Source organism: Botryllus schlosseri, chromosome 15 (assembly GCF_051294905.1).
Source record: "Botryllus schlosseri isolate E-star chromosome 15, Bs_hap1, whole genome shotgun sequence".
In the NCBI taxonomy this organism is placed as follows: Eukaryota; Metazoa; Chordata; class Ascidiacea; order Stolidobranchia; family Styelidae; genus Botryllus; species Botryllus schlosseri.
In genome coordinates, this window is record NC_137250.1 from 990,294 (window position 1) to 1,120,693 (window position 130,400).

The 130,400-nt window shown below is 39.9% G+C and overlaps 4 protein-coding genes and 2 non-coding genes across 7 annotated transcripts; 4 read left to right on the top strand and 2 right to left on the bottom strand.

The window, feature by feature from the left end:
* The first annotated feature begins 1,084 nt into the window (after nt 1–1,084).
* On the top strand, nt 1,085–1,157 carry Trnar-acg (transfer RNA arginine (anticodon ACG)). Its single transcript has one exon. It is a non-coding gene; the product is annotated as a tRNA-Arg (tRNA).
* Nucleotides 1,158–3,682: 2,525 nt separating this feature from the next.
* Trnar-ucg (transfer RNA arginine (anticodon UCG)) lies at nt 3,683–3,755 on the top strand. Its single transcript has one exon. It is a non-coding gene; the product is annotated as a tRNA-Arg (tRNA).
* Nucleotides 3,756–18,925: 15,170 nt separating this feature from the next.
* Nucleotides 18,926–45,415, bottom strand: LOC145457011 (intelectin-1-like). Of its 2 annotated transcripts, XM_080335168.1 has the most exons (9): nt 44,465–45,403; nt 42,001–42,150; nt 41,727–41,801; nt 40,916–40,990; nt 40,619–40,672; nt 35,300–35,406; nt 32,870–33,171; nt 26,831–27,056; nt 18,926–19,300 (listed from the first exon to the last, which is right to left on the bottom strand). In XM_080335168.1, exons 1-9 carry the CDS (start codon nt 44,541–44,543, stop codon nt 19,076–19,078), a joined length of 1,293 nt encoding a protein of 430 aa, XP_080191294.1. In that variant the 5' UTR covers nt 44,544–45,403; the 3' UTR covers nt 18,926–19,075. The 2 variants fall into 2 exon arrangements, with proteins under 2 accessions (XP_080191294.1, XP_080191295.1); XM_080335169.1 differs by lacking the exon at nt 41,727–41,801 and having other exon boundaries at nt 44,465–45,415.
* Nucleotides 45,416–58,245: 12,830 nt separating this feature from the next.
* On the top strand, nt 58,246–83,759 carry LOC145457002 (NF-X1-type zinc finger protein NFXL1-like). Its single transcript, XM_080335151.1, has 16 exons — nt 58,246–59,244; nt 59,368–59,486; nt 60,443–60,585; nt 63,122–63,288; nt 65,070–65,215; nt 66,112–66,273; nt 67,526–67,717; nt 70,516–70,647; nt 71,716–71,909; nt 72,599–72,692; nt 74,303–74,377; nt 77,330–77,575; nt 77,761–77,927; nt 79,537–79,705; nt 81,684–81,767; nt 83,045–83,759. The coding sequence occupies exons 1-16, from the start codon at nt 59,151–59,153 to the stop codon at nt 83,285–83,287; spliced, it is 2,427 nt and encodes an 808-aa protein (XP_080191277.1). The 5' UTR covers nt 58,246–59,150; the 3' UTR covers nt 83,288–83,759.
* A 13,603-nt stretch (nt 83,760–97,362) lies between these two features.
* Nucleotides 97,363–102,986, top strand: LOC145457143 (uncharacterized). The gene has a single exon (XM_080335309.1). It carries the CDS (start codon nt 99,454–99,456, stop codon nt 100,759–100,761), a length of 1,308 nt encoding a protein of 435 aa, XP_080191435.1. The 5' UTR covers nt 97,363–99,453; the 3' UTR covers nt 100,762–102,986.
* A 479-nt stretch (nt 102,987–103,465) lies between these two features.
* LOC145457144 (uncharacterized) lies at nt 103,466–111,055 on the bottom strand. Its single transcript, XM_080335310.1, has 4 exons — nt 109,307–111,055; nt 109,138–109,234; nt 108,866–108,965; nt 103,466–104,125 (listed from the first exon to the last, which is right to left on the bottom strand). The coding sequence occupies exons 1-4, from the start codon at nt 109,535–109,537 to the stop codon at nt 104,056–104,058; spliced, it is 498 nt and encodes a 165-aa protein (XP_080191436.1). The 5' UTR covers nt 109,538–111,055; the 3' UTR covers nt 103,466–104,055.
* Nucleotides 111,056–130,400: the final 19,345 nt, after the last annotated feature.

The following is a 130,400-nucleotide window of genomic DNA, read 5'->3' on the forward strand; positions in this document are numbered from 1 at the left end:
CTGACTGAGACAAGCCTGATATCACAATCGTGGAAATGTCTTTCACAGACTTATATTCTCTGAGTGATCTAGAAATGTAAATCACAAACTACAGACATATTGACAATTTATTGCTTCGTCAAAAATAAACAAATTTGACTGGAAATCATGAAATCACATGTAAAGGTCTTATACTACTCGTCGCAACTATTGCAGTGCACTCATTTTTACAGAGGATATAGCTCAGTGGAGGTAACAGAAGAAGAAACACAAATAGGAGTCGAGGCAATAATAATATGCAGATTGTCATAATAATATGATGTTTATGATAGAAGTAGATGGAAATAAATGTTATAAATAACAAGTTTCTCACAAATATGCCAGTGTTACACAAACCTTAAATAAAATCCTTTCCACAGTAACCTCTCCTATGTTCCAATGTAATACAATCTTTATTTATAGCTTTTTGTCCTTTGCGTTGGAAGCTACCGGTACCTATCACCATTCTCTCATTACTGCATAATGCACATAGGGACGCAACAATGAAGGTGTGAGACACCATTCGGCTTCGTTTTTACATGCTATATGCAGGCACTGGCACATATAGATCTACAACTACGTTACGCCCCTTCAAAAGTGATGGAGTATCAAAACCTCCGATCCGACAGCTGGCCAGCCTTTCGTGACAATGGCGCCACCCATGCGCAGCCAGTGGAAATCGTCTATTGGGTGGGGGTAAGTAGATATTTCCTTTAGACGATGATCTCGTGTAGTGGGAGTGGATATTTTTGGCAGGCATGAAAAAGTCATCAAACACAGGAGGCAAACTATTGGAAAAATATTTGTGAATGACTTTTGATACTTCGAAGCGATATAGGCTAGTTGGTCAACTTGCAATCATATTCGCCACCACACGCTCGCGGCTTGTATGTGTCATCACCTCGGCTGTCATCCTATAGTCGTGAACAATATATATATGCCAATCAAGTAACTCTTGCCGTGAAAAATTATTGAAAACGATCATACATTACCAATAAAAAAGAAATCAAAATTTATTGTGAATAACACAGCTTATATACCCGCAATTATCAATCATTCTTGTCACGGCCCCGTGGCCCAATGGATAAGGCGTCTGACTACGAATCAGAAGATTGTGGGTTCGAGTCCCATCGGGGTCATGATTTTGCTTTCTTCGTAAACATTTTGTAATTTTCTAAAAGTTGGCCCCACATAAAGGGCACAGATTAGATGAATTATATATAACTAACCTACGAATTGATAAGCAACTTCAATCGTCACGCTTGCCACGCTTGCTTGCCCAGAGTCATTCACTTCACTCCCAGCTGAGCAGTGCTCATAATATAATTGTAGTATTTCCAATCATCGCCGGCGACCCGAGAGCTCAAACTGAATAAATTGTTCTTATTCGAAATGGACTGTCGCACTGATTCAGAAAATATACGATAAAAGCTGATCAGCGGAAATGGGAATGGAACCACCCTGAAATTGATAAATGGAAGTCTGTTAATAGGTATTGTTTCAAACAATCGCAGCGACACAAAGGTCATCGTGTCTCAGGGCTACCGTTCAGAACAATGCCGATTTCATACCTTCAGTTTAGTTTAGTTCAGTTGGGTTTATTATTATAATTTCATCATTTCAAAACACCAAAAGACTGCGATACAATGAAAGGTTAGGCATGCACAGGTTAGATGCACCCCGTCGCGTCTGGATAGTTGATATGTCAGACACCAAACGACGGCATGTACAAATTAGATGCGTTCTGTGGCGTTTTGATAGTCGATATATACGTCCAGACGCCAAACGGCGACAATCGACATGCACAAATTAACTGCAGCCCGTGGCGTGTTGATAGCTGATATATCCGACGCCAATCGTCGACATATACAAATTAGATGCACTCCCTGGCGTCTGGCTAGTTGATATATCAGACTGCAAACGTCGGCATGTACAAATGAGATGCATTCGATGAAGTCTTGATAGTCGATATTTCCCTTCAGACGCCAAACGGTGACAATCGACATGCACAAATTAGATGCAGCACGTGGCGTCTTGATAGCTGATATATCCGACGCCAAACGTCGACATATACAAATTAGATACCCCCCGTCTTATCCTGATATTATAGCCAGGGTTGCCATACCGTCCTTATTTCTAAGATTTGTCCTTATTTTGAAGGGTCACGTCTTAGAAAACGCAACTGTCCTTATTTCTAAGAAATGTCCTTATTTTCGACTTGCGTCCTTATTTTTTCTTATTTTCAACCACTGCAGAACTTTGATCGTTTTCCTCTGGTATTTGTGTTGCATAATATTCATAAATTCTGCTTTTGCGTCGAGATTTTATCACATCATAAAGGAAAGGAACTCTTGTGACGTTCACGCCATAAAATTTGACTTCTAGGGCCGCGGCTTCAAGGAGATCAACATCGAAAAAGAACTGTGACATCGGGCACTCTAGGCCGAGGTGGATGTCAGAGTAAAGGATCGCTACTGATGCGTGTCGTTCTACATCCTCCTATCTGTTCATGACATCGCATTGTGTCTTATCGCATTGTACATTGTGTGTGACTTGTTCAGATAAAAAATATAACCCAACCATGTTATGTTATGTTATGTTATGTTATAAGTGGAGAGATAGCTCGGGCCGTGCCCGTGAGTAGTTTCGTCTGTCCAAGCTACCGCGGCGGACGTCATTTCAGCAGTAAACAGTAGTACTCGGTTCCTGCTGTTTGGTCTACAGCAGAATACGCTCAAGCTGTGGAAAAGGCAGCATTTATTGCGTAGTGAGTAAAGGCGTAGTGCAATAGATACATTGGTTAAAAAGCAGTAAGCTGTTAATCATTAATAAATTTTTCTAAATTTTATTGCACTTACGCTAACGCTTATTTAGGAAGGGGGGGTCGACGAAGTGCTGTTTCGGTCCTGAGTAAAGGTAAATCTAGACCTGAGCTCTCGTGAGATCCATGAAGCACTTTCTAATAACAAGGAGTTGCTGGAGCAGATTGTTTCTAGCGAATATGCCACGGCTCATAAAAATGCAAAGTATGTTCAAAAACGTTTTTTCGTGCTAATCTAATTTTTCGACTGTCCTTATTTTTTACTCTATGTCGATGGCAACCCTGATTATAGCAGTGGTCCTCATCTCAACCTCCAACCCGTGACAATATAGAATTTAAACGTTTACATTCTATAGTGGCAAGTTTCCTGCTGGTCCGCCTAATATTTTTGAATTTTATATCTCAATGACAAAATGCAATTTATTCAATACTCCGTTTAAAATCCATACTTGTAAATGTATTCGCATCACGATGCCTAGCAAGTCCGCTGTAGCTCCCAAGTCATTGTTATGCATTATTGTAGATCATTGTGGTAAAACTATGCTGACGCCGTGGGAAAAGAATTGTCTTTTTAATGAGACACTTAATGACCTAAGCTGGTAGGTACAAATACCTGCACAAATTGTTTGCAGACAAGGTGAGGATGGTGCTCAAAAAGGTTGAAAAGCACTGCTTTAGATAGATTTATTGATGACTAAACTCGAAAATTGTGCTTCAGTGACGAGTCAATCCACATTCTTGAAACGCTGAATCAACTCAAGCCATGTCATCTGGAAATGTTGACTCGATTCGTCCGCACACTGTTCTGAATACAGAGATTTTTGATTCCAATGTCTACTGCGCGGCCTCGTGGCCTAATGGATAAGGCGTCTGACTTCGAATCAGAAGATTGAGGGTTCGAGTCCCTTCGGGGTCAAGCATTTAATTTTCTATACAGGAAGCACATCAGTCTCAATCAATCAGGTTTATTGATATTTTCAACGTTTCAAAACATCACAAGTCGCGATACAATGAAAAGATAGGAAGGTTTCGAAACAACTTGGAGTAGCCTTTAAGATGAGACAGTGAGACACCCTCCTTAATCGCCTCAATCGCCTTTCGTAAACGGGTTAAAAATTTATGCGGAACTTCACGCATATCGACAAAACTGTCTTGTTTTTCGTCATTAGCAGATCAGGTCACAAATGTCGGGCCCTAATATTATAGGTCGCGTTATTTAGCTTCGCAGTACTAGCGATAAACAGTACCCTATGACAGCTATATCCAGCAAGTTACCCTAGACCAGACCAAGTAAAGTCGTCAAGCATACGCCATCTAGCGAATACAAATATGGCTCGTAAATTATTGAAACCCCTTAAATTAACATGAAATGCCCACAACGTGCTCCGTTAAGAAAAAAAGTACATTTGGAATATCCTTAAATGACTATAGAGTGAAATAGTCATGACAAGTGGGCGAAAGAGACCAGGTATCATGATAACCGAATATATTTTAAGAAAAGCGCATATTTCTAGTGTTGCTCGAGTTTCCGAGATTGATCGAGGTCGTGTAACTTATCCAAAGCTTCTCCAGCTTTGGTTTCCATATTCCTTTGGGTGCTTGTAAGATAGATGAGACTCCCAGTTGGACAATGAGTTTTTTAAACCCTTAAATTTGGATATTTTGCCTTATTCTTCACATAAGAAGTCACCGTGCAATAAGGGCGTTTTGCGTCGTTAGCGACAAGCTCAAATACAGGCGAAGTGATTCTGGGAGCGTATTCTCTCTAGCGCAGTGGTTCCCAACCTGAGGTACACGGACCCCTTGGGGTGCGTAAGAGAGAATTATCGAGTTCGTGATTACATTGATGCATTTTACACCTCAATTTGAAATCACTTGCGCTACATGGCATGTTTCATAGACTTGCGTTGCGAGCATCAATGGATTGTCTGCGCGTCCTCTATGTCATACATGCCAGTAAAAACGAAGCATACTGACGATAAAAATGTATACCTTTTGAATTGTGAAGCTTGGGTCGCGAGATCCAACTGAAACTCAGATTTGGGTCGCGATGTAAAAAGTTTAAAGACCACTGCCATAAGAGCGATTGAAGGGGAAAATTTGCATTTACAGTAACTTGCCAATGTGAGTCGATAATGATGATATTTACTACTATCTTCGTGACTCGCAATAATCAACCCGTTATTTAAAAAATATGATTGTTCAAAGGAAGGAATGCGGATCGTCGATTTGACGTCATTTTTCGCACGTGTCGGACGTGCTGCTGCACTGTATAGGCTTAGCCTACCGGCCAGGGCTTTGGAGCCGGAGCCCCGGAGCCGTGCATTTTTACCGAAGCTGGAACCAGAGCGGGAGCTCTACATAAAATTCAGCCGGAGCCGGAGCTGGAGCCAGTTATTTTAGGGGTAGCTCCTGCTCCGACGTATTTCATAAGATGTTATTATATATGCAACATTGCAACAACCATATCTGCTGAGTTCAGATAATTCAACAGCAGGCCTTCGCGAAATTAAGAATCTTTTCCTCTTTGGCGTTATCTTTTCCGACTAACCATGTTCCTGGGGATATAACAGCAGAGCAGTCACGTGTTCAATGTTCAATTTTCATACATGAGTGCCGAACCTCGGTATGCTAAATATGCCTGTGAATATGCCCTGAATTTCGGAGTGAAAAACGGTGATTTTAGCTCTGAGCGAAAAGTTGACCTTTTTTTTAGTCATCCACCTAGTAATGTGGAGAGAAAAACGGTATTTTGAGCTCTGAGCGGAAAGATGACCTTTTTTTCACAAAGTGGGAAAAATTCACCGGTTTTTGAGAATTCTTCTCCGGTTTTGCAAGTCTCAAATTTCTGAAAAAGTGTCCTCTTTTTAGATTTCCAAAATATGGTAAGCCTAGCAAATACTCGTTCTTTCGTGATTGTTCTTTAATCGGGCCGCGAAATGGGACAGTGTTATTGTGTATGCAATTATGCATGCGAATTGGAATTCATTACTGCGCATGATCTTCATTCACGCATATGAGGATTTTCGTACGTAAATAGGGGGGAGAAGAGTAGACCAAAACGCCGTTACACTCAGCAAACGGTGCGAGCTATCCAATGCGATGTCAGGACCCCGTGGTATTTTATGTTGGAGACAAATTACTGATTTGATACGCGATTTCCAATTTGTAATCATCTGTTTCGTAAATTCATTCTTGATGTCTAGTTGATACTCTAGTATTCCCGGATTATCGCGCACTGTGACTTGTAAATGTGCAATGTGCAGACCGGTACTGCATACTACTAAATTCGTTATGGGCATGGCGCGATGTGCATGGCACAGTGTTTAATTCGATTATTCGATTCGTTTAAAAGGGAAAATATTATATTCCAATATACTTGATCGACACCGCATAGACTGGTATCGAGTGCATCAATACCGAACGTTAAACCATTTGCCATTTGGTACAAATCGAATTTGTATTGATGAGGTCGTGATATCTGCCCATATTGCTCTTACTACAGTTACAGTTGAATAATATTCGCACATTTAAAGATTGGATTAAGCTGTATGGCTTAATGTTAACGAGTACAGCTCCAGTGTTAATCAGTGGCGGCTCGTCCTATAGGGCAACTGGGGCATTGCCCCACCTAAAATTCTGTTCAATAACAATTTAACCATTTATAGACGCACAGCAATCAGTATATACCGAGATCACGGCGAAACCCGCATTATTCTTGTGCTTTCGCTAACAAATGCCCATACATAGCGAAGTCTCTGCGAAAATCGAATTCTCTTCTGTGTTTTCGCTTTGTGAATGCCTAGCCGGGGTTTGCCCCGGTAGCGCTCATAACAAGCTTTCACTATCTATTCTCTCAAAGCCGCGCAAAATAAAGAAACGGTGATTTACTCTCTCCTATTCGTAAAATGGCCGTGATATGCGTTGACTCGACCTTTGCTGGTATATGTCGATTTTGACGGTGTTTCGCACCATGATAATTCTTGAAACTTGGTACGATATGTCGTGAAGGTAGTATTTAGCACTGCTCCAAGTTTCAGGCTTGCTACTCAAAGATAAGGGTGGTAATTTCGTTTCCGAAGTTCAGTGTGTGCTGATCTATCATGTACATTGTACAGCAAACAGATTTTACTCAAAAGCCGGTATTGGTCTCCATTGATTTTGACGATGTTCCATACCGAGATCGGTCATGATATTTGGCACAGTAAGTCTTAATGTTAGTATCGACCGCTGTAATAAGTTTTAAGTTTGTCACTGAACTATGTGGGTGGTAATTTCGTTTCCAAAGTCGAGTGAGAGCTGACTCTTCATTTATCGCTAACAGATTTACGCAAAAGCCGTTATTGGTCTCTATTGATTTTAACGATGTTCCATACCTAGATCTGTCATGAGCTTTTGCACGGTATGTCTTGATTTTAGTATCGAACGCGGTGTCAAGTCTTAAAGTTGACGCTCAATGACTGAGGCAGTTATTTCGTTTTCGAGGTCGAGTATGGTAGAGATGCGCGCTGATCTGATACTTAGCCTACCTACATCATTGCGGATCTCACGGAAAAGCCGGTGTCTGTCTGTGCTAATCTAGTCTGCGTTCCATAACGAGATCGGTGATGATATTTCCAATGGTATATCTCGATGATCGCATGAAACAGCTAACTAAGATTCTCGGTTTGCATTCAAATATTCACATAATTTTATGTTCGCCAATGTGCATTTCACTGTGAAATTGTGGCCTTCAAACCATTTGCTTACAATCCCCTGTCAAATGCGATAGCTATTTCATTTTCGATGTCGGCTAACAGCTGATCATTCGATCAGCCTATTCCTCGATCTATTTTACTCAAAGTTCGGTGTTCGTCTGTTTGTATTGATTTTGACAGTGTACCATGCCGGAATGGGTTATGAGATTGCGAATGCTACTTCTCGATGATTTCATGTAACAGTATGCTAAGTTTACGGCTTTCATTCATGTATTTATTGATTAATATATTTTCCAACGGCGATTTGGCAGCAGACAGTAAGCCGTATGTGTTGCGTCACAATCTCCAGTTTCAAGGCCAAAATGTACTATGTTGTTCCGAGACCGAAGTTCCGAGGCTGCTGTCCTTAGTTCTTCAATGACCATTCAAATTCAGTGTTGCCAACTCCGGATGGAAAAAAATCGCTAAAACTGGTGTCAAAAATCGCTAGATGTCGCTAAATATTGAGAAAAAAGCGCTAAAAAATAGCGCTAAATCTACATTAATTGCTAAAGGTGTTAAATTGAACCATTATTTCAATACATTCTTCTCAGCTATATTTCACTCGTCTGGGGCCAAAGTCACTTACCATATTTCTAGTTCATAATGCGTAATAGTCATCCCTAAGCGGGACAAAACGTGCAGTGCATTTCGATAAAGCAGATCGCTTTGCGCAATGATCGTGACCACTGACCAGGTTTGCAGGCATAACCGCTCACTATATAAGCGTGCCTTGCTCGATGCGTCCTTAAATACGTGGTGCGATGTAGCGTGGAAATGCGCTTGACTTCTTCTCTAAACTGTGTTGGAGTACTTGAACACGACATGCGACTTGACCCGGCACAACACGACTTGAACCGGGTTTGCCAGCCACTATAAGTAGAGACATTAAGAAAATAATCCAAGGACCAACCCGGGGTATGAAATGTAATTAATCTGTCTTAAACTAAAGCTTGTCACACTGATTCCGACAATACGAATTAAATTCTTGTCAAGACAATGGAACGACCTCAAAGTCTGAAAATCGGCATTGATCAGAACAATCGCTGGACGAAATTGGTCAGTTCATTGTGTTGCGGCGGTGCCATTGTTGGAGCATTGCCGGATTTCAAACTTTGAGGGCTGTTTCGGGGTGCATGGTCCCATTGTCAGGACGAGATTTTATTTCGTATTTTCGAAATCATTGCGACAACTATCTTTCGATCATGGCCAATTATATTAAATTTCAGCGCTCAGGTCGCCAGATGTAGCACTACCAATTATGCTACTCGGTACTCAGCAAGAAGAGACACTGTTTGCCCATGCGTAACCGCCAGGAGTTGCGTACCTCTAGGCTCTAGGCTACTACCCACTCACTAGCACTACCCAGTCTCTACTACTCGCTCAACTATGACAAATCGTCCGAACGTATTTTCATTGAGCGAGAAATGTTGCACAACTTGATGTTATGACAGCAAGAACTGATCTTTATTGGTTATTTTCGGTAAAAAAGCGCTAAATAATCGCTAAATACCTTTTCAAAAATCGCTAGATTTATCGCTAGGCGCTAGATCCATATTTTTTGGCGCTAAACCGGATGGGAAATCGCTAGATTTAGCGCGAAAATCGCTAAATTGGCAACACTGTTCAAATTGATGTTCTGGATTCAATATGACAGGCCCAATCTATGAGATAACAATTGCGTATGTGTCCGAAGTCGTTGACCTTTGCAGTTAGGCTTACGCAATCTCTCGAGTTCTAGTCATTGGAATTAGTCTGGTCAAGTCAAGTGCGAACATGAATCGTATTGAATCTTTGCTCCGTACGTAGGGTAGTTTACGCAGTTGCCTTTAGAGCGAAAATTAAAGGTCTAGAAGACTACTCCTTGTCGCTTCGACATATTCCTGTCTTTTCATTGTATCGCATTTTTGTGGTGTATTGAACTGATAAAATTGCTAATAGACCAATGATGATGATGATAGAAATTGTCCAGTCCATTGATCCAATCGTACGCCGGGTACCTCCGCTTTGGTTGCCTATCACCTGGTCGTAACTCGTAACCACCAGCTCAGTGGTCGTAACACACCAGGATCGTGTACGAAACACTTTCGGACGGCCTATCGATTTGCGTAATCTCTAACTCTACCATGAAATCATAACGCATGCTACTAAGGATGACCTGATAATTGATTCGTGGCATAGGGACGATTCTTAGTTCACGTACATTATGTAAAATAATCCTTTGATTAAAAAAAAATGAATATAACATTTGTTACCACACTTCAAGTCACGGCTCACCGGCAAACCTCTCGCGGCACCTACGTTAAAATCACTGTTGTCGGGAAATTCATGTGACCATCATATTAAAGTTACTTTTTTACGTTGGAAAACGCCATTGTGACGTCATGTTGATAAAAGTCGCTCGCAGCCCTTGCCCCACCACCCGATATTGTCACGAGCCGCCACTGGTGTTAATACACCGCATCAGAATTTTAATGCTGTACACAGCAATGGCATGGAATAAAGTGCGTTCTAGACTAGTGCAACCGGGGCCTACGATAACCCGGTGCAACTATGATGTTATCGACAATAGACAAGTTTTCATTATGACGTCACAAGCCGACACGGCGGCACCCATGTCTTCGTTCCTGCATCCGATGCTACTGACGGCTGACAGACTCTCTAGATTACCATAGATAACTAACCTACAAGGAAAATTAGTAATCTATATAGACCAGGGGGTTAGTAATCTATTATAAATTAGTAATCTATATAGAACATTTCCTCTAATATACGACAATCATTTTGTACCTACCCTACATGTCATCGTCGGCGATCTTTCTGCGAGCGCATACGCTAAAATACTTTCTGTCGTAAGTCGTAACTGCGGATATAATTAGACTCAATCGGCTAAATAAGGTGTTTTTTCGTTTTCAGGAGGGGGTAGGCTACAAAGAAAGAAATCGTGTGACAGCAATTAAACACGCGAAGGGTGAAGAAAAATTTTACTACTCTTTTAGTTTATTGTAATGTACGACGATTTACTAAAAAGGTGACTGAACCCTGTATCTGCCAGAACTGATATTTTAGTCATCAACATCCCAAGTGTCGCGGCCAGAAAAATCATATTTTTGGTCGGCCTTGCAAGTTCACAATCTGAGCAATTCAATTTCGAAAATATAATAGGATTTCGATAATATAATGGGATATTAGCTGGCGGGCTACTCAAAACCTCCTCGCGGATCATATTTGGACCTGAGGCCGCGGGTTGACAACCCCTGATATAGACAGACACCTTCGATAGTTTTCAGAGCCGGAGCTGGAGCTGGAGTAGTGTTAATAATGCGGCTCCGGAGCTGGAGCAGGAGCTATTGTATGATCAAAGAAAGCTCCGGAGCCGGTGCTGGAGCAACGCAAATTTACGGCTGCTCCAAAGCCCTACTACCGGCCACTAAACCCGCTTTCGAACCGGACTTTTGGTTACATAATGATTTTAGTACGCAAATATTAATTCACTACGGCTGGTTCGAGACATAGTTGTTGTAAAAGCTACGATTGGTGGTGCGGCGTAAGTCAAGCAAATTTGTTACAATTGCGGCGAAACGGCAAAAGCTAGGGAGCCACTGCACTTCATACCACTTCAAAAAGTAACAATTATTTTTTACGATTTTCATCCGCACTCATCTGGATTCTCATTCGCACCACGTTCGTCATTCGCGCTGCAAATTGTTCATTCGGACAAGTGCGTCCCATCCCACAGGTTGAAAAACGATGCGGGTCAATAGCAATGTTCCCTCTAAGCTGCGCACGTGCGCAAATGCGCAGTGCTGACAGGGTCTCTGCGCACAGAAAATTTAAGTTGCGCTCAAAAAATCCGAAGTGATGACCTTTTTTAATCGTAACGCACTGTTGCTCAAGGGTCTGCGCAGTGAGTTGGTGAGTGTGCGCGGACTCGTCAAAAATTAGAGGGAACATTGGACTAAATAGTGTGTTAGTTGAGTTTCAGGCAAAATTTAGGCAGGGGTCCGCAGAATTAATAATTTGTCTAAAGGGGTCCACGACAACAAAAAGGTTGCGAACCACTGTTCTAGCGGAATGACTTGAATCAAAGTCAAAGTTCATATCTTGTGGAGATTCGTTCATGTTAATATTCTGCTGCACAATCGTGCGTATTAATGATACTGAAACCTGTCGACCTATGACACGCATCTCTAACACTAACTGCGACGCACGCTGTGTTGTGCAGTGTTGGGATCAAGTGACTACCTTCGAGTCACGAGTCATCTCGAGTCATTGCAAATTTTAACTCGAGTCAAGTCAAGTCAATCGATTTTCAAAGGTGACTCGAGTCAAGTCAAGTCACTCGTTTTTTCGAGGTGACTCGAGTCAAGTCGAGTCAAGTCAAGTCAAGTCACGAGTCAAGTAATGATTCAAGTCAAATTGAATGTTCGAAGTCTGAGTGATGATGTAAAGTTATTGCATTTTGCTAACTGGGTGAAGAACAGATCAATTGGCCATTTATCTTGAATCAAATAACGAATATAAAGTTAAACATACATGCAAAAAGATGTTCCATCCCTCACGAACACGTAGAGCTAATAAAAATATGTGAGTACTGTATAGCTACCTGTTACAGTCTGTTATTATCAGGCAATTCGAATACGAAGCCTCGAGAAGTTTAACAAATTGATGTGGCGGCCTACAATACACTACCCGTCCACACACCCGTAAGAATCTTAACGCATATACTATATTCGTTCGATTTGTTGGTTATGGTGAGCATGTCGCAATGTAAGCACTGAGCCGTCTAAGAAACAAAGATACGTAGCTATTAGATTAATCTACTGCTATACTACGACAACGTAAGCTGTGATCGTTTCGTTTGCAGTCAATTTATTTGTGATGTAACAATGGAGGACCAGTGAAATGTACAATCTGCGAATGACTGGCGCATCACGAAGAACCCAAACATACATAAGATAGGGTGATTTAATCGACACCGTTTACTTAATGAATTGAAATTGACTCGTAAATTTTCCTCCGAGTCACGAGTCAATCCACATTTTTGAAGCGCCGAGTCAAGTCAAGTCATTTTTGCAAAGTGACTCGAGTCAAGTCAAGTCATATGAAAAAGTTGACTCGAGTCATCCCAACACTGGTGTTGTGTAGTGTGTATGTGCCGGTATACTCGGTAGGCCGGTACTCTGCTGTCATTGTCGCGTGTCAACCTGCATTTATGTCGTAACAGACTACAAGCTATCTGCCTGTATGGCTATTATTCATCACAGTAACTGCTATGTCAGTGGCGTAAGCAATGCGATGGTGGCTTGGCACAACTTGCCTCAAAATGTCGCGGACAAAAAGACAATTTCAGGAGATTAGATTAGAATTAGGATTTTAAAATGAGAGCATAGAAACATTTCACAAATTAGATTAGAATTAGATTACTGGCATTTTGCCCTAATCTAATCTGATTATACATGCAGCACCGTAACTGCCGCACCCCAAAGCCCCAATTGGGGGGGCCCGAGCTCGAAGGGGCCCAAAATTATTTCGTGAATTAGCATAAATCATAGAGTACTTTTTTGAAAATTTAGGCAAATTTTTCAAAATTTTTTCGCGCTGCGCGTGAATTCCAGTAGCCATTTGTCTTTATTATTTGGTATTGGGCCATTACCGCGCCACGACCCACCAAGACATACAATCGAGTTTTGGGCCATATAACATGCGACTCCAAGAAGTATGCAGAACGATAGGCAGCGAGAAAACCTTGGCGGAAAAGGTCTATGCCCTTATGCTGACCGAAGACTTTGTTATATATACAAAATACATATAGGTTTCATTGTCCATGGGCTCCTAAATGACTGGCGCCTAATGTTGCTGTCTTTGCAATCTGAACCTCACAAGACAAATACCATCCCGCTGGGGAAATTTTTATGCCAGTGAAGAAATACCAATTTGAAATCGTGTGCGTCTCTTAGTTTCGAAGCTCACGTTTGGGCGATTCTATATTTTTTGTTATAGCAGACTGGAAGTCACGAAATAACATCATCTAACGAAGTCATATCAACGGGTCCGCCCGCCGAAGATGTTTAATTATTATTTACGGGCCCTCCCGTTTTCAAGACACTTCACTCGGCTCTATCGGTGAATCTAATTACGTGAGTAGAGAGGACAATAAATTGATAGCATAATATATATGCAATCGCCGATCTGATTGACCGATTTTATCATAAATTATCGAAAATTTCCGCGCTTCGCGCTGCCTCACAATACAGTACAGATGATTTCGTGACAAACGCGAACAACGTGATGGGGGGGGGGTCGTTTTACACCCTATGGGAGCCCAAGACCCACGTTTTTGGGGGCCTGACGAGGTACTGTTTCGTTCCTGCCAATGGGTATACGCCCGAAGATGTTTAATTATTATTGAGTCGTCCTACCTTTTGAAACACACCTCACTCAGCTCTACCGGCAAATCTGATTACGTGAGCAGAGAGAAGATAAAAATTGATAACAATATATATGCAATTCCCGATCATACTGACCGATTCAATCATGAATTCTAGAAATTTTCCGCGCTTCGCGCGCTTAGGCGACAAAAGCTGATTGACTAAACGAACTCCCAACAATATGATAAATAGCAGTAAACAGGGTATCGCCGGAGGGGGGGTCTGGGGGGCGAAGCTGGGGCGAAGCTGGGTGTTGTTTGTTCTCATTATCCATGTTATTATCGGTGGCGAGTAAGGTAGTAGTACGCTCTACAGCTGTAACAGCAATGAATTCTTCGATGATTGGACATTTCTATTCCAGGGGTTCTTGACCAGGGTCCGTAAAACCCATCGGGGTACGAAGCACCACATCAGGGTGTACGAGCTGCATGGTGGAATTAGGCCTATATGTTGTGGAATATTTTTCCGGCCAATTTATTCAACTGGAAAATAGTCTTTGCGCTACGCGCGATTTTATGTGATTTATGGGCTTTCTAATTTTAATATAGGTATATCATGCAGTTATTGTGTTGAAAGTGTACAGGGGCTACGAGAAAACTTATTGGACAAAAGCAATTTTATTCAAATATTTATAAGTGTGATTTTTTCCGTGTCAAGCGTGAATAATATAATAGGAAATTACATTTCCACGATGTTTGTGGAATGCCTGTCTGCAAGGTCTCGTCAAATAAGGCCTTCTTGGAAATTATACATTGAATATCCCTATTATTGATGCTGCGACCCGCGGCGTCATCAAAAACTAGGAAATTGGCCCGCGAGCACATTTGAGTTTGAGACCTCTGCCTTAAACAGTAATCGAACTTTCTCTCGTACGCTATTACTGAATTGTGCCGATATTTATCTTTAAAAAATTTCGCCACCATCTGACTCAAGGGTGCCTTGAACTTACGTAACGTAAACTGTCTTAATTCGAAACACCCAAGTCTCTCAATCAATTCGCTCGTTTGTTCCTGTTGTTGTTGTTTGCGGTCTTCGTGGAGTTTTTAGGCTGCAGTGGTAATTTACACCAGGCCGATTTAAACAAAATATAATCCCGTATCTACCGACATGTAGCACGGCCCACTTCTAGGCTTTTTAAGACACCGCTTACGCGGATCAGGTACGAAGAGCCTAGAACAGGGTGTCAAACTCAAATTGCGTCACGGGCCGGATTCAAGCCTTCAGATCGCTCGCGGGCCGCACCAGTCAAGTAATTCCTAAATTCTACCTCGTGCTCTTGCTTTTCACTTGAATACCTCAAAGGCATAGATAATAGATAATAAACGGATCATAGGGTTTTTAAATACACTGATCATAGGGTTTTCAAAGTAGCAAGTCGCAGCAATTTTATTCGTGAACAATGAAATTGGCATAAATACGATGATTGTCCAGTTGAATACAGTTCAGAACCGCTAAAACAGTGGCGGTAACGACGATATAAATTGCCATATTCTATATTCCCCTTGATTTAGCAGTAATCTGGCGTTAGCTCTGCATATGCGATGTGAGAAATACAAGATATTTAATTGGAAACGCGGACGTTTCAATTTGGTGTTACACCGCGAATCCGGTTTCACTGATGTTGAGGGATCTATTGGGTCGAAAGTGACACAGCAGTGCGACCATAAGGCCCATAGATATTTCAATTATATATTTTTGCAACTAATATATTTTGCATCTAAACTGCATATAACGGTTTCGCAGTGGCATTTTCGCTTCTGTAAATACCTACTTTTTAGTCCATATTTTTGTGAAACTTTTAACTTAGTGTGCCCTTTTAACCTTCTTGAAATTGGATGTCAATTTCACAGAATTGTTGTTACTAGTGGTAACTAGAGTGAAACCACAGCGCCGTAGTCGGATGGTTATAATGGATCCTATTAACATGGAAGCATTTCCTGCAAAAAATTTCGACATTTGTTGCAAATGTGCTGGAAAAAATAAGAACTGTTCACTCTACTAAGAATTGTTCGCGGGCCGGATGAAATCGTCTGGCGCGCCGGATGCGGCCCGCGGGCCGTGTGTTTGACACCCCTGCTGTAGAGACATGTGTACTAGGGATGGTGTGAACCTCTAAAACAGTGGTTCCCAACGTGGGCGATATCGCCCCCCAGGGGGCGATTTTTCGGTCCAGGGGGGCGAAAATAGCCAAGGGGGCGATAGGGGGGCGAAAACGTACGAAGGGGGCGATAGGGGGGCGATGGCGCGTTGAAATGGCTATATTGGCGTCCATGGCCGTAACTGCCACACCCAAGCCCCCAATTGAGATGGGGGGCCTGAGCTCGAAGGGGGCCCACAATTTTTTCGTGAATTAACATTAATTATAGAGAGTATTATTTTGGAAATTTAGGCAACTTTTTCAAAAAATTTTCGCGCTGCGCGCCATTTCGTGGTCACGTATTTCTTCCCTATTGGATATACCCTTCCTCCAAGAAATAATACGCATGAGGTATAGAAATGGGCATCTCGGCGTCAGCCATTATCACACCATGACGCACCAAGACATATGAAGTTTCAGGCCATGTAACATGCGACTCCGAGAAGTGGTGCCAGAACGGGAAAACCTTGGCGGAAAAAGACTGCCTTTATGCTGACCGACTTCGATATATATACGATATACATATATATCTAATTGTCCATAGGCGCCTAAATGGCTGGCGCCAAATGTTCCTGTTCTGTCCAATCAGAACCTCACAAATAAATGCCATCTAGCAGAGAAAAATTAGTTGCCAGTACAGAAATACCAATTTGAAATCGTGTGCGACTTTTAGTTTAGTACGTATGGGCGATTTGAATATCTTTTGACATAGCAGACAGACCACGAAATGCCATTACGTAACGAAGTCATTATACCCACGGGTCCGCCCGAATTTGTTCAATTATTATTTTCGGGCCCTACATTTTCCAAGACACCTCACTCAGCTTTACCGGTAAATCTGAATACATGAGCAGAGAGAGGATAAAAATTGACAGCAATATTTATGCAATTCCCGATCATATTGACCGATTCAATCATGAAAAATAGAAATTTTTCGCGCTTCGCGCGAATTAGGCCGATAAACTAAAGAGTCCAACAATTTGTGCTGAGAAGTAGCGGTAAAGAGGTATCGGGGGAGTTGGGTCTGAGGGGTGCAGAAGTTTGCTTTATCGCGCTGTGGATGGGGTCAAGACCAACGTATTGGGGGGGGGGCTGACGAAGTGCTGTTACGGTCCTTTGGGAATCAAATCAGAGAAATCACCTTTTTTGTTAGTCAACTCACCAAAATTTAGCTGGAAAAGTGTAATTTCGAGGTCGAGCCGAAAAGTTGACATTTTTTTCTTAGTCAACTCGCCGGTGATTTCAGTCTGTATGCCCATTTTTGTGTTCCCAATATTTGGGGGGCGATGATCGGTGTGGAGTTTGAAAAGGGGGCGATGAGTCGAAAAAGGTTGGGAACCACTGCTCTAAAAGGTTCTGGTTCGTGTGAACGCGAACCGTTTTGAAAGGTTCTGTGTGAACACGAACGTGAACCTCATGACGTCACGGGACGTCATATTGCCAATTCCAACCTATCCTTCAACGAAATGATAGCCTATATTAATGTACACGATACCTAGCGACGATTCGGGCAGCATTACGTCACAAAGCTGAAATACATATTGACGTTTTAAACGCCGCCAAATGTATCAACTGGGGCAATCAAATGATATAATAATCTCATAAAATCAATATCTTCCGTCGCTTTGCCAACAATTTTGACGAGGACTTACCAGGGAATATAAGGGAAGGAAGGGACGTAGTTTATTTTTGTCTTTGATGTTCTTGCGGCATATACACCGACTCATGATATACATACACACGATCTGCGTATATGCATACCATACCATGAGTAGGCTACATGATGTGCATATGCAGTCGGGCAAGGAAGATGCAGATTATAGCCTTGTAGCAGGGTTGGGATGAGTCGAGTCATGACTTAACTCAAGTCAGACTCGAGTCACCTTTTTCGTATGACAGTTCGGAAAATGTATTCGGCGTCTGAGTATTGCTACATTGATATTGAGCAGAGTGTGAAACGGGTTTCTATACTTGCTCTCGATATTACCCCGTTAACAAGTTATACAGCAGTAGCCAACGCCTCAATCGCACCGATTTGGTTTTAATGATCCAGTAAACATATGAAGTAAAGATTGACCCCATACGCCTGCTAGATTGATTAGTGGAATAAGCATCATTCGCTGACTAGGCCTACGTAGCTTATTTCGATCGTGATGCTTTGTGATTGTGGGTCAAGCTCGCAGCAGAGAGTCAATAAATATTTACAAACGGAAAGTTGGATATTTCGAGCAAACTTTTGCAACAAAGCAAGTAAAACTTTTGAGATTGTCAAGGTACATGGTCGTTTAGTGATGATTTTTTTATGCCTATAGCGCCATGCATATAGAGTGGCCTGCAGTTGAAATGCAATAAATTTGAACCAACGATGTTGTAATGAAGTGAAAATTGTAGTATATGAAAAAGGTTCACAGTGCAGAACCTACCAAGGTTCTGTTGTGAACGCGAACCTCTGAATTTCCTGGGTTCACACACAGAACGCGAACGTGAACCTCACGTTCACACCATCCCTAATGTGTACGTGTTTGATGCGGGTGTGATCAGGCTATTTGACCTCCAAGGTCGTGTGTCAATCATTCCTATCTGATACCGAAAACTGTGCATGAATATTTTCTGTACCATCACTATTGGTGTCTGTTTGTTATGTATTTCGGTTGGGTGAAAATAAAGACTCTCTCTCTCCCAGCGCTATGGATTCGCTGTAATTTCTATACTATACAACGTGTACCGGCAAAAGAGATGCGAAGCATGTGACCAAAACCATTATCAAGTTAATTTGCATTGATGCAGAAATACCGATATTTATTACGCGGAAAAGCAAATTAAGTCCTAATCAAATAACATTTGTTGTGATATGTAACTTGATATTCTAATACATTTCGACACGATCCAAGAGTGTGCAAAGTCAGAGGAACCACGAGTTTCACTATCCCTCTTATCTGTAAAATATCATGACCACAGAACTGATTAACCGTTCGTCCAGTTGCCATTCTGCCGCGGCCGTTTCGAAATCTCTCGCAGCAAAGTCTCCGCAGTAATTACCGTCCGGGTTATATCCGGTGCTTCCAACGCAAGGGTGCTCCGGATTCTTCTTTCCGGATTTCATTTTTACTCCCGGACACAAAGCATATGCTGATTGCTCCCAGTTGATGGTACGAAACTATAAAAATATGTCGATGATTGAACATGAGAGAATAAAATATTATATATGGCATTTGATACCAAATTTTGGAAGCGTTGCGACTCGAGTCAACTTTGTTGTGGTTTGATTGATTGTATGTGACTCTTCTAAGACATGTCCGACTCCAGTAAAACACAAAGGTATTTGGCATTTCAGCGTTGGAAATTGGTTGGTCAGCGATCCCAGTCGTGAATAATGAAGTGAACCCATAGGAATACTATGTGTATCTAGATCAGTGATCTTCAACCTTTTTCGACGTGGTACACCCTTTTAACGTTTGCTCAAAACTCGTACACCCCTGTTCATTAGGGGTCTTCAAAAATGACTTTTTTCCTCAAATCGTACTGGCTACTTGATAAAATTGTTAGGTTACCTAACTTAAGCCTACACACCAGATTTCGTTCAATTCCAACCAGTAGCCGCATGGCTACGGAAGAAGAAAGTTTCTACTTATAACATAAAAATAAATACCGAAAAATGTGAAATTTTTCTGTTCACCCCATGAAAGTATTAGGTTGTCTATGAAAATGATGCTCTTCAAATTTGGTTCAATTCCAACCAGTAAGTAGAAGCGGAGTTATTGCCGTCAAAAAATTTGGATTTGAATAAAATAGTATTTGGTCACAGAGTCTATTCACAGCCAGTTAGGGCGCCCGCCACGCAAATTGGAATTTATTTCGTGTCAGCCCCAAAACAGCATGACATTACAAACGATGATCAACCTAAATGTAACAGTATTGGGGAGAGAGTAGGTAAAGCTACTGCTGCAGAAGCGGTAATTCAGATCAGCGATGATAGCAGGCGCACCAGCCTACTGCGTATCAGGCCTGCCCCACACCACACAAAGTCGATGGTAGCACATGGGCTGCAAGAGATGTCAGTAACCTCAGATCGTATGCCGCTATACACAGTCTATTGTCGCTAATTTGCATCACTAATAACAAAATACTAAATTGCAAATGTATGGCGAAATATTGGACATAAAATCGGCATTTTAAAACAAAAGGGTTTCGATTTCAACATGGAAGCTGTTTCGACCCTGGCTGGCTACGTCACTTCATTTATGTGCATTGCGGTATTTATTAACGTCGGGTAGGAAGTACCGATTCATGAAGTCTGAGCTATCGTGGCGGTTTCCTCAAAAATCACTAAAAGACAAATGACTAGCTGAACACTGCATACTTTCCAACACCAAACGGAACCATTGGTCTATTGCCGACGGCTAAATGAATAGAAATATTTGCTTATGACATCACAATCAAGCGGTGTACAGTATTGCACTTGAGATAACACCGTACCATATTGCTCATTGACCTGTGCGTCAACCTGTACTGACCCATAAACCTGTCTTTGTGACAGCTAGCCATCGGCTCATTGTAATTCGGATCTGGTACACCCCTGTACACCCCATCCGAGTGGTACACCCTTTGCAAATTCTGGTACACCCTAGGGTGTACGACAACCCCGGTTGAAGAGCACTGATCTAGATTCTAGATTGTAGACAAAGTCAACCATATTCATGTCGATACAGATTGGCCGACCATCATATTGATCATATTTTTATTTGTTCCGAGCAAGCTTGGTGTTTTTATAATTATCTCCTTGAGTAACTGAGTGTTCCATGGAAACGGGCCAGGTTGATTGCCATTACGGCGTATTACCCGCACTTTTCTATGCGTTTTGAGCTATCTGTAAATAGTCTCTATTCCTCAGAATGGTATTCAGGCAACCCTACTCCTAAATACGGAATTGTTATATCATTGCAATATGTCAAAATGTCATCTAAAATAAAATATTTGTTATGATATATATATATATGCTACGCTGTTTTTCTTGGAATCTCGAAGCCAGCAATTCCGCAGAGTGATTAGGCAAATCCATGTGTTTACCTCGAGCTGACTAAGAAACAAATGATCCGAATTAATGGCTCAGACTTTAAAGTCTAGATCAGTGATTCCCAACGTGGGCGATTTTGAGAAACAAGGGGAGAAAACCCCAAGGAGGGTGACTGGTGAACGATGGGGGCGAAAACGTTAGAAGGTCCAGTGATATATTTAATTAACACGGTAAAAAAAGGCACATGAAGACAGCTTGTTCTGCATATGACGCGAAAATGAGGTCAACTCAAAGGAAAGTAGACGTGGAAACTTGTTTTGCTAGCACCTACCCAGGGCGTGGCGCGCGTTATAATGTTCCCCAATATATTGATTAATGTGTACCCTCCCCCCCCCAAAAAAAATACGCAAGATTTATAGAAATGCTGGGCACTTCGGCGTCGACCATTACCGCGCCACGACGCACCAAGACATGAGAAGTTATAGAGCATGTAACATGCGACTCCGAGAAGTGTGCCAAAACGGTCAGCAGCGAGAAGACCTTGGCCGAAAAGGACTGCCCTTGTGCTGACCGAAATAGCATCATTTAACGAAGTCATTATGCCAACGGATGTTTAAATATTATTTAGGGGTTCTACCTTTTCTAACAGATCTCACTCAGCTTTATCGGTAAAAGTGATTACAAGAGCAGAGAGAGGATAAAAATTGATAGCAATATATCTTCAATTCCCGATCATATTAACAATTTAATCATGAATTAGCTTAGCGCGTTTAGGCGATACAACTCTCTCATGTACTAAACCGACCCTCAATGTAGACGATAAGTAGTGGCAAAAAGCGTGTAGCCTGATGGAGGTCTGGGGGGCTAAGCCCCCCAGAAGTTCGGTTTAACACGCTATGGAAGGCCACAGACCACGTGTTTTGGGGGGGCTGACGAAGTGCTGCTACGGTCCTGCACCTACCACCTCGGAAAATGGCCATTTTGTCAGTAAATTCACCAGCGATCAGACTTGGAGTGAATAATTTTCCCGATTATATGTCGTCTTTTTCGGATCCGTAAATATTGGGGGACGAAAATTTGTCTCGAGGTTGATAAGGGTGCGATTAGTCAAAAAACGTTGGAAACCAATGGTCTAGATCAGTGGTTTCCCACCTGGGGGGCGCGCCCACCTTGGGCGGGCGTTAAAGCATTTGAGGGGGCGCGAAGAAGCGGTCAACTGAAATAAATGTTCGCGCCCTGCGCGATTTACCTCCAATTCACGCGTGTTTCTCTATATATAGACCGAATTTCATATTTTTTAATTTTCTCATCAACAGTAATAACCTTCCATGCCATCAAAAAATCTGTTGAGGCTGCTAGCATCCCGGTTAGATTTTGTGATATGACGATAAGGGGGGCGCAAACTTTTTCACAATCATAAAGGGGGGCGTGTCTAAAAAAGGTTGGGAACCACTGGTCTAGATATTTATGCTCGTAATGTGATAAATCTGATGGGTATGTCGTAAAATTTCCTCCATCAATTTGAGGAAGATGAATAACAAACGAAACAGGAACTTAGTCGCAATGCTGAATCCAAGATCGGGTATTGAATAAGATTTTTAGTGTAACGTTTATATCCTGTGACATTCACAGGGACAGGTATCATGTGACAGGTACTTCTTTTTCCCATATTCGGCCCACCTACTGGAGAAGTCGTCCGCCCCTGTTGTAATGTGACTAAGTTTTCTAAATTACTTTTCAATAAATGCGAAAAAGCCTGAAATATATAAATTTTCATTACTAAAAACATGACGTGAGCAAATCTAAGTTCATATTCGGTTTCAGGGACCCAATATTAGTCAAAATCAGTTGACGAAATCAAACTTGAATTCTATTACCCGTGACGAAATGCCCATAGTGCATGAGTGGACGTCCTATAATAGCCTCCTTGTTAGCACCGCGAAATATCACTTATTGGTCGAGAACTACCGTGACAACCTAACCGTTGACATCGCTGGCTAGCCAATTTCCAACGCTGTAAACGCCAAATAATTTGGTGTTTTACTGGATTCGGACATGTCTCGGAAGAGTCACGTGCAATCGCTAAAACTTCAGTTGTCGAAAGTATGTGGCCTGTTCCGCCGTCTTAGTCACTCCCTGCCGATTCGGGATCTGTTGATACTCTTAATTTAAATCAAAGGTACAATAAGGTACAATACGGACTTATTTTCTGGGATGCTGCCTGCCGCATAGAATACGACTGACCCATACTGCAAAAACTGCAACATCGGATTCTCCATATCATTGTCAAGGCTCCAAGTGGGCTTGAATGTGCAACTGATCAATCGCTACTCAAAAGATTTGGTGTTCTAAACATTAAATACATGAGGAAGCTAGAAATTTGCAAGTTTATGTATCAATTCCATTGTTGTTGTTGTTGTTGTTTGTTAAAAGAATAATTTGGCGCTTATCACCTGTTGGTCTTATGCACGACAGTCAATAGATGCGTAAGAAATGAAAAGTAGTCAATGATGGCGTACGTATTGGATATAAGACACGATATTTAAAAATAGCGTTTCAGTTCCATTGTGGTCACATTACCACAAATTTTAACGACTACTTTACCTCGCAATCAAAAGTGCAAAGCAAGCTATAGGCCGAGGGGGGTGTCTGATTAAAACACAACTTCAAGTCGTTTCGGCACCCTCCTATCTTTTCATTATATCTTGTGGTGTATTGAGCTGATAATGATTTTATTAAAATTATGATGAAGATATAGTGTGGCTAGAGTCTCGAATGTAACACATTTCCAATTGTTTTATTTGGAACCCCCCTTCCTTGCGTTTCTGTTCTAACGGCATCATTACAATAAATTCCATCGAAAGTTCCGACGAATGACGAATGTAAGGAACATAATGCTAAAGAGCGGGGAAGCCTCAAAATAAAGACAGCCGGAGCGATAAAGACCGAACACTGATACATCGGGTATTAATACTTGTAAAAAAAGTAGACCGAGGTGTATGAATTAGATTGATAGATCGTACTTGGTCGTGCCAACATTATCCAGTCTGCTCATTGACTCATATTGTCTCGTCTATCTATACAGAGGTACGTGGTCGGACACAAAGTACTTTCGTAGTACTAAAATAGGTTGCCTAATCGTAACCCCACTTCTAGTTGACAATAGGTGAAACTAGTAACTAGTTACATCTCATCATTCGGCTTTTCAAAAGAAGATTTCGCTGCACCATGCGTTTTCGAAAGTGGCCACCTCCGATTAACAGCTAAAGCAGTGGTTCTCAACCTTTTCGTCTTTACGGACCTCCTTCGGACCATCATGGACCCCCGCGGAACCCCTAAGTTTTAGTTCAAATTTAGCTAAATTATCGTGCAACCGTCATCTGTGATTTGCGAACATTAATTGTAGACTAATGAAAAACAGCAACAAAATGACTATTCTTGAAAATAACATCACACTATTTATATGGAAATCGGTAGACGGTAATAAATTCTGCAGCTGCATTTCTTCAAATCACAGGTGGTCAGAGTAGTCAAGAAAGCTACTCAAGTAGAAGTAGAAGAAGCGACGAAAAAAATCTGCTCACGTACGAGTAGAATTACTTCTTCCATAAGCAGCCCAAAACTACTTGAAGTAGAAGTAGAATTGACTGACTTTAAATCTACTGAAGTAAGTATGTAGTTATGAAAACGATCGTAATTCGTTCGCATGGATTGTCAAAAGTTGCAAATTGAGCTATATGGGAAAGGTGCCGAGCTTGATTCATATTGATGCAAACCAGGAGGTATTCAATTTTCGACAGCATAAGCATTCGTCCGCATCATGGGATGAAAACGATAGTGTTGATATGGAAATGCGATACTAATCCTCTGTTTAATCGAACAGCACGTTTTAGAATATATCATGGTTTGGCGCACTCCCTCATAAGGCCCGTTGTACGATTAGTAAACGTGAATAAAAAATATGGTGGATCGTAAATACGCCTGTAGCTTTATTTCCGGAAATTAAAGGCAATACTACACTTACTTTTATACTTCAACATGTCTGGTATGCAGACAAAAGAACTGATATTAATTAGAACTCAGAGTATATGATACTGGGAATTGCAAGTGAAATATAAATACTACTTCTAAAAGCGGAAAATGTATTTCATGTGTTTAGTCCAGAAAGTTTCAAAGGTGGTATGCTAAAACAGCTCTAAAACTAAACGAAAGTCAGACACCACTTTTCCAGATTAGGACACGACATGAACTACTAGATTACTATATGATAAGTAAATGCTAGATTGCGAAACATCAGTTTCCAACGTTATGATGAGTCATATATACTGTGATGAAATATATCGTATGGGCGAAGGGCGAAAATGCGGTGTGAACGGAACCAGGCCAACCAGCTACCTAAATTATATTCAGCGATACTTTCATGAAATCATACTGGTTACTCCGTATCCACTGAGCGCGAAGAGTGACGAAAAGTCTGGGCTATACTCCACTTTTATGAAAATTAAATGTTGATGTTGATACTCCGTGAAAACAGCCCCGAAATTCCTCAGGCTATCTTCCTGATTGGAGTATTAAACTACATCTACTTGACAAACTGAAAATAGCGAAAATTAGGTAAGTAGATTACAAAATATTACGAAGTAGAAGTAGAAGTAGAGAAAATCAGATCTACTTGAGTACGTATCAGAAGTAGTGGAAAACTACTTGAGTACTTCGAAAAAGTATAAGTACTTCGTTAGTGACCACCTTTGAATAAAATACGTCGCCGTGTCTTAAAAATCCGCGCCTTCGATTTGATATGAACGAGTGCCGAAAATTTATTTCCACAAATATTGGTGGTGGTGAATGGTAGACCTATAATAACGGGCAACGCTTCCAACGACCCCTTTGGGTATGATCGCTACATGCGATGCCGCGAAAATTGAGACATCGGTTTTTTATTGAACATTTAGCAGCTCTTCCTGGAGTTGTTCTGGAATGGTGGTTATGTAAATCACAGGTAAAATGGATTTTTGGAAACATTTGAAGTCACCCTGCTTGATTGAACTTACCATTCATACTTTTTTTTTTACAAACCGAAACAAAACATCTCTAAACAGCAATATGTTTGTATCAGAAGGCTATTGGCAATTTGACAATTAAAATGACTTTGCACAGTAGGATATTTCATCTCATACGGCCATTTTGTTGATGTGAGTCATGAAGTTGTAGCAGTAATGAAGCGAAACTACATCGTAATTTCTCTATTTTGAAAATAAAATAAAAATATGGTTATCAATCATTTTTAAAGGCTTCGCGGACCCCCTGAAAATGCTTCGCCGACCCCTAGCGAAAACCGCTGTGCTAAACGTATGCGACTAACGACTAAATCTACTTTTCGCATTTACTTGAGTACTTTTCAGATCTTCAATGCATTCCATACCGACCGTAGTTGTTACATGTATCTGAAATTTCTAATTCTACTAGTTGAGATATACCGACTTACTGCTACTCATATCTGCTAAAACTGTTGCCACTTCTGCTTGCGATTCGTATTGAACATAGTGAGTCTTGCGATAAGTCTTGGATGTAAACATAATAGAACCGATAACTTCAAGACAGAATTGTATGACGGATGCCATACAAAATTATTATTATCGCGTCAAATGCCACGCACGTGTCGTGACGGCGTACCTGAATGTAGCCCGCGTCCACCTCCTCCAATACCCTTGACCCAGGATACATCGTCAATAATTCTTCATTATTCCCTCGGTCCCAGGAAATCGGGATGGCTGGTCCGTTGTCTGCGTTGGGTTTATATTGTTTCGCTTTCATGCTGTAATGGTTTGTGAACAGAGACGCGAAATTTCCGCCGTATTGTTTTAGGAATCCACTGGTCGTGTGATATTTCAGAAACGAACTGTGATAAATGTGATTTTATAACATGATCAGATTATCATATCAGATATAGCCTACGAATGATTATAGATATTGCGATCCCGCCTATTTTTTAACCCCGCCTTGCGACCATTTCATATCTTCAAATTGCAGTATTAAATTTGTTTTATTCCCCTCAGTCCAGCTGATCTCATGTAACGGTAAGATCTTGTGAATGACAATTGCAATGTTCTGCGGTGCAATGCACTGATATGCGGGTCATAAATATTGTCATAAACTGAGGTATCTCACAATGTTACGGCACTCGCGATTGGGTTCAGTTCACAGTTCTGTGTTTTGCCACGTTATTCCCAGCTAATACCGCACGGTTGAGTCTAATCACGGGATTCTCAGGGAGTACCGTGGTTTTGAAAATTATATTTCGTTCAATGCGCTCTGTTATTAATTGACTTGTCGAATTTCTCACAAGTTCCAACATGTATTGAATTTAGAGCATTTTTAATCATATGCAAACCATCGAGAATGGAAACATCTTTGCAGGTGACAAAGTGCTCTATTGCACGGCCCGCCTTAACACACTATGTCTTACATAAAATATTACAAATAGGTAGGCCTAACTGGGCAAACTTTTCAGCTCGCGGGCCGTATTCAACATCTGAATCCAGTCACGGGCCGCATTATAGTAAAATCGTGATGATAAGCCGAAACGCAAGCTTTTATTCGATTACATCAAGTGGCCGAAGATATGGAGCTATTAGGCTACCTACAGTTGCGTAGCCCGAAAAAATTGGGAGAGGTAAAATTTTTATGAGTTAGCAGAACACTCCCCTACAAGATACAGTAATACATGGTAAAAGCAACGGTATGGCACCTATTGGGAGATTATCAAAACTTATGTGCCATTGTGCATGAATTTCACCCACAGAAATAATGCTATGCTATGATATTGATGGCGTAAAAATCCAGTAGGTAATTACTATTTCGGTAATAATAGTGTTACCTGCATATTGCATATATGATTTACGTTATCATTGTCACAGTTACCGGTATAGAGCTGATGATCCGGTGTATTCAAATATTTAGGACACGTATTAATTCTTTTTGAGCCATATTGAGCCAATTGTTATTGATGATTTTGTTGAATAAAAGTGTTATTTTATGACCTCTGTAATAAATTGTTGTCACTCAAAATTTATTGTTATCGCTCATATGTACCACAACCAGGGCTTTGGAGCCGGAGCCCGGAGCCGGAGCCCCGGAGCCGTGCATTTTTACCGGAGCTGGAGCCGGAGCCGGAGCTCTATATGAAATTCAGCCGGAGCTGGAGCCAGTTATTTGAGGGGTAGCTCCGGCTCCGACGTATTTCATAAGATGCTATTATATATACAACAACCAGCATCTGCTGAGTTCACATAATTCAACAGCAGGCCTTCGCGAAATTAAGAATCTTTTCCTCTTTGGCGCTACGTTTTCCGACTAACCATGTTCCTGGGGGTTTAACAGCAGAGCAGTCGTATGTTCAATGTTCAATTTTCATACATTAGTGCCGAACCTGGGTATGCGACATATGCCTGTGAATATTGTGGGTATACGGCATATCCGCAATTTCATCATCAGCACAACCTTGTTGGCCAATTGTATACGGTTCGAAAATAATGATCACTATATGTATTACGCGAAATGGGAAAGATGATAAAAACGTGATTTCGTTGCACATGTCGATATGACGAGCACGAGCCGAGAAATTCCGTCTCATCATTGCTATGAATCGGATAAGCAAATACTCGTTTTTTCGTGATAGTTCTTTAGTCGGGCCACGAAAGTGGACAGTGTTATTGCGAGTATGCAATTATGCATGCTAATTGCAATTCATTACTGCGCATCATTGTCATTCACTCCAGTAAGGATTTTCGAGCTTGAATAGGGGATGGCAGAAGAGTAGGCCAAAACCCCATAGTATTCTATGTTGGAGACAAACTACTGATTTGATACGCGATTTCCAATTTGTAATCATCTGTTTCGTAAACTTGTAAATGTGCAATTTGCATAGTTTAATTTGTTATGGGCATGGCGCAATGTGCATCCTGCATGGCACAGTGTTTATTTCGATTATTCGATTCATTTCAACGGGAAAATATTATTCTGATAAACTTGATCGACAACAGATGGACTGGTAACGAGTGCACCAATATCGAACGTCAAACCATAGGCCATTTGGTACAAATCGAATTTCTATTGATCACGTCGTTATATCCGGCCATTTTGCCCTTACCACAGTTACAGTTGAATAATAATCGCACATTTAATGATTGAATTGAGCTGTATGGCCTAATGGTAATGAGTACAGTGCCAGTGTTGAAACGCCGCATCAGAATTTTAAGGCTGTGGCACGGAGTAAAGTGCTTTTTTAGCTTATTGTAATATACGACGATTTACTAAAAATGTGACTGGACCCTGGATCTGCCAATGCGTCGAAACTGATATTTTAGTCCAGTCATCAACATCCCAAGGGCCGCGGCCAGACTAATCGTATTTTTGGTTGGCCTAGCGAGTTCACAATCTGAGCAATTCAATTTCGATAATATAACAGATTTTCGATAATATAATGTGAAATTAGCTCGCCGGCTACTCAAAGCCTTCTCGCGGGCCACATATGGCCCGCAGGTCGCGTGTTGCTCACCCCTGATATAGACAGACACCTTCGATAGTTTTCAGAGTCGGAGCCGGAGCTGGAACCGGAGCAGTGGTAATATTGCTGCTCCGGAGCCGGAGCCGGAGCTGATGTATGATAGAAGAAAGCTCCGGAGCCGGAGCTGGAGCAATGCAAATTTACGGCTGCTCCGAAGCCCTGACCACAACAAACTAAAAAAATCATTGATGAGACACGTGCGATTTCCAATTAGTAATTCTTCACGGGGCGCAATATTTTCCTCTGCTGGTCGCATTTGTACCGCGTCGCGAGTTATTTAGGCGACTGGACAATGGACATATTTATGGTAGGTTTTGCCAAACATGCCAATGTGATCTTCGGCCAAGGTTCTATGGCCTTCAATCTTCCTGGTATCGTACTTCGGTTGGCTAATTGGCGCCGAAATGCTGGTGTCTAATGGTCACAAATGCAGGCCGCACTCATGAATATAGTTATATTCAATCCGCCACATTATGCCTATTGTAATTTAAGCCGATTTTTTTTCATTTCTCGGGAAGGGTAACCAGTATTACAATAATGAACCTATTGACAGTCTAAATTACACTACTTTATGTCAATTTACGAAATTTTCTAACACTTTTTTGTGGGTATGGCCCTTTTGCCTCCCTGACTACGCCTATAAATAGATATATATATATTGTTAATTTGATGATAACGCAAATGTGTAAGAAACATAATCAAGATTTTATTAGCTGGCCGTTCTCAATCAATTGTTCAAAATTAGGGATGGAAGTAGGTTGTGCCGATTCTCAGGATAGGATGGAAATATGTGTGCAACGATCGACTTGTAGATATGTTGATTCTGCTTTTGGTCAAGCTTCACATCACACAATGTTGACAGCTGAAGAACCAGCATAGACGAAATCAACATAATTTATTGTTGTGTCAAACATTTTACACTGAAATTTCTAATCTAAAATCACAATTTCGATCCAAACCAAGCCAATTCCGTTTAGCTATTCTTTTTGTATTTAACAACCGAAGCGTTTCAAAATGCGTAGGCCACAAGGTCGGTATATTGTGCAAACAATAAAATCAGAAAACGCTATTATGATTATAACTTAATACCATGACTCAAGATCATGATAAAATATATTAAGAAAATGGTTGATCAAGTCGCTCTAGTACAGGGGTCACCAACCCGGTGCCCGCGGGCACCAGGTAGCCCGCGAGGACTAGATGAGTAGCCCGCGAGCCCATTCTAAAAATAGGTGGAATAGCAGCATTTACCAATATTCGTCAGATTATTACCAGTGAGCTTTTAAATATATAGATTGATTGATTCAGCTATTCTTGTTAAAAACACACTAACGTGTAACTTAAATATATAAACACTTGAAAATATCTTCAATTACAATTAGTAATATATAGATGTAGGTGATAGAATCACCAAAAATTCAAGATACGGCGCATTGCCGATACAGGCGACATGACGGAATGCCGTCCACGGTCTTCTTGAAATGGTGGGGGCTCTGTTATGATAGCTCGACGACCAAGACAATGCCAAACTAGTAAACAACAATACTATTCGGAGTCAGATAGCCGTGAAGCACTAGCAGATTTTCAATATCTGTATACCTATTACATATTGCATCTTTTGGCACAGCTTGTTTCTGTTACACTCAGCGCAGTTTTAATATACCATGTTTCTAACTTTCTGTAATCGTTGCTGCTGTCCAGTATAATGAAATCTTGTCATTTCTGGATGCTGAACAGTTGGAGATTGAAATTGTAACACTGCAAAATGACCCCCACCTCAGTCTGCAGCAAACGTTTGGTGCATTGTTGATGCGGAAAACTAAAGTGGTGTATGCGCATTGCGCAGCAGCTATGAAGGTTGCAAGCGTCTATGGTTCAACTTATCGTTGTAAATCAGCCTTTTCGGACATGAACTTCATCAAAAACAAACACAAAACACGCTTAATTAATGCACATCTGGAACAATCACTCATAATTGCAGTGTCAAGTTAAATACCAGAGTAAGGAAAGGAAAGGACGTAGTTTATTTTTGTCATTGATGTTTTTACGGCATATACACCGACTCATGATACATACACACGATCTGCGCATATGCATACCATGAGTGCATGATGTGCATATGCCGCTGGACAAGGAAGTGCAGATATAGCCTTTACGGCTTTCTAAGTCATGCACCACCCCTCCATGCTAGCCCAGTAATGCATGAGCGCCAAGCCGGGAAGCCATGGATACCAGTGTTACTAATCAGGTCTTTGGTCTGACCCGGTCGGGAATCGAACCCACGACCTACCGATCGAGAAGCCGGGCGCTTAACCATTACGCTATCTTGTCGCAGTAGTTGATATCATACAATGTCAGTCTGTCCACTGACTGCTATAGAAACAGATAACATGATGTCCAGTCCTGCCCAGTGCTATGAATATCAAAGCGGAAATTCAGTGTGGTACGGGTAAACGGTGGGTGTAAATAGAAGCCCGCCGCTTCAATCATCACGCAAAAGTAGCCCTCGGTTGCAAAAAGGTTGGTGACCCCTGCCTAGTAAATAAAATTTTACCGCGCACTTTTATTAATATTTTCATTATGCATCTCGATGCCTTCGCGGCCCGCACAAAATGTTGTCGCGGGCCGCATGTGGCCTGCGGGCCGTAGTTTGCCCACCCCTACTCTACAGTCTACACCGAAAGCTGTGATTATTGCAATCACAGTGCGAAGTAAGCTAACCGATGGTTTCTTCAGTTCGCATTTTATCCGACGGTAAATGTAAAAACCAGCGACCCAGAACGTGCATTTTACCTATTAGCTGGAAATCGAACCTACAGCACACCGTGCATTGACCGAGAATAAAGTCACGATTTCACATCTCCAAGGAAGAGTGAGAACATCCATTAATTGATATGCCATCAACCATGAACGCCGTGCATCCGCCATTTGTGATCTCGAATGTATATGTAATGAACGTATGTTGCCCCGTCTTGGAACCGGACACGTCAAATTGTCAAAAGCTTTTAATTTAATTCTCTGGAGATACGCGTCGTGTTCTCGGAACAGCGTGGGACATTTAAAAACGAAATTGCGTTTGATATGATTTCAACAAGAATGACGTGAGGATGAGAAACAAAACTTCGTCTTGTAAAGGTACAACGCACCTGCTTTCGAATCTTGGCATCGGGGTGTCATTCGGTACTTGCCAGATCATGACGTCACTAGCGTTCATAGTGAAGTAAGCATAGTTTTTGTAATCGTCACTGGTCGCCGAAGCAGGTGAACCGTGGATGGCCCTGTTCTCCCAGAACCCGTCTCCGTTGAGATTCACGTTATTTCCCTGTTCACTCGACCATCTGTCGCCGTCAGTACATCTTCCTTTCATGTTATTTTCATGAACCGAAGCAACAAGAGTCCAACCTCCGCCGGCTGTGCTCATGTCGCAATAGGTATGGAATACGTTTCCCTAAACCGGAAATATCGTACCATTTTCGTGCCAGGTCAGCTATTATGATGAGCCACTACCGTACATGGTGTGAGAATACACACACATCCAAACGTGCCCTGTGAACGTGATACCATATGGGTAGCTTGACGTGATGAATAGCACAACAACTGAAGCGCAGTTCTTCTTGCAATTTCGAAACAACGACAAGGAAATACTCTACAGCGTGGTAACTCTATTTAAAATGAAGAATGAATTTTACAATGCATAGATTCGAAACCATCCGATCACCGCCTGCGTCAGTGTTCAGTATATGTTTCACAGAGTTCGAGAACATGTAACAACATGGGGGCATTGAACATCGGACACCCAATCACTGGGCTACCGTACGTCAACCCAATGAAATTAGTTGTATGAGTATAAAAATCACCCTTCTCTTCCGCTATAGTATCTTTTGCCGCCTGTGAAAAGTGTCCTCCTTTCCGGATCACCAAATATGGTAAATCTACCCTATCGGCAATCCTATGCTGCGATTGTGTCATTGTTTTGACATTACGCTAGCGCTAGCGAATATCCCGTATTCAACGCCCTCATGTTGCATGTTTTTGAACTCCGTGAAAGACAGCAATTTAGCGGCTAGCATTAGTATCACCAGATATAGCTTATATTAGTCAATAAGCCCATTTACATGGCCGTTGGGTCAGCTTCGAAGCTGACTCGTCAATCCGACTCTCTCGTTTTTGAAAAAGAGAAAAAGGCAGACGGCTTCAATCCGTCTTGAGCTCAATCCTTTCCGCAGAGTCGCTTGGAGACGATTTGAACAGTACCGGTACTTGAAAACGAACCCAGACTACAGCAACATACCAACATTTCATGCTCATATTTCACAAAACCGGCACGTATTTCAAATGGGTGTATATGAAATCCCTATCAGTGCATGATACTGCTTTTATAATATGCACGTGGTCTTATTTGTTCAGCGTCACAACTTATGAAGCGAGTGCAGCCAACAATATAACTTGCACAACTCACAATCAGAAAGAATATACACACGGTGTATTTGTTCATTCTATAATTGTGTTGAAATATTTCTGGATATCTCAACTGCCGTAGCATATTCCCGAGCTGAATCCCACAGTGCTGTGCATCACTCGAGCTGCGATAAACATCACTTCGGCAAACCGTCTCACGACGTCGCTCCAAGACTACTTGGCTTCAAGACGACTTGACCATGTAAATGGGCTTAATGTCATTTCATTACGGCCATAATGAAGTCAGATTGAAACTAGAGGCATTTATATTTTGCTATTCCATCTATTGTTCAGTTCATAAACGTTCTTGACGAAGCTTTCTGTATGCACAGTGCTGATTGGACATCATTACAAACCAGATGTGGCTATTTGGGCAAAGCAGGCTGTGGCGCCCCAGCAAAATTGTTGAATGTGTCAGACATTCTAACGAATTCGCAGAAAAGTTCCATTCGGGTTCATCTGCCTCAATATACAGCAATTCAGTTGAAACAATCTTTCCACCCAAATTGCGTTGACTATACGGAATCAAACTTATGGTTATAATTTCGAATTTGTACGATAATCAATGATATTAGTTGCGTTCTGCCAACACCGAAATCACTTTACAATTCTTCGTCAGATCTCTATGCTTTAGTAACATCAATTGCACTAATGCCGACAAGATAGCGAAATGGTGGAGCGTCCGGCTTCTTGATCGGTGAGTCGTGGTTTCCCTGCTTGGCGTTCAGCATTATCGGGATAGCACGAAGACTTGGAAAGACTTAGAAATTATTATAAGGCTATATCAACACCTCCCTTATACAGCGGCATATGCACATCAGGCACTCGTTGGTATGCATATGCAATGCATAGATCGTGTGTAAGTAGCCTATATCATGAGTCGGTGTGTATGCCGCAAAAACATCAAGGACAATATATACGTAATATTCCAAATTACTTGTACATGAGACAGGTGAATAGGCAAAAATTTCATTACAGGAGCGATAAAACTGTAGGCTGGCTGAATTTATTATATCGAATGTTGACTTCGTCCATTATTTAAAAACAAAACAGACTTCACCCACACACCATCATCAAACTAGAATCTAGATCGATAACTGTAAATATATTTTTGCTACCTCGGCATCTTGCAATTTGTAAATTCCGTTCTTATCTGTGCCGTTGCGACGATTAATTTCATTGCAGCTGGAAGGAGGGTTGGTGATCGACTCGAGAATCATGCTTTCTGCGGGTAAAACAATAGTCAAATATAATTCGAATTATATTGACAAACTTTGGAGTTTGAATTCGAAACCACGACCGCGCTTTATAAAGTCCTAATATTTCTTAACAGTGGCCTCTGTTGCCACATCCTGTTTGGTAACGTGTGGGCTACTAACCAATATGCTTACTTAATCGGTAATGAATGAGCTAGTTTATGCACTGTACTAGTCCAGCGGAGTCATACTTCGACAGTGTGCGAGTTAGGCATAAAATATTATCGAAGCTCTGTTATTCATAGAATAGATAAAAAAATCTGATTATCACCTCGATAAGTCATAAGTTTTTGACATTTGCGGTTGTTATATCCTGATTTTCGCTTACAGCGACTTCACAAGATTTGTATTCACAACTGCACATCGCCAAAGAGGTATATGACATAACAATGAAGAGATAGGTTGAGGAATGGAAAGTTGATCGTCAATTAAGTTGTTTTGCTTGGAGCAATGATATATATACAATGATTGGAAACTCCAGTGAGCTCTGCGTTTGAGCGCGTCGCGAGTCATGCTTCATTGGAGGTATGGTCACGATGTAAACAAAAGGTTCGTCGGCAATCTTTCTTTGGGAATCAGCGTCACCGTAGTGGGAAGTTACTCTCATGACCTCTGTTGAAGGTGAAATGTGTGCGTACCATGCTGGTTTGGGCCATTACTGCGCAGGAGCGACCCACAATTGGTAGATAGTTCCTGCCACTGTCCATTTCATGTTTGATAGACTTGCGCACAGTCAATGATATATAAATGATTGTTCACAGCGTATACTTTGCATAGTCGTTTATTATGTCCTCCACTTTGTCAACTCTTACAGTCATAGTTGACTTGTAAGATGGTGACTTCGAAGAAGTGGACGGAATAGAAACAGTCCAACATTCCCATTCACTCAATAAATTTCCAGATTTCCAGATCACCATCTATTCCTCCAACAGTCAATGTGATCATGGAAGAAGTTGATCAAATTCGAGCGTCATAACAATGTCTAATAGTATGGGTATTACAGAATTTTGAACAGCTTAAATACCTCATCACTTCATGGACTCTTAAATGCGCTGATAATAATTGTGAGTGGCCCGTAGTATATGTTTCACGCCTCTTTAGAACTGAAATACTCTTCAAAAACTACTATATCGCAGGTACGGCCAGATTTCCTGATCAGGCAAAAATGATTCCAATGACGGATCCAGACTCAATCTCTTGGTGATAATGAGGTCTGTTCGATGGATTGGCAAAAATGTCCGTATCAAATTTATTATTGCTGTTGTTTTCTTATCGCCTTGATAAGTTTCCATGTTCAAAAGTTTCTTTGCTTTGGGCGTTGCCGTTTCTGCGGCATAAAAATATCTCCAGTTTTGCAGTGGCGTCCAGAAATCCTTTTCCATCTAGTGTACAGGTGAAGCAATAATCATTTGTAACGCAATATGGCTTAAAATGGAAGTTGTAGCTGGATTTGGTTGTCGTATTCACAAGGCAAACAAACTAATCCACATGTCGCATTGAAGCTTCCATCTCCTCGCCTCTTGCACTCGGATAATATGCATAGTCTTTCATCAATCGATCCAACGAGTATCAATTCAATTCGGCACGAATGGGCAAAGTGGGCATCGGTAGAGGGTTTAGCCCACCCCGGTGTTAAACATATACATCGACATACTGACGCAACCAACTATTGAGAGGAGCACGACATATCGCGCCAGGTCGATGTGAACGATACCAATCAGAGTGAATATCCTAAATGTAATTCTAGTGCTTGGTTTTGCCGATGCAATATAGTTCGGAACAATGCCGATTCTCATCGCTGATGTGAATTCAACGTTCTTAGCCGGGAAAAGTTATATATATTAGCATTTCAGCAACCACTAAGCTACAGTGATAGTTCTCGGTGAGTTCTGATTTTATATTATGCGGGTTCTATCGCTATATGCCCATAGTATACTATATAAAAGTACTTGGGTTGATTACAAACCCTTCTCTTTTAATAAATCAGGTGACGTAAATGATGCCAGAAATTTTCAAATACTCTTTTAACAATCCTTCCAGGTTCTGCACATCTAAGTTGACGCTCAACCACACTCTATCTATTAATTTTTTAGGGTGTGCCGTACATTTATTCTATCGATGCCTAAATGCCTAGCAGCTAGTCACTACTTTAATAAATCTGCATCGTTAAAAGTTATGTTACATCTTAGTATGCATGAGTACTGCCTCACTATGCTCACGAAACCAACTAAAACTAAACCAATTAGGGCAAATCCGAGGAATATTACGCCAGGAAGGTCGATTGCAGCACTCCACCAAAGTCGACATAACGCAGTTCCAATTCAAGCATATCCCGCGACGGACTGATTTCGCCGCGAACCTATATCTTATAACGTTAAGGGGCGTGGCGGTTTCTAATCATTGTATATATATCATTGGTTCGGAGTATATACATTAGGGCTGTCCAAAATTTGAAAAAATCTTTAAAATGCTCCTTGATAGTGTTTCATTCTATACATTATTGATTTAAAAAAACACAACTGTCTGATGGAAGCTCACAGGAAAGCCGTCAAGGCTTCGATTAAAGCGTTTGAAAGTAGCTACCGAAGAATGGGCCTTCCAACGACCATAGAACTGCGAGAAGACTAGTAATCACAAACACACGGCTCTCGATTGGCGAATCGGCTATGCTTTAATGACTACGACAGCAACAGCCAGGTGATTAGCGGTCAAGGAGTCTGCTACCGGCGGGGATTCTGAAAGCGCATTGTCGGTAGGTTGGCAGATAAGGATTTAAGATTAATTCAAGACATGTTAAGGTACAAATACATGATGAACAAACAACAGCTGCTTCACAAAAACTTTTACAGCAGTACCGCTTTATTGTGAAGAAAACGACCGTAGCTTACATGCAGAGGTGGTCGGTAACGAAGTACTTCTACTTTTTTGAAGTACTCAAGTAGTTTTCCGCTACTTCTGGTACTTACTCAGGTAGATCTGATCTTCGTTACTTCTACGTCTACTTCGTAATATTTTGTGATCTACTTGCTTACTTTTCGCTATTTACAGTTTGTCAAGTAGAAGTAGTTTAATCCTCCAATCAGGAAGATAGCCTGAGCAATTTCGGGGCTGTTTTCACGAAGTATCAACATTTAATTTGCATAAAAGTCATGAAATACCCAAAATTTTCGTCGCGCTTTGCGCACAGTAGTTATGGAGTGACAAATATGTTTTAACGAAAGCATCACTGAATGTAATTTGAGTACAGCCCAAAATTGTCGTCGCGCACAGTGGATATGGAGGGATCAATATGATTTCACGAAAGTATTGGTGAATATAATTTGAGTAGCGGGTTGCGTGGCTTCGTTCACACCGCATTGTCGGCCATATGAACTGTTTCATCACAGCCCATCATAACGTTTGAAACTGATGTTTCGTAATCTAGTATTTATTTATAATATGGTAATCTAGCAGTCCATGGCGTGTCCTAATTTGAAAAAGTGGACTCTGACTTTTTTTAAGCTTTAGACCTGTTTTAGCATACCACCTTTGAAACTTACTGGACTAAAGACATGAAAACCATTTTCCGCTTTTAAAAGTAGCATATTTATATTTCTCTTTCAATTCCCAGTATCATACTTTGAGTTATAAATATTTTCAGTTCTCTTGTCTTTGGAATATACATGTTGCAGTATGAAAGCAAGTGTAGAAATGCCATTAATTTCCGTAAATAAAGCCACACACATTTTTACGATCCAACATATTTTTTTTTATTAACGTTTACTAATCGCCGTATCCTATACAACTTCTCCGTATTGCTCTTCGACTAAACTACGGGCTTTATAATATGGGGGAGGGCACCACACCATGATATTTTCTAAAACGGGCTGTTCGAGTAAACGGAGGATTAGTATCGCATTTCCATATCAATACTGTCATTTTCATCCCATGATGCGTACGAAAGCTTGTGCTGTCGAAAATTGGCTGGTATGCATCAAAATGAATCAAGCTCTGCACCTTTCGCATAGCTAAATTTCAGGGTTGTAACCAAGTCACTAGGCTCCGAGTCACAAGTCAATTTCACTTTCATAGATTTGACTCGAGTCAAGTCGAGTCATTTTCAACACATCACCGAGTCAAGTCCGAGTCCAAGTCATCGATCAGAGGGTCGAGTCCGAGTCATGGTATTATGACTCGAGTCCGAGTCCAAGTCAATGTGTTGACTGCTCAGTTTCCAGCTAAAATCTTGCTAAACTCACTTTTATAACTCTGTCTTGTGATATTGAATGGTTCGCATTTGTAATATAGTAGTTTTCCTCACTTTTAGCAGTTTCTGATCGCATTTTCAAGTACTAGTACCAGTAGACGCAATCACAATAGGGAGGTTACTTCAATATTCTTCGACATTACGATGAAATATCGGTCTTGGCCGTCTGTGTGTCGAGTCATATGACTTGGTTCGAGTCATGCGTAATGACTCGAGTCCAAGTCGAGTCAATACACAGATTGACTCGAGTCAAGTCGAGTCATTTCTGTATTTTGAGAAATTGACTCGAGTCAAGTCGAGTCATCAGAAAATCGTGACTCGAGTCTGACTCGAGTCATTACAACCCCGCTAAATTTGCAGCTTTTGACAATCCATACGAACGAATTACGATCGTTTTCACAACTACTTACTGGCTTGAGTAGATTTAAAGTCAGTCAATTCTACTACTACTTCAAGTAGTTTTAGGTTGCTCATGGAAGAAGTACTTCTACTCGTACTTGAGTAGATTTTTTCGCCGCTACTTCTTCTTCTACTTGAGTAGTTTTCTTGACTACTTTGACCCCCTCTGCTTACATGCCTTGTTTTCATCGAGGGAAAGCAAAGGCGCTTATACAATTGGCGACCGAAGACCTTAAATTGTTTCAAAAGGGATCCGTCATCATTGAATACAAATATCAAGCTTAACAATGACCCTATTATTTGTGTGATCTTATTCGGCTGAAGCTGTAGTTATGAAGTATATATAGGTGACGTTTTGAATGCTCTAAGGAACGGCTAAATCAGCCGGTTATGTTTGGCACTTATCAGGTGAATTCACTTGTAAGTGTTGTCAAAGTCCTTTATGATCACGCAAAAAAAGAGGTGTAACTGTAAGCACATTTAAGACATTAGACAATTTCTTTCACAATGCTTATGCGAATTGAATGTGGACTCACCTTTTGATTTGCTTTCTTTTAGGTGCCGAAGGTTCTCTTCAATATCCTGAAATTCTGGAAGCGGAGGGTGGGAACGTATAAACATTAATAGTTTTGTCGACCATTTGTGTGGAAGATTTGAGTAAAGGAATCTTTCTACCAATAGTACCTTAATACCTTGCCTCATATAAAAAGAAAGAACTGGACTAAAAACATGATCGTGGAAACAATTTGCTGAATGCTTCATTGTGACAAGCGAACAAGTCCACAATAAGTTGATATCAAATTCAAATTTTGCTATCAAAGACTTCTACGCACTTCCATAGTTCACATCGTTGAGTTGCCGTATTGAATCCTTCAGCTCCCGCAATACAATATCAATTTTTGCAGAATCTGTAATAGAGAAATTTAGAGAATATGAACGACAATAGTCATTCAAGGTCTCAATAAACTCAATTCAGAGCTGACTCAAACCTCATATGAAGTTTTTTCTATGTAGGCTAATCAGAGTGCGATCTTTGCAGTAAAATTATGTTCTTTCACCACGAGGATTTAACTTCATAGTATACTTTTACAAAAATGATTTTTTTAATGAACTGTTATTTGTTTGACATCAATGTTTAAGATCAGTTTTGGACATGGATTGTCAAAAGTACACTCGCCAAAGGAAAGCGCTGATTGACGAATGTTCGCTCGAAGTACCAATGAAACTGGAGGGAATGCTGTCATCTAACGCATGAATATTGTTGAATGATTGAAGTGAAAATGCGAACAAAACCATTGAGTTAAAATCGCTAATCAAATCATATTCAACAATAACATGTTTTGAACAAAGTGTTTTAAAACACCTCCTGTATTAAATACAACCCTAATTATAATTAAATAAAATCAATTGTCTCTAATGCGAGTATTCATTTTGATATCAGAAATATCATTTGGCAAAAGCAGTGTCTTTCTGGCCGAAGATAGGCCTACGTTATTGACAAAGTGTGTAACTGTGAATATATTTCACTTTCGTCATGATCAGATATTCTGTGAACTGAGATATTTGCGAATAAGTTCTATTATATCATCATTGCTGGAATATAAATTTTTCTAAAACATTTACTGTATTAAAGACTTTACGCACTTTCGTCGTTTGCATCTTTGAACTGCATTAAAGTATCATTCAATTTCCGTACTGCAATATCAACTTCAGCAGAATCTAAAATATAGAGAAAACTTACAAGAACGGCATACTTTAGAATATTTATTGTATTGTTGGCATCGAAGTATGTTAAGGAACAAATTTTGGTATGGAATATGGAAATGTGCAACTGTAGTGAGGAACATAAAACTTCAAGTATGCTCGAAAAAATCCATAATTAATGATTAATAATGTACCAATGCGCTGTTCTCCTTACCTTGATACCAAGTGCCTTTGAATTGAAAATGGAGCGTGAAGATTGCTGCTACTACAGCGACTGCTGCAGCAAGTAGTAAGACCGCAACCACTCCCTTCACACACTTTTCACTTAATCGCCTCTCCGCCTCACCCGAAGGCTGATAGCCACCTAAATGTAACGACCTTTGTAACATAGTGCTATTTTGAAGATCGCGATAAAGCATGTGACTTATAACCTTGTTTTCTCCGCGCATGGGTCTCATGACATATTTGTAAACATATATATATTACTTTGACTAACTGTCTCTCATTCCTCGTATAGTTATAGACGCTCCGTATGAAATTTGCCCTGGTTTCGCACGATATGAAAGCATGGAATTTACTAAATAGACCTCGGTGCCGAAACAAAAAGGTGATCATAGTCACGATGAGCAGAATAAATTGATACACTCCTAGAGAAATAACTTTTTTTTTAATTCCCAGGATTACGACCGATAAAGTCTGGAGTTTGGGTGAGGCAAGAATTATCGTGCAGATATGTTATGGTTTGTAGGCCTACTTCATGAAAGCGAGCATCGGTAACAACCACGTTCTAATAATAAACTATATCGAGTGAACGTTAAAATATATAAAGCAGGAGTGGCCCACGATAAGGTTCCGATTGACCCGTGCGGTCATTTCCGAAAATACTTTCAATGGTCAATATGGCAACCAAAACACTATACTTATACTTCCGTAAATTGCCATGAACTAGAAGATTGTGAGCAGATTATTTCAACTTCAGTGATTTGGTTTCGTTAGGTTTCTTGCTTTTAGGTTTCTTGGCGTTAGGTTTCTTGCTCTACACCCGCGAAAAATGAAGAAATACAACCGTATTCGGAATTGTGAGAGAATGGAGTATTGCCAGTATCGCATGAGGCTGTTGGGCAATGTTCCCTCTAAGATGCGCACGTGCTCTGCGCACAGAAAATCCATGCTGCGCACAAAAAATACGAAGTGATGACCTTTTTTCTTTAGTCGTTACGCACTGTTGTCTAAGGGACCGCGCAGTAAGTTGGCGAGTGCGCCCAGACTCGTGAAAAATTAGATGGGACATTGCTTCAATATAGCAGTGTTGGGATCAAGTCACTACCTTCGAGTCACGAGTCATTTCGAGTCATTGCACATTTTGACTCGAGTCAAGTCAAGTCAATCGATTTTCGAAGGTGACTCGAGTCAAGTCAAGTCACTCGATTTTTTGGAGGTGACTCGAGTCAAGTCGAGTCAAGTCAAGTCACGAGTCAAGTCACAATTCAAGTCAAATTGCTTTTTCGAAGTATGAGGCATGATTACTTCATTGCATTTTGCTAGCTGCCTGAAATACAGATTGATGTGGTGATTGATTCTGGACCGATGAACGAATATAGAGTTAAATATACACGCAACAAGGCGGTGTATCGCTCACATATACGTAGAACTGTTCAACTACGCGAGTAATTGCATAGCCTCAGTCTATAGTTACCAACCAAAATCGAGAAACGAATTGATAAGATGCAATACAATACTCATTTACATATACTCATTTACAGATTGATATGATACAATTCGAATTCAATTTCAATAAAACAAGAGGTTTGGTTAAGGTATAAGAAAGAAAACAGAAACGAATATCATGCTATACTAGTTTACGACAACGTAAGCTGTAGGCTACGCTTTAATCACTACGTTTGTGGTCATTTTATTTATGTGAGAACATGGAGGCCCAGTGAAACAAACGATCATTAAATGATTGGTCGCTCTCACGGGTTACACCAGCGTTTCGCGAACAATCCGAACATATGGAAGATAAGGTGATTTTTATCGTCATCGATTACTTGATGACTTGAAATTGACTCGTGAATTTTGCTCCGAGTCACGAGTCAATCCACATTTCTGATGCGCCGAGTCAAGTCAAGTCAAGTCATTTTAGCAAAGTGACTCGAGTCAAGTCAAGTCATACGAAAAAGGTGACTCGAGTCTGACTCGAGTCAAGTCATGACTCGAGTCATCCCAACACTGCAATATAGAAGTGTGATGTCTACGGGTGAGGCACTATTATCTATTGGTATTCCTGTAGCAGCCATCTCAGCGTCAGGGAACCGAAGACATATACATTTTCGGTCAACATGAAAAATTGACAGCGATAAAATCTTATAGCCCCAAATGACCGAAACTTACGCTATTGATATTCCGAGCTTGAAAATGACGACCCCCAATAACCCTGTCCTTTTACTCTGAGCCCCGCGGCACAAACCCGGCCCGCAGTGTAAAAAAAATAAAAATCCATCCATACCCAGACCCACTAAATGTCAATGTTAATTGACAAAGTCCATGTAGAGAAAATTTTAAGATTCATTTTCCGTAAAATCCCCCAATCCCCCTAAAGTCCCGAAATTCATCAGGGGTATGACTCCGCGGTTGGGAACCGCTGCGGTAGTGTATAAACATTATCTCAAACATTTTACCAGTTACAGAGACGACACCATCTTGATTACTCGGACGATCTTCCACTTCATCATACACGTTGTACTTCACGGCTCTCATCTATATCGGCGTCGTTGTAGAAGTTATAAAAATAAACAAAAAGTAAGGAACCACGCTTGTTCTGTTATCGAAGGCCAGGATAACGCATGGATGGGGAATAGGTGAGCGAAAAGACGACTGCTCAAGCCAAGCATGTATTGTGTAACATATGTGGAAGACCAGCTCCTAATATAGTCGATGTAAAGAGTTTTACAATAGTTTATAGACAGCTTTATTTGTGCGTCCTCACGGCAGCCAGTTCAGACAAGAAGGGGCATGCATTGTCTTGGATCCACCAAGTGTCCCTTTCATATACGGTAGTCGGTGCCAGACACTTGGCCGCCCTAGAAATAACAGTAGGCTACCATCACGATAGTACCTAACAAACTTCACATATCTGATCTGGCGACAAGCGTACGCATTGATATTTCAATTTGCACACCTCGTAATTAAATTGCCCATTCTCGCGCCATGTTCAGTATGCGATTACGATGTCGACATTTTTGTAATCTAAGGTGAATTGCACCTTGTAAGATCTAGTTTTGCATTCCTTCTGTTTTTCATAATGCCATTGCAAGTCAATAGTTCTCCATTCAAATTTGATCGCGATCTCAGACAGACATTTAATCTAATAGGATAAAGCAATTGATTCCCTTATTAATCCTATCTATGTCAATAACTTATAAAAACAGCTACGGTTAATTTCTTAACAAACAAACTCGTCATGCCAACGCTTAATGTTTTTCATATATTTTTCTGAACGCCATCGTAATCAACCTCTATTAATACGGCCTTCGTTTCTCATCCCTACGTTGCTATGCTTCCTATCCCCAGATGATACCTGAGTGTTGATTGTAAGATCTTATTAAAAAAAAAGATAACGAGCGGATATTATCGGTATTTGTGGGCTGTTGTAGGAAACGTAGGTGGTTTCGGATTGTAAGAATCGATGATGTATAATGTATATACTAAAGAAGTCTAATGTGGTTACATAATCTTTTCCGTATTGTCCAAAATCTTGTCTTGAGGTGGCAAAGTTGAAACCATATAATCATAAATAAAGGTTCTTAACCTTGATATCAGCGCCTCAAGGGGTTATTGTGATTTTGACGGGACGGTATGAGTTCTATAGTTGCAAGTATACTTTTGACAATATTAATCAAATCTATTAAATTTTATTTGCTTTGTTACAAAATAACACAACACCAAAATTGAAATAGGCTACACTACATGTCAGTAGTCAGCGAATGATGCTTATTCAACCAATCAATGAAATTGATATCGCTGTCTGATGTAGAAAATCTAGAAGGCGAACGGGGTCAGTCTTGATTTCATATGTTTATTGAATCATGAAAAAACAAATTCGTGCGGTTGGGGTGTAGGCTACTGCTGTATAACTTGCTAATATCGGTAGCAAGTATAAAAAACCGCTTACACTCTGCTCAATATCGACGTAGCAATACTCGGACTCAAAATACATTTTTGGTCTGGCCTAGACCGTTAAGGCATAAACTTACATTCCCTTGCAAATCCTCGTCGAAATTATTGGCAAAGCGACGGAAGATATTGATTGTGTGTGATTAATTATTTTATCATTTGATTGCCCCAGTTGATACATTCAGCGACGTTTAAAACGTCGATATCTACTTCAGCCTTGTGGTATTATGTGGGCTGAGTTGTCGCTGGGTATCGTGTACACACACAGGCTATCAATTCACTGAAGTGTAGGTTGGTTGGAATCAGCAATATGACGTCACGCGACGTCATGAGGTTCACGTTCGCGTTCACACAGAACCTTTCAAAAAGAGGTTCACACGAACCTGAACCTTTCAGAGGCTCACACCATCCCTAAGAGGGGGTTTCCAAGCAATTCGAGTCATCCCAACACTGTTATAGAGATTTTAGGATGGAGCGACGACTTATTGTTCTCAGTTTAGATCCGTCACGCTTGACTTTGCGTAGTGAAATTCCGTTCGCGAAAGTCCGATTGTCCTATTTTACATGTAAAAGTATCGGCAATTTCGGAAATACAAGGACGAATTTGGCCGCCGAAAAAGGGTGGAAATATTCAAGGTAGACGTTTAAAATTTTGTATCTTTCGAGGAAGCATCAATATGTTCTCACTAAAAATATTCACAACTGTCCTCAACCCAAAACACGTCTGAAATCAAAGCCGCAATGCCTTATTCAGCGATGAGTTCTCCGCGGCCGACTATATGTTCGAATCCCGTTAACTCGTAGACAATGCTATAATTGATAAGGCTTTATGCGGTAATAATTGAGTGACCGTTGAAAGCCGATGATACCGATACAAAACTGCCCAAATAATTTTCTGTGCATACGCAACCGATGAAAACACGGATAGCCTACACGCAGAAAGCGAATGAAAAAGAGCCAAGAAAAGATTATCACTTCCGAAAGATCAATATCGTACACTGTTCCATCGGGCATTAGGCTGAGGTGGATGTTACATTATAAGATTGTACTTATTCGTTTTGACATCTTCCTTTCTGTTCACCAGGCTACATCGCATTGCCTTATATCCCGTGGTACATTTCGCGTCTTACGCCAATAAAAATAATAGAACCGCCGCTGCAATTATGATCAACAACTGCGCTATTATCCCTGGATGTAGCTATGTGAATAATCCGCGTAATAATACGTTGCTCCAAACGGAGACGTAAGCTAGCAGCTGTCAGAGATGAGCATGGATTAGGATTAGGTTTTGAAAAAACAGGATTTGTGAAATTTTTTCGGATTTGGATTGGATTAGGATTAGAGATTTTTTTCTGAACGAATTAGGATTTGGATTGGATTTACCGATTTTCTGGGAGATTAGTATGTCGTGTGGCGAAAGGCGACAAACTTTTTTCAGATCAGTTATGGATGTACTTATAGTACACTAAACTATTGTTCACTCATTGCAAATGAGCGTGAGAGGTGCAGCCCTATGCTAAGTTAGGCTTATCATATTTTGGAAATGTAAAAAGAGGACACTTTTCAGAAATTTGCAACTTGCAAAACCGGAGTAGAATTCTCAAAAACCGGTGAATTTTTCCCACTTTGTGATCGGTTGACTTCGGTTGACTTCCGCTCAGAGCTCAAAATACCGTTTTTCTCTCCACATTGCCAGGTGGATGACTAAAATTAAAAAAAAAAGGTTATCTTCCGCTCAGAGCTAAAATCAACGATTTTCCCTCCGAAATACGCGCCGGATCTTCACCTCTGTGCTAATTTGCGGCATATCACTCGCAATTTGCTCTAAATCTGACCTAAATTTTCAAAAAAGAGGACAAAAGGGCGTCCTCGGAGGACACTTTCAAAAAAGTCAAAGAAGAGGACAAATCCCATTAAAAGAGGACGTATGGTAAGCCTATGCTAAGTTATCTTAAATCAAGAGAATCATTGGTCGTGAAAGTAAATTTTCCCATCCCTCCCTAGTATAAATTAGCATTTTATCTGAATTTCAAGTTAGAATCGGATTAGGATTGGACATGGACTATAAAATGAAAAAGTTATAGATTAGTTTTGGATTTGGATTTGAAGTTTCGGATTTGGATTGGGATTAGGACATATAAATTCCAAAACCGCTCATCTCTGGCAGCTGTCTCAACTTCAACCGAATTAACAGAGCAAATTACAATAGAGCCGAGATCTACGGGAATCATTTTGAGGAGTGTGCTATCATTCAGCTGAAAACCAGAAAGCAACTCAAGTGGGAGCTCTGCCTAATCTAAATTTGCCTGAAAGATGTAGCATATTCACAAAGGTATGCATGGTATCTCTCACTCAGATGAAGAAACCAATGCAACAAACGATTCCAATTGATATGTTTATTCATACAAAAAGAAAGGAAGATCCGCTTTCCAAGAAAAGAGTTGCCAGTACCAGTGAAGGACAGAAATATTCCAGAAGTGGTTCAATCAGCTACGAATTTGAACGGCAAAATTTGGAGTATAGCAGGCCTAATGGTTTGATATCACAAGCAGAGGTGGTCACTGGTCAGTAACGAAGTACTTCTACTTTTTTGAAGCACACAAGTAGTTTTCATCTACTTCTGGTATTTACTCAAGTAGATTCGATTTTCGATGCTTTTACTTCGTAATATTTTGTGATCTACTTACTTAATTTTCGCAACTTTCAGTTTGTCAAGTAGAAGTAGTTTAATCCTCCAATCAGGAATACAGCCTGAGGAATTTCGGGGCTGTTTTCACGGAGTAGCAACATTAAATTTTCATTAAAGTTTACTAAAGTCCAGAATTTTCCTCGCGCTTCACGCGCGTGGATTGGATATGCAGTGACCAATATAATTTCACGAAAATATCGGTGAAGATGATTTAGGTAGCGAGTTGCGTGGTTCCGTTCACACCGCATTGTCGCCCATATGAAATATTTCATCACAGTATATATGGCCCACCATAACGTTCGAAACCGATGTTTCGCAATGTATACTTATCATAAGACTTATCGTATCGTAATCTAGCAGTCCACGGCGTGTCCTAATCTGGAAAAGTTTACCCTGACTTTATTTTAACATATTTTGGTATACCACCTTTGAAATTTTCTCGATCAAAGACATGGAATACATTTGACGCTTTTAGAAGTAGTACTTATAGTTCTCTTTCAATTCCCAGTATAATAACTTTGAGTTCTAATTAGTTTCAGTTCTTTTGTCTGGAGAACATACATGTTGAAGTATAAAAGCAAGTGTTCCCTTGAATTACCGGAAATAAAGCTACACAATATGGCACTTTTACGATCCACCATATTTTTTATTTACGTTTATTAATGGTGCAATGTGTTTACATCAGGCGTGTCAAACATGCGGTCCGCTGGCCGCATCCAGACCACGAATCAATTCTGATTAGAATGAAAAATTATTATATTATCCAGCACATTTGTAAGAAATGTTGAGATTCTTTGCAGGAAATACTGTCATTGAATATTCCCACAAGACAGCAAATGCCGAGCATGTTCCTAGGCCAAATTATGCTCACCCGACTAAGGCGTTATGTCTTCACTCTCCCTAACACGATAAGGCAAATAAGTGCACACTGAGTTCGGGGTTTTATGGAAAATGGACCGAAAATATCTATGATCGAACTGTTGTGTCACTTCCCCCCAGATAGGTCCCCGGACTTAAAAAAACGATATGCGATTTAATAACAATAATAATAATCAAAATTCCAACGTCCACGTGTACAGTTGGATATCTTGTAGGGGAGATGTGGTACCGATGGATCACTGGGACCGAAAATACTTTGAAAATTCTCTATGATAATTCCATGATTACACTCCGTGAACTTGTCTACAATTGCATGCTGGCAACATATTTCCTCGCATACAAATAAATTCGACGTGCGCGAACTATGGGGTCTCTCACAGATGTTTTTTGTTTTGGAGGGTGTAAACTAAATTTAGATCGACATATACATTTTTCTTTGTAACCTTCAACACGAACAAACCAGCAATCATTTTTATTGTGAAGTCTAGGGCTTGTATCAGGCTATATAATGAAACCTATTATTTTTTTCAGTACTTTCCTTGAGTGGAATTTTTTTCGATTCATGTACAAAATTAGTAGGGTGGGGACCGATGATACAATAGCCAAATCAAGCAAAATAATCAAGCATACTAATCATGAAACAAATGAAACATGACTAAGTACAGAAAATCTTTATGTAATAATTGCATATGATGTTTTATCGCTATAACGAGGTATTTGGAAGTCACACTGTCGATTTTCGGGCTATATGTATGTACCCTCAATTTTATAAGTCCGAGCCTAAATCGAAACGTGATTTTATGACAACATTTGAGTCAATATTTAATCTATTTTTTGACGGTTGTGACCGAAAATTCTTCTTTGGCTTGCTGTAGCTTAGATTATAATACTGAGCAGGAAAAGTTGTCACATCTGAGTTTTTTAGGGTATATGTGTCATAGGTCCCCGGGTCGTGTGCCATTGGACCCACTGGGTGGGGACCAATGACACGTTCGAGCAACAAATTTTGAACGGCCATAAATATTTTTTGAAAAGACGGATATTCCTGTATATGTGCGCGATAGGTAGAGCTTGTATCAAAGTGCTGAGCCAGCAAAAGATCTGCTGTTTTCGGCGGAACATTTTGGGGCCAGCGATCATTTTCCAATTTTTGATCCATCGGTACCACATCTCCCCTATTCCTCGCAGCGCATACGCTGGGCTAACGTCAAATTACGACCACAGCAAAGGTAGCATAAAAATATGCCAACTTATATCGTCATTGGCGCCACTGCTTTATCGGCTCTTCTGTATTCAACCGGACAATCATCATATTGCTAATTCCATTGTACGCGAATAAAGGTTACTGTTGTTTTTGTTTGTGATATTACACGGTGTTTGTCGACTATGGTCATTTACACCAGGCCAATTTTCTTCTTTTCTATTCCGTAGCTGCTGACTTGTAGCCCCGCTCACTTCTAGGCCTTTATAAGACACCGCCTACACGGATGATATGGCGAGGAGGTGCTTAGATAAACCTCCAACACTTTGGTAGGAGTTTTGGAGTCGACCTCGGTTGAACTCGAACCCCCAACCCATTGGTTTTGCGGCCGTGAATTATACCAATACGCTATCTCGCCACTACCGCAAATAAAGGTGTTTCGAGTTGTTAGAATAAAACCCCTAGGCTATGTGCCGTGTATTATCCATATATGCTTTATAATAAAGTATTCAAGGGAAAAGCAAAGGTGCGGGGTAACATTTTGGAATCAGTTGACTAGTCCGGCCCGCGGGTGATTTTAAGCAATGAATCAGGCCCACGACGCAATTTGAGTTTGACACTCCTAATTTACACCGTATCCGATACAACTTATCCGTATTGCTCTTCGACTAAACTAGGGGCCTTATAGTTTGGGGGAGGACCCCATATTATGATATTTTCGAAAACGGGCTGTTCGAGTAAACAGAGGATTAGTATCGCATTTCCAGATCAACTCTATCATTTTCATCCCATGATGCGATTGAATGTTTATGCTGTCGAAAATGGGATGCATCAATATGAATCAAGCTCTGCACCTTTCGCATAGCTCAATTTGCAGCTTTTTACAATCAATGCGAACGAATTACGATCGTTTTCAAAACTACTTACTCACTTGAGTAGATTTAAAGTCAGTCAATGCAACTTCTACTTCAAGTAGTTTTAGGTTGCTTATTGAAGAAGTACTTCTACTCGTACTTCAGTAGATTTTTTTCGTCGCTACTTCTACCTCTACTTGAGTAGATTTCCTGACTACTTTGACCACCACTGATCACAAGTTTATTTGCCATCAGTACCAATGTCACAGAACACAGCATTCAAGCGTCTGACAAGTGGATCAACAAGATTTAAATCCAATTCCTCAAGCCGTGGCCCACTGGCCCAAACTTGGAAATAGAATGACAATTGTGGCAAGTAATCTATAAAATGTTAATTACTCGGTCGATGTCAATTTGCTCAGTTGGTGACTGCAGTTTATGGACTTTCCCATGCTTCTTGAGTTCCCTCACGGTGGGGAATATGCCACATACGCCAAAGCTGCTTCCACTCCACTCATCCATTCCTTCAAAGCACTGGGAAATTCCTTCTGGCCGATTACTTTTTAATCCGCCCACCATAGTGTCCTATTTAACGAAATATATTGGTATAATGCCATCTTAATAATAGTCAATGGGGAGTTGGTAAACCTTACGTGATTCCCTGAACTGAGACCCGATAAGACATGTGTGAGTCGTTTATTTGTCGTCTGAATGATAGATAAGAATTATGAAATCGTACGACGTTGGGTTCATTTCGAGATATACGTGTGTAATACCACGTAGACATTGATGCATGCATTGGTGATTATTAGCTGGTTCGGAAGTTGATATACATTCATGAGTATTAGCTGGTTCGGAGGTCGATATACATTCATGAGTATGTCGCTAGTTCGGAAGTCGATAGACAATTATAAGTGCTTCGCTAATTGCGAGAAAAATATATTGCATTTTGAACCGTACGTGATATTCAATAAAGTTACAAGCCGGGGAGACGGAAACAAAATATATTCGTCAGTGTGATCCATCGAATACGTGTGCAATAGACAGGCTTCGTGGTACGTCAGCCAACCAGGTCGTACGCCGTGGTTACGCCGGTCTGTCGAACGGAAGAAGAAACACGCAGCGAATTGTAAACGCAACCTTCTGGGAGTCAATAATATATCTTGGAGTCAGATATACAATTATACAACTACAAACGTTCGCTCTGCGTTAAAGTGGTGACCCTCCGACGTTCAATTAATCAAGACGACCGGCCGGCCGAGCGACAGATAAATATTCGCCTTGCACAACGACGACAAAGAACATTCAGATATAATACGAAGAGACTATTGAACGAAACGTTCGCTCTGCGTTAAAGTGGTGACCTTCCAACGTTCAATTAATCAAGACCGACCGGCCGACCGAAGACAATCAATATAAAGATTCGCCTTGTACGACGGCGAGAAAGAGCAATACAGCAACGGACCACGGGAACGATCAATATAAAGATTCGCCTTGCACGACGGCGAGAAAGAGCAATACAGCAACGGACCACGGACACGACAAATATAAAGATTCGCCTTGCACAGCGGCGGGAAAGACCATACGCATCGCACGACGGTGAAAACGTTCAATCAACACGTTCAATCAGTGACGAGGACGGACATCAAAAGTCATCGCGACGTTCTCGCAAGAAGAATTGACAACGAAGAGCGCCTGCGCAGAAGATACGGAGGATTGTACCATATTTTGAAGTTAAGTAGCATACCCGGAGAGGGATTTGCATTTTTATTTCGATTTCAAAGACGGTGGAGTGTGTATTGAATTGCATAAATATCAGAATTCATTCTTTGAGTCATGTCAGAGAATCGAGATATGTTGTAAATGTGTATTGTGTATGAATATTCTATATCCGATCGAATAATTTAATTAAAAGAAGAAAATTTCTAGTATTTCGGTGTAAATTCCAGCTGGCTTACTTTAATTTTGTTTTCTCAGTGATATATCCAATAATTCCTGCTAGAATCTGAGCTGTTTTGCTGCGGAATCTTCGTCTGTGTGCAGTGCGACATTTGCGTGTACGGGCAACGGAAAAGGTAATCATTTTCAATTCTCGCATGAGCAATTGCTATTCACTGTCATAAATGGAAGTGGAAAGTAGTGACAACGAACCTCTGGACAGATACACTTCTCGCGAGATCACTATTGATCGACCTTTTAACAAGCAGGAACCGGCGCTGTATTTGAGAATATTAGAACATCAGCTCGAGGTCGAGAATGTACGGTCGCAAAAAGCTAAATATCTCATTTTGTTGAGGAACGTGAATGACGCACACTTCGCCGCTATCGATGGAAGTATTCCTGGCCCACATGATCCTAATTGCTACGACTTGCTTAAAAAGATTCTGTTGGACCGTTTTGATGTTCCGATTAATCAGAAGTTGAATAACTTTTATGCCGAGGCAGTTCCGGGCATGAACCCCAGAGCTCTGAAATCGCTGATTAATGCATCACACGGATTAGAATAATTTAAGGTAGATCGATTTTATTCTCATGCACTACGACATTAGTTGGTTACTGTTATTGGGATATTGACAAAGTATAGTTTAGTAGAGTAACTTGCAATCATTGGTTTCTCTACCCAGGTAGGGGTCGCATTTCCTGCGAGTCAAATCCTGCGCTGCTGGCAGATGTAGGACGCAGGTGCTTATATAGCATAATGTTTTGATAAGAGAAGTGTGCGGGTAAACCCGTAGCAAGAAGGCTACCCTATTTATTCGATGCCATGATGCATCCAATAGCTGAATAGCTTGATATGTATGTGTGATGAATAATGATATATTGCAAGCCTTATGAAGAGATATTAGGCCTCTGCCATACGACGATACCCTTATGTTGAGTATATCATTGAGAAAATATGCACCGCGGTAGTGCATGATATTTGCAAACATTGCTTTGCATGTAATACAATAAATAGGGCACACTCTCGTTCTGTTGGTATATACCAATGTTAAATGCTTCGTGATATGAATTAGGAAGTTTCATATCAATTTAGAATAAAATGATTGTAGTTGCAGGTGAATATTCGAATCGATTTTTTTTTATACCCATAACAGTATCTTGCTAATTAGTTCGTGTGCGAGTGATATTATCGGTTTTTTGAATGCCCAATGTAATGTATCCTTTAATGTTGCCGTAATATCGTGTATGTACTGTTTTGAGGTATTACGTGATGTTTGCGTTTTTTTTTAGCGCCTTATGTTGTTGATTTGTATTTCAGTAGTCTGCATAAATAGACCGTTGTTATTTTTTCCGTCATTTGATGTAGATACGACATGTTCGATGATTTTGTTCGGCAGTTTCCGCCCGTTGATGCGGACAAAGTGGTACTAAACTCCGCGGTAACTCCGGGCGACGCGTGTGTAGTGTAGTCTAGTGATGATGACAGCGGTAGCGACTGTCCGGGTAGTGTTAGTGATGCGTCTCGAGAGCGAATATCTGATAGCTTACCTGTTGAAGTCGATTGCGATAATAATGGACATGAATCCTAACCTAAGACCCAAACATGTAATGAAGGCAGAACTCTCAACGAGTCAAGTCCAAGATATACGTCCAGAGGGAGACGAATTGTTAGACCAAGACATTTGAATGATTATGTGTTGCATTAAATCGCGTAGAATAAAGATACGTGTGACGAAAATCGTGCCTTGTGCATTAATATGCTGCGCAAAGGCAGGATTGCTGCTTCGTCGGTTGTTGAATCGCGTAAAGTAAAGATAGACGCGGTTAAATTGCGCTTTATACAGTGATATGTTGATATATTATGTAAATGCAGGATTGCTGCATCATGTTGTGACTCCCCGTTGTGGAATGTAAGGTGGGGTCACCGAAGCTCATTGCTGAAGTATGCGTTGTAGTGATAATTGCTGACATCAATATGTTATGTAAATGCAGGATTGCTGCATCATGTTGGGACTCCCGTCGTAGAATGTAAGGTGGGGTCACCGGAGCTCGTTGCTGAAGTGCTATGTTGATTGGAATTAATGCATTTCGATAAGTGTTGGGAGGGCCACGAAGGCAAAATGTTGGTCTCGTGTAGGCCCGGTTATGTGTCACGGAACTGTGCGTCATATTTGAGATGGTCACGGCAGAATTGTCGTTGAGTTGCCATAAGCCCTCTGTTGTTGCGTACGAACAACACGGATTTGGTAGGTGAGAATGATTGCTGTTCCCGCTGGACGGGTTAACAGTAATGATGAGAAAGTAGAAGAAGTAAGTGAATGACAGTGAATATAGCATGTTCTGTGGGTTTTGATGCATGATTGCTGAATGAATTATGGTGTTGACCTTACATACACGTAGATGGTATTCGTCAGTGCATATAGACTGGTTTTGTCTATGAATTACATTGTATGTGTCCCATTTCGTTTATATTCATTATTCATTTTCATTACTTTGTTGTTGGCATGTGAAGATACCTTTAATGTATCCGCTGCCCCGTTTTGTGTTTTTGATATTTTAGTTCTGCATTTGTGTATTATGATGGTATGTTATTGTAACCAATGAGATATTGAATGTCTCTAGGGTGTCGCTTTTGAGATAATTATTATGTTCATTTTATTATATTGATGATATAACGTTGTTATTGCATGTGTAGTGATCGTTGATGTAACGGCGATACCGATTTTGTGCTAGTTAAAGTAGGTGTTTTATTTCTTTGTTTTATTTGAACACTATTGTTGCCCGTTGGAAGGAACTATCATATTGCGAGTCGTTCCGAGTTGGAAATGTAAAATAGGGTTTCGGAATGCCACGCTTGGATGGTATGTCGTTTCATTAGTTTACTTTTGCCCCTGCATATAAAAATCGTTTCCTGTCTCCAATCCCTAGGATTAAATTCAGTCCCTATGATTAGCCCCAGTCCATATGTGTATGACCCTAGGTATGAGATATTGACCAATATATTCGTTTTTTTTTACACCAAGTTCTTTTGCTAGGAAGGGGGAACTTTTAACGAAATATATTGGTATAATGCCATCTTAATAATAGTCAATGGGGAGTTGGTAAACCTTACGTGATTCCCTGAACTGAGACCCGATAAGACATGTGTGAGTCGTTTATTTGTCGTCTGAATGATAGATAAGAATTATGAAATCGTACGACGTTGGGTTCATTTCGAGATATACGTGTGTAATACCACGTAGACATTGATGCATGCATTGGTGATTATTAGCTGGTTCGGAAGTTGATATACATTCATGAGTATTAGCTGGTTCGGAGGTCGATATACATTCATGAGTATGTCGCTAGTTCGGAAGTCGATAGACAATTATAAGTGCTTCGCTAATTGCGAGAAAAATATATTGCATTTTGAACCGTACGTGATATTCAATAAAGTTACAAGCCGGGGAGACGGAAACAAAATATATTCGTCAGTGTGATCCATCGAATACGTGTGCAATAGACAGGCTTCGTGGTACGTCAGCCAACCAGGTCGTACGCCGTGGTTACGCCGGTCTGTCGAACGGAAGAAGAAACACGCAGCGAATTGTAAACGCAACCTTCTGGGAGTCAATAATATATCTTGGAGTCAGATATACAATTATACAACTACAAACGTTCGCTCTGCGTTAAATCCTATATGGTGTCGATACAAGCAAATCTCATGCCTCAGTGAAATTGTATCACGTCACAACTTCCATTTGGCTACAGGCTATTTGACGGTCATTTTTGATCGGCTTGCCGAGCATTAAATTTGGTAAAACTGGTATCAATCGAAAGCTGACTCTGCACTGATGACGAAAATATAAATTTTATTTCGCTCGCGGCCCTGGAACCCCCACAATTAGCCTCGATTTTTTCATTGTTATGGAGATTGGCATTGGGACGCAGCAATGCTGTCTGGCTGATTATATGGCTCAATATAGTTGCGTTGTATTACTTCCTGTTCCGCGTTGTGATGTGAAGCAGACTAGCAGAGATGAGCGGATTTGAAATTTCTATGTCCCAATCCAATCCAAATCCGAACCTTCAAATCCAAATCCAAATCCAAATCCTAATCCATAACTTTTTCATATTCAAGTCCATGTCCAATCCTAATCCGATTCCAACTGGAAATTCAGAAAAAATACTAATTTATACGATGGAGGGATTCGAAAATTTTCTTTCACAACCGACGATTCACTTGTTTCAAGATAACTTAGTAACATATGTACATTAATAACTGATCCGAATAAAGTTTGTTGCCATTCGCCACACGACATTTCAATCTCCCAGAAAATAGTTAAATCCAATCCAAATCCTAATCCGTTCTTAAAAAAATGTCTAATCCAAATCCAATCCAAATCCGACAAAATTTCACAAATCCTGTTTTTTCAAAACCTAATCCTAATCCATGCTCATCTCTGATGTGAAGGTGAACCAAAGTATGAGATTTGTGAGCTAAGTGAAAAGTGATATGATTGCAATTAATTTAATCGTAATATGCAAGTCGTGTTAGTCAATAGTCGCTGTGTTGCACTTATTAACAGTATGCACGATTAATAAAACGAACGGGAACAGGTATGTCAAAAGTTCAGCTCGCACTGCAGAGTGTATTAGCATAGCTGCCATAGCAATTTACAACGTAGCAACGTAGCTACGTTGTAAATTGCGATGGTATTAGTGTAGAATGTATAGAGATGCTCTTCGTGAGTTGATGTGGGCCGTCCATGTGATATGACCGTAACTTTTCAAATTTCATTAGGTCGCTGGCCTTTTTGCCTGATATATCAGGTGAGCAGCGATGATTTTTCAAGTTAAAGTAATTAGATAAAAAAAATAAAAAAATAAAACGTAGTGTGAGCACAGGACACCGATTCCAAACAGGCTTGCAGGATAGTTCCTATGTAGGCCTATGTCAATGTCCGAGTCCAACGTCCAAGTAGATTATTTGTGGTGACACAATGAGCTCGCGGAGTCACTCCCACATTGGTGATTTGCGATTGCCTAAAACAATGGGAATTTTCATCTTTGAGATCGTATATTTAGGGTTCCAGTGCCCCAAACCATATAAAATTGTATATTCGGAATCAGTAAAGAAATAGCTTTCGCATGAAACTGGTTATATTGAATTTTGAGGTGTGGCCGCCAGCGCTCAGATGATTACCGATCACATATTTTTGACCTGTAAATCTGGTTGAATTTGAATTCCAGAATTTTCATAGGTTATAATTTAAAAACATGCACAGGCCTAAAATAAAAGTGTACACATGTCAGTTGCTTCTGTTGAATTACATACCATATCCATTCAGTAACAGAGAGAGGGAGAATAATAGAACATCAGAACGAAAAATTGAAGTATGGAATTCGAATTCTATGTGACGCAAAATGATTGATATTGAATGGATGCAGTACACAAAATACAGTTCCGAGCTCACGATAGAATTGTCAGAATCTACAATGCATATTGGTAGTTTGTTATATGTGAATATTATTGTTACGTCATTACAGCTTACAGTCAGCTGCGACAAAGTGATCATCGAGTCTGCTGCAGCTAGTATTAGGCTACTGTAAATCGATTGGGTAGCCACCAAAGTAGAAACACGGACATGGATGTTATGTCTGATTCATCAGATGATGATGACAATGTGGGCAAGGAACAGAAGATGGCTGTTTTGCAAAGAATATTCAAAGATTACGGCGGTGAGTCAATCCCTATTACCTGAAAGCTTCCTTCATACTTGACACCGAGATATTTTATTCATCAGACGTTATATTTTTGTAAGCATCCAATACATTCTCATTATTAACCATTGCTGTATTCAGATACTCTACAAAACAGCCCCAAATCAGATCAACTGAGTGACCAATACATACAAGAGAGAATTCAACAGCATTCGTTAACATGCTTAATCTGCATCTCTAGTGTGAAGCGAGAGAATAAGGTACAGTAATAAATTTTTTGCTGTTGCTCACTGCCTATGGTCAGACTTCTACAAACTACTAATGTAGCTAGTTGACGATCAACTATCCACGGGTTTTCTGAGCAGCTCTTGTTCTAGTTACGGATTTTGAAAAGTGAGCATTTCTAGTTCTAGTCAGGGCAGGGCTCTAACCAAGTCACAAGGCTGTGTGTGAGTCATAAGTCAATCTCTCTTTTATAGTTTTGATTCGATTCAAGTCGAGTCGTTATAACTTCAACGTCGAGTCCTAGTCAAAAGTCAGCGAGCAGGGGGTCGAGTCTGAGTCATGGTAACATGACTCGAGTTGGAGTCCAAGTCATTGTGTTGACTGCTGATTTTCCAGAACTCGAAAAGTCTTGTTTAGCCCACTTTTTATAATGATATCGAATGCTTCGCATTTATATTATACTAATTTTCCTCGTTTTACCTCGCCAATAGACCAAATCTTAATAGTGTCGTTGGTTTACTATTCTTTGAAATTACTATGAAATGGCGGTCTTGGCCGTCTGAGTCTCGAGTCATCTGACTTGGTTCGAGTCTGACTTGGTTCGGATCGAGTCATTTCCGAATATTGATAAAATGACTCGAGTCAAGTCGAGTCATCTGAAAATCGTGACTCGAGTCATTACAACCCTGGTTCTAGTTGCGCATTAAAAATAATTAGATGCCGAACAACTAGAAAACATCACTACTAGCAGTTGACGTAGCCATGGGTTGGGTTTGGGGTCGAAACCTGATACGATTCTGATAAAATACAAATTAATAAGTTCCTTCGGAATTGAATCTAGTAAATTAGTTGCAGATCTTTAAAGGAACCTTGTTAGTTCTAGTTGTAATTTAAAAAGTGGGTAGTTCTGTTTCTAGTTCTAGTTGCGTATTTTGAAAATCCAGTGGTTTTTACAAGTGTGGTATCTCACGACAATTTGTTGACTTTGTAGATATGGACTTGCTGCAGTTGCTTTGACACGTTCCATCTCACCTGCATCCAACAATGGGTTCGCGACGGCATTGTCAGCAGAGGCGTGCTGTCTGACGATTTATTTCCTGACAGAGATATACCTTGGAATTGTCCGAAATGCCGGTAAGATCGTAATTTCTGATCATAAACACTTCGCAATTGAAGTGATGCAGATTCTATTTCTTCAGACGAACTGGCCCTGCCGCTAACGAAAGTTAATGTGATATTCGCCTATTTATTTCTGTATGTTAGAATCCTTGGTTACTGCTTCCTTAAATGGTGGTATACATGTTTCAGATTTAGCTTTCAATACAACATCCATTGTAGTAGAATGTTTATTAACTCGAAGACTTTTCGGGTGCCTCATAAGAGTTGAAAGCAGAACCAATTAAGTCAAAGTATCACACAACAATCAAAATAACAGACCATAAGATTCGGCATTGTAACAATGGTAACAATAACAAACTTTGAAGTATATAGTACCATAGTAGCGGCGCAATTTCTAAATGAACAGTTACAAACATGAAACAAAACAAACTAATGAGAAAATGAGAAATTTGTAAGTTATTGAGAAAATCTTTTTGTCTCCATAAGATAGGTTTGATCAGTTGAATTATGGTAGACTCCAACACTTTAAAATAAAACAAAGATCTGCCTCGCGCAAAGACAGTGAACATATAATATATTGTGATTATAGTGTTGTGCACAGGTGAGGTTATGCTTGGTAATCGTCATATCAATCTATTTTGGAAGCTAACTTGCATTGGCGCGCGAGCTCCATGCGTGCATTTTTGCATGTATTGCAGCAAATCAATTTGGGAATATGCTGCTTTATAAGCTCAAACAGTTTTTGAGATGTAAGTCCTACATACCTACTATCACTGTGGCATTTGTAGTGGTAGACAACATTACTTGCATTAGAGGCAGGAAGTACATCTTTTCGAGAGTTTGGCGACAACGGTTTCGTTGTATACACCACATGCGTGTTAACGCTGAAATAACAGCGGTGAACAGCCGATTTGATAAGTTTTTCGAAGCAGTTAGACATGTTACTCAGCCAAGGTAGGTGTAAAAATGCCGGGCATTTTTTCGGTCCATATTTCAGATTTAGATCCGATTGTTTTAACACCCTAGTGATGGAGCATTTTAATATATGCTCGGGATAGCCATTTTTTGAGAGAATCAAGTGGATCTCATCCAATTCGTGTGACAATTCTTCTGGCGAACAGAGTCGCAAGACCTGTTGAACGAGAGTTGATATGTTTAATTTACGCCACTTCTGGCAAATTGAACCCCAACTAATATAATTACCCGTGGCCGGATCATTTTATCGTTTTTCTGCAGTGACTTAAGATACCAACATTGCGTTTATTTTATGTGTTCATGTTTTTCCATGCATATATACCAAAAATAAGCAACTTTGAAATCAGCTTTGAAAACTTTGTTGATACAGCGACTATGCAACGTCTCTAGATCAAACCGCAATAAGATATTGATTATTCCATATAATACTGGTCAATGAGTATAATATTGTCTTCCAATCCACTAGTCCACCTTGCGTAGCCATGTCTTGTTTCTGTTACTTGAAGGTGCAGAATGGTCTTCAATATTTGGAATTGCACCATATTTATGACAGAAACCAGTGGTGTTCAGTAATGAAGAACTTCCAGTTTTCCGAGTCCTCGAGTAGGTTTAGGTTACTTGCAATACTTACTTCATATTAATGAAGTACTTCCGGTTTTACATCAACATTTTTTAGGCGAAACTGCTTGCGGTAATTTTGATAATTTAGATTTTGATAAGTAGACGTTAGTTTTGGGATAAGTTTGCATCAGTTTTTTTGTCATATGAACTGCGTGAAATAGACCCATATCACAGTAGCCTACCTATATTTTGATTTTGCAAGATTGTAACAATTTGTAGAGTCAACAGTCAATTTGTATTATTCACGAATATACATCTCGCAACATCGAAAGTAGTCACATAGAATTATCTGCTAAATATATGCGACCCCTTGAACAAATCTACTTTGTCAAACTAATTACTCGAGCACTTTCTTATTATTATATTAGCTGACTGACTATCACCTGGCAACGCTTGGTAATGCAGTGAAGCCCAATATGTTTTCTAAGCATCTCGATCTTGGTAGTGTCTGGCCCATTGCACGTCAAGGCCATTACACATTTATATCGGCTGATTCTTACTTGATAGAATGCTGTTGCCATTGCCTAAACCGTGTCAGCTAGTGAGGAATAGTGATATCAGGCACGGGATATATGATTCAAGATGTTCAATTAGGATAATTAGAGCGAAATGTCGGTAATCTAATTTTTGAAATAGGTCCATATACTCATATTAATTCTACTAGAATTTCTGGTTTCTGGTTTGGTATGAACTGAACTCGAGTTTTGTCTCTAATTAGGAATTTTATTCAATTTCAAAGTTTTTGCGAATTCAGCAGATGGTAATTCTGATGTAATTTGGACTAGTGGAAAATTTTCTAGTTACCTAGGTCTATTTGCTTTTCCACGCTTTTCACTTGCAACAGTACTTTCCTTCCTCTGCTCAAGGCCGGTACTTACATAGTGATTCCTTCCTAGTAATCGCTGTAGGCAAGCTTTGGTTACTTTTTGACCACCAATGCATATTATCATGACAGGTTTGCATTCGATCGGAAAAACGTGCCGTTCAAGTATCTCTGCTTCTGCGGGAAGCAGGAAAATCCGATATCGGACCCTTGGCTTGCCCCGCATTCCTGCGGCCAGAAATGCGAAAGGATGCTGCGACCAAATTGCGGTCACCGTTGCATGCTGCTGTGTCATCCTGGTAAGTTGAGTGCAGATTTGGATGACTAGACAGTTTTCAGCTGTTTCAAATTAGATTAGAATTATAGCTGGACCCTCGCAGTTTTTTTGCCAAATTAGATTAGAATGAGAATCTCTGAATTCACACAAGCTTGGAAATTGAATTCAATTTCCGAATTCGAAAGACAAACAACAACAATCAAGTTCGCTTCATATCAAATGTGACTTCATTCTAATGAGCAGGAGAATGGAAAATGTCTGTACAGCAAGTTAGAATGAGCTAGTTTTCCAAGTCTTGGCATGGTGTGGTCAAAATAGTCACTGATGTTACTCAAGCAGTGATGATAAGTAGGGTTGCCATACGTCTGGAATTTCCCGGAGATGTCCGGAAGTTTACTGTTCAAACTGCGTATGGGAGGAACTCTAAAATATGCCTGAATGTCTGAAAATTTGAAGGCTTGAATTAGGCTGAATATTTTCCCGAAAATCAACACAAACAATATTATTTTTAAGCAGATGTTTGTTACTTGAAATTTTTCTTTGTGCCGTGTGCGATTTTGTGTCACATATATTGAATTTAATATGGGGTCCACCGCCCTCCCCAGAAACGCAATAAAAAATAAATAGAAATAACCATCATTTACTGAAATAATTTAATTGTAATTGCAATTATAAGACAACGGTATATCCCTAGTGTCAGTTCAGGAAGTTTGGATGCTTTAGTCAAGGACGGTGGTTCTAAATCTGGTGGTCGTTTGCAGGATTGTAACCAACTTGAAAGGCTCTGAGTCACAAGTCAATCTCACTTTTATAATTTTGACTCCAGTCAAGTCGAGTCATTTCCAATTCACCACAGAGCCCAGTCCGAGTCCAAGTCATTTGTGTTGACTGCTCAGTTTCCAGTTAAAATCTTTGTTAAACCCAGTTTTTATGACTCTGTTTAGTGATATCAAATCGTTGGCTTATAATATAGGCCTACTAATTTTCCTCTCTTTCAACAGTTTCTGGTCGTATTTTCATGTACCAGTACTAATAGACGAAATCGCAATAGTGTGGTTACCTCACTATTCTTCAAAATTACAATGAAATGTTACTCTTGGCCGTCTTGAGTTTCGAAAATCCAAGTCGAGTCGATACACAGATTGGCTCAAGTCAACAGTAAATCGCTGATGACTCGAGTCATTATGGCCCCGGTCGTTTGCTTCTATTTTGGGGTCGGGAAGATGTTGAACGTAATCAGCTTCCAAAATAGGCCGCGAGTAAGTCTGGGCAAAGGTGCCGACCATTTTTAGTAATCAGCTTATTAAATTTTGAGCTGGGCCATGGGACATTTCACAGAAAACAGAGGTCGCATTAGAGATGGCGCAATTTGTGGCCCCTCCTGTTCCACTCCCTTATAAGCCGATAGGCAAAGCTTTGGTAATGTGACGTCATATTGACAGGCAATGCGTTAATACCTCATTTTAAAACCAGCTAGCAGGCGACAAAGAGTGTCCGTAATTTGAGCCACAAAAAAAAGTAACCCTATGATAAGTAACGAAATACTTCTACTTTTCTGGGGCACTGGAGTTGGTCTTGGTCTAAAACAGTAACTAGACTGCTTCCACTTTCACATGAAAATTTTCGTATTTTATGGCAAAAGAGGGCCTAGAATAATAACATATTTACTTACTTCAAATCAATAATTCTACTTGTAGCCTTATAGAAATTCATGATTTTACTTCTAAGTCTGTTTGAGCATATACATTTCACAATTGATTACCAATGATAATATATTTTTTATTTATTATTATTTATTTTCAGGTCCCTGTCCTCCTTGTCCCAAGATGGTGATGACGTCGTGCTTCTGCGAAAGGACCAAAAATGCAGCCAAACGTTGCGGGTCTGCGTTGTGGTCCTGTGGGGGGAAATGCGGGAAGAAATTGAAGTGTGGAAAGCACTCTTGCAACGTTAGACCTTTTTTGCTGGAGCCCGACTGATATCCCCCGATCTATTCTGCCGATATTCAAAAGATGTTGCGTCTGGCTTTTAAAACGGACTAGCTTCTGAAAAATTTGAAAAAGTATCAAAATGTTCAAAATATTATTTTTTGGTTGGAAATATTAACATAGTACCCCTGTTATTACATCATGGCCTTATTTCGCCAAAAAAAAACAAGTAAAAATTGCAAAATTTCACTGGGCATACCGATAGTACCGTATTTTCTTTTACTGCGAAAATGTGTTTTCCATTTTAAAATTTCGTCATATCGCTTTATCAAAGAACGAAAAGGTGTACTCAATTTTTGTCACAAATTACTCACTCATGTTTTTGTGAAAAGCCAACATCCAGATCTATATTTTGCTAATTTTTGTTTGGGCAAGGTATGCCATGGTCTGAGTTACAGTAGTTCACAGCAAACCTCTGAAAAAATGAATTTTGAAATTTCTCACAGATGAGTTGCACATAATCCTTCAAAATTGACGCGGCATGTAGGACAGACTTACTACTTTCTAAAACGGGCATTCCATCAGAAAAGAGGCATCACACTTTTGAGGTTTGGTGTTTCACATGTCAGAGCACTATTTCTCTTGTCAAATCCAAATTCTGCAGGCTGGAACTACATTTTGTTATATTTTGTTTACAGCATGGCGACATCTGTACTGATATTCCCAGTCTAGCAGTAGAAGATTATGTTGTGACGTCACAAAAATTGCAGATATATTTTACTAAAACTAATTGCCGACACCAATATTTCTTTCAAAGTGTGATATTCACTCGATATGATCGGCGAGCAGATAATCTGTCGGGCTCTCATCTTGGCATCTTTTTATGAATTGATTCAATATATGATCCTGTTATGTAGAAATCATGTCACGAAGGGCCGTGTCCAATGTGTCCACGCACACTCCCGAAATCTTGCGTTTGTGGAAAACATGAAGCAGAAAAGGCGTGCGGCGTTTTCGATTGGCAATGCGAGGAAGAGTGCGGTAAAAAGCTACCTTGCGGTATACACAAATGTGCAAAGGTACGTGCAGACGTTGGTCGGTTGCAGAAAGATAATTTTGATCTTTTTCAAATTACATTAGAATTAAAATTTTAGCTGCAGCTTTTTTTCAAATTACATTGGAATTAGCATTTTATATGCAGTTTTTTTTTTCAAATTTGATTCGAATTAGAATTATAGCTACAGTTTTTCCAAATTACATTGGAATTAGAATTTTATATGCAGTTTTTTTTTCAAATTATATTCAAATTAGAATTATAGCTGCAGTTTTTTTTTCAAATTACATTCTAATTGGAATGATAGCTGCATTTTTTTCCAAATTAGATTGGAATCAGAATTATACCTGCACAGCTTTGTCTGAAATTAGGTTGAAATTAAACTTCTAGCTGTACAGTCCTTTTTCAAATTTGATGTGACAACTAGAATTATTTTGCGGTTTAAGTCTGTTTGGTTGTTTTGGTATTGTTGGTGTTCCGGCTACTATGGTCATTAACACCTGGCCGATATTTCCTGTTTTGTGCTTCCTCCACTTTTTTGTGTCAGTCATCCATAACATGGGTGTATAAACCCTCATTCTAATCTTACCAATACTCAAAACCTTTCCAGACTGTTGATTTTCCGCTCCTGAAATAGGTCTACTTTGGAAATGTCTTTGTTACCACTTCTTAGGGTTGTAACCGAGTCGCAGGGTTCCGGGTCAAAAGTTAATCTCACTTGTATAGTTTTGACTCGAGTCAAGTCGAGTCATTTTCATTTTGGCACCGAGTCAAGTCCGAGTCCAATCAGCTAGTGACGTTCGATTCGAAGTCATAGTGTTAAGTCCAATTCATTGTGTTCACTGTTCAGTTTTCGGTGCAATCCCGTGTAACCCACTTTCTTCAAATCTGCTCGAGTGATATCGAATGGCTCGCATTCATTCTATCGTAATTTTCCTCAGTCTTAACAGTCTCTGGCCCTATTTTCCAAGTATCAGGACTGATAGACGAAATACCAGTCATGTGGAGACTTCGCTATTCTTTGAAGTTACAATGAAATGTCTGTCTTGGCCGTCCTAGTCTCGAGTCATGACTTGGTTCGAGTCATGCACATTGATCCCAGTACAAGGCGAGTCGATTCATTTTACGTAGTCGAAACCACCAAAATATCGTGACTAGAGTCATTACAAACATGTCGCTTCTTCTACTTGAGTACGAACAAAGAATACTTTGACTACCTCTAAGTGTATGAGAATTATATTTTTTTTAATTTTCATCCGTATCATTTCCCGACATAGATCTGTCATCGAGGGTCGTGTGGCGAGTGCCCGAAATCAGGCTTGAGGACCTGTCCGTGCGGCGCTTCTCAAAAAGTCAATTTGCCATGTTCGGAGGACGTGCCGACTTGTAACGACACTTGTGGAAGAAGTTTGGGCTGTAGCAAAGGACACAAGTGTTCGAGACGGTGTCATTATGGGAGCTGCAATCAAGTAAGTTTGCATATACTAATAGTTTGACTTGAGGGCTTTTGAACCAGAGCTGGCAAACTTGAACATTTTTAGCTTTTCCAAAGTAGATGAGAATTAGTGCAAAAGCTGGCGACTAGAGCGCTGAAAATTAATAAAACTGGTCTTAATCGAAAGCTAGTGTCTCACTGATTCGGACAATACAAATTAAAATTTTGTCTAGGTAATGGAACTACCTCAAAACCGCCCTCAAAATCTAAAAATCGGCATTGTTCCGAAAAATCGCCTCGTGGAATAGGCCATTGTTATGCACATTGTGTCACGGCATGGCCATTGTTGGAACATAGCCGATTTTCAGACTTCAAGGGCTGTTTCGGTGTGGTTCCATTACACCGACAAGATTTTAATTTATATTTTCGGAATCAGAGCCACACTAGCTTTCGGTTAAGACCAATTGTATTACATCCCAGCGCTCGGTTTGTCAGCAATAGCAATATCAATTTTTAGATTGCTCAATAGTTGAAGATACCAGACATGGGGTGATTACTTCATGAATGTAATCGATTGCGATTACGATTACTTCGGAATCACGCGATTACGATTACGATTACAGCAAAATCAGGAAGTAGTCGATTACGATTACGATTACATTGGAAAAGTAATCACGATTACTCACGATTACATTTATTTTGCATCTTAGTAGTTATATTGGAAGACAATACATGGATTGCGCTGAAAAGGCCTAATGAGATAACATATTTCTTTGAGACAGATGCGCTATTTGCTTGTTACGTCATAATGTACATATTTCCCATTTTATAAACGACGATTTATCGCACCCAATGATTTGCATTCTTGCCAGGTCCATAACTGCTGCACCCCAAATTCCCCAATAGGGTGGGGACTCAAAGTATTTCGTGAACCAACATAAATTATAGAGTATTCTTGACAGATTTCTTTAACGTGAAAATTCTCTTTGAGCTTTGCCATTTAAATGTCTCGAGATAGCTTGGTTTCGAAAGGCAAATGTCTCCCCTCAAGAAATAAAGGACGCATAACTCATAGTAATAGGCATTTTGGTGCCAGTCAATACCGCGCCTCGAAACACCAAAAGACATATGCAGTTTCGGCCAACATGCGACTCTACGAAGTGTGCTATCAAAGAAAGACGTTGGCCGAAATTTGGGGTATGTGTCCATTGTCAATAGCCGCGCTGGGTGGGCTAGACTAACAGTCCGGTCCTTCCAATCTGAGCCCACGATGCAAATGCCACGCAGGCACCCACAGAGCATTAGACATGACAATTTGTGTGTGCGTCTCACGGAAGTTTTTCTTTCAGTCTGCTAAGTTTGGGCCACTACAATATCTTTTGACTATATAACAGACCGGGGGTCACGAATTAACAACATGCACTACAGTAATTATTGCAAGATACCAGATGTTATAATTATGGATTACGCGCCCCCTGCTCTTCAGGTAAGTCTGACCATCGGGGGGCTGAAATAGGATTAAAAATGCAATATAATGAAATTACCAATGGTATTGACGAAATTAAATCTTCAAGTTAAAAATTAACTACCCTTTGGGGCCAAAGACCAACGTTTGGAGTGGAGGACCATTTTGCTGTTTTGATCCTGATTCTAGCTACAACCCACGCTAACATGGTATATAAGCCGATGGCTATGGCGGCAGGTCCAAATCTTCAGTAAAGAATCGTGAAATAGCAATTGACGCCCGTTTTGAGTAGAATAATATGAGAATAAGAGAAGGTGAAAATAAAATTCTGCCTTCAACTTAATACAGATAATGTAATGCAAGCTGCCATCACGAGAAACGGCAAAAACGGCGCGGTTATAATATATATATCAGCAGCTGTTGATTTTTAATGCTTCGTTGTGGAAACCGTAATATTTTATTTGACGAGTACAAAATTTCAAACCTTTGTCTGGTGTACGTTCGTACCAGCACATAGGCCTACTGCTCGCCAAGCAGCAACGGTCAAATTGCGTTTAACTAAGCATAACCAAACATCAATATAAATGTTGCTATTGTAAACTAGGCAGAGAGGTGATTGATTATCCTGCTGCGAGGTAATGGCGTCTGAAATGTATTGATAACCCGATATACTGAACGGTGGGTGTTTGACAATCACACTAATGTACATCGAATATCTATTTACTATAAGTGTGGAATGTGGATACTTCTTACGCAAAGACTAGCAAAGCTAATAGGCTACTTCTGACGTAATAATGAGCAATGGCATTTGAAAATCAGACGTTTGTGACTCAATAACTGGTATATTATCTCGTGCTTGTTAACGAATGTTCAGTTTATGTCACAGTCGTCGTACAAATAAAAAGTCATCGTTCTTTCACAAAGAAATCGATTAAATATGCGAAGTAGTCGATTACGATTACGATTACTTCGGAATTTTTTCGAATGTAATCGATTGCGATTACGATTACTTGAAAATGCTGTAATCGTCGTAATCGATTACGATTACTAATCGCGATTACCCCATGTCTGGAAGATACTGCTTGTCCAATGCTTACCCACTGGAAGTTACTTATCTATCCGTAGGTTGGTAATCTATTCTGTGACACGACCATTACAGATTCCCATGCGGTCACGGTTGAAAGTAGCATTGAAGCTATAATTTTCGTTATTAGATCAACTCTTAGTGGCAACTACCCTATAATTTCAACACTAGAAGAACTCATCTCTCACTACTTGGAATCGTTTCACCAGAATTAATACTCGATTCAGATTAGAGTAGCCTCGAATCGATGTGTCCAGCCCTAGTAATAGAGTCTCTCTTCCAGTGTGTGAGCCTTGTGGTGAAAAAGTGCCGATGCGGGAAAAGGCAAAAAGAGCTACCATGTTCAAAATTGTTCACCTGTAACATCAAGTGTCAAAAGTTTCGTGACTGCGGAATTCATCAATGCAAAAGAGTGGTAAGGCAGTCTATTGTGATTAGAAAACTAGAAAGTTTTACTCGCTATTTCAAATCAGATTGGAATCAGAATTATAGCTACACTTGTTTTTCCAAATTAAATTTGAATTAGAATTACAGGTATGCATTAAAAAAAACTTAGATGCGAATTAAAGTTATTACTACAGGTTCTTCCATATTATATCTTACGGTAATTAAAATTAAAGCTACACATTTTAATTTTTTCATATTGGTTTTGAATTAGATTTAGGCCTATAGCTGCAGTTTTTTTCCAAATTAAATTTGAATTATAATTACAGCTATGGTATGCATTTTTTTAAAAAAACTTGGAGGTAAATTAAAGTTATAGCTATAGGTTTTTCCATATTAGATCATAATTAAAATTATAGCTACATTTTTTTTCAAATTACATGGGAATTAGCATTATAGCTCTACAGTTTTTTTCCAAATCATATATGAATTAGAATTATTCCTGCACATTTCTTTACAAATTATATTAGAATTAAAATTATATCTACACAGTTTGATTTTTTTCAAATTGGATTTGAATTAGAATTATAGCTACGCAATTGTTTTTCAAAAATACATATGAATAAGAATCGTAGCTCAACAGCTTTTCTTGTAAATTAGATGTGAATTAGACTAATCTACACAGATTTTTTACAAATTAGATTGGAATTAGAATTATAGCTACACAGTTGTTTATCAAATTGTATGTGAATTAGAATTATGGCTACGCAGATTTTCTCCAAATTAGAGTAGAATTTTGAATGAAGGCATCCGCAAAAACTTAAAATTGAATTAAATAACGAATTACAAACAAAACAATGCAAATCAAGTTCATTGCAAGTAACAAATTAGAGTTGATCCTCATAAACATGAGAATAGCAAATGTCTGTACACCAAAGCTTTGCATGTTTCGAAAGATACAGATCTCCTGCAGCATCTTCAGGAAACCAGAAATCAGATTAAAAAACATTTGACAAATTCGATAAGAATTGGATAACCGGCTCTAAAGCATTTAGTTGTCCAAGTTTGCATGAAAAGCTCACCCTTTCCTTTTCTGCAGTGTTGTAACGGAGAGTGTCCCAGCTGCGATCAAGTCTGCCGCAAGACTCTGCCTTGCAAGCAGCACAAATGTCAGCTCATGTGCCACCGAGGACGGTGCTTCCCTTGCAATCTGGAGTCCGCTTTGTCCTGCAATTGCGGGAGCGCTACCTTGCTGGTGCCGTGCGGTAAAGAGAAGACTTCAAAGCCTCCGCGGTAATGCATCGTTATAATTCGTCAATTGATTAATAGTATTCATATTTGTAGAGCTTCTTGGAGGTAAAGAACTTCAATATACAAGGAAATAGTATATTGATATTGAAATGAACTAATAGTTGTATCTAAGACTGGCCAAAATCCACCGATCAAGGATAATCCCAGAATTATCATCGAAAAACTCAAATAACTCCGCTTCTACGGGTTGAAATTGAGTCAAATTTGTTTTGCATCGTTTTTGAAGACAGCACAGCAATTTCATGGGGTTGACGGAAAAATTTGAAACAAATGATTTTTTGCATTTTTGAATAAATTCAAAATTTTTAAACTGTACAAAATTCACGATTACCAGTTGGAATGAATTCAAATTTGATGTGTGTCGTTTTTTAACGCGTAGCCAGCAATATTCAGGAATTTTTTTTTGAACAGCCCTGCTGTGAGTTGATCACGACTTCACATATATATCATTTCCACTAACGTATGCAGCTTTGTACTACGAGTTTTGTATGCCGCGATAGCACAAATCTAGGCTTTTAGACTTCCACGGTGTAAAATAGTACCAAAACTATAATTTCTTATTGCTAAAGTAACTCTTTTGGCTTGTATTATTAGACTTAATACTTTATTCATATTTGAGTACTCGGCCGTCAGTCGTATAGTTAGTTACTAAGCATTTTATTGTTTTTCAGCTGCAATAAGTTGTGCGCCGCGATGTCCTCGTGCCATCATCCAAAACGTCAACCTCATAAATGCCATTTTGGAAAATGCCCTCCTTGCACGCAAGTACGTAGAACCTCACGTGGGATTTAGTTGTGTCGAAGTTGCATCGTTTTTGTGTGTGCAAGGAGTCTCTGACTCAAAAGCGGTGTAGGGACAGTTTTTTCGATTTTTTCATGATTCTAATGCCAAAATGTAACATTTTACGATCTAGAAATGGCTCGAACACAGGACTTTTACAAACTACTGGATTTTCAAAATACTGAACTAGAACTAGAATTAACAACCTTTAAATAATGCACCTGACTAAAATACAACTAACTAAATTCTTCTGAAGCAACTCTTTGATTTCCATTTTGTCGGAATTGGATCGGCGTCACGGGTTTCCATCTCCAAACCCACCCCTGGCTACGCCACTGTTAGTAGTGCTGACCGTGAGCTAGCAATGGCTGCAAGAACATCGCACAACAGAACACCGGTATCATGATTCACAGCAAACAGCAACACATGTTTTCTAGGTGTTTGGCAAATAATTTGTGTATTAAATGCTCGATTAGAACTAGAACTACACGCTTTAGAAAATCCGCAACTAGAACTAGAACTACTAAAACAAATTATTTTTTATATAACTAGATAGGTAGGTTGCACAGGTCTGTCTAACATGCTATGCCCGTACCCATACTCGTGGTCGCTGTCAACATAGACCCTAAAATAGAGATAGTTGAAAAATTTCTTGTACTTTTGATGCGGATTTGGCCCAATATGTCAATCAGCGCACCTCGAGTACCAACTTGGAATAGCTAGTATCAAACAGTGGGCCATTTCAATGTATGGTTCAGTTGCCTACTGTATATCTGCTAGTTCTAAAAACCAAGTGTCTTGAAGTTGCATATCCACTGAAATACAGCCTCTATTATTTGGTAGTCTGCAATTACAGACAAGTGTGACCTGTGGGTTAGAACAGTAACGTTTCACATGTCTGTCAAATGGCATGTAATTATTGTATGATAGAACATTTCTTGAATGGTCTCTTCCAGGAAGAGGGATTTGAATTCCTAGCTGTTCTCATTTTGCTGTGACTGTTATGTTAGTCATTGAATTCCATTCGACATGTCTCATTAGTAGGGTTTGGCAAGAGCGAGGAGCTGAGTTATTCGATTCTGAATCAAGTATTAGTCTTCGTGATTCGTGTAACATTAAATGAAATATGTGGAAAGTTCGAATATGTACCACAAAGAATATAATGCCAGTTCTATATGACATCATATTAGTCCGTTATTATTCCGACCATACCTATTTCATTGCGCTCGGTGACTGTTCTGTGGGTTGATCAAGACAGAAATGTCATTTCCAGTAACGTGTATAACTTTGTGCTGCATGCTCCATACGCTGCGATACCACCAATCGCGGATCCAAGACTACCGCAGTGGAAGAGAATGTATTGAAGCTATAACTGTTATTAATAAATCAACTCTTATTGGCAAAAAGCGTATCATTTCAGTACTCCTCAAACATCTCTCCTACTCAACTCGAATCCTTAGATTTAATACTCGACTCAGGTTCTTATATTCAAATCATACTGTTCAGCCCTAGTCATTAAAAAGGATACGGTAGGTAAAATCGAGCACTGAAGTGATTTACTCTGAGGTCGTTTTGAAACGTGATTATTTTTTTAGATTTGTAACTTGGCGTTGGACTGCGGACATCAATGCAAGGAAAAATGTCACGACGAAGTGTTAGTGGAAGCGAAGGTATATTGCATAAACTTTACTTTGTACCAATGCCGACTCTGTTGAATCCGTGTAGTACGCAGAGGTAGTGTAAGTATCCAGCATTGCTACTCAGGTAGAAGTAATGCCGTAAATTTCCCATGTATTCATAAGCTTCTTTAACCGATTGGCACTGATTACTTTTCAAAACTGAAAAACACGACCTCAATGGGACGCAAAACCAACAAATAATATATCGTTGGATTCAGAATGTCAGCGCCTAACCAACCACGCCACGAAGCGAGATGAGAATATGTCAGCCGAACGTGTATATAGTCAAGAAGACGAGATAACCTTGTTGTATAAATGTACAGGGTTTGGTTGCTTCCTTATGGAGTCCATAACATATACCTAGTGCGAATAACTATGTGCTGTTCCCGGCAACAGAGATACATCTTTCGAACAAGACACGAGTGACCACATTTGCTCAACTTATGCGATCGCTGCTATCAAAACACTGCAGAGTGTTTCACTGAAAACCGCAGTGTCATTCATGCGTGTGCTTGAAAATGTATTCCGGAGTCACTCTGGATGGCTATTTCACACGGTTCTTATGAGGCTTTCACACATAACATTGATGCAAACATATGCCCTAGCTACTTTCTACTTGTGAAAGTGTGTAAAAAATAAGTAGGCTACTTTTGCCTAAAAGGCTTAAAAAGTAGAAATCGGTGTTGGGATCGAGTCACTACCTCCGAGTCACAAGTCATGTCGAGTCATTCCACATTTCGACTCGAGTCAGGTCATGTGAAAAAGTCGACTATGGTAGTGACTTGGTCATCCCAACACTGTTGGAAGTATTCCAAAAACATGTAGAGCTAGTAGCCAAAACCTACTTGAGTACTCGGAAAGCTAGAAGTAGCCTACTCTGTGACTGACCACCTCTGCCGGCCTCCGAGAAAGCCATTCGACAATATGGAACAACAGTGAATGTTTTATTCAAAAATGGGCCTTGCTGGTTTTTATAAAAGCACACAATATTCTTTTAACTGAATGTGGTAAATTGAAGGTGACTAATGGTGAGTCAGCCTCGAATGAATTAGGTTTGATATTTTTGGTTGTGTAGTCCTAGTCCTCGGCAGTGAGGATTTCCCACACAACCAGGCTTGCATTAGAGAATTCTAGTAGTCTAATGGGAACAAAATGATAGTAATCTAATTTGGATTTAATTTGTGTATTGTTTCTGCGCTCCAATTTTCATTCTAATCTCACTTTTGGTTTTCCTGGAAATGCTACAGGAGAACTGTATTGTGCGAAACGAACCAAGCTTGCTGTACAGACACTTGCCATTCTAGAATCAATTCTGATTCAGAGGTGGTCAGTAACGAAGTACTTCTAATTGTTGGAAGTACTCAAGTAGTTTTCCTGAGGAATTTTGGGGCTGTTTTCACGGAGTACCATCATTTAATATTCATAAAAGTCAAGTAAATCCCAGAAATTCTGTTGCGCTTCACGCATAGTAGTGTTGGAGTGACATATATGTTTTCACGAAAGTATCAGTGAATATAATTTAGGTATCGGATTGCTTGGTTCCTCTCACACCGCATTGTCGCCCATATCAAATATTTCATCACTGTGAATATGGCCCACTATATCGCTTGAAACTACTGTTCCGCAATCTAGCAATTACCTATCATATCGTAATCTAGCAGCCCATGACGTGTCTTGCTAATCTGGAAAATCCAGCTTTTTTTAACATTACATCTGTTCTAGCAGAGCACCTTTTAAGCTTTATGGACAAATGACATGATATTAATTTTCCTCTTTTTAGAAGTGGTATTTGTATTTTACTTTCAATTGCGAGTATAATATTTTAAGTTCTAATTACTTTCAGTTCTTTTGCCTGCAGAACATACATGTTGAAGCATAAAAGCAAATCTAGCAATGCCTCTATTCTCCGAAAATAAAGCTACACTAAATATAACTTTTACGATCCACAATATTTGTTATTAACGTAGACCAATCGCGCAAAGTGATGAAACCGTATCCGATACAACTTCTACATATTGCTCTTCGCCTAAAATTGGGACCTTATCATATGGGGTAGGTCGCCATGCCACGATATTCTCTAAAAACGGGGTCTTCTAGTAAACGAAGGATTAGTATCGCATGCTCATATCAATACTATAATTTGCATCCCATGATGCGAAACAATGCTTATTCTGTCAAAAATTGATACCTCCAAGGATGCATCAATGCGAATCAAGCTCTCTGCACCTGCATCATAGATCAATTCGCAGCTTTTGACAGTCCATACGAACGAATTAAGACTGTTTTCAAAACTGCTTACTTGAGTAGATTTGAAGTCAGTCAATTCTACTTCAAGGAGTTTTAGGTGGCTTATTGAAGAAGTACTTCTACTCGTACTTGAGTAGATTTTTTCGTCTCTACTTCAACTTGAGTAGCTTTCTTGACTACTTTGACTACCTCTGGATTTGATATTAACCCAACTTTATTTTTGTTGTATTTCTTGCTGTTGGGAGTTTGAATTCAATTCTTAAGTTTTTGCAAATTCGGTAATTCTGATTCCAATCTAATTTGGAAAAGCTGTGTAGCTATAATTCTAACTCTGATATAGTTTGGAAAAACTTTGTAGCCTTAATTCGAATTGTAATCTGATTTAGAAAAATTGTGTAGCTATAAGCCTAATTTTAATCTAATTTGGAAAAGCTGTGTAGCTGTAATTCTAATTCCAATCGAATTCGGAAAACCTATGTAGCTGTAATCATAATTCTAGTGTAATTTGGAAAAACTGTGTAGCTATCATTCTAATTAGAATCTAATTTGGAAAAGCTATGTAGCTCTAATTATAATTTTGATGTAATTTGGAAAATCTGTGCTACTATAATTCTAATTCGAATCCAATATTGAAAAGATGAAATTTCCAGTTGTCGATCTCTGCGTACCAACATCTGACCATTGCTTTTATCCCAGGTGAAAGCTGCCGGACCATGGGAACTGTCTCGCAAGCCGAATTTTATCGTGCAATCGCAGCCCTGCCCGCCATGCAGGCACGGAGTGTCGGTCAAATGCTTCGGAGTTCACGAGGAAGCCACGTTGCCCTGTTCGCAAGCGAAAAGCTATTCGTGCGGTCGGCCGTGTAATCAAACACTTGGTTGTGAGATTCACAAATGTGAAAAGCAATGTCATGTCGCCGATAACACGGAACATCCTAATTTGGTGAGTTCTTTTTTTGCACCAAATAGGCATTTTTTCTGGTGATTCGATAAAATTGTCAAGCTGTTTAAATTGCTGCACACCAAATTTAGCTCAATTCCATCCAGTAGAAAAGCGAATGAGCTTTGGTACAATACCCTGAGATCTGATTCTGTTCTAGTTTTTTGTTCGTGTTATGGTTTTTTTAGGACGTCACACCCTGCATGGACTGTGACAAGCCCTGCCTGAAACCACGGCCAGACGGTTGTCCTCACGAATGCTCTTCAGGTTGCCACGCGGGACCTTGCAAACGATGCAAGAAACCGCTGCGTGTACAGTGCCATTGCGGAATTATGGAACTGAAATTTCTCTGTTGGTAAGATTACTACAACTTCTACTTAACCTATTTTTCTGAAAAGTACTCACTCTCACAATTGAAAAGTAGTTTTGAGCTAAGTTTTCAACACTTTTATGAGTGAAATTATTAAGAACCGCGGGAAAAAAACCTGGAGACAGTGGTGCAACTGGAAACTTTACACCTTTTTGAATCTAGATTAAAATTAAGTTTTAAAAAAAAATTAGATTAGAGTATAGAATTACTGAATTTGCAAGAACTTGGAAATTGAATTGAATTCCAAAGTATAAAGAAATGTAGCAAAAATCAATCCAACTTCATTACCATAAGCATGAGATTGGCAAATGTCTGTTCACCGACCCAATTCCCAGTAGCATTGTCCGGAAGACCAGATATTGAATTAAAATTAAAATCAAAGCATTGAAACATATCACAAACTAGATTAGAATTAGATTACCTGCATTTCACTCCAATTAGTCTAATTAGACAACTAGATAATTCACGTCTCGTATCAGGACAACTAAATACTTGATCAATGTCTACAAACATTTCCTGTCATTTTGCGTTATTCCCGAGGATGGATCTTACAACTCCTGAAGTAGCCACCCTCGATTTACTGGTAAAACCTTGCGACCATTCGACCAATTCTACTTTTTAAAACTGCTTAATTCTCCCACTTAATTAGTAGAGATTGATATTGTTGCTTTTATTTCGAAGGTTTATTGCTTATAAAGGCCTAGTGCAGTATACAGTAGGGATCTTCAAAAAGGACTTTTTTTCTCAAATCGCACTGGCTACTTGATAAAATTGTTAGGTTACCTAATTTAAGCCTACACACCAAATTTGGTTCAATTCCAACCAGTAGCCTCATAGCTACTGGAGTAGAAAGTTTCTATTTATTATATAAAAATAAATACCAAAAAATTTAAAAATTTTCTGTTCACCCCATGAAAGTGATAGGTTGTCTATAGAAACGATGTTCACCAAATTTGGTTCAATTCCAACTAGTGGAAGCGGAGTTATTGCCGTCAAAAAATTTGGATTATGAATAAAATAGTATTTACAGTGACCATTCTTTAATTATTTATTATAGTGGTGCCCACCGTAAATACTATTTTATTCAAATCCAAATTTTTCGACAACAATAACTCCGCTTGTACTGGTTGGAATTCAACCAAATTTGGTGAACATCGTTTCTATAGACAACCTATCACTTTCATGGGGTGAACAGAAAATTTTTAAATTTTTTGGTATTTATTTTTATATAATAAATAGAAACTTTCTTCTCCTGTAGCAATGCGGCTACTGGTTGGAATTGAACCAAATTTGGTGTGTAGGCTTAAATTAGGTAACCTAACAATTTTATCAAATAGCTAGTGCGATTTGAGAAAAAAAGTCATTTTTGAAGAGCCCTAGTACATAGTGCTATGCTAGCTTGGTCACAGGCCCTCCTAACACACCATGTAAATGACTATAGTCCTAAGCATACCTTATTCGCTTTCGTTCTGCAAGAGTATGGAAAAAGCTTGACCCATAATTCGCGTCGGAGCCTTTCGGGCAATTCATCGAGTGGGAATGCTGACTACTTTGCCCCCTGGTCGGCTGTCCTTAACCATAAATTCATTCTCAGCGATTTCACTTCGGCCGTTTCGAAAGAAGTTATGTTATCTTGCGGAAACCAGTGCCAAAAGCCATTGCAATGCGGGCATCCTTGCGGTAAACCGTGTCACAAAGGGAAATGTGTGGAGGAGTGTCATAAGAAAGTGATTGTGAGGTGCAAGTGCAAGAGGAAGAAAAAGGTAAAATAGGGCATTTCCCCGTATTTAGACACACTGTGCGTGTGCATGTGCTACTAGAGCCGTGCTTCCCAACCTTATTCAGTTTTCAGCCATTTTTCATCAAAGTTTCATGGTGCAACCTGCAATAAGATATGACATTAGGCCTTTTATGATACTACCAAAGAATATAATGCCCGTTCTATATCACCTCAATGAAAGCTTTGTACTACCAGTTCCGTATGCTACGATATAGCCAAATGGCACCGAAAATGGTACCGAAACTATAATCCTATACAGCAGGGGGGGGCAAACTTTTGATCTCGCGGGCCGCATTCATAATCTGAATCCATTCGCGGGCCGCACGATATAAAATTAGGATTATAAACCAAAAGCAATATTGGTATTTGATTATATAGTGACGCCACGGAGATAATATATATGCTTGTTTAAAACAAAACTAATATTGCTTTGACTTTGATGATATCGTCTACGCATCAGAAACAGTGGCGAGATTTCATAGGCAGCTGGTCAACCTCGGTAACCAATTTGTCAAAACTTTAGAGATGGAAGTAGGTTGTCCCGGTTCTTAGAACAGGATTGAAATTTAAATCTGCGAGCAGCGATCTGTTCATAGATTTACTAATTCCACAGGACAGACAATGCTGACGGCATCATAACCATGTTAGATTCTACCATGTGTAGATAAAATATAACCATCCTAATTCTACGCATACAGAGTATGAATCTACCTACAACACGCGCAAATCATTTCTTATAAGCACATCACTGAAATAATTAAAACTGGTGTGGCCGATTAGAAATCACAACCGTGATCCAAATTATTTAAATCTCGTTTAGGAGTTCTGTGATGTTCAGCAGTTGAAACCTTTCAAACTGCGTGGGCCTTGAGATCAGGCTGTCGCGCCAGAAATGAAACATAAAAAAATTTAACTTTTTAATTAAACTTTTTAAGACACGCCCCCCCCCCCCCCCCCATTATGATGGGGGAAGATAATGTGCCCCCCTTATCATCATATCACAGGACACAACCAGCATGCTATAGCAAACCTACGGATAGTTTGATGGCATGGAAGGTTGCGGCTGTTTTAAATGTGAAATTCAGACTAAAGACAGAGTAATAATTAGGAATTGGAGTAAAATTGCGATGCACGAAAATACTTTTCCCGTTGAGATCAGCTTCGCGCCTCCATTCAGATGCTTTTGCGCCCCCCAGTTTGAGAACCACTGCCTTAGAATTATCATGGTGAATTATACTTGGAAAAAGTTTCATCAAGTCCCTGCATTAATTCGATTTTTGGTACGTAAGCAGGGCCGCACAAAATGGTGTTGCAGGCCGTAGTTTGCCCACCCCTGCTATTACAGTATATGCATTAATTCTATAGGTCAGTGGTTATTAACCTTTTTCATACCGTTACCCCCAAGAAGAAAATGACGGAATGCAATTACCGCTTTTCAAAAAATATAATATATTACAGCTTGCACTCAATTAATTGTAAAGCAACACAAAGTGACGTCTTATTGTACACTGAAATGCCTGTTAAAAATATGAAGTCAACGGGAAGGCTACTGTTGTTTTTATGTTATCCAGTGGTCACGTCTAGAAAAAGGGGAGGATAATAGACAGCATCTCCTGCAATTGTCAATCGCAAACTTATTTCGATATTTCGTTTTGATAGATACCATTGCAGAAAATCCTATTTCACAGCAATAGTTGAAGAAGATTTAATCGGAAAGTTCAATGCCATTATGACGAAGATTGGTTATTCATTTTGAAGGCGAGCCCAAAAGGCTCCAATATCTACCCTCGTTTCTTCGAAGGAATTTTGATCATGTCAGACTTAATTTTTCTGACTAAACAAGACCACTACACTTTTCAATACTAACAAATATATTTCTGCGATATTGGTACTGCATTATAGGTGTAAAGCAGAATTTAGACGGCCCTTGCTGTTTTGTCTATATTGCTTGTGTTTGTCAGGAATTCAGCTGTCCTGAAGCCAGAGATGAACCTTCGATCCCGTGTGATGAAATTTGTGAAGAAAAGCTACTACAGAAAGAAGACGTAAGACCTAATTATAATCTTTACCTACGAGAGACCAAGACGCATAAATAATTTCTTGCATCTTTCGTTGAGCGAAACGTGTAACGAATCGTTGTCTTATCAAATGAATACAACCGAATTATTTTGCTTTTAATCACTGCAATCAAGTAAGTTAGAAGGTTTAACTAATCAGCACATTAACCGAAACTGTAATAGAAGTAGAATATTCTATAACAGTAGTTCCCAAACTTCTTCGATTTTTGGCACACCAGAAAATTTATAAAAACTTAACAAGAAAGTCGCTTAAGACAATCTTTTGACGTTTCAGTGCAACGGTTGTGCTTGTTTATGCAAACAGATATACCACTGAAACTGGGTTGCATTATTGACAAACATACCCCCATTTCACACGGTCTCTCTCATGAACAACTTTTAATTTCAGTCAAAATGAAACAAGCTATGTTTACAGCCATGAAGATGTGATTGACAGTGAAATTTTGATTACTTTGCACCTATCATTGAATTAGATTTAGAAGGAGACAGCCAAAACTCATCCGATCTGTTCATGACAGCAGTGTTGTAAAAACGGCGTTTCGTAAATCAATAAGCTGTTCTCCCACTGCAGGATTGCTTGATTCGTTGCCTCTATAGGATTAACGATTTCCAACCTAATATAAATCGCAATGTTCACAAGATTTGCCGAATGATTTCTTGATTTTGAGTTGATTCATTAAGAGGGTGAAATGGAGAAAATCCTTTCTTCGAGTCATAGCAACCCAATGGGGACCTGGCAATTATCCTACCTGGGCAATGCCAGGATTGGCTCCATGGTCATGGTCACATGTGCTTATTTGTCAACTATTGAAGCGGTTATAGCACTTTTGAGTCGCACATACTTTATTTTGAAGTTTGACCGTTCTTTTAACCAAAATTCCCAAAAGATTGGCGACACACCTGAGCATCTGTGGTGGCACACAGTTTGGGAACCACATCATTCATATCCACTTGAGTAACAAATACAAGTGGATAAAACCTACCAGAGCACTCTGAATAAGTAGAAGTGCTGGCAGCTTTACTAATATATTTGATGTCGAAGCATAGCAATGGTGTCGTGCCTTCAGCTAGATGCCATATCGTTTGAATATCTGCTGAATATACCGGGGTAATCGATGAAGATGCTAGTTGAAGGTTTCATTGGTGTGGGCTCGAAAATCCGATATCGGTCAGGTTCTAAATACCAGTCATCCCAGTTTTGTTCAGTTTGGATAACAACATCCATGATTACTTGTCTTCTCCAGGAGAAGAGAATGAAGTTGGAAAAGCAAAAATTACAGGAAGACGAGGCATCTAAGAGAGAGCTGTTGAGGTTTGAACGATCGTTGGAAAAGTCTTCGAAATCTAGACGCAAACGAGTCGACAACTCCGAGGTATCCGAAGACACGAACTGGCTTGCCAAGCTTAAAAAATGGGGAAAGCTGTTCCCTGTCATGTTCTTTGTGGTGATCGCCATAGCATTTGTTTGGAATCTGATGTCGCTGTGATTGTGTTCTTATCGCTGTTAACGTAACATTCCTTGTTCACAATTGAATAATATATTTGTAACAACATAAAAGTGTTTTTGACTGGTACTTGTCAGGGGCAAGCGTCAGCAACGAGTAGAGGATTCAAAATAATTCATTTATATTGCCAGTTGCTTCACCGATTGTGACGTCAACTGCATAAAATATTCAAAAAATCCAGTCAAAAGTTCTTGAATTTGGGTCTTTGATGTCATATTAGGTGATACAGTTGCTGACGATCACCCCTGATGAGTGTTTGTGATTCGATGATTCTTTTCAGCCTCTGTTGTTATGTTAGATAGTATTGTATCTTGGTTATTCAATTGCGTCTAATATATTAGAGTTGCTCTTGGAAGAGCGTATAATATAACATGTGTCACCATTCTATAAGAACTTTTGTCTTGAGAAATATGTTTTAAAAGGGCACTGTGTTCTAAATATGATGTGCTCTCAAGTAAAATATATAAGTGTGAAAAACTTTTAGGTAGACAGGCGCCGTATTCAAACTGCAGGCAAAATATTTACGCAAGGGTTACTTTCGCTGTAGCGCATCTTTGTGGTGTCGTGGTCTGGCGTCATCGCGTCGTAACCATTTGTGAAATTTCTGACACGCATCACGTTCTCGCACTGCTGTAATGACTTGAGCCCCAATTTTTTTGTGTATTGAATCGACTAGTACTCGAGTCATTGCACGTGACTCGAGAATTGGACGGCCAAGGCCTACATTTCATTGTAATGTCGAAGAATAGTAAATGACCACGCTGTTGGTATTTCGTCTATTGGTACTGGTACTTGAAAATGCGAGCAGAAACTGTTAAAAGCGACTAAAATGAGTGTATTGTGAATGCGAATCATTCGATATCACCAAGCAGAGTTGCAAAAAGTGATTTCAACTAGGGTTAGCATACGTCCACCTTTAGGAGGATTTGTCCTCCTTTTCAGGTTTTTGAAAATGTCATCCTTTACAGCTAGGATAACGGACAGGTTCGACTGAGGATCGGGATAAATGACGTTAAATAGCGAATCCGGGCGGTCGAGCGGGTAATTCGGGAGTCGGTTGAACGTGACGACCTTTTTTAGTCAACACCACCAAATTCAAGCAAAAGTGGGTAAATCCGGAGCCAAGCGAAAGTGATTAGAATGACCTTTTTTTGGGCTGTTTTCAGTCTTGATCAACAAACTTTGCTGATTTTGTAAAAGTGTCCTACTTTTCCGATTCCAAAACATGGTAACCCTAGTTTAACAAGACTTCTAACTCGAAACGGATCATTCAACACAATGAATTGGACTCGGACTCGATCCTCTGCTTGCAGACTTGAACTCGGTGAATTGAAAATGACTCGACTTGTCCCGAGTCAGGACTAGGAATGTGAGATTGAATTGTGACTTGGTTACAACCAGAGGTGGTCAGTACCGAATTACTTCTACTTTTTGGGAATACTCAAGTAGTTTTCCTCTACTTCTAGTACTTGCTCAAGTAGATCTGATTTTCTCTACTTTTACTTTGTAATATTTTGTGAACTACTTACTTGCTTTTCGCTATTTTCAGTTTGTCAAGTACAAGTTGATTAATCCCCCAATACGAAAGATAGCCTGAGGAATTTCGGGGCTGCATGTTTTCACGGAGTACCAACATTTAATATTCATAAAAGTCGAGTAAAGCCCGTAATTTGTGTAGCGCTTCGCGTACAGTAGTTATGGGGGGACAAATATGCTTACACGAAAGTATCAGTGAATATAATTTAGGTACCGGATTGCTTGGTTCCGCTGATACCGCATTGTCGCCCATATCAAATATTCCAGCACAGTAAATATGGCTCGCCATAACGTTTGAGACTACCGTTTCGCAATCTAGCAATTATACCTATCATTTCGTAATCTAGCAGCTCATAACGTAGGCTACGTCGTGCTAATCTGGAAAATCCGGCTTTTTTGAACGCTACACCTGTTTTAGCAGATCCCCTTTGAAGCTTTATGGACAAGCTTTTAGAAGTGGTATTTGTATTTCACTTTCAATTCCTTTAGTATCATACGTTGAGTTCTAATTACTTTCTGTTCTTTTGTCTGCAGAACATACATGTTGAAGCATAATAACAAGCGTAGTGATGCCTTTATTTTCCGAAAATAAAGCTGCACTAAATGTAACTTTTACGAACCACAATATTTGTTGTTAACGTATACTAATCGCTTTAATTGTTGACAACGTATCCGATACAACTCCGTATTGCTCTTCGCCTAAACTTCGCGCCTTATAATATGGGGTAGGGCGTCATGCCATGATATCCTCTAAAATGGGAATCCGGATCACGATCTAACATATATCGATCTCGTTTTCCGCCACATACCTCCTCATTTTGTCGCTTGCCTTTTATATTCTCTGCTTTACTTTTCATTCAGTGTGCATGCCTCTTCTCTACTTCGCCTAAGCCAAGGTGGGTGTCTGATTTCAAAGACTATATACTCCAAGTAGTTTCGGCACCTTCCTATTTTGTCCTTGTATCGCAGTTTTGTGGAGTTTAGAAATGACGAAAATACTAATTTAAGTTAAATCCAAAGAAACTAATCATAACAAAATCATGAACTCAAATCAAAAGCTAAATATAAGCTAATATCAGCACGAATTACAGCATATTATAGCCAGAGTATGTTGAAATCTGCATGCTAGGCTGCCATTTCACTCTTGAACACAATTGATTTGTAACTTATGACTTGTAAGTAGGCCTATCACGCGACTATGAGTTGAATTTCCATATACTGTTGCATGGTCATTGGTCAGGCATATGGTCACTTGGTTACAGTGGTCATGGTCATATACAATGTTCCCTCTAAGCTGCGCACGTGCGCAAATGCGCAGTGCTGACACTGTCTCTGCGCACAGGAAATCCAAGTTGCCCTAAAAAAATCCGAAGTGATGATTTTTTCTTTATTCGTTACGCTGTTATCCAAGGGTCTGCGCAGTGAGTTGGTGAGTATGCGCAGACTTGTCAAAAATCAGAGGGAACATTGGTCATACACACCGCGGGTAGTTTCGGCATTCTCATATCTGTTCATTGCATCGCAATTCGTCATGTGCATTGCATTGATTAGGTGAAATATAATCTGACAAGTATTATGATCAAGAAATTCCTCCACTTGTGATTCTAGGAATGATTTGTGTAGGCTACTGTCGATTTTTTCGTCTATATGAGTCTTCGATTCAATTAGGCTGCCACTGCTATTTTAACACGTCTAAATACGCTACACGGCTATTACGACTCGCATGTATCGCGCGCCACTATGCAGATTGATTGAAGCATTTGCGTGTAATATCTAATTGTTTTCACGATCCACGCATGAGCAAAATTAAGTTTATCTTCCTGAAACGACAATCCGTCGCCCAAATTAAATTACAGCTAAACCAGATTTGCTTGTTGCAGCCTCATATTGTGTTTATTCCTGCAACTTTTGGTCATTTTCATTCTTGTGAAAGGCCAAACCTAATTAGCAACGATAGAATGGATTAAAAGTAGGCATCATAATGCGATTCATCATCGAAAACTAATCTATTATTTACTGTGTGGGGCGATTTTCAAGTTCGCGTGGGTCTTCTTATTTGGTGGACATTAAATGAGTTGTGATGTATCGTTGTAAAGACGTTGTTGCTAGATTTTGTAATCATTACCTCAATTCAATATGAATATACTAATAAATTGTATTTTGTAGTTATGTGCCTGCAAGATGCTTTCAAATAGCTCTGAAATCTACAAAACTCGTGATGTATGCCTATCGCATCAATCGTATCTACATACTGTACTGTATGTACAATGTACAGTAGGATTGTAGCTGTACTGTAGCTGTATCCCAAGTTTGTTATTTGACCATAGATCGAATACGAAATGACTGCATTCATGGCTAACGTGACATGCTGAATATGCAATATAGTTGGTCAAAAAGATTTCCGTTGTAAAGTTCGTAATCGCGCTTGATGATGCACTACACGGATTTTCCGTGGCGGTAGAAATTAGTTATGCACAATCCTCGTCTTATTTAGTCTAGTTTTGTGCAACTTACTCTTCAATTATTTCGTTGAGCAGCACTGCGACACCTCGAATTTATAATGCTTATTCGAAGTTTCGTTGTAGCTGCTGAATGATGGTGTGGTTTGCTTGTTTGTGGTATTCAGGGTGTCTGTCGACTATGGTCATTTACACCAGGCCGATATGCTTCATTTTAATCCGTAACTGCCAACTGATAGCACGGCCCACTTCCAGGCTTTTTGTAAGACATCGCTTACGTGGATGAGGTTGCGAGGATCGTGTGGTGATATTTACAGTAGCCTATATCTAGATGTGAAACTAGTAATATATACGGTGATCTAATAAGAAGTTAGCCCTAGATCTATCACGCAGAAATAGTTCAATAATATTGTTACAGGCAAAAGAACTAGTACATGCTCTTGATAATTAATACTTTATTGTGGGACTTTCAATCAGACTTGGACAACTAGATAATTCTAGTTGTCTAATTACACTAAGATAGAGCGAAATGCCAGTAATCTAATTATAATCTAATTTGGAAAAGCTGAAAATTTTCTAGTCGTCCAAGTCTGCAGTTTCAATAGGTTGTACAATAGTAGGCTAACATTTTGTTGTGATGTTCATGTTCATCAACCACAAGAAGCTGATCATATGATCATTCTCCAATGTATTTTCCATTGCCGAACAATTTCAGAGTTGGAATTGGAAATAACTGACGTGCGAGCGACTAGCGATTAATCTTCGTTGCTTCTATATGTAGCTGTACTAGAAGCTATAGAATACTAGTTACATATTCATTTGAATCTTTTTCTTATAACAATAATTGATATTGTTGTATGGCCAATTGTAGTTCGCCGTTGTGAAAATGGAATCAATGATAATCTTGATTTAAATTCAATATCGGCATTTCTGGAATCTTAGATATCTCACTATAACTCGTGTTTACTATGATGGCTATGATAATAGTGCCTGCAGGCATGTGCGATCTAACAGACCATCCCAATAACATATACCTATCGATTCATCGCTTACAGAGCCCGAGTAATTTATACGGAAGGATGCTATCCGAATTTTGTATCTTGAGTTTTCTGCTGGTTATCATAATTGGATGCGTCGTCGTCGATATTATAGCTATAAAGGCAGCTAGGAGACATCAAGTTATCGACCATCTTTACGGATGGCATGATCTCAAAAGGTTTTGACTGACATTGAACATTACCACTGTGTTCTAATTTTATGAATGTAAAATGCAGAGCAGTTTCAATAGTCGGTAGTAGGCCTATCGTGCAGGATTGTGCAGGCCGTGTTATTTTTGGCATTTCAGGTGCCAGATGCCAAAACTGCCAAAAATAAAAATTTGAAAATGCCAAAAATAAGCAATTTTTGGCATATGCCAAAAATAACACAGCCTGCCAAATAGTGTGTTTCTTTCGTGGTGTTGTGTTAACAGGACTGCGTTACAAGCGAGAAGAGCGTTTGTGAAAGGCAGGTTTCTTAATCTGGGTCCAGCCCACCCATTAGGGGTGAAAGCACAGTGAAATTGAACGGCTGACTGCATTTGGTTTACGTCATACTTTCCATTTGTCCAAAGGCAATTTTACGACCATTTTTGACCGGCTTGTTGAGAGCTAAATTTGATAAAACGGGTATCAATGAGAAGCTGCCGCAGTACTGATTATTGAAATATAAATTATATTTTGCTCATGGAACTGGAACCCCCCAAATCAACCACGATTTGTGCATTGTGATCGAGTTGAACATTGTGACGCAGCAAACTGTCTGGCTATTTCTGAGCTGGATAGTCTAGTTTTGCCAGACAGTCTTGTTGCGTCAATGTTTTTAAACAAGCTAACCTTCCCAGGACTCTTCCATGCGAGTTGGTAATATTAAAGCCACTTGAAGTGACAAAAGTCATCCGAAAATATATTGGTAGACTGAAGGAGAAATGATAGTCGGGCTACTAAATAGAATGTGTTGAGAGACAACACAGGAAACTCCTGGAAAAGGATCAGGAAGAAAATTCTTTCCGCGATGAGATCGATGGCACTGGCGAAGTGATCTCTTTTCATGATGAATGGAAGCCGGTTCGGCCCTTCAAAGATTTTGAAGCTCTGTAACAATCAGCTGTTGAGCGTGTTTGTTAGGCTTTTCTTTATTTTTTTGCTTATTGGCATCGATTCCGATGGATACTGCACATTTGTGGTTTCGTTTGGTATTATTAACCTATGAAATCGTTAGGTTTTTTCTTCTTCTTATTGTTTGTTGGCACTGATTATACGTGGATGCTGCACATTTTGTGGTGTCTTTTGACAAACTAGCCCAAATAAAGCGTTTTTGTGACTAATTCGAGGCTAAAACTATCTATTTAGAGGACGATGCCAAAACTGCCAAAAATAAAAATCGAAAAATGCCAAAAATAAGTTATTTTTGGCAGTTTTGGCATATGCCAAAAATAACACGGCCTGGGATTGTGGCAGGCTTATAAAGCTATGAAGCAGGCATTTTAACATTGCGCAGGAGAAGGAATATGGAAGCAACGTAGGATGTTTCATGATCTGTCTATGCGAAGGCATTGTATATAGCAGAGGCTCACTTTCGTTTGGAAAATCGTCCACGCTCCACTTCTGCTTTGTCCGAAACATATAAATGATTCTATGTCTGTGAAGTGGCATGGATATGTAGATTGTAGATGTAATGGAAGTATCCTACTGCGTTATGGTTTCTAATTGTGTTCGCTCGAATATTTGGACATTTAATCATTCCCAGATCCCAATATTGCGACATTTCGACACCTTCCGATCTTTTCATTGAATCGCAATCTTGTGGTGCATTGATTACATAAATTTTAATAATAAACTGAACACTTACCTTGGCTATAGAGCTTGTGAATAAGAGGAATGCACAATTGCACATTGAATTAAAAGTAACACTAGTTAACTAAGAGTCGAGCGCTGAAAATGAGGTGACATGTAAGTATGTGACGGTAGGCACTAGGCAAGGTCAATATGTTATATAATGTCGATGTCCGGTAATTTTGAGTACTGACTAGTATTCATACGGTAGTATTTGATCCAGTTTCTACTTGAATGTGGACTGGACAAGTCATGGACAATTGACATGCTCGACGACCGTCGGAGAACCGTCAAGATACTGATCCAAATGCATGGTAGTTGGTAGGGCATACTTGATAGAGCGATGCGGTTTCATGTAATTCGTGGTGATCATATGGCACTCAGCGCGTGCTATATCCTAATGTGGTCAGACGCTGTTGTAGACTGTGCAAGTGCGCGTTGTCATATGTCTTTCAAGAGTCTATTCCCCATGTCATCATGGCGTATGTATGTGGTATCTGTAATTGGAACTGGTCCGTATAACTGCGGATGATTTTTTGCACCATGCCATTTCAATTTCGAAAGTTCTATTTGATAGTATATAATCGAGATGGTTCATGGCGGTCCGGTAAACATATAAAATTTGAAGAAAAAGTCTCGGTTAAGAATACCATCAGTGGTGATAGAACGACAAGACGAAACATACTTAGGTGTTTTTTCGACCATACCGATTTCATTGCACTTGGTGACAATGTTGTGGGATGATCATGACTTCGGAAATGTGCTATTCCCATTAACGTTCCTAGCTTTGTGCTGTATATTTCGTATGCTACAATATGGCCAATCAAGGTTTCAAGGCTTCAACAGTGAAAATTATTATCAAAACTATAATTCTTGTTGAACAGCTTCTTGGAGGTACAGAACTTCAATATACAATTGAATAGTATATTCACATTGAAATGAACTCGAATATTTTCGGCTATCACTCGTCTGGGGTAATCGTTAGCAACTAGTAGAGAATTCGAAAGAACAGCGTATATCAACAATCGTAACACAAAATATGACGTCACCAGCACGAAATGTCGAATACGAGAGTATTCACTGTTCAATGTAGTATTTTTAGATGATACACGGATTCTTTTTGTTGACACAGCCTTGGCTGGCATATTTTGATAAAAGTCGACTCCAAGGCACACAAATGAAAGTGTGAGCGACCCTTTCCGAGTATGAGAAATCTGTCGTCTCGATAATTTTTCGCACAGGCGGGATTATCCAACAAGTGTTTGCCAATTGCAGAATTTATGGCCTTTGATTTTTCCGCATCAATCTTAAGCGGATGAGTTAAGGATGAGCTTTTCACCGAGCGTGTTCTCGTTGACAAATTAACTTTCAGTGGCGAGGAGCGTATAATTTCAATACTCGAAATATTCGTCTTTTACAATCGACTCGAATCATTAAAATTAATACTCGATTCAGATTCGAGTACTCGAATCATTGTGCCCAGCCCTACATTTGCGACCACAAAGATATTGCCAGGTATACATCCCATCAAAGAGGGTGTATTTCGACAGTACCTGTTTCATTGTACTTAATGGAAACAGTGATACGGGTTGAACACGATTTCACACAGAAATATCGTTCCCACTTAGTTATGTAGCTATGTTTTTTTAGATGCTGTGATTAGGCCCATCGAAGTTTCACAGCTCCCAGACAGCTGGACGAAAGTATCAGAACTATAATACTCTAATAACTCTTTGTGAAAAGACGCGTATAATTGCAGTACTCGAAACAATCGTCTCTCACTTCTAGACGCGGATCATGATAATTAATGATCCGATTCGGATTCCAGCACTCGAATCATTGTGTCAGCCATACTGGCTACTGATGGCCATTCCAGACAGGCATATTTTTTAAAGCTTGAGACTAATGAATTGTTGATTTCGAGGAATTGTGTACTGCAGGAGTATCAAACTCAACCTGGGTCGCGGGCCGGATTCAAAAATTTTGATCGCTCACGGGCCAGACCAGTCAAATTATCCCAATATGTTTTGAATTTGAATTTTTCATCATATTCTTCGTGTAGCTATCATATTCTCCATGCAGTTGTACATACAGCGGTTTCGTATTGACGGTTCCGCCTCTTTAAATAACTATTGTCTGGTCCATTTTCAAGAAACTTTGAACGGAGTGTGCACTTTTTTTGGGTTCTCAGAATATAGGGTCAGAATGTCACCGACTCGTTCCTGATGGTTACGTGAACGAGAACCAGACATGGGGTGATTACTTCATGAATGTAATCGATTGCGATTACGATTACTTCTGAATGACGCGATTACGATAACGATTACAGCAAAATCAGGAAGTAGTCGATTACGATTACATTGGAAAAGTAATCACGATTACTCACAATTACATTTATTTTGCATCTTAGAAGTCATATCGGAAGACAATATAGGGATTGCGCTGAGAAGGCCTAATGAGATAACAATCTTCCTTAAAAAAGATGCGTCATTGGCTTGTTACGTCATGATGTACCGATTGCCCATTTTTATAGTAGTCGATTTATCGCACCCAACGATTTGCATTCTTGCCAGGTCAATTTAACCGCCACCCCCCAAATTTCCCAATAGGGTGGGGAGCGAGATCGGAGGTGACTCAAAATTATTTGGTAAACCAACATAAATTATACAGTCTTTTCGAGAGATTTGATCAACTTGAAAATTCTCTCTGGATAGCTTGATTTAGAAATGCATACGTCTCCTCCTAAAACAAAGCATACATTATTTATAGCAGGGTTGCATTTAAAACAAATTGTTGTTTAAAACATGTTTTAAACAGTGTTTTAAAAAGAAAGGCTTTAAAACAAACTAAATTTTGTTTTTAAAGTTGTAACATTATGCCATAATTGTGTAAACACTTTCCAAATAACATTTTGTATGAGCCTACGGACAATTACCACCCGATTTGGCCGACGTAAATCGATATGGGATGGTTGGAGCCCTCAAAATAGTCTGTTCAACAGTTATAGTCCAGATATTTCGTCAAATGAGCTATATTTACCCTATATTTTCAGTTGTCAATCTCAATCCACTAGGACGTCACAATTTTATATTCGTGACGTCGTGGTTTAAAAAAACATTTTTAAACAAGGGCCTTGTTTTAAACATGTCTGTTTTAAATTGATTTTTGTTTTAAGTGCAACCTTAATTTATAGTAATAGGCATTTAGGTGCCAGTCAATACCGTGCCACGACACACCAAAAGCCATACGCAGTTTCGACCAACATGCAACTTCACGAAGTGTGCTACTAAAGAAGGACCTTGGTCGAAACTTTGGGTATGTGCCCATTGTTAATAGCCACGCTGGGTGGACGTGACTAATAGTCCGGTCCTTCCAATCTGAGCTCATAATACAAATGCCACCCGGGGCACCCAGAGAGTTTTAAAGACATGACAATTTGTGTGAGTGTGCGTCTCACCAAAGTTCTTGCGCCACTTCAATATCTTTTGACCATATAACAGACCGGAGGTCACGAAATAACAACATAAACTAAAGTAATTATAACAAGATACCGGACGTATAAGTATGAATTACTTGCTCCCAGCTCTACAGGTAAATCTGACCATCGGGGCTGAGAGAAGATTAAAAATAAATAGTAATATAATGAAATTACTAATAATATTGACGAAATTCAGTCTTCAACTTGAAAATACCACCCTATGGGGGCTGCGGCCAAAGACCAACGTTTGAACTGGGGGACGAATTGCTATTTAGGTACAGATTCTAGCTACCACCCACGTTAACATGATATTGAAGCCCATGGCCATGACTGCAGGTCCCAATGCTGAGTAAAGAATTGTGAAATAACGATTGACGCCCATTTCAAGTAGAGTCATATGAGAATAAGATGAAGCCGGGGCCCGATGAAACGAACATAAAATTCTGCCTTCAACTTCATACCAGATAATGTACTGCAAGCTGAAAACAAGAAACGGCAAAGACGGCTCGGTTATGATTATATATCATTAGCTGTTGATTTTACTGCTTCCTTTGGCGAGTACAAAATTTCAAATCTTTGTCCGGTGTACGTACGTAGTACATAGGCCTACTGCTCGCCCGAAGCAACGGCCAAACTGCGTTTAACTAAGCATAGCCAAACATCAATACATAAGTCACTATTTTAAACTAGGCAGAATGGAGATTAATTATCCTGCTGCGAGGCAGTGGCGTATGGAAAGTGTTGATAATCTGATATACAGCACGGCGGGTGTTCTTACAACCACACTAATGTAGGCTACATACATCGAATATCTATCTACTGTGGATACTTCTTACACAATGACGAGCAAAGCTAATAGGCCACTTCTGACGTAATAATGAGCAATAGCATTTGGAAATCAGACGTGTGTGCTATCGCGAACCTGGTATAATATCTCTTCCTTATTCACGAATGTTCAGTTTATGTCATAGTCCTTGTACAAATAAAAAGTAATCGTTCTTTCACTAAGAAATCGATTAGATATGCGAAGTAGTCGATTACGATTACTTTGGAATTTTTCGAATGTAATCGATTGCGATTACGATTACTTGAAAATGCTGTAATCGTCGTAATCGATTACGATTACTAATCGCGATTACCCCATGTCTGACGAGAACATAAGGCTGCCGACAGATCGTTATAATGTGGTCCGTGAACATGTTAAGAATTTGCTCTCTTGAGGGATTATTTACATCAAAGTATTTTTAAATAAAAATCTTAACTTTAGTTAGAAATCTAGGCTACTCCTCGCCATATCATCCGTGTAAGGGTAAGCGGTGTCTTGTAAAAAGCCTAGAAGTGGACCGTGCTACAAGTCGGCAGCAACGGAATAAAAATGAAAAAATGGCCTGGTGAAAATGACCATACTCGTCGACAAACACCATGAATGCCTCAAACAATCATTTTTGAATGTACTCAGAATTGCCTCGCGGGCAGGATGAAATCGTCTGGCGGACCGTATAGTTGACACCCCTCGTTTACTGCAATTACATTCTATATTCTATACAATGACGCTATATTTCCATATAATGACGCTTTCACGACTACATGTATTGTAGTATAATTTATTAACTCGAAGACTTTTGATAATGGGCGCACGAGAAGTCTCCGAGTTGACATATTGTACTGCAATGACTACTGTTCGCGCTTGCGCATTTTATTTGTTAATCCTGATTTTAGTAATCATTTGTAATCAAGCCTTTTCAGATAGGCTGTTCTTACCGCTATATAAAGCGTCTGCGAACCACCATTTGTTGGTTATTTACGTTGACGCAAAATTAATTGTAAATCTTACATTAGTTACGTTTATCTTGATTCTGTTACGTTCGCCGGCTGTATGTTGCTGTTGCTGTTGCTGTGCTTAGTGTCAGCTATCATCATCAAGTTGGGCGTGCTATTTTGCTAATAAAGTCATGGATCACGTGTATGAATTACAACGATTAGCATCCGTAGATAACCCCATAGACAGGCTTCTGCGCCTATAATCGGCAGCGCAAGATTCAAACTGCCGCGCAGAAACAATTTACAATTAATTTGCAATCTACAATCAATTCGCCGATGGAAGATTTCCTTTCGAATGCTCTCTACATTGAAGAGGGCGTTTTCTCTTGGACGGAGCGGACGATTGCGATGTTTCCACAGTCTATGTTCATCTTTCACCGTCTCGCCAATCAAGAGCTCGGTTTCATTCCGTCAGTTCAGTCCGTCCGACAACGCGTTGACCTTGTCTACAGCATTCTCCCTCCGTTTGTCTGAAAGTCACATCGATTGTATGGCTGCCACATTCAGGATCATTGCAAAGATAGCAGCGCAACTGCGTGGAAAGTATATTCTTCTCTCTACAGATGATATCACCAGGGACCATATTCACTCGGGTGCTTGAGTCACAGTTGCCGACAGAAATGCACAAACGTTGGATGCGGAAGATTGAAACGGCCTCTCGGAGATGATTGAGAACTGAACCTGACGATGAAGCGGATTGGTATTCAAGGCAGTAGATGGTCGAGAAGGTAAAATTTCTCTGCACATACATTCATTCCTCTGCGCAGGCCCTTCACTGGCCTTCAGTTTCGCCCCTGCTACCGTTCCCTCATTGTATTGACGCTCATCATCTGTTAGATTTGTGTCAGGCACCTCGCATCGAAAGGAGAATTCGGCTATTTGAAGAACTTCTACCGAGCAATGCCGGAAATATTGTTATGATTCCGGAATATTCATTTCGAGCTATTGCACGTTGCGGGGACGCCTCTAAGATTATTTCGACTTTTCCGAAGGTGACGAATTTTCCAGAGTGTGATACGATTCATCCGACATCGAGAGTCATCATCACGCGCCTAAGTGAAACTGTCCAAGTTGAGTCGCGTTCGATTGTCTGCGTTCATTCATAGTGATTTATTCTCGTCGCTTGTAGAAATGCTGAACGCCTCGTTACCAATTCAAAGTGATCTATTATCATCGCTTGTGTAGAGTTGCTGACTGCTTCCATATTTATTCCAAATAATTTATTCTTCTCGCCTGTAAGAGAGTCGAACGCCACCCTACCATTTAAAAAGTGATTCATTCTCATCGCTTGTAGAGCTGGTGAACGCCTTTCTACTATTTAGGGTGATATATATATAATGTATTTTGGATCGGAGGTTCAGCAGCTCTTTGTATGTTGGTCATTGTACGATCTGACTTTGCCTTGTACAGTCTCACTTTGCCTATGTGGATGATTATTCGAGTGATTCGGACCGTGTATTACATTGATAATTATGTTGACTGGGATCAGTCAAATGGGGGAGTGTTCGCGCTTGCGCATTTTATTTGTTAATCCTGATTTTAGTAATCATTTGTAATCAAGCCTTTTCAGATAGGCTGTTCTTACCGCTATATAAAGCGTCTGCGAACCACCATTTGTTGGTTATTTACGTTGACGCAAAATTAATTGTAAATCTTACATTAGTTACGTTTATCTTGATTCTGTTACGTTCGCCGGCTGTATGTTGCTGTTGCTGTTGCTGTGCTTAGTGTCAGCTATCATCATCAAGTTGGGCGTGCTATTTTGCTAATAAAGTCATGGATCACGTGTATGAATTACAACGATTAGCATCCGTAGATAACCCCATAGACAGGCTTCTGCGCCTATAATCGGCAGCGCAAGATTCAAACTGCCGCGCAGAAACAACTACTGTAGTCTTGAAAGCAGTAGTCAAGTTGAATTGGCCTACCGCCAGACATCTAGTAAATTATGATACACAAATGAGACATTCTAAACCAGTGATTCTGAACCGGGTTTCCCGGGACTTCCACCTCAGGGATTAGATTTTGAATCAAGTGGGCTTCCAGTTATTAGTCAGTCAATGCACTTTATATGACGCTATAACAGTTCGGACGATCTGGAAAGCTAAAATAGCACAAAATATTGTCAGTTCTAAATCACATTGAAGAGGATTTGCTATTTTTCGACCATGTCCATTTCATTGAACTATGAGACAACGCTGTGAGTTGATCACGGCTTCCACATATATGTCATTTCTGCGGCAAGTTTTTGCGGCAGTTTCCTAAATACTAGGAAGTTATCTAGAATGCTGTTTTGAGCTGTTTGAAGGAATCTTATAATGTAACGTTTTGCAATTTTGTTCATTTTTTCATTCACTTTTTCGATTTTTCATAAAACATTTTGCAATATCTGTCGATTTTTCATGCAACCAACTGTTTACCGGAAATATTTGGCATTATATGTAAATAGATCGCTTGATTATTCGACTGAAATTCAGTAAATCAGCACTGAAGCAACGCTTTATCGGGTATTTCGGGTGCTGAGTCGGAAAGTTGGCCATTTTGTTTAATCAACAAACGGAGAATGTGGATGGAAAACTGTTTTTCGGGAGTGGAACTGGGAAGGTTACCTTTTTTAGCAACTGACCAAAATATGGTCTTTTAGTGCAATTTTTGTGAAAAATAAATGCTTCTTTTTACTGCTGCTTTTGTGAAAAGTAAATGCAACTTCCCCGGATTTGACTTCAACAAAAACTTGCCCTAGCCATTTCCATTATCGTCTGTATAGCTTTTTGCTACGTGTTTCGTGTGCTGTGATACAAACATCCAAGGTTTCCAGGCTTCCGCGTCGACATAAAAAAAACAATCGAAACTATAATTTTCCTTGCTTAGTGGAGAGGATCGTATCATTTCAGTACTGGAGAAAAACATCTCTCTCTATCCGAATCGATCTATTTCAATTAATACTTGATTCAGATTCGAGTAATAAGCGCCATTAACTCCCGAGCACGTGACTTACGATAACGCGTGGCACTGCATATTATGGAAGTCTTCCATCATACCGGGTTTTAAACCTAGCTCTATAGTAGGAGTCTCAAACTCGCGTCCGCGGCAATGACATGATTAATAGCCTACTTTTCAGGAGTATGTCCGAAACCTGGATTGAGATACACTGCTCAAATGCTCTGCTATCAGATCAATCCTTGTTAAATTATAAAATATTTTACCTATGCTTGTGACACGTGAAATGTCCGCGAGCTGCAAAACTGTAAGGCTTTTACGATGTCATGATGCATTTGTCCCCCTGCATTGTATCTGTATGTAATTATTTTGGCACAGTATGCCAAGCAGCCTACAACAACAATTTCGTTCAAATATTTAAAAATGTGATATTTTGTGCCCGGCGTGAGTATTACAATAGTAGCCTATCACATTTTCACCATGTGTGTGGAATATCAGTGTACAAGGTCCCGTCAAATAACGCCTACTTCGAGCACATTTGAGTTTGTGACCCCTGCTCTATAGACTGAATAAGATTGTATAATTCTTTCTCGAAATCACTAATACTTGATTTCATTAGTAAATGAAATATTTCTAAATATTTTAGATACTATATTGCATTCTTTGGATTTGACAATATATCGCGTTTGTAGCTAAATCTAGTTTTTGCAATGCAGCCGTCGGTATACGCTGGGTATATTTTATCCTTACATATGGAATCAGTCATGAGCAGAATAAATCTTACGAAATTGCTTTACAGGTTTCGCCCGAAATTTCCGTATACGGAGCCCAAGACAGAGTATATATGTTATTTATATTGGATACCCGTCGTTATGGTGATATATTGATATAATTATCACGTGTTGTTGCACAATCGAATCATTTGCCCAACTGCCCAGCCCTATTCATATGTAACATTTTTATCATCCAGACCTGCTAGCATCGGAACTCTTTAAATTACGCACTGCATATATTGCCAATAAACGGCACAATCTCGGAACTATGTCCGACGCAGATGACGACGACAACAGTTACGGCACGAACGAGGATTACAACGATGACGAATCCCAAGACGACGATCAAGACGACCACGACTTCGCTGAAGAAGATTACTCGATCACCAACAGCCATTTCTATGACGAGGAAAACCGACAGGTCATGATACACCGCAACGATGCCACTGCAGGCAATCACATCAGCGATACAAGTCATAACGGAAAGCCAGGCACAACTATGTCGGTACAGACTATACCAAACAAGCCAGTACCAGCGTTAAGACACGCTCAATCCTCTTACGTAAGCCTCATAAAGCACACAGAGGACGAAATGGAAGTATTGACTCGCGCGAATCAGCATCATTATAAATCCCACGCTGCCAACGGTACAAAAGGGAAAATCACGGCGAAAAGTCGGTCGCAAAAAGCGGTTACTGTGCTGTTTAGAAGCACAGCTCCGTCCCGAAGTTCAACAGAATACAAAAACCCGAGACAGCAACAGGAAAGTCTTAATAGCAGTTACGAAGCGGACTTTCCGCTGAGAAATATAGCCGCCGGTGTGCCCGGCAATGCAGTTAGCGTGCAAGACGCCAGAAGTCTGGAAATCACTGCAAAAAAGAAGCTGAAGCTCCTAAAAGCAGACTTGCAGAGCGCTCAAATGGATGTGGCCGAGGCGAAGCTCGCGGAATTCGCGGCCAAACTGCAAGCCAGACAAATCAAGATCCACGAAAAGCACGCAAAGTTATGTAAGCGTAGAGCCCTTTTGAAACAGGCCGAACAAGATCAGACAGCACTCGAAAAAAAGCTTGATGATGAAGAGCAAGACCATAGAGACCGAGAACGGAGAGTGCGCAACCGCGAGAGACGAGTGAAGCAAGATGAGGCGGCGCTACGCATCAAAGAGTCTCTACTCCGTAAGAGAGAGATTAATATCACGGAAGGAATAGAAAAGATAGAGAGATGGCGCGAAATTGTGGACGAAAAGGAGCAGGTGCAGAAGCAAATGGAAGACATCTTGCAGAAAAAGGAAGAGATACAAGGCAAAAGCGTACGCCGTGGGAGGATATTCTCGTATGGGGGCAGGAGGGTTAAGAGTACGGATTCAAAACATAAAGACACCGGCGCAGAGGCGAAGAAACACGACATGTTAGGTAACATCATTTCGGGAATACGGAGACAACAAATCGAAGATCACCAAACCCCTTCTCGGCTCAGCGTGAATGGCGGTTCGCATCATCGCGCTCTGGTGAATAGACACTCTCCGACTAATCACGATTCGGAGATAAAATCTGGAGCTCCCTCGATATGGTTATAGTGTGTCAACTCGTCGATTCGTTATTGCAGTTTTTTTTTTAACCTTTTAGGCGCTCGCACCCCTTGAGCTGTCATAACCTTTTCTCCTGTCCCCATCCCCCCTATCTACAATGACAAACGAAAGTAGGTAAACGGTAGCAAGAGGAATTATACCGAATATAATTACAACATACATGTTGAATGCAACACTAAAATAGTCTACTCACTTCAACAACATCTACAGCACACGAACAATCATTCAGTCAATATATTGATGACCCTTTTCTGCTGTTTTTTCAATTATCATATCATGTTGTAACGAAGTCTGCACATCAAGTTTATAGGATCTTACAAAACCGATTCGTGATAGACTTTTATGGCTGGCTAAAATCTAGTTTTTAAATGACTCGATTTCAAACTATTACGACACGATGCAGTCACGTGATAGGTTCCAAACTTATCAATGAATTCAATATGTTGATGCTTTATTTCTCTAATTAATCGCAAGCGTCCAACATATTGCACATTGAAATTCAGATATAAAATTCGAATCTATTTCGCAGACGGCAGGAAGCTTGCCACGGACCGGCGGTCAAGAACCACTGCTCTATACAGTCCTGTCACTAAATTGTCGAATTTATTTAAATTATGTTTAAAAGTCTTCTCAAGTTCGACATAGAAAATTGTCTTTAACAAGTATTAGACTCCTACCTAGTCAGGCACAACATCGCGGTAAATTCAAAGCAGACTACCAACGCTATACACTATGTCGCAATTCCGCAGACGACGTTCTAAATTTTTCATCATCAGTTCCAAATTTAATGTTCCAAGTTTCAAGTCTTCATGGTCTTACATTTTACAACTGTGATAAAAAAAAAAATTAGAATTTTCAGTATACTCGACGGCCCGACATAGATTTTGATGCGTATATACAGACACCGCGGTGAATGATAATGATAACTGCTGGTGTGCACATACACCTCTTATCGCCGATGCATATACAAATTAAAATTTACCTATTTGATGGAAACAAAAATTGGTGTTTGTTGAACGCAGGTATTAAAAGTTTCAGTTTTCAAAGTAATACAAATCACATTGTCTACGCTCGTCGATTCATCATTCCAGCCCCCAATGGCATTTCAACAAGATGCAGGCCTAAAAAATGTTCAAGAGTATGGTAACGCTCGTTCCTGAATTACTGAAAACGACACTGAACTTTTGCTATGCGACCATCACATTGATGGAAATGAGCATATTATTAGTCAAGTTCATTGATGATATTGCTAACCAGTCGTAATATTTATCATTTTGTTGCGCTAAAGCGACTTTTCATCGGAAGCATTTGAACAGGTTTCGATGTGTATTGTTGGATTACGCCGCATATTTGCATTGTCAGCCATATCTAAAAGGCCGGTATAAAAGTATATGTTGCGCAATCTGCTACAACAAGAATAGCCACGGAGTTTAAATGACTTGAATGGTGCCGTTGCATGATCAACTTCATCGCCAACTGACACGTCGAAACTGGTTTATATATCCCTTCATATTGAACAATCTGTGTAACATTGTTTCTGCCCCACTTAAGACCGGATCGTTCGACTACTATGTATTTACATAAGCTCGAACTGTTATTATCGTGCTTTGATCAACTTTAGCGATTGATTTGTGAAACAATCCATCATACCCGGTAAAATTCTGACAGTGCGAATTAAAGACGTGGAAATCAAGTATTTTCATATCCAAATCGTATTCCGGGTACAAGTAACTCATTGTAATTATCAATTCATTCAGACATACGTCCAGGTGTTTACAGTGTTTAGTACCAATATATCAAAACAGCAGGAATGTCTTGTATAAAGTCCAATCTCTTCCGGACTCCATTCACACAGAAATTATGAAATCCGATTGAAACAAAACATCGAATTTTGTTAATATTAATAGTTTGATATGGAAAGTCAAGTTAACTCCTAAAATATGGGCCACATGCAAATATTACGTCATCATGTATCATCTACGCTGCGAATGCTATATGCATCACACTTTTATGCTGTCTTGTGTCATAATTGTAAAGTAACAATTCCGTCACAGTCAACGTCATACTGTTAATGAGAGTGTACAAAGGATTGGTACTCACGCATCTTCAGCTTTACGTTTCATATTCTTTTCTAATGCTCCAACGTTTGTTATTGCTCAGAATTACGGTGTTAAGTTACGCTATCAATAAATACAGTAATGACAGATTCTCCACTCGCATTGCATTTTTCTTCATTGCTGACTGCACTATACCTATTAGATAGGACCCGTCTACCTCAGTTAAAGGGAGGGAGCTTTATTCGTAGACAAATCAACGATTTGAAGTGGACAGCGGCCGTTATCTGAGCGAGTTAGGAAGATCTGTTTGTTCTCAATTAATCGTATTGATCTCGACCTCTGCTAATGAAGAGTGGACAGCGGGCGTTCTACCTCTAAGTATAGCGAAGAAAGGGTGCTGCCAAAATGTATATCTGCGCGTTACTCTGAAAGCCTTGTATGGACGCGTGGACACTGTTCGGTAAAAAAAGAAATGCACCTTATCGCTGCCTATGTTTGTTGCACGACAGGAAAGGTTTGTAATAAATTAATCTGGTCCATTTCAATAACACTGTGTAACAAAAAATTATTAGCTCGTAGTACAAAAGACCTTCATTGCTGCAAGCACCATAACATGATTTTATTATTTATTATAAATAATAATAATAATAATCTTTATTCTCATAAAGTCATAACTAAATTATTAATATATTCTAACATGCTAAATCGGAAAATAATAGTTTGACCTCATAGACATATTTTATTTTACATTGTGAAACAAATCAGAAGAAATACATTTCAAAATTATTCTGAGCAATATAAGATACAAATCCACGAAATCTGTGACGGCAGTAAGAAGTTGCGTCTTAACTAAAATGTTTAAAGTTGACTGATTTATTTCTTCACTGTATTGCTTTTATATATATATACCTGAGATGGGCGTATTTACAACGTGATGAAAATATGATCAACAGTGTATCAGATACAAATCAGAAATCATACAAATAAGGATTTACTGGCCCAATTTTATATAAATGCACTTTCAGCCGGTAACAACCGGTACGAAGCCGAAACAAAATATTTCCAGAAGGCGCGATAGTCGAATGGATGGTGTATTCTATCAAACAATGCGGTGTGAAATTTTCGAGAGTGCAAAATCCTGTGAATCTCACTCTTTGCCTCGTAAAACTGGATAGTGGATGGCTGGAGAAGCGAGCATTGCGAAGCTTCCGTCCGTCCACTTAAGCTAGGAGTTCATCCAGCACAATCCGCTGTTATTATATATCCAATTGACGAGTACGGCAATGCCGCTTGTTCTGTTCAAGATAAGGATAACGTGCTTTAAATATATGACTAGACGTGTTTAACGGCTTTTCAAAAATGTGTAATGCTCTGCGGCAGTGCTAATTGACCGTTATTATCCTGGTAAACCATTATCCTTCTTGGAACCGTATTTTCTGCTCAGGCCCAAAAACAATCTAACTATACCAGTCAGGGTTGTAACCAAGTCACAAGTCAATCTCACTGTTATAGTTTTGACTCGAGCCGAGTCGAGTCATTTTCAAATCACTACCGGGTCAAGTCCGAGTCCGAGTCCGCTAGCAAAGGGTCGAATCCGAGTCATGGTATTATGACTCGAGTCTGCGTCTGAGTCATTGCGTTAACATCTCAGTTTCCAGTTTATGTCTTGTTAAACCCATTTTTTATAACAATGTTTGGTGATATCGAATGCTTGCATTTATAGCATGTTAATTTTCCTCACTTTTAGCAGTTTCTGGTCGCATTTCCTAGTACCAGTATCAATAGACGAAATTTCAATCGCGTGGTTGCTTTGCTATTCTTCGAAGTTACAAATGAAATGTCGGTGTAGCCTGTCTGAGTCTCAAGTCATATGACTTCGGTTCGAGTCATGCGCAATGACTCGAGTCGACTCATTTCCGTTATATGTGAAAATGACTCGAGTCAAGTCGAGTCCTCAGAAAATCTTGACTCGAGTCATTACAACTCTGATACACATCTAAATATACATTTCTATAGATAACATTGACGCACAAAAGGAATTGTGCATCAACGAAGTGTTAAAATTACTATAAATCTTCGCGCAAATCGAACCCAGTGCTATGAATATATTTTATGGAAATCAGTATGATCTCAGAGACCAACTTGAGATTGTATTTCGTATTGTTCGGTCGCAAAACATCAGGGTGATGGCTAGGGTTGCATTTGAAACAAATGGTGTTTCAAAACAGCAGAAGTAGTTTGTGTAAAATCTAATCCGAATTCTATTCTCGTGCTGGTGAAATCATATTTGGTGATACAGTCGTTGACATACAATGTTTTTTTGAATTCTCTATTGTAACTGTTGTCGAGTGCTCCTGACGAGTGTCAGCCGAAAATATTCGGGTATATTTCAATATAAATGAGGCATACACTATTTAAAGGTAAAATTGCAATATATAGCTCAGAATGACTATTTCGAAGTCGTGCGTGTCCACTGTTCATACCATTGTTGGGGATAAGTCACTACTTTCGAGTCACAAGCCATCTCGAGTCATTGCACATTTTGACCCGAGTGAAGTAAAGGAGTTGGCCTCAAAATACCTATACATCATATTCACGCACCCGCTCGTTGCACATCCCTACACTAGAGTCTCCCAACGGCCCTCGACGGTGTTTTCCAAAGAAACCAATGTCGGCCAAATCCTAACAAGAATTCTAACTAAATTGTTTAGTCTCATCCAAAGGTCACACATTTTCATGATCAAGTCATACTGCTGTAACGACTTTTGTGCATGTCTTGCTTATTGGCTAGTACCAACACAGTGACCCCGGAGATGTATAATAAGTAAATCGCGAGATTTTTTCCGTTGCAAGAATTTCACGATCGCTCTGTTGCCGTCGTGACCAAAATTATACCCTTCGCGTCCCTTACTTTGAGAACCCCTGTGATATAGTTATGGAGGCTTATTAGTAAAACGCACAATCACGCGCAGTCATTGAATGGCTGGTTGCACTTACAGACTACACCAGCATATCGCGAACAGTCGAAACATACAGGCTTACCCCCTACAAGGTATAGCAGTTTAGTCGACACCGATTACTTGGTGACTTGAAATTGACTCGTAAATCCTGCTCTTAGTCCGGACTCAATCCACATTTCTGAAACGTCGAGTCAAGTCAAATGATTTTTGCAACGTGACTCGAATCAAGTTGAGTCATACGAAAAAATTGAACCGAGGCATCCCCAAACCTGCAAAGGCTACGGCATTCAACCGGACCAATACAGAAACTGTGACGGCGTTTGGTAAGTTAGGAAATTCCCCCAAAATTTCCCACAATCAGATGGGGGTAGGGGCGCAGTTTATATAGTGACTCGGGTTTCGCCATAATATTAGTTATGCTGCACCGCAAGATGAGACGTTACGCTAGGGTTTATACAGTATAAAAGCCACAACTCGAGATAATCGAACAGAATCATTAGTCATTTTCACCCGCTACCGGAAAGTTTAAAGATACTCGTATATGTCTTGTCTTGAGTAACATCTGTGAATTCAAGAAGACGCACGGCACAGGACTGTCGATATCAGTAGCCAGCCAGCTAAGCAAACTAGTAGCCTACCGACAGTCGACAAGCGTGTCCACATTCAACTCAAAATACAAGCAGACCTGATGTGTGGAACAGTATCCCGCCGGCTATCCGACAGTTGACGAGCTTGTCCACATTCAAGTCGAAATACAAGCAATTACTACTAAATGAATACTAGCGCATCCTCAAGATTACCGGACCACGACTGACCTTTAGATCTCGCGTTCCATGACATGCCACCCCATTTTGTCGCTTGCTTTTTTTCTATACTATAGTCTTTACTTTTCATTCAGTGTGCATGCCTTCACTTTACGTCGCCTAGGCTAAGGTGGGTGTCTGATTCCATAGACTACTCCAAGTCGCTTCGACAGCTTCCTATCTTTTCATTGTATCGCATTTTTGTGGTGTGGTGTATTGAACTGGGCTTATAAACCAATGATGATGACTCTGCTGAATAACTATAGCAGTCAAAACTTGAGATTAGAGGACGCACGATATGATATAGGCCTACCAATCTCGCCTTCTGTCACATGTCACCTCATTTTGATTCTGATTTCAAAGACTACTACAAGTCGTTTCGTCATCTCCTATCTTTTCATTGTGTCGCAATTCCTGTGGTGTATAGATTTGATGAAAATGGTAATAAACTGAACTGACTCTTGGGTTAGCTCTACTTCTATATACTTGAAGAATTACAAGTCATTTCACCCGTAGCAGTTTTCCGGGTCGATCTCAATAGTTTAAATCCCATTTTGGAAGTCTATCCTTCTTTCCGTAATCTTTTGGCCAAATAAATAATCCTGACCCACCCATCAAATTCGATTGTCCATTGTTTCATGGAAATTTCCAGTCAGATTGCCTGGGTCGCATATCTCTAGCTCCGCATCTACTCTCTCCTGTCCTCCTGTGTCCTGATTTGCTGAAGTTATCATTCAGATTGCTGGTGCGGGTGCTGTGATACCGCCGGCTGTAACACTACAGGATGTAAACCCACTAGCCTACCGGCCGATTTCCCTTGGCACCCTGTCGTGATTTGCGTCTTTCGTTGTGATGTACCGGAGACCAGGGTTGTAACGACAAGAGTCGAGATTTTCAGGCGACTCGACTCTGCATGGTCATTTTCTTAAAATACGGAAAATTACTCGACGCGACTTGTAGTCCATTTATGTATTGTCTCGACTTATACTCAAGTCATTGCGCATAACTCGATTAAGTCATATGACTCGAGACTAGGACGGCCAAGACAGGCATTTCATTGTAACTTCGATTTATAGTAAAGTTACCACATTATTGATATTTCGTCTATCAGTACTGGTACTTGGAAAATAAGGACATGAACTGTTAGGGATGAGGAAAGTAAGAGAGAATCGTAGATTGCATCTTCGTGCAGCTGAATTCGTTCAGTCTGTCAAAACGTGACTAGGAATACATCCTTATTCGTTTTAAGGTTCCGAAACTGGGGAGCGTGAAAGCATCTGCAAGAAATGATGTTTGTTGAAAGAGGAATGAGCTTAATTTGTGCTGAAACCTCCAAGCTGCAATGACGGCAATAATCCTTATCATACTATGACATTAATCGTCATAATTGCGTCGTACCATCGATACATCGATGGTAGATTTTGCCTGATACCGCATCTTGCACCGATCAGCAGATGTCTCTGAATTAAGAGTAGCGGGTGAATGCGTGTATAGCTGTAACAGTCAGATGATGCTTTTATGGTCTATCTGTCAAGCACCTGTGCAGCGTGCGTAGAAAGGAACAAAGTTGTATGAGAAATAGGATATCTCATTATAAGATCATGTCATATGCCATGCATTATATGCCTTTTGAATCTAAGAAACAAGGATTTAAATCGGAATGATTTACAACAGCCAATCCGAGTATATCCAAAAAGGACACATTCTGTAGAATACATTTTACTGAATTCTTCTCTTATCGAACACCTGCGGCCCGTAGAGAAAAATTGTCAATCCCGTGAAGCGGTGTGGCGTGTCATTATATAGTTTATATATGGCCAGCTACGTTTTAGGTAAGCTCAAATGGGGTTAACATCAAAATCCCGAAAATTTCTACATGCCACGTGCTACCATTACACATGACTATGTTTAACAAATTATGCAACTGCGATTTATATCCAGCTGATAATTATTGCTCCCTTTATAGTCCGAATGTTATTATTCGAGAATTATCTCATCAACCATAACCTCCCACGCCATCAAACTATGCGATAGGATTGCAAATTAGCTAGTTGCTTTTTTCAAATATTTTTTAGTATGACAGTGAGCAAGGGCGGAAATTTCTATTATTATCATCAAGGGGGGCGTGTCTGAAAAAGTTTGAGAAAAATACTTCTCTAAAACCAAGCGTTCTCAACCAGCTGTAACTACTTTTAGTGTTCTTCTTCATTATACTTCATCAATTTATATTTCCTAATTTGTGTATGAAATGATGAATCTAAATAAAGCTTGCCTGTATTTAGCCCACATATGAGCTCCTGTATCTCTCTCGGCCAAATTGGTTTCCAATTTCATATTTCCTTCCTTTGTTTTTTCGTATAAATCATCGAGCCCTGGAGACAAACGTTGTCAAAAGATAGGGGGCGTTTTCTTTGAATCATAATACTTTGCGCTATGAACATATCACCAAGACTAACACAATTTTTGTCGTCACATAATGAACTAAATTCGGATCGGTGAATTATGCCACTGGAGGGAATCAAATCACATTAAAAACTTTCCCACCAAGCCAAAAATCTTTTTCACTCTTCCCGAATCCTTTCACGTAATCATCCCAAACTCGTTCGAAATCCACGTCTCCGCATTTTCTTTCCCGGAAAACCTGCAACGGAATTCAGCGAACAATCAAAGTGGCAGAAATCGAATGTCCTGTTTTCTCCGAGTACTGACTCACAGTCCATTCGTTGTGTGCAGTGCATATATTCTCATCTTCTGCTCTGATTTGACGAGGATGGATAGCGAACCCTAGCATCAAAAGATTCCAAATCGCGACGGGCATTTTCAGAAGCAATCTGATATTCAATATTAGCTGCAGTGACGTTGAAGCTCCTACTGAACTTAATAGGATAGAATGGTAGATGGTGGTGGGTATATGAATGTAGGGCCTACTGCAGGCGCAAAACATAATTGCACAACACAACAATTGTAACAACAACTTGATGCGTCACTGCGTTGACTGTCAGTTTGAGGAAGTTAGCTTAATGGAGTCGTTTTCACAATGCGTTCGAAGCGTCTGGCAGGAAGCTCACTCAATCAAGCTCTGGTTTCTTCAACATCGCGAACTGCCTTCCTTGGCCAGGATCTAGAGTCGCAGTCGAACAGACGGACATACACAAAGTTGGTACGTCCGCGCAAGTCATGCTGTCAAACGCAGTCGTCAGATAATCTACAGGACACTGCGGGACTGCTGATGACAAAGTCAAAATAAATAAATAAAAACAAATAAATCATGAACATGAATATGAGTGTCACTAGCGAGAGAACGCCATAGGCGTATGGGAGTTGAAACATTTGGGGATGCGAAAACAATTATACAGCCAAATAAACTGTGAGCCATGAACGTAGTTATAATAATGCGCTTAATAGTGTTGACGCACTTGGAAGAACTTAATACGGATTTTGGAACTTATAATAGTGACAGCTGCAGCGGAATACAAACTTAAAGTACGATCAGCAATGTATTGGTCGTATTCCCAATTAAAAAGGTTATTGCCTCTGCCATGGCACATACCGAATACATCAATGTAATATTGAAAGAACTATACCTGTTACTTGCAAAACATTCTCAAGTCACTGTTATTGTCAATAAGTGAGGAAAAGTAGTATGATATGTTTTTTTATTATTCTAATGATACTGAAATATTCAATACAACGGAACATGTTCACACGCCATTTTGTAAGTCAGATGAAATACTTGCAGACGAATCGTCACGCATTATCTCAATATATTGACATTCACAAGAAACACCCGACAAGACTTATTCGTGGTTCACACGGAAACTTGATAGGAAATGCCACCCTGTTATAGGCTACTCCCAAATTGATACGAATATATTTGCGGGTGTTATGAAATTCTAATTGCATTCGAATCAGGGATATATAGAACTATATAGTTCTATATATCCCTGATTCGAATTTACAATTGATGCAATAAAGACAGCAAACTGTCAGAGCGTCGTCGACGTGTCCCTTTTCCACTTGCGTCGCTCCGCGTTATATAATGACTTTCCGACTTTGAATTACGATTGACTGAGGACTGACCAGCTGACGACGACGACACAGAGGAAAGATAAAAAAGACGCCAATACATAGGCCCCTACGGCAACAGAGAATATCCAGAAATATCGCGAATAATGGACGCGGAGTTATACTTCAACGACCGATACGCCAGAACGAAGCCGATGCACAATGAAAATAGCAACATAAGTGGAATCAGATGACAATATTACAGCAGCATGCGTCAAAATGATCGGCGCGCTCTTGCTTCATCACAATGAAAAATTCAGTTGTGTCAGCACATGCTCGAAATTCGCGGAAGTTGAGGCAGGATTTCGGACAGTGGTGATGTAGTCTAACCATATAGCCTAATACCACACGGATACGAAAAATACAATGCATATCGATCGATCTTTTGCGTTATGACGTTAGTTGGTTACTGTTATTGGGATATAAAAAAAATATAGTTTAACGATGGAACTTACAATCATTGTTTTTTTTATACCAATCGAGTTGTCGCCTTTTCTACGAGTCCTACCATACGCTTGGTGGAAACCGTAGGAAGCAGGCGCTTATAAAGCATGATGAATGAGAGTTGTGTGCGGGTAAACCCGCAGCAGGAAGGCTACCCTATTCATTCGATGCAATGCAGTGTTGAGCTGAATAGCTTAATATACATATAATATGTACATATTATGAGTGACATATTGTAAGCCTTTTGCAGAGATATCATGCCTCCGCTTTACGACGATAATCTTATGTTGTATATCCCAATGAGTAAAATGTGGCGAGATAGCATATAGTGAACTAGTGGTAATATCCACATTCCACAGCTACAACACCCAATGGGTTGTGGGTTCGTGTCCGACCGAGGTCGACTCCGAAATTCCTACCTAAGTGTTGGAGGTTTATCTATAGGCTCCTCCTCTCCATAAGTGGTGTCTTACAAAAAGCCTAGAAGTGGGCCGTGCTACAAGTCGGCAGTTACGGAATCAAAAATGACGAATATCGGCCTGGTGTAAATGACCATTGTAGTCGACAAACACCATGAATGCCACTAACAACAGCATTGAGTAAAATATATGCACTGCGATAGTGCGTTATATTTGCAAACATTTATTTGCATGTATTGGTTACGATGAATGAGGCACACTCTCTTTCTGGTGGTATCCACCAATGTTAAATGCTAAATGGTATGAATTAGGAAGTTTCACGTCAAAAGTTATCACATGCGCCTGTCCTGCTGTAGGCCTAGCCTGGTACACGTGACAGTTCACGCCAGCGATTATAGCGCGCGGGCCTGCATGTGGACGCGCTAAATCCAACCAGCGATGATAGCGCACATCAGATGTCAAAACCCATTTGGCATACAAATGATTCTCACTGATTTGCAGTACGCAGCATCGATAATGCGAATTAGTGAATAGGCATTTCAAAAAGACTGGATTTCTAGTTTTAAATCAGAAACTCCCTGGCTACGCGCATATGGTTTTAATACCGACAACGCTTTGGCTAATATCGGCCCGTGGCCTACCTAGGTCTCCTTCAGCCAGTCGAATTTGACCGTGAAATTATAGGACACTGTGATGAAATGGTGCGATTTTAATTATCCGGGTGTTATTGCAGCAAGAGCAATATAGGCGCATGCCGCGACCTTATCGTTAGAAATACAAATCTCGATGGTTTGAAATTCGATCCGCGATATGGTTGCGCCCGATATCGTTTGTCCAGCAATGACGTTTATTGGAACATAGAAGGTTCCCGCTCAAACTAATCGAATAAATTGAGAATTTGCGCCACCGAGAAGCTCGAGTTTCATCAATATTTGACAGCGTAATTCAACGCCGTGCACTGCACAATGTGCAGTATTAATAGCAAATCATACACTGACAAGTGACATCGAGGGAATACAAGTGTATATCATACAGAAGTAGGCAAGAATTCGTTGCCTACAGATGATAGCAAACGAGAAAGTGTGCACTGTGCATCTAATCAGTAATTTCTCGACTTACAGCACAATGGGGTTCCGAGTCTGGCATCGCGACTATTATATTTGCTCATTATAACGAAGTTCGAGCTGCATTAATACATTTCCCGGTAAAAGTCAGCAAAGCAAAGCCTTGTTAGAGTAATGAATATGCGCAGGCATACACAAACACATTGTCCTATTTAGCGCACTAATTAAAGAGACTATCACGAAACCAACTCAAGAATTATTTTGTAAACGAACATGCGCGCAAATACAATTAATAAGTAGCTAGTGAATTCGCTCGTCTAGTCGAGAGAGGCGATGGTATTTCCCGGCGCAAGCATGTCGAAATCAATGTCGTAGACGGGATCGCTTCAATTGTATGATTAGTAATCAAATCACGGATTACAATTTATTAGGCAACAGTTCGTCGTCACCGACAAAGCTGCATATCCAATTATTCGCGCGCGTGTTGGTAAATGGTAAAGAGATACGCGATATCACGGACTCGCTAATTGACAGACGGCGGGCGTTTTAAGCATTTTTTGTGGGGTGACCGCCACCCCATAAATGTGTCATGGGGTGACTGCGCCACCCCGCCACCCCGTAACTCGGCGCCTATGCAGGCGACATTACGGAATGTCATCAACGGTCTTCTTGAAATGGCGGGGGGGTTCCGTTATGGTAGGGTTACCATATTTTGGAAATCTGAAAAGAGGACACTTTTTCAGAATTTTCTGACTTGCAAAACCGGAGAGGAATTCTCAAAAAGCGGTAAATTCTTACCACTTTGTGGTCGGTTAACTAAAAAAAAGGCCATTTTTACCGCTCAGCGCCCAAAATACCGTTTTTACCTATATACACTGCCAGGTGGTTGACTAAAAAAAAGGTCAACTTTCCGCTCAGCTCCAGAAACACCAAAAGGGCGTCCTCCGATGATACTTTCAAAAAAGTCAAAAAAAGGGGAAAATCCTCTTAAAAGAGGTTATATGGTAGCTTCACATCCAAGACAATGCCAAAGGAGTAACTACATTATTATATCACTATTCAGTATAGCCGATAGCCGTGAAGCAGTAGCAGATTTTCAACATCTGTATGCCCATTACGTAAGTAGTATAATCGATCGCTCGCGAATCGCCATAGGGTTCTTATGGGCGGGGTGGCATGTCGCCTGGAAACCCGGGGTGGCATATCGCGCTTTTAGACCCCCCTCTCGGTCGCACATCGCCATTGGTTCTTATGGGTGCGCTCGCATGTCGCACTTTTAGATATAGGCATCTCTCGCACATCGCATGGAAACTCGCGGTGGCATATCGCGCTTTTAGACCCCCCTCTCGGTCGCACATCGCCATTGGTTCTTATGGATGCGCTCGCATGTCGCACTTTCCGGTATAGGCATCTCTCACACATCGCATGGAAAACTCGTGTTGGCATATCGCGCTTTTAGACCCCCCTCTCGGTCGCACATCGCCATTGGTTCTTATGGGTGCGCTCGCATGTCGCACTTTCGGGTATAGGCATCTCTCGACCGGTAACCCTTTTCGGTATAGGGATCACTCGACCGGTGCCTCGAAACTCGTCTTGAACCGGTAACCCTTTTCGGTATAGGGATCACTCAACCGGTGCCTCGAAACTCGTCTTGAACCGGTGACCATTTTCGGTATAGGGATCGCTCAACCGGTGTCGTAGTGGTGATTCGTACTTTCAAGTATAGGCATCTCTCGCACGGTGCCATTGTGTCTTATGGAGCCTCTCACACGGTAACCCTTTTCGGTATAGGCATCTCTCACACGGTGCCTCGAAAACTCGTGTTGGTGATTCGTACTTTCGAGTATAGGCATCTCTCGCGCGGTGTTGAATATGTACGAGTCACCAACAATAACCGCGCGGACGGAAACGTGGTTTGTTGCGAGGATTAAGCAGTGCGACCTATATTTCGAATGACCTGCGCGCTGAATTGTTTCACAGCCAACCGCGGTGGTCGTGACTCGCCTTTTTTACTATAGGTGGTGACGGTGATTCGCCTGTCGTGTATTCTTACGGGGTCTGTGGTGACTCGCCATGTGTTCTTATGGGTGCGGTCGCATGCGACTATTGCGTCTTATGGCGGGGGTGGTGAGCGGCTATTGATGCTAACACGAAACCCGGGGTGGCGAGCGGCACTTATTTCTTATGGCGGCGGGTCTTATTTCTTATGGGTGCGGTCGTGATTCGTACTTTCGGTATAGACTGCGGGCGGCATGTCGTACTTTCAGCAAAAAAGGTGTGAAATAGTTTGCCAAGTCTAGGAATCACTTGCAAGGTAATATTTTGGTATTTAGTTTACCACAGAGCCGGCGTAGACGGCGATTCGAATATCAACAATAACAACGCTCACGAATTAACACTTCAAATAGCTGTGAAATAGTTTGCAAAACCCCGCGATCGCTGACAAGATAATGTCTCGGTCATAACCATCTTTCACGACTTGGTGTCATAACCATACCGATCGCCCACGCGGTGAAATTTTAGTAATCAGTTTGAAACAGAACTTGATATCGCTGGTAAGATTTAACAAGTAACGAATAACAGACCGCGGTAACTTGAATAGCGACAAATTGTCACTTATTTCCGCTCTAACCCTAATCCTTTGTGAAGTGAACGCTTATTCAAAAGGGTGTGATATAATTTTAAAATCCAACGACCACTCACCGGATAATGCTTCAGACATATAGCAATCTCTCATACCCGCTCACAAGGTAATATTTCGGTAATAAGTTTGTCACAGAGCCGTCGCAGACGGTGATTCGAAAACCAACAATTTGTCACTCGCCCGCGATCGCTATATGTTTCACACCTCCAGAATAGTGGCTGACTTTAGTTGCGTGATAAGATCCATGAAAATATTCAATCAATGTGTTAGTTTATCAACTTGAAATGAAACTCACTACACAAATCAAGTCGATTCGTATCTGAATGTTTTAAATCGGTACAACTCTAATCCTTTGACAAATCCCTTAACGCGTTTTTGTTGAATCGAACGTAACCCGAATATTACTGACGCCGACTTTCAGCCGCATCGAATTATTCGCACATTCCGCGCCACTGTTTTCACACTTATAGAATCAATACCAACTATAACTCTACAAGAATCAAGAATCACAAGTACGTGCATTACACAGTTATTGTCTTTATCAACTTGAAATCAAACACTTAACAAAAACACGAAACTAATCATTTGGCAACTCTAACATTACCAAAAAATTCCAGTATTGTTGATTGAAAATCCTTGAGTCATTATTATCAAAAATGTTATAGTACCGCATCAGAATCCATTCGCGGGATGTACTAAAGGTAAATCCAGATAATCCAAAATGAAATATTTGAACGTTGACAAACATGACTACCAACCTTGATCCAGTCACATTTCAAGATCATACTTTGAAACAATCCTTGAAACTTACAACTCTATTCACGACTGAGTTTTCCGTTTATCAAATAGAGTTTCAGTAAATACTATCGCGATATTTTAATGTGTTACTACACACAATAGAATCATTCAATGAAATAACACCTGTTGTAAATATTTCTAACTTGACAACCACTTGTGCACACCGCGATCGACTTGTGACGCGATGAGTTAAATCGGAATATTTCAATCTATTTGTCGAAACCTTGAACAAACTATCGGGTTATTTTTTGTTGTAATTGAGTGTACGGAAATAGTATTACGTCTCGACATCTCGCCATCTTACCATATTCAAAGAGTCAACCACGAAAACGTTGTCAAGTAAATCCGTTTGTAACTTACCCAACCAACTCAAACAGTACCAGTATGAAAAACAGCCAAACATACACGAATCCATACAATCACTAAAACCTAAAATCCATAACAAGCTTGGTTGTATTCATATTCCTACACATCTTTTTTTATTCAGCTTGAAAAGTCGTTACTATTCTGTAAGATAGAGGAATTACTACGCGGTATATTCTGCAAGACAAACTAATTACTACTCGGTATATTTTGTAAGACAAAAGTAATTACTTCTCAGTGTCGGCGACTTGAGATTAACATAATATATTTGAGTATACGAGATTTGAAAGTCCGACCAATGTAGTTGAGAATTCATTTCTTACATTCGAACGACGGTGTTATATTCAAAGTTATCATGCTGTGAACATAAGGATTGACACATTGATTTGACATATGAGATTTGTAATAGTTGATCATTACTTTATTATTAAATTATTTGTGTTAATTAGACCCGGCGTTGTGTTGAAAGTTATGACAGCAACAAAATTTTCAGTACCATTGTTATTAACATATTAAGCTGTAAAACTATGCGTGTCTGAAATGTTCTTGAATGGAAAATTATTCCACCTTGGTACATATCACCCTCCGTATCGCGGATATCAGAAAATATTTTACAAATGTAATTGTCTCCACTAACCAAAACTAAAGATGAAACAACAATTTCCTTTGTTTAACAATAACCGGTACAATACTTTATCATCGTAATCAGCAGTGAGAATTGAAACACTTTCGCACATTATCCGGTGTCAAGATATCACACTAGGTGAATACCGCCGCTTGCATAATACCTAATCCATTCACACCATTTCACATAGTTTGATCATTACAAAAGTAAATTGGAATATGTTTGCTAGATGCATTCAATTCAGTTACAAATGTCCGGTGCCCAACACTCGTAATATCAAAAAAGTACTTGCTACACTGTTATTTGCTAAACGTGTTTTGCATTGTTGTTCATTTCTAGTGTTGATTGAAATCATTCTTGAACCCTCAAATAATAATTCCCGACATGAAACCAAGCCGCTGAAAGTCGTTACCATCACGAAGATACAATGTGCACGATGTTTGTCAAATGTGTCCTACCTGGCCAACAGAAAACAATTTTCACTCACTCGAAATGAAACCAATGTGACGGTCTCCATTCGATATTTTGTTTGTGTCAAATACTTTGCAATGAACACATTTGCGTGGTTGAGCTTCGCCGTCGTCAAGCTGTCATTTGTATCGTTTAATTAACCGACATTTAGCGATTGGTGAACATACCGAACGATACACAGTCACTTCGAAATTCTCCATTGATCGTAATTTCCATCATCATAATAATCGAAGTACAATTGTTTCGAATCGCTAGAGTGGTTGAGCTTTACATCATCAGACTACCATCTGTACATCAAGAATACATCCGACTTGTAACTGGGTCGTTTACCTAACCGAGTTGTATGCGCAGTTTCATATTTTTGTCATTTAGTGATTGCTGAACATACCAAACGATACACATTCACTTCCGAAATACTGCGTTGATCTCAATTCCCTTTGTCGTGATAATCGAAGTACATTTGTTTATTCATGACACACGAAAATATTCGATATTCTCATGCTACAAACCTGTACAATGATTGGTGGTACTTTCAAACTGTTTCGATATCACAAGAACTTTATTGTCTGAATGGGTGTTCATGTATCTTAATAATCAACACAGAACTAGTACTAACAGAAACATCAGAGAGTTGTTTACACAAAAGTTTGTATGTGTACAGTATGCGAATACCATGTGTAAGTCCAGCACAATTGCAGTATCCATCCGAGTTTAGTCAACACAAATTTATTACAACGGAGCCACGTAAACTTTCGTGAAAGAAAAGCATACTCACTTCCAGAGGGTTATGTCAACACCATAGCAGTAAATCAGCTACTCCAACAACAAAGTACATATGTTTCTAGCCACGATCCTTACATCTTTCACATAGATCAATCTACTTTGCTAACGAAAAGTGCTGAGTCATCACATGATCGCCCTCACAACAAAACAGCTAGTAGATATTATCATTCAAAATATTCCTAACCCTTTACACACCAGTGACAAATCATACAACGAATATGTTTTGTGGGTCGAATTGTTGTTCAGTGTCAAGTCTACCTGTTGAAACGTACATTAAAACAGCGCAATTCAATTAAAACCACGAATCTATTTTCATTTCCTCACAAACTGTCGCATACAGAAAAATAAATTTTATTCCGCCAAAACATACTTGTAACCAATCGCTTTCATTAAACACACAACACCATAAAAGTATTTACTTTCTACAACATAGACATTCCGATGTAGTCAAGAAATATTTTTATTAATCAAAATCATCGACTTCTGTTTACGGCGTTAGTGTGTGCCTGTGCATGTCATACATGTGGGATCCGTATTAAAATGGACACGACACGACTGAATGTAAGGAGATAGAAGTCTATCGCATAGATTTACATGTGGTCTTCGCTACGGTTTCAAAAAACGAATCATCTCTTTTGCATTGATCGAGACCGAGCAAGTTAGTTAATGGCCATGATTGTGTTTGTCATATGCGAATGATAGGGTTACTGTCAAATCTACATACAACAACCTTCTGGCACTCATAATAGCAATTTCATTCTCTCCCTTCGTAATTGTAGACTCACGACAAGTATATTGTACAACTCGACAGCTACGTTTAACAACACCAACGACACTAAACATACGATACCTACCCAAGTAAAATTACCATTTTCACCTGGAGGTCAGTCGTTACCTGAGTAAAAATACCATTATTCTTTGGAGATTTATCGTTTAATCAGAGTAACAAAACATTTTCACTTGGGGGTCTATCGTTTCCAAGAGTAACAAGCCCCCTTTCCTTTGGAAATCTATTTTTTCCCTGGCTAACAAACCTTTTTCACTTGGAAATATATTTTTTCTCTGGATAACAAACCTTTATCACTTGGAAATATATTTTTTTCCCTGAGCGACAAACCTTTTTCACTTGGGAATATATTTTTTCTCTGGATAACAAACCTTTTTCACTTGGAAATATATTTTTTCTCTGGGTAACAAACCTTTTTCACTTGGAAATATATTTTTTACCTGAGTACCAAACCTTTTTCACTTGGAAATATATTTTTATCCTACAGCAACAAACCATTTTCACATGGAAAACTACTTTTACCTAGAGTAACTAATCATTTTCTTTTGGAAATATATTTTCTCCCTGGGTAACAAACCCGTTTCGTTTGGAAAACTATCATTTACCTGAGTACCAATACCGTTTGCACTTGGAAATCTATCTTTTCTCCGGGTAACAATACCATTTTCGTTTTGAAAACTGACAACCACACCCGACAATTTGATATTTTTGTATATTGTTACAACGGGCAGTGACAAAATATACACCCACTACGACTCCGATACATTTGTGCAATCGCATATTTACTTGTGTTGGTGCATCCCATCAAAATCATCGGTTACCCACATGCAATGTGCTCTTGTATATCGAAATGTATGTTTGGGAAATTGGACAATAGGTTTCGATAGGTCTGTGATGTCCGGGTTCGTGCTTTGGATTTTCCAGAGTCAAAATGTCTGAATAAAACACCTCCTCGACGATGGTTGGTATGTGGATAACGGTGTTCGGAAAACGGTTGGATTTATGTCACCCATCGCGATAACAATTCCAGGTCGAGTTTTCCCCGCATGTTTACTATATTGTGTCTTTATTGATCAATGTATGTCTCAACATTCAGTTTGAAATCGGAAACTCTGATAAAGTATGTAACCGGATCCGGATATCAACTCTGAATCGATAAACCAATGAACAATATTCAAAGTAAACATGTTACACCCTGTGTTTCCACGAAAAAATACCATCCAGACATACGTCGCGCTTGTTTGCCCACACCAGTATACGCGTAAATGGAGGTGTGTGACATTGCATGCAATGTGTTGGTATACAAACATCGGGGAGTAATCCTTTGATCCACAGACATTATCATAGCCGGTAATTTTGATGCAGATCGAATGTCATCAAGCACACCCGATAACAATACCAATAAGCCACATTGCAATGACTCTGAGTCAATCTGAAGCATGACATCCAGACGCACAAACATGGAACCGTAACATGGGTTATTCGCACGACGGCGAAAGTGAACTGTACAGCATATATCAATAGAGCGTTCACAGTCGAATATGCGAGCCATGCACAATCATATACCCAGATTTTCGTTGGATATGTACGAAACCAATAAATCGATACATTTCTGTTCCTTCTACGTCAATAATACAAGCGGCATTCCAATGCATCGCTCGAATGTAAGGTTCGTCAGGTGTAAAGTCCATGTCAAATAACACCAAAGTGTCCCTTCCGTGTTTTATTATTTCCACCGACGCTTCTTGTCTGTGTCGTAACACTATGGTGCGGGGAGTTGAAAAACGGTGGATTGTGAAACGGATTGACATGACCAACTGAAACCAACGTCAATAACCTTGTGGTGATGACAGTTTCAAAATGCTCCGATATGACGAGACCAACCTCGATCTCCTGTGGCGATGACCGTTTCGAAATGTCGCCGGACGAACTGGACCCTTACGAAAGTGTGTAATATGCTTGCGTGTGAAATCACGAGGTAGTGTTCTATTGTGGTGTACGATTGCAGTCTTCATTCCACAGAAACACACCTTATTGGATCACAGTATCAGTCCGAGATTTGCAGAATCACTGTTCACGATATTTATTTGGAGTCGTTATGTGGGAGTAGCGATATCCATGCATCGTGATTTAGTGAAAGACTGATCGCAATCATTTCGAGCACCCGTACTTCGATAGTTCACATTGGTCAAACGCTGCAGTCTCTTCAGAAAACTTCGGTGTCGACAACACGACGGATATTGACCGATGTATCCAATTGGTCTGGATGGTCCGTCTGCAGATAGGGTCATGACTATCTTGTAATGTTACAACACGATAACACCATCGAATAAATCAGTGAACGGTGTCGAAATATCGATGTCATAGCGCGGACTCAGAGTCATTGCAATGTGGCTTATTGGTATTGTTATCGGGTGTGCTTGATGACATTCGATCTGCATCAAAATTACCGGCTATGATAATGTCTGTGGATCAAAGGATTACTCCCCGATGTTTGTATACCAACACATTGCATGCAATGTCACACACCTCCATTTACGCGTATACTGGTGTGGGCAAACAAGCGCGACGTATGTCTGGATGGTATTTTTTCGTGGAAACACAGGGTGTAACATGTTTACTTTGAATATTGTTCATTGGTTTATCGATTCAGAGTTGATATCCGGATCCGGTTACATACTTTATCAGAGTTTCCGATTTCAAACTGAATGTTGAGACATACATTGATCAATAAAGACACAATATAGTAAACATGCGGGGAAAACTCGACCTGGAATTGTTATCGCGATGGGTGACATAAATCCAACCGTTTTCCGAACACCGTTATCCACATACCAACCATCGTCGAGGAGGTGTTTTATTCAGACATTTTGACTCTGGAAAATCCAAAGCACGAACCCGGACATCACAGACCTATCGAAACCTATTGTCCAATTTCCCAAACATACATTTCGATATACAAGAGCACATTGCATGTGGGTAACCGATGATTTTGATGGGATGCACCAACACAAGTAAATATGCGATTGCACAAATGTATCGGAGTCGTAGTGGGTGTATATTTTGTCACTGCCCGTTGTAACAATATACAAAAATATCAAATTGTCGGGTGTGGTTGTCAGTTTTCAAAACGAAAATGGTATTGTTACCCGGAGAAAAGATAGATTTCCAAGTGCAAACGGTATTGGTACTCAGGTAAATGATAGTTTTCCAAACGAAACGGGTTTGTTACCCAGGGAGAAAATATATTTCCAAAAGAAAATGATTAGTTACTCTAGGTAAAAGTAGTTTTCCATGTGAAAATGGTTTGTTGCTGTAGGATAAAAATATATTTCCAAGTGAAAAAGGTTTGGTACTCAGGTAAAAAATATATTTCCAAGTGAAAAAGGTTTGTTACCCAGAGAAAAAATATATTTCCAAGTGAAAAAGGTTTGTTATCCAGAGAAAAAATATATTCCCAAGTGAAAAAGGTTTGTCGCTCAGGGAAAAAAATATATTTCCAAGTGATAAAGGTTTGTTATCCAGAGAAAAAATATATTTCCAAGTGAAAAAGGTTTGTTAGCCAGGGAAAAAATAGATTTCCAAAGGAAAGGGGGCTTGTTACTCTTGGAAACGATAGACCCCCAAGTGAAAATGTTTTGTTACTCTGATTAAACGATAAATCTCCAAAGAATAATGGTATTTTTACTCAGGTAACGACTGACCTCCAGGTGAAAATGGTAATTTTACTTGGGTAGGTATCGTATGTTTAGTGTCGTTGGTGTTGTTAAACGTAGCTGTCGAGTTGTACAATATACTTGTCGTGAGTCTACAATTACGAAGGGAGAGAATGAAATTGCTATTATGAGTGCCAGAAGGTTGTTGTATGTAGATTTGACAGTAACCCTATCATTCGCATATGACAAACACAATCATGGCCATTAACTAACTTGCTCGGTCTCGATCAATGCAAAAGAGATGATTCGTTTTTTGAAACCGTAGCGAAGACCACATGTAAATCTATGCGATAGACTTCTATCTCCTTACATTCAGTCGTGTCGTGTCCATTTTAATACGGATCCCACATGTATGACATGCACAGGCACACACTAACGCCGTAAACAGAAGTCGATGATTTTGATTAATAAAAATATTTCTTGACTACATCGGAATGTCTATGTTGTAGAAAGTAAATACTTTTATGGTGTTGTGTGTTTAATGAAAGCGATTGGTTACAAGTATGTTTTGGCGGAATAAAATTTATTTTTCTGTATGCGACAGTTTGTGAGGAAATGAAAATAGATTCGTGGTTTTAATTGAATTGCGCTGTTTTAATGTACGTTTCAACAGGTAGACTTGACACTGAACAACAATTCGACCCACAAAACATATTCGTTGTATGATTTGTCACTGGTGTGTAAAGGGTTAGGAATATTTTGAATGATAATATCTACTAGCTGTTTTGTTGTGAGGGCGATCATGTGATGACTCAGCACTTTTCGTTAGCAAAGTAGATTGATCTATGTGAAAGATGTAAGGATCGTGGCTAGAAACATATGTACTTTGTTGTTGGAGTAGCTGATTTACTGCTATGGTGTTGACATAACCCTCTGGAAGTGAGTATGCTTTTCTTTCACGAAAGTTTACGTGGCTCCGTTGTAATAAATTTGTGTTGACTAAACTCGGATGGATACTGCAATTGTGCTGGACTTACACATGGTATTCGCATACTGTACACATACAAACTTTTGTGTAAACAACTCTCTGATGTTTCTGTTAGTACTAGTTCTGTGTTGATTATTAAGATACATGAACACCCATTCAGACAATAAAGTTCTTGTGATATCGAAACAGTTTGAAAGTACCACCAATCATTGTACAGGTTTGTAGCATGAGAATATCGAATATTTTCGTGTGTCATGAATAAACAAATGTACTTCGATTATCACGACAAAGGGAATTGAGATCAACGCAGTATTTCGGAAGTGAATGTGTATCGTTTGGTATGTTCAGCAATCACTAAATGACAAAAATATGAAACTGCGCATACAACTCGGTTAGGTAAACGACCCAGTTACAAGTCGGATGTATTCTTGATGTACAGATGGTAGTCTGATGATGTAAAGCTCAACCACTCTAGCGATTCGAAACAATTGTACTTCGATTATTATGATGATGGAAATTACGATCAATGGAGAATTTCGAAGTGACTGTGTATCGTTCGGTATGTTCACCAATCGCTAAATGTCGGTTAATTAAACGATACAAATGACAGCTTGACGACGGCGAAGCTCAACCACGCAAATGTGTTCATTGCAAAGTATTTGACACAAACAAAATATCGAATGGAGACCGTCACATTGGTTTCATTTCGAGTGAGTGAAAATTGTTTTCTGTTGGCCAGGTAGGACACATTTGACAAACATCGTGCACATTGTATCTTCGTGATGGTAACGACTTTCAGCGGCTTGGTTTCATGTCGGGAATTATTATTTGAGGGTTCAAGAATGATTTCAATCAACACTAGAAATGAACAACAATGCAAAACACGTTTAGCAAATAACAGTGTAGCAAGTACTTTTTTGATATTACGAGTGTTGGGCACCGGACATTTGTAACTGAATTGAATGCATCTAGCAAACATATTCCAATTTACTTTTGTAATGATCAAACTATGTGAAATGGTGTGAATGGATTAGGTATTATGCAAGCGGCGGTATTCACCTAGTGTGATATCTTGACACCGGATAATGTGCGAAAGTGTTTCAATTCTCACTGCTGATTACGATGATAAAGTATTGTACCGGTTATTGTTAAACAAAGGAAATTGTTGTTTCATCTTTAGTTTTGGTTAGTGGAGACAATTACATTTGTAAAATATTTTCTGATATCCGCGATACGGAGGGTGATATGTACCAAGGTGGAATAATTTTCCATTCAAGAACATTTCAGACACGCATAGTTTTACAGCTTAATATGTTAATAACAATGGTACTGAAAATTTTGTTGCTGTCATAACTTTCAACACAACGCCGGGTCTAATTAACACAAATAATTTAATAATAAAGTAATGATCAACTATTACAAATCTCATATGTCAAATCAATGTGTCAATCCTTATGTTCACAGCATGATAACTTTGAATATAACACCGTCGTTCGAATGTAAGAAATGAATTCTCAACTACATTGGTCGGACTTTCAAATCTCGTATACTCAAATATATTATGTTAATCTCAAGTCGCCGACACTGAGAAGTAATTACTTTTGTCTTACAAAATATACCGAGTAGTAATTAGTTTGTCTTGCAGAATATACCGCGTAGTAATTCCTCTATCTTACAGAATAGTAACGACTTTTCAAGCTGAATAAAAAAAGATGTGTAGGAATATGAATACAACCAAGCTTGTTATGGATTTTAGGTTTTAGTGATTGTATGGATTCGTGTATGTTTGGCTGTTTTTCATACTGGTACTGTTTGAGTTGGTTGGGTAAGTTACAAACGGATTTACTTGACAACGTTTTCGTGGTTGACTCTTTGAATATGGTAAGATGGCGAGATGTCGAGACGTAATACTATTTCCGTACACTCAATTACAACAAAAAATAACCCGATAGTTTGTTCAAGGTTTCGACAAATAGATTGAAATATTCCGATTTAACTCATCGCGTCACAAGTCGATCGCGGTGTGCACAAGTGGTTGTCAAGTTAGAAATATTTACAACAGGTGTTATTTCATTGAATGATTCTATTGTGTGTAGTAACACATTAAAATATCGCGATAGTATTTACTGAAACTCTATTTGATAAACGGAAAACTCAGTCGTGAATAGAGTTGTAAGTTTCAAGGATTGTTTCAAAGTATGATCTTGAAATGTGACTGGATCAAGGTTGGTAGTCATGTTTGTCAACGTTCAAATATTTCATTTTGGATTATCTGGATTTACCTTTAGTACATCCCGCGAATGGATTCTGATGCGGTACTATAACATTTTTGATAATAATGACTCAAGGATTTTCAATCAACAATACTGGAATTTTTTGGTAATGTTAGAGTTGCCAAATGATTAGTTTCGTGTTTTTGTTAAGTGTTTGATTTCAAGTTGATAAAGACAATAACTGTGTAATGCACGTACTTGTGATTCTTGATTCTTGTAGAGTTATAGTTGGTATTGATTCTATAAGTGTGAAAACAGTGGCGCGGAATGTGCGAATAATTCGATGCGGCTGAAAGTCGGCGTCAGTAATATTCGGGTTACGTTCGATTCAACAAAAACGCGTTAAGGGATTTGTCAAAGGATTAGAGTTGTACCGATTTAAAACATTCAGATACGAATCGACTTGATTTGTGTAGTGAGTTTCATTTCAAGTTGATAAACTAACACATTGATTGAATATTTTCATGGATCTTATCACGCAACTAAAGTCAGCCACTATTCTGGAGGTGTGAAACATATAGCGATCGCGGGCGAGTGACAAATTGTTGGTTTTCGAATCACCGTCTGCGACGGCTCTGTGACAAACTTATTACCGAAATATTACCTTGTGAGCGGGTATGAGAGATTGCTATATGTCTGAAGCATTATCCGGTGAGTGGTCGTTGGATTTTAAAATTATATCACACCCTTTTGAATAAGCGTTCACTTCACAAAGGATTAGGGTTAGAGCGGAAATAAGTGACAATTTGTCGCTATTCAAGTTACCGCGGTCTGTTATTCGTTACTTGTTAAATCTTACCAGCGATATCAAGTTCTGTTTCAAACTGATTACTAAAATTTCACCGCGTGGGCGATCGGTATGGTTATGACACCAAGTCGTGAAAGATGGTTATGACCGAGACATTATCTTGTCAGCGATCGCGGGGTTTTGCAAACTATTTCACAGCTATTTGAAGTGTTAATTCGTGAGCGTTGTTATTGTTGATATTCGAATCGCCGTCTACGCCGGCTCTGTGGTAAACTAAATACCAAAATATTACCTTGCAAGTGATTCCTAGACTTGGCAAACTATTTCACACCTTTTTTGCTGAAAGTACGACATGCCGCCCGCAGTCTATACCGAAAGTACGAATCACGACCGCACCCATAAGAAATAAGACCCGCCGCCATAAGAAATAAGTGCCGCTCGCCACCCCGGGTTTCGTGTTAGCATCAATAGCCGCTCACCACCCCCGCCATAAGACGCAATAGTCGCATGCGACCGCACCCATAAGAACACATGGCGAGTCACCACAGACCCCGTAAGAATACACGACAGGCGAATCACCGTCACCACCTATAGTAAAAAAGGCGAGTCACGACCACCGCGGTTGGCTGTGAAACAATTCAGCGCGCAGGTCATTCGAAATATAGGTCGCACTGCTTAATCCTCGCAACAAACCACGTTTCCGTCCGCGCGGTTATTGTTGGTGACTCGTACATATTCAACACCGCGCGAGAGATGCCTATACTCGAAAGTACGAATCACCAACACGAGTTTTCGAGGCACCGTGTGAGAGATGCCTATACCGAAAAGGGTTACCGTGTGAGAGGCTCCATAAGACACAATGGCACCGTGCGAGAGATGCCTATACTTGAAAGTACGAATCACCACTACGACACCGGTTGAGCGATCCCTATACCGAAAATGGTCACCGGTTCAAGACGAGTTTCGAGGCACCGGTTGAGTGATCCCTATACCGAAAAGGGTTACCGGTTCAAGACGAGTTTCGAGGCACCGGTCGAGTGATCCCTATACCGAAAAGGGTTACCGGTCGAGAGATGCCTATACCCGAAAGTGCGACATGCGAGCGCACCCATAAGAACCAATGGCGATGTGCGACCGAGAGGGGGGTCTAAAAGCGCGATATGCCAACACGAGTTTTCCATGCGATGTGTGAGAGATGCCTATACCGGAAAGTGCGACATGCGAGCGCATCCATAAGAACCAATGGCGATGTGCGACCGAGAGGGGGGTCTAAAAGCGCGATATGCCACCGCGAGTTTCCATGCGATGTGCGAGAGATGCCTATATCTAAAAGTGCGACATGCGAGCGCACCCATAAGAACCAATGGCGATGTGCGACCGAGAGGGGGGTCTAAAAGCGCGATATGCCACCCCGGGTTTCCAGGCGACATGCCACCCCGCCCATAAGAACCCTATGGCGATTCGCGAGCGATCGACTATACTACTTACGTATAGTATCTTTTGACACAGCTTGATTCACTTACAGTCAACGCAGGTTAGTACCATGTTCAAACCTTCTGTTATCGTTGGTGCTGTCCGGTATAATGAAATCTATTGATCCTGTAGACATAACAGTTGGAGATTGAAATTGTAAAACTGCAAAATGACCTCTACCCAGTGTTGGGAGGACTCGGGTCAACTTCTTCGTATGACTTGACTTGACTCGAGTCACTTTGCAAAAATGACTTGACTTGACTTGACGTAGTAGTTAGTAGTACAAAAAGAAGAGAGAGAGAGAGAGAGAGAGAGAGATAAGATTTATTTTCGCCGGCACCATCGAGATGCTTTGACGATGGAGATGCGATACGACCTTTAAGCAAAGTCATCTAGTCTGCACCACCGTATTTTTCTCCTCTACGCTATCCATGGATGCTTTCCGCCTAGCTGGATAGCCGCGGATACCAGTTTTAGAGTCTTTGGTCTGACCCGGCCGGGGATTGAACCCACGACCAACCGATCGAGAAGCTGGACGCATAACCATTACACTATCTCGCTCGGCAAAGAATATAATAACAACGTATCTATGTTTCTTGGACGTCTCAGTGCTGCGTGAAATATTCGGGGCAACGACCGCAGTGAAACTGATACATAAACTTGTCGATTTATAGTTTCCACATAACTTCTATGTTTAGGACGCCGAATCTCTTCAGCAGCGACGTCCTCTTTTAAGAGGATTTGTCCTCTTTTTTGACTTTTTCTTAACGTGTCCTCGGAGGACGCCCAAATGCTCTCTTTTGTGAAATTTTGTCCTCTTATTTAAGAATTCTTTTTAAATATAGGAGATACAGTAAATCAGCACTGAAGTAACGCTTCAGAGGCTATTTCTGGAGCTTAGCCGGAATGCTGACCTTTTTGTAGTCAAACAACGGGTAATGTGAAAGAAAAACTGTAATTTGTGGTTTGAGTCGGGAAGTTGACCTTTTTTTAGTCAGCCGACCATTTGCCATTTTTTCAGGATTTTCCTCCGGTATTGCAGGTCTGAAAATTTGTAAAAAGTGTTGTATTTTCAGATTTCCAAAATATGGTAACCCTACGTAACAACATCACATAAACATACGCTCGGCGTTATACCCTGCATCCTTCTCCCATATACCAGTGCCAAGAAGCAAAATGTTATCACCATTATAGCAGTGTTGCGAACAAGTGACCAGGTTCGAGTCACAAGTCATCTTGAATAATTGCATATATTATGACTCGAGTAATGTTAAGGCACGCGAATTTTGGAGGTGATTCAAGTCAAGTCAAAGTCAAATCAAGTCAAGGCGTGAGTTATAAGCAGAGGTGGTCAGTAACGAAGTAGAGTTTTCCTGTACTTCTGGTACTTACTCAAGTATATCTTTTTTTCGCTACTTCTACTTCGTAATATTATGCGAACTTTACTTTTCGCTATTTTCAGTTTGTCAAGTAGAAGTAGTTTAGTTCCACAATAAAAAAGATAGCCTGAGGAATTTCGGGGCTGTTGTCACGTAGTACCAACATTTAAGTTTCATAAAAGTGATCCGAATTTTCCTTGCGCCTCGCGCTCTGTACCTATGGAGTGACAAATATGTCTTAACCAAAGCATCCGATAGATTGCGTGGTTCCGGTCACGCCGCATTGTCGCCTATATCAAGTATTTCATCACAGTAAGTACGGCCCCCATAACGTTTGAAACTACCGTTTTGCAATCTAGCAATTACCTATTATACCTAGCAGCCCATGACGTGTCCTAATCTGGAAAAGTGGACTTTGACTTTTTTAACGTTAGATCTGTTTTGGCAGTCCACCGCTGAAGCTTCCTGGACAAAAGATATGAAATTCATTTTCAGCTTTTCAGAAGTAGTATTTGTATTTTTCTTTCAATTAAGAGTATTATACGTTGATTTCTAATTATAGTTTCAGTTCTTTTTATGGAGAACATACATGTTGAAGTATAAAAGCAAGTGTAGTAATGCCTTATATTTTCCGAAAATAAAGATATACACTATATGTGGCATTTTTACGATCTGCCATATTGTTAATTAACGTATACTAATCGCGCAAAGTGTTGAAGCCGTATCTGACACAACTTCTCCGTATTGCTCTTCGACTGAACCAGGGGCCTTATAATATAGGGGAGGGCGTCATACTATGATTCTCTAAAACCGGTTGCTGGAGTAAA

Excerpts from the sequence above, each read along its gene's own strand:
- LOC145457011 (XM_080335168.1), bottom strand. The coding sequence starts at position 44,543 with ATGAGAGCCGTGAAGTACAACGTGTATGATGAAGTGGAAGATCGTCCG. Across the intron at positions 42,151-44,464 it reads TGGTGTCGTCTCTGTAACTG|GTGGCTATCAGCCTTCGGGT; the intron begins GTAAAATGTTTG and ends CGTTACATTTAG. Across the intron at positions 35,407-40,618 it reads AAAAGAAAGCAAATCAAAAG|AAAGCATGATTCTCGAGTCG; the intron begins GTGAGTCCACAT and ends TTTTACCCGCAG.
- LOC145457002 (XM_080335151.1), top strand. The coding sequence starts at position 59,151 with ATGGATGTTATGTCTGATTCATCAGATGATGATGACAATGTGGGCAAG. Across the intron at positions 74,378-77,329 it reads AAGTGTTAGTGGAAGCGAAG|GTGAAAGCTGCCGGACCATG; the intron begins GTATATTGCATA and ends CTTTTATCCCAG. Across the intron at positions 77,928-79,536 it reads GAACTGAAATTTCTCTGTTG|CGATTTCACTTCGGCCGTTT; the intron begins GTAAGATTACTA and ends ATTCATTCTCAG.
- LOC145457143 (XM_080335309.1), top strand. The coding sequence starts at position 99,454 with ATGTCCGACGCAGATGACGACGACAACAGTTACGGCACGAACGAGGAT.
- LOC145457144 (XM_080335310.1), bottom strand. The coding sequence starts at position 109,537 with ATGTTTTGCGCCTGCAGTAGGCCCTACATTCATATACCCACCACCATC. Across the intron at positions 109,235-109,306 it reads CTGCACACAACGAATGGACT|GTTTTCCGGGAAAGAAAATG; the intron begins GTGAGTCAGTAC and ends ATTCCGTTGCAG. Across the intron at positions 104,126-108,865 it reads CATATGTGGGCTAAATACAG|AACAAGCGGCATTGCCGTAC; the intron begins GCAAGCTTTATT and ends TATCTTGAACAG.